The sequence below is a fragment of the Esox lucius genome, chromosome 17, assembly GCF_011004845.1.
Source record: "Esox lucius isolate fEsoLuc1 chromosome 17, fEsoLuc1.pri, whole genome shotgun sequence".
Taxonomy (NCBI): domain Eukaryota; kingdom Metazoa; phylum Chordata; class Actinopteri; order Esociformes; family Esocidae; genus Esox; species Esox lucius.
Window position 1 is genome coordinate 8512242 of NC_047585.1, and position 144179 is coordinate 8656420.

The window sequence follows — 144179 nt, forward strand, 5'->3', positions numbered from 1 at the left end:
GATGCAATCACAAGCAACAGTCACTGACATAAGCTAGCCTAAGTGCCAAGACTCTTGCAAATTCCTCATGGTATTGTTGTTCACAAGAACACAAACAGATATGGTACCAGGCTTGACACATTTCTTCTGTTCCCAGGGAGAGAGAGAGAGAGACCCCCTGCATGGGCAGAAATTTGGAATTGGCGTACCCTTTCTCCCATGGGCTTCACCTTATGTCAGCTCATGTTTCTTTTGTCTGTCTGACCACCATACTCTTCATACAACCGGTCCATACAAATTTAAAGGGGAAGCCAGTAGGCATTAAATAAAAGTTTTGGTCAAGAGAACAAAATGCATTTTATTTAAAAGCTGGTTATTTTAGTCAGGGAATGAGTGAGAGGATATAGAATTTATAAACATTTCTATAAAACAAATAACATCTAATTTATTTAAAACAAGATAATACAGAAAAAGGACAGAAAAAATTAATGAAGACAAATGAAACCATCATACCATTCAAGTACCTGCATATGGCGCACATATCGTATAGAAATAAAGAAATACAATGTCCTATCCAACCTCTGTGATCAATGTTAAACTTGCCACAATACAGAGTAGCCGCACTTGTCATTTAACTTTGAAATAAAAGTTCTACGTTTAAAGTGACGTATACGTGTAATCTTGCCATTTTTGAAAAAGCTTATACTAAACGAGTTTGGAATGTTGTTACATAATCTCTTAGACACCCACCAAAACAACTGTGAAAAATGCATGTATTTTCTGAATAGTTAATGAATTTGTATTAGGAAGCGGAGTAACAGGAAATAACTAAAATAATCATCATCTCCCAATTTGTAAATAAATAACGAGAAAAAAGTTGATTGTTATTATTTTTCCAAATTATATTACAACATTCCAAAGAAAATTTCGCTATCTAGTCCGAATTTAACATAATTCCAATCCTTTCTTTTTCACTTTAAACATTTTTTAATGAGGGACCTTTATTTAATAAAACACATTCCGCTGTTTTGGCTAATCTTTTTTTTGTGGCTATCTTTACGTGTGTCAGAGAGTGGGAGGGAGATGTCGCATACGTCAGTAAACCAGCATGGCGGAGATTTGGTGTGTCTACTCTCTGAGTGTATGGGAAAACAACACTCTTTGCCTCTGCCGATTTAAAAAGAAAGCTCACTAAGTCTTGGTTGCGTTTGTTATCAATTAAGTGTTGGAATCGAAGATGGAGAACCACAGTGGTGGCAACGTCCCTGCATCGAAATACAGCTCAGTGAAATATTACATACCCCCGGAGAGTACCATTAACGTTACAACAAATCAAGATGGCGAGCATTCTGGTACTGAGCAATCTGGTGTTGGTACCGAGACGAGACCGAGAAGTGTGTCTTCGACGCAGTATATTCCAAAATCGGGGGAACGCTTGAACTTTCAGATACCGAGAAAGAACAAAGAAAAGAGAGGTACTAGCTATTTCGTTGTTAATTTAGCAATAACGGTATATGCTTGCTAGCTAGCTAACACATTAGCCTTCTAATGTTTTTCCAACCTTTTTAAATACTACAGTAACGTCGCTAGCATTGTTGCCGTTACTGCAAAAGGTGTTAACTAGATGCAACCTGGTAGCTAAACGCAATTTGTTAACATACTATTCAGTTGCATTTTCTCTGTTCAACAAATACGATTAGAATAGCTTCTTAGCTTTGTTATTTGATTAATACTGTAGCATGTTGGCTTTTCGCTTACTAGATCACCTGCTTTTGTTGCACCGGCTCAGGTACCTGGCCAGTCAAGTAACTAGAGTGGATGTGAACATTTGAGTCATGTAGGGTTTCAAATTGTTGTTAGTTAAGTGTTTAATCTTAATTTGCATACTTTCCTTGATTGGTGTCCCAAGTATTATAGGCTAGCCCAATGGTTCTCAGACCTTCTCAGCCGTTCCTTATATTTTATGTCTTTCAGAGCTAGCAGACCAGATTTAACTTGTCAGCTAATAATCAAGCCCTCAAGTTGGTGAATCAGGTGGAGGTAGTGTAGGGCTACAACAATATTTGGAAAGTTTTGTGGTCCGCAAAGTGAGGTTTGAGAACCCCTGGGAAATCCTTCTTCTTGCACACTCTTTCTGCACAGACCCTAATTAGTACAAGGGGGTTTCCTGTTATGCAAAGGTGGTACTCCTACCACCGCACTCCTAACACTTGAAAAAAGACAACTGTTATAGTGTTAAATCTGCCATGTCCGCTTGAGCATCTGATGCACGCCACATCACGTAACCAAAATATACAACCAATATATTTATTTTCATGTATATTTCTTCTCTACATATTTCATATATATTTAAACATATGTACCCGCATTTTTTTGTTTTGCTCTGCCTGTCGATGACTAGTAGACGTTTTATGGTTTGTTAGTGCATCCAGCCTATAGTTTCTGCTTGGCTTTTTATTAAGACACCAATAGGGCGGCACGATATGGACAAAGCGATTTATTTGCTAGACATTGCGATTTGCAATATGATAAGCCAAAATTAACATGTTGTTTTGATGTGGTTTAGAGCAAATCTTTGGCTAAATAATATGTAATTGGCTCTGTTATTTCTTTAAGTCTCGGCGAGTGCACTATTCACTTCATTTGAGAATGGCTTTTATGAATGTTTATAGCCTATAGGCAACGTTTTTCTACTCTGTAAAAAAAAAAAAACGTAAATAAACGGTCAATGACTGGCAGCTACGGCTGCCAAACTTCAAACAATGAGTAAAAACATTACATTTACAGAACATTTCATTAAAATGTTTACAGAACAGTACCGTTATTTTACAGATTTTTCCCAAATAATTATGTTCAATCACCTTCAATAAAGGGACAATCCTAAAAATTCTACAGAAAAATACCATTATTTTACAGATTTTCCCCAAATAATTATGATGAATCACCTTCAATAAAGGGGCAATCCTCAAAATTCTACAGAAAAATACCATTATTTTACAGATTTTTCCCAAATAATTATGATGAATCACCTTCAATAAAGGGGCAATCCTCAAAATTCTACAGAAAAATACCATTATTTTACAGATTTCGTCTAAATAATTATGATCAATCACCTTCAATAAAAGGATAATCCTAAAAATTCTACAGAAAAATACCATTAGTTTACAGATGTTTGCTAAATTATTACGATCAGACACCAAAATATGACCTTCGAAATTACTGTGAAATATCCTCAACTGAAAACATACTCAAGCAATACTATATATATATATATTTATTTATTTATTTATTTATTTATTTATTTATACTTTTCACTGTTTCAATTAAAATGCCGTAGGAAATTAACTACAAATAAAGTAAACATCACTATTGATTCTAAAATCCTTTTATTAAATGTATTCAGATGTAAATTTACAATATCAGCCAATTATTCACAAACAGTTCTTTAGAGCCCCCCCAGGAGGAACTGAAAAACAAAAAATGGTACTTCTCCATGTGTGTAACGTGTGTGTCTGTTAGCATTTCTATCAAAATGAGGTGGAGGAAGCAACAAATTGTGCTTTTGAGCTGAGGGAGTTGTGGTCTTCTTCTTCATTCTCCTAACCCTTGGGGGCTCTGTATAAGGTAGTTCTGATAACATTTAAGAATCCTAACTATACAGTGTATTTAATTAAAACATACCACAAAAGGTCAATGAATCTGTAACAGAGGTGCAACACAGAAGAAAGATCAGACTTCCTCCAAATGGCCAGTAATCATCTGGATCTGCTTCTGGAGGGGACACACCGAGAGAATATATTACTGAAAGGTCTTTACTTTAAAAAGTAGAATTTTGTTTATAGTTCATTTTAAATGAACACTGCTGGACTTTCAGTGTTGTAGCATTTTCCCAAACAGCTGCAGAAAAATGGAAAAAACAACTCAAGAATCCTCAGGTTCTCATTTAATAAAATTTGACCTGGACCATACTGTGAGGGCATTGGATATGAACAGTTTGTAAGGAGACGAAAATAGCCTAAATCCTCACAGTTACACAATGTTTTTGTAGGTTAATATTGTGGATGTTATAACAAGCTGTTAACTGTTCATTGCACCTGATATTTTTATATTTTTACTTACTGTGTTGTTACTGTGTGCAATGCTACTGCTACACTGCAATTTCCCAACTTGGGATCAATAAAGTATACCTATCTATCTAATGTGAAATAGTCACATCTGACCATCTAAAGCTATCAAGGCAGGGCAGGGGACAAACACAAAAAGATTCCAGTTAGTTCTAATGATAATGCACAACATTAGATTAGACCAGTCAACTCTCTCTCTCTCTCTCTCTCTCTCTCTCTGTCTGTCTGTCTTTCTCTCTCACACACACACACACACACATTGTGACCAGAAGTTAGGTTGCATTATAACTTTTAAATTAATATTTTCAGAAGGCAGCAAGGCTGTTACCACTCATCAAAACTGCTACTGTTATTTCACAAGCAAGTACAATGTTATAACAACTTAACGTAAGTTAACGCTATTACTGAGCTGTACATTAGGTTGACTCAGCAACAAGTGTCTGTAATGTTAGTACCATAACGTTAATGGTATTATAAATGCCTGTAAACAGAACAAGCAAACCATCTTGACTAAAACCATACTCAATATTAACGTTGTGTTTTGCTAACATGAATCATGCCGAGCTTAACAAGCTAGCTAATGTTAGATAACATTACCACATTAAGTTACCTGTAACATCAGTTAACGTTAATTACTCAGAATTTAGCTAACCTAACATTCTGACAACTTTACAGTCTAAATTATGGATATGAACACAAACATTACGTTAGGTTATTAACTTAGAAAAACAACAGGGTAATGTTTTCTTAACTGATATTACCAGGATAACGTTATAACGTGAAGTTCATGCTAGGAGAGCAAACAGATCCTGACTCTTCCACTGTGACCATATTGCCATTTTTGTTCTCCGTTGAAATCCCACAACTCATATTCACTCAAATAATAATTTGGCATGCAGATGTAAAATAATCCAGGTAATGATCCACGTAATTCATTAGGAGTGGAGCGACAGAGTAGCGCTGAAGTCCTGCAGCATTCAAACTGATTTAGCTACTTTCAAATAAAGTCGCGCTCAGTGCTCAATGGCCAGTTTCCTGGATGACAGCCACATTGACCAATCACACAAATTCAAATGGCTTTATCAGATGGCTTTAACACTGTACATATTGCCAAAGCAAGCGTTTGGATTTAAAATTTGTAATAACAATAATAGGAAACAATATTTACAATAAATTAATTATAATCTATACTTTTTGTAATACTGTAACTATGATTGACTCAATCACAGTCACAATCAATCAATCTCAGTCAATAAGTAATTAATCACAATTAATCAATCAATCTATCCAACAATAAGTTTGTGTCAATTAAAATTGTCATTAAAACAGTAGTAAAGTAACAGGCTACAGTTAAAACAAGTAGTCTGTTGTCAATATAACAGTAATAACAAAGAAGAAGAAAAAAGTTAGAAAATGAAAATAATATATAAAAATTAAAAAATACATAAAATAGTAAGTGTTAGAAAATGAAAATAATACATTAAAATAAAATAAATAAAATAGTGTGTGAGTGTGTGTGTAAAAAAACCCCACAAAAAACACATCAATTATTTTATATGTGTATCCGAGTTTCCACTGGTTGTCCTCAGTTCGTGGCACGATGAGACATGAGACAGTTGTCAGTATGGAGATACGCCTTTATATAACGAGCAAAACATTTAATAACAGGCAAATATCATAATTATTACAGTCATTTTCTGTAATAATAGATTATTGGCAAAACACGAAAAATAACAGGCGGGTTATTAATTTACAGATCATATCTGTAATTGTACTGTTTTTTTACACTATTTTAAAAAAATGAAAAAACTACTGTAAAAATGTAGAGTAAATTACTGTAAAATTATGTTTTTTTTTTTTTAGAGTGTAAAGCAAAAAGGATTATTTTGAAGGGCCATTTTCTTCTGTGTTCTATAGTCTATTTTTCCACTTTTGCTATAGACTAATGAATAAAAAATGACCTGTTGTTGATCAATTCATCATATATTGGTTTGACTGCATGGTTCAATTACGTTTTTTCTAGAGCCCCGACCGATAAAGTATTTTTAAGGCCGATGTCGATACAAATATTTAAAAATCAGATTTCGATATATTTAAAAAAAAGAATCCAGCAACGCATTACAATACAGATTTCCCTAACATTAGTTATTTGTAGTTATTTATGAGTCCTCACTAAAATAATATGATGATGCAGTTTAAAAATAAACTTTTATTGTCACAACAGAACAGAGGAACATCAAAATATATTAAAGTTCTGATAAATGAAATGTATGAAAATACAAGCTTAATATATGAAACTTTAATTCATTTGAAAACAAAAATAAAAATCTAAGTTACCAGTATTAATAGACTTGGTAAGCTTCATAAATATAACTTTGAACAAGTTCTGATCAATAAAAACAACAGCAAAATATAAACTATATACAGTATATGAGGTAGTGTACTGAATCAGTCAGTCCTCAATTGCTCCAGTCCAACAGAGGCAGGTTGTAGTACAAGAAGCTAAGTTTCTCTGCATTCCCTCCTTTCAAAGAGCTTCGCCTATATTCCCTATGATGCTGAACACTCTTTCGCTCGCTACAGAAGAGGGTGGACAGGAGAGGTACTGCCTTGCCAATGCTGACAGTCTGGTGAAACGGTTGGTGTTATTTCCACCAATCATATGGATTTCCACTCTTTCTGTCAATGACAGGCACTCTGAAGTACCGTTCTAGCTCTTCGATGATCCCCTCTGGTTCCACTGCCTCACTGGTGGATGGAAGGAGCACAGTGTCACAAAGCGAGTCTAAGAGACTGGTACTTGGTCCACTGTTCTCAGCCTTTTGGGATCGCTCTCCTCGGATGGACTTTCAGTGTCAGAATCTGGTGGACTGATCTCCATAGCCTCTTTCAGCCAGTTTTTCACTTTTGTCAGAATTTATGGTATTTCTTTGTATCGTGGGTCAAGTACACAGTCAAGCACCAGCTCTTTAGAGTCCTTAACTTTTGCAAACCTTTTTTGCAAGCTATCCAGCATGGTTTGTCTCATGGTTTGAATACCCCTGGTGGTTGGTCCATCTCACTCAAGTAAACAGCATAACACTGCTGTGCATGGTAAAATGCTGGATGTGGATGAGTCTGCTCTACTGAATTCCAGTGTCACCTCCTCCAGTGGTCCAAGGGTTTCTGCCAGGTTCGACACAATGGACCATTCCTCTGCTGACAAACATGAGAAATGTCCATGGTCGCTAGCATATGCAGGGGTGGCTTTTTTTCTCCATAAAATAGTTAAATATAGGGGAAGATGTGTGAGAGCGCTTGTAGATATGTGTTGACTGACACAATCATGCCGTTCGGTTGCCAGACTCCAAACTTTATACAAATGATCAGAATTATTATTTTTAAGTAGGCAAACAGATTCTGAAATCAATGTGATTACAGCCAAGATGGCACACCAGTAAAAATTATTTTGATTGAACGTAAAAACGAAAATCGCAGCTTTCTGCGGTTTAAAAATCGCACATTTCAAAATGATTTTGATTAATCGTGCAGCCCCAACCCCCAATCCCATTGGCTCCGCAATGCTTGTACGCAGGGCATTTCATTACCTCCATTATGTCTGAGCCACCAGTAAACATTTAGTCATTGTGTCAAAACCACTGGCTTTGTTTGTTATAGGATCTAGGAATCAAATATAAAAGATGAAGTCACCCATTAGCTTTAATCACAGTACATATATTTATCTATTTGCATTATGTTATGTTTCGAATAATTAGACTTGATTGTAATGGTACACAAAAGTCACGGTTCGGTAAGATTTCGGTACAGTGGAAAAAGACATGCCAAACATAACATTTCTTAATTTATTATGAAGTTATAAGATTTGCCGATTGCCACTGTAATTAAAGCTGCTCTAGGTATGATATTTTCCGTAAAAAAAAAGACAGCATTTTGCAATTACCCACCAGTCAGAAAGCGGTTCCGCAACAATGCCTGATAGAGAATGAAGTTCCCAAAAATAACATGAAAAATAGAACTATCTGTTCCAAATGAAAAGAGCTAACTCAGAGTTCAGTGTTATTGTTAGGCTTGATAACGTTTGCTTAGGGTTCCTGGTTGCTAACTACATGGAGCTAGTCAAAGTCTTCTTTCGCTTCTTTGCAGTTTTCGTAGTGTATGCTGTTGTAGACAAGGTAGGAATTGGCAGTTTGTCATCCTGGTCTCTAGCTGCCATTATAGTTTCCTACAGCGGACTTTGCTCATGTGCTTATGCTATATAGCCAACCTGAGGCAAAGCCATATTGGTTCCTCAATTGCAGGTCCATCGGTCACAAAACCTGCCAACGTTTTTATGTGTCAAGGCCATTTTGCAGGAGCAGGTACGTCCTGTTGCTTCATGAACGCCAGGAAGACGTCGAAAGATTTAAACATCATTGAACCTTCATGGGTTGTTCTGGAACGCCGAGTATTAAGTAGCAAGCCTATCGATACATTTTACTAGTCATGAATCTACAGTTCTGGTTGCTTGCAAATTGAGAAGTAATCTTAGGGCTTATTAGTGTTGACATTGCTGAATAACTTACTAATAAAAAATGCAGATCTTTTCTCTCTTTGCTGACAGTGAGCATCTCGCAGCATCATAGGGTGCTGCCATCTTGGATTACAAACTCTGGGCTAGTGGGGTTGCTCCGAATTTCCGAGTTGGAATTCCAACTTGAACGTAGAACTCGGAAATTCCGAACTCCGAGTACAAATGGAACGCGCCATGAGAAGACTTTGACTCCGTCACGTCCAGGGGTGTTGAAACAAGTGCTCCTACCGGCTGTTGAGCAGTGATGTGATGCATGGCTCTTTGTTTTTGTTTTTCAATAAAACATTTCAAAACTTTAATCACTCAAATGAAGAAGACAGTGAAGGATAAATACAAGCTCAAATGAAAGGGAAAGTTTTTACCCGCTTTGACTTCAATTGAACTCCGATGCACTGTCGTTTGTCCTAAGTTTACGGCTAGGGCGGATAAATGTGGGTCTTTTTACAAAGGCACTGACAACTTTCGCAAACAGTCCCTGACCAGCCATGCCAATAGCAAACTGCAGCTTGTTTGCATGACATCCAAGCGGGTGGCTGACAGTCTTCAGGGCCCTTGTTCATACTGGTCAGGAATTTAAATGCAGATGCCTATTGGGTGACTGCACGTTAACAACCACATGACTAAGACGGACCGGCCATTTGCCTTGTTCCCCTGGGATAGTGTTTTTGCCACAATTTAAAAATTTTAATTGTGGCACCACGGCAACCAGATGGGAAAACGGATGAAAAGTTGATAAAGTAGCAGTTTTTTTCTGGGTAATCCTTCTATCTGTCAAGGGCCTGAAGAGCAGCATAGGCCTTGATTTGCTCTGCCTTGTTGACTGAGGATCAACAGTTCTAAGCACTCCCTGAGACCAGGAATTCCAGGGAATATGTGTTCAGGGAAGACACGATTAGAAAGGTTGCAAACACTTGATGGGGAGAGTCTGTGAAAACTAAGTGAAATGAACAGGAAATCAAAACTTAACATGAAGACTACAAAAGTGCAAAAATATCAGATTTATTGTTTTTTTTATATTTTAACTTGGAATACACCGCTGTATCGGCCAGCAGTCGTCGGTATTGGCCAATTGCTTTCAATTTGCCCAATATTGTGTTTCTAGCTTTTCTCCATTCATGTTACCATGGTGCTCTGGCATGGCAAAACCATAGCCATCACAGCAAGGGGAAAAATAATATTCCTGGAATAAAATGTTTGTATGACGCATTAATAACATTTTGGTATATACACTCACCTAAAGGATTATTAGGAACACCTGTTCAATTTCTCATTAATGCAATTATCTAATCAACCAATCACATGGCAGTTGCTTCAATGCATTTAGGGGTGGTCAAGACAATCTCCCGAACTCCAAACTGAATGTCAAAATGGGAAAGAAAGTTGATTTAAGCATTTTTGAGCGTGGCATGGTTGTTGGTGCCAGACAGGCCGGTCTGAGTATTTCACAATCTGCTCAGTTACTGGGATTTTCACGCACAACCATTTTTAGGGTTTACAAAGAATATTGTGAAAAGGGAAAAACATCCAGTATGCGGCAGTCCTGTGGGCAAAAATGCCTTGTTGATGCTAGAGGTCAGAGGAGAATGGGCCGACTGATTCAAGCTGATAGAAGAGAAACTTTGACTGAAATAAGCACTCGTTACAACCGAGGTATGCAGCAAAGCATTTGTGAAGCCACAACACGCACAACCTTGAGGCGGATGGGCTACAACAGCAGAAGACCCCACCGGGTACCACTCATCTCCACTACAAATAGGAAAAAGAGGCTCCAATTTGCACGAGCTCACCAAAATTGGACAGTTGAAGACTGGAAGAATGTTGCCTGGTCTGATGAGTCTTGATTTCTGTTGAGACATTCAGATGGTAGAGTCAGAATTAGGCATAAATAGAATGAGAACATGGATCCATCATGCCTTGTTACCACTGTGCAGGCTGCTGGTGGTGGTGTAATGGTGTGGGGGATGTTTTCTTGGCACACTTTAGGCCCCTTAGTGCCAATTGGGCATCGTTTAAATGCCACGGCCTACCTGAGCATTGTTTCTGACCATGTCCATCCCTTTCTGACCACCATGTATCCATCGTCTGATGGATAATGCACCATGTCACAAAGCTCGAATCATTTCAAATTGGTTTCTTGAACATGACAATGAGTTCACTGTACTGAAATGGCCCCCACAGTCACCAGATCTCAAACCAAATCTCCATCAACTGCAAGATGCTATCCTATCAATATGGGCCAACATTTCTAAAGAATGCTTTCAGCACCTTGTTGAATCAATGCCACATAGAATTAAGGCAGTTCTGAAGGCGAAATGGGGTCAAACACAGTATTAGTATGATGTTCCTAATAATCCTTTAGTGTAAGTAACCTGTCAAGTTACAACGCTGTTCTTAAGGTTATTCAGCTCCAGGTGCAACTGAACACAGCACATTGTCTGTATTGTTGGGGCATCTAATGGAGCCATCTAATGAATCCACCACTCTATGCAAACCAACCGCAGAGTAACTTCAGCGTGTGCATGATCTTCAGTAGGGGAGAGGGAGAGTGCGCAACACAGTGTGCGGTACCGGAGTGGAGTTTTAAAAGATACTTTTCACACAAACATTTTCAAATTACTATAGGACAGTCCGATTCTCGCTAACTAGTGGCACACAAGGTCTGTGTTTTCCGTTACCACAGTAACTTCCTTTCAGGTGCAGTTGGGCGTTGGTGACAGTACAATGTGACTGGCATTTTATTAACAAAAACGGTAGTGCAAGGTTAGGAGGTGATCCCCTTTTTTGTGGAGGCAGCGTCAACTCTTGGGCTTCTTGTTGGTGGGGTTTGGGAGGAGTGGGGTACTCGTGGTCGTAGCAATGGAGGATGCTCCAGCAACTGCAACATCTCCTGGCCATCTTCATCCTCTGTTTTGCAGCCTTGTCTTTTTCATTTCCTGTTTTGGCCTCTGCACCGTGCTGCTCCCTAGGTGGTCTTAAATGCCTCCTCTGACGAGATCCCAAGGGGAGGAAGGTGTGTAGGGGCAGGGCTGGCCCAGCTGGTAGCATTCGGAAGCTGCTATAATTTTCTGTTCAGGGCATTAGTGCAACACTGATTTGTGGGGTAGGGATGTTTGCGCCTCAGTGAGTATGTAATATAACAAATAAAGCACCATAGTGCCTCAAACTAACTTTTTGGTCTACCAGCCCCTGTAGCAAGAAGCTAGATAAAAACAAATCAGTCTGATTTCTTACCAGAAAAAATTGGTTTGTCCCATTATCAACATAATACGTGAATAAGTTATATTTCTCAAATAATAAGTGTTCCCTGTAAGTAGTTAAATGGTATGCAGAGCTCCAACATTTTTCCGCATATTCCAACTTGACCGATCCAAAAATTTGAATACTTGCATTTTGAAATACCAACATGGGTTAAGGTCATTTGCAACACTTTTTGCCGGACCGTGTCAGTGGGGCCGGCCAAGAAGAGCGAATGTCTCTTACTGTGTGAGTGCCTGACTGATTGACTACCCATTGTTAAATAGCGTAGTGGTTAGAGACTTGGCCTCTCACGCCGGCAACCGGTTTCGATCCTCGCCACAGCCCAAAGAAATCAGCTATTAGATTTTGTTCTGGATAGACTAGAGCTTTGTGTTATATGGACAAACTGCACCGGGGACAACATTTTTTTCTCTCATTTTCAATTTACCCAGCGTAGTTCAAATTGCGTAGTGGTTAGCTAGTCAACTTCTAAAGAAACAAACCAGCCATAGAGTGATTGGCATCATTGTTTTTATTATAGGTACTATATAGCTATTAGCTCGTCATCTACAGTAAGCTCTTTCAAATTTATCATGTTGAATGTAGTGTTGTGATCCTGTTTACCTGCTGTTGATTTGGATATTAACTAATGTAGGGAACAGTGGAGTTTCAACTAATTGATTTGACAATGCAAGTTGATGTCAGTCTTTAACTTGTAAATGCTGACACCTCTTACTAATTAGCCCCCTCCCTAAATAAATCAATATCAGTCAATATTCTCTCCATGATTTCTTTTTTTTGTCAAACTTTCCATCACATCTAAACTTCTTAGAAATTGTATAGAATGGTGTTCATTTGGCAGTTCGGTTGAATTTGATGCTTTGAACCTAAATCTGAAGCGAGATGTCTTCTGTAAATAGTAGCTAACATTTCTAATGGTCAGAGAACTCCTCAAGTTGAAAATGTAAATGCACTAGAAAGCAACGGTACGTTTTGCTAATCGATAGAACCTTTCAGCTAGCCCACAACCATTTTTCTATGGAAATGTATGGAGGTTAAAACATTTTGGTGATCATAAAATTGTCATGCATGGAAATTAAGTCGACTTGCATGACAGACCAGACGTCATGTAATATCAAAGTGATCAGTCTTTATTTTTTTTTATTTTTTTACTGGAAGGCAAGGAAGCTAGCTACAACATTCTTGTAGACATTTTAGAGAAGACGAAGGTCTGTCATTTGTAATACATATAAAAATAAATTATAATGTAATTCAAAACAAAACAAAATAGTAAGGTGGCCAATAATTGGGGATGGCGGCTGATAATAGGGGGTAATATTTTTTGCGACAACCCTAACTAACTACTGAAAATATTAATTTCTATTAATGACATGCTAGCTAACATTTGTATGTTACTAACAATCATTAGGTACACAGTTGCAAAACTATGCATTTTTCACATATTCATGTTTTTTTGGGTTTGAAGTTAACTTACTTCAAGGTATTCGGTTCAGAGGTAGGGAGATCTGGTTGTTAAATGTTTATTTGTTTTTATAGATTTTTTTTTTTTTATAACTTTTTTCAGAGATGAATGGGCTAATGACTAAATCTGTTTTTGAAATGATTCAGAATGAGTCAGATAAATCTTGCTTAGAAACAGAATATACTGTATGTATATTAACATATTACAATTATTTTTGCTACGTATTACATCTGTTTTTGTGACTTTTGTTGGTGTTGGATGGATGATGACAGAGTAGACTACAATTTATTTAATAAGAAAAAATGTAAGTCATATTAGACCAGTGTCGAACACAAACTATGTGGCAGGTATACTTTTAGCCAACCTTGACCAAAAAAAACTTTTTTTTTGATTGATTTTACACCTGTTGTAATTCTAAAAATACATGAAGAAAATGTTTTGGGTAGTTGCGCTAAGCGGCAACTGAACCATGAGAAAATTCTGCCTACCGTCTTTTCTCCCATGCGGGGGTAAACCCATGATAGCAATCACAGCTGACTTTGCGTTGGTAATGATAGTAACAACAATGCTCCGGGGAAGGTTTGGTAAAAATTACTTTACAGGTGTTATAGGTGTTTTCGTAAATTAAATAAAAATGAATGCCAAGCAAATTAGATTTTTTTTCCTGTGTTCATTTTAAATATTGTAGTTGCCTAGGCAAGCAGATTTGCAAATCTCAACTGTGTGCAAACGTTTTTTGTAATAATTGTTAGGATATATTGTTATGTAAAAACTGTCACGCATGATGATTACCGTTGAATTATCAACATAACTAGTTGTGCATAGCCAGTTATTCAAACCAATATAAACTTCAGTACTACAAACTCACTCTCCTCCTTTTGCATCCATATATCACACACACGATAAGCCCACAATGGCACCAATGTTCTTCAACGCTGCTTTTTTTTTGGTTTAGGTCCCTATAGGCCTGCAGAGTGTAAAGTTAAATTATATGATTCTGGGAAATCCATAACAGCAATAACATATCATGTATGTGTAGCGTTGCATCCCTAGCTCTCACTACTGTCTTCCTAATGTTCTCTGAGATCTCCTTGTCTCTCTCTCATTTACCTTTAAGGGCAACACTAAACCGACCAAGTTTCTTATCTCTATCAGATTCCCATCCAAACTCTTTCCTTAATATCACTCCTTTGGTTGGTTCATTTGGTATCCAATTATTTAACCACCTGATTCTACTAATCTACTCGATTTACCAATTCAACTTGAGAGTTAACTTATTTTTGCACATGCACTAACTCCTTTTAAAATTTAGTTTTTCTCTTACATGCATGATTTCCCAAGGCAACATGTGGGATTTGTTGCTATAAACCTGTAATGTCTGCTGAAAAAGACTGTTTCCAATTGAATAAAGATTTGTTGGTGAACACTATGAACATCTATAATTGCACAAGGTGTTCAGATCCTTTCCAGTAGCATCTGTAGTAAAATTTTTGGTATTGACTCTGTTTTGCACTTTGGCTCACATTGCACAACGAGAAATAAAATGTTTTATTTTTGCTTCAATTGAATAGACCCATTCATGTCTCCGTCTCCCACAGCACTGTTCCAGTATGTTTCCTTAGAGTCCCGGGAGTTTGAGGATATCTTAACCATCCTGTCTTCCAGCTACAGAGAAGCTGTCTCTAACGGAGCTTTCATATACACCAAGCCAAGACTCATCCACAGTGAACCGCTGGAAAAGGACGTAAGGGTTAAATGTTAAACATTTCATCGAACAACCAATAATTCTATAACATAAATCTGCAACTCTGACATGGTTGTCATGTTTTTGTAATTTTATGCCAAGAAATAGTGAATGTCTCTGACTGGCTGACTACCGATTGTTACACAAGTGACTGGGTTTCGACTCTGGCGAGGGACCAAACAAATTAGGATTAATTGAGGATAATCTAAAACTTCACTGGCTACATGCTTCAGTAGCTACATACACCAATCAGCCATAACATTATGACCACCTGCCTAATTTTGTGTAGGTACCCGTTTTACTGCCAAAAAAGCCCTGACCCATCGAGGCTTGGACTCCACTAGACTTCTCAAGGTGTGCTGTGGTATCTGGCACCAAGACGTTAGCAGCAGATCCTTTGTCCTGTAAGTTGGTGTGGCCTACATGGTTTGGACTTGTTTGTCCAGCACATCCCACAGATGCTCGATTGGATTGAGATCTGGGGAATTTGGAGGCCAAGTGAACACCTTGAGCTCGTTGTGTTCCTCAAACCATTCCTGAACCATTTTTGCTTTGTGGCAGGACACATTATCCTCCTGAAAGAGGCCAATGCCTTCAGGGAATACCGTTGCCATGAAAGGGTGCACATGGTCTACACAATGCTTAGGTAGGTGGTACATGTCAAAGTAACATCCACGTTAATGGTAGGACCCAAGGTTTCCCAGCTGAACATTTCCCAAAGCATCACACTGCCTCCGCCTGCTTGCCTTCTTCATAGTGCATTCTGGTGCTGTGTGTTCTCCAGGTAAGCGATGCACACGCACCCAGCCATCCACGTCATGTATAAGAAAATGTGATCAATCAGACTAGGCCAAAACATTTTTTTTTACATTGCTCCGTGTTCCAGTTCTGGTGCTTACCTCCCCATTGTATCGGCAGTTGACTGGAGTCCGTATTGGCCCCCTGACATATCTGCAGCTATGTAGCCCCATTAGCAACAAACTGTGATGCACTGTGTTCTGACACCTTTCTAATCAGTACCAGCATTAACTTTTTCAGCAATTTGAGCTACAGTAGCTCATCTGTTGGATCGGAGCACATGGGCTAGCCTTCACTCCCTACATGCATCAATGAGCTTTGGCAGCCCATGATCTTGTCGCTGGTTCACTGCTTTTCCTTCCTTGGACCACTTTTGAAAGGTACTGACCGGGAACACCCCACAAGGGCTGCAGTTTTCAAGATGCTCTGACCCAGTCATCTAGCCATCACAATTTGGCCCTTGTCAAAGTTGCTCAGATCCTTACGCATGCCCATTTTTCCTGTTTCTAACGCATCAGTTTTGAGGACAGAATGTTCAAGTGCTGCCTAATATATCCCACCCACTGACAGGTGCCATGATAACGAGATTATCAGTGTTATTCACTTCACCTTTCAGTGGTCATAATGTTATGGCTGATCGGTGTATCAGTGTTATTCACTTCACCTGTCAGTGGTCAGAATGTTATGGCTGATCGGTGTGTAATAAGCCAAATGTGAAACCGTTTATGTTGCGATGGACTAACTGCAACCGATGTCAAAAAAAAAGAAATCTCCCAATTAATCCGCTTGATAGAACTTTGTGAAGAAATAAGTTAACTATGTGAAAACTGGCAACAAAAATATATTTTTTTATTTTCTCATTATTTTGATCAACAGTTTGTAGAGAAACGGAAGGAGCTGAAGCTGGATGGGAGGACCGAGAAGGAGCTGGAGGAGACCCACTGTTTCCTGATGACCGACCACATGAAGGTGAGGAACGGTAGCTTCTTTATGTTTCTACGCAATGTTTTAGGTACATATAAGGAATAATATGGGCATACTCCTTTTTATAGCTCCCTTGGATCTGTGAGAAGGGCCTGTCTGTGGGGCACAGCTGGATCACAGCTCTTGGTAATCCAGGAAAGGGTAAGGCCTTCTTCAAGTAAAATGCAACAATTTGTAATGTGTTACGGCCGTAATGTAATCACTCCATTGAAATTAATTAGGCTTTATGGATTTAGCTTGAAAATAGATGTGTAGTTGAGTGAAAATTTCTCATCTGCGACTTTACAAAAGGTATTTTTTGCCAGACCGCGTAAGCATAGTGAATGTACGGACCGCATAAGCATAGCCGGCCAAGAACAGCGAATGTTTCTTACTGACTGACTGACTGACTGACTGACCCTTGTTAAACTGTGAAGAGGTTAGAGATGCGGACTGCCATGCAGGCGACCATGTTCAAGCCTCGCCACAGTTAAAACAGTTAAAAAAGATTTTTTCAGCGTAGACAGAAACTTTGCTGGCTACAAACTTCAATAGCTACGTTACAGTAAGCCTAAATTAAAACGTATATTCCGACTATTTCTGGTGGATTTTCGAAGTACGTGTCCGTGCATTCTTTTTGGGGTAATATAGTTCACTACTCCTTGCACAGTAAAAGAGGAGGGGTTTCTCTTCACTTGATGAAAAAGTCAGTTATAGTATGTAGATAAGTATGTGAATAAAGTTGAACAGTCACAAAAAACGTTAAAAAAAAATTCTAAGCTTGTGACTGTTCAACTTATTTTGTGTTCACATAATTATCTCCTTTCTTTCAGATCATGGCTGCCTCTGTTAGTTCTCGTCGTAAGTGCCTAAACGGCCTTGATTCGTGAGACAAAGCAAAACATTTATGTGATAGGAAAAAATATGGGGTCATTTTTGGATTCAGAGACCGAAAGTTAGTCAAAAACAAATGTCAGACGAAAACTCAACGAAAATTGTGTTCCACAGTGTTACGAATGTGTGCTTTACATATGTGATAGAATGGCCATTTTTGCTTTGCCATCACCAAATAAATCCTTGGATGCCGTTTTGAATTTTTTTGTTCAGTGTAGTAACTGAAGTTTCATCAATAGGTATGTCTAAACCTCTACATTTCTTAACTTTTGAAAAGAAAGGGTACGAGAAGTAATACAACTTCACATTTTCTGCTTTGTCTTTCAGGCGTTTATCTGTCCAAGTACTCAGACTTACTGCAGATCAATCCTTTTAACCCAGGAGTCATGGGAGAGATCATCATATTCAAGGTCATTAAGGTAACAGAAGCTCTTATGTTTCTCCATCTCAAAAAGGAAATTATTTACAGCTCCAGAAAAAATTAAGAGACCACTGCACCTTTTTCTTTTCCTTTCTTAAAAAGTTGAAAAGGAAGGTTTTGAGTGAGGAACAGAAGGGTTAAAATAAAGAGACCACTGCAAATTTAACGTTTCTGTTCCTCACTCATAACTTTCCTTTCATACTTTTTTGGAAAGGAGATAAAAAGCTGCAATGGTCTCTTAATTTTTTCCAGAGCTGTATTTCTCTTTGCCTTTTCAGTATAATAAAGTAACTCTGCAAATGTTTCTGTCCACTAGGGTAAAGTGAAGAGCATCTATGACAATATGTCTAAGAATCTTTTGGATCCCACGCCCAAGTTTGACAGCCATTTCTCCAAGAATGCCTGCAAAGTCACATCCATTGCCTCCTATAGAGCCTATGAGCTCACACAGGTACTTCACTACCATAGAAATGTCATTCTTATTTCTATGCATACTATGTGTATGTAGCACAGGTGTCAAACCTGTGGCTGCTGGTTTTTGGTTTTATCCTTTCTGTTGGTTTCCAGTGAAGACCTGGGCCCGGTTTCCCAAAGCACTAAGATGATCGTAAGATGCACGTAAGTGCCTCGTTATCTTATTGGTGCGTTTCCCGAAAGCATTGTTACTCAAGTGCCACATTACATCACTCGTTAATTAATGAGTGTTCTGGACCACTGGTTAGTCCATTGTAACTGGCACTTCGCTGTTTTTGTGAAATAGCGCCTCCCTCAACATGCAAGGAGTGATCGAAAACAGTTATATTAATAGAAAAAATACAAATTATCAAAACAGTTTTGATTTAGACCAATTTATATAGACAAATTAGATAATAAATGCGTGAGTGCATGTAAATGCATTTGCTCAGCTGAGGAAAAAGAGAAACGCACATAAAACAAGAAATTAACATTAACCGGTCTGAAACCCTGCATCGTATTGGTACTGTCTTTGTTGGATAGGTGTTGGTGCCTCTCTAGCTCGTCAAAATGAACATTGATTTCTTCAGCTCTGAATGCTTGTTTTCTCTGGCGTTCCATTTGTATTCCCAACAATTAGAATGGATTTTTCCCAGTATGATTTATATTCCCTGTTAACCAACCATGTGTTGATTGCTATGAGACTTAAGTAACATATATTCTATATAGTTACCGGAGAGACTAATAATTAGATGTCATGTGATTTATTTCCAGAGAGATGTTTTTGATTGGCTGAATCCCATTGTTTGGATATAATGGTTTAGTCCACCCAAAATTTCACTACTACTTCAGGCTTTGCATTTTCCTATTGATGCCTATGTAGTAGTGGAATATATCTCCAGCAATATTATATGCTTCTGATAAGTAATCAAGCTCCATCGAAATGCAACAGGCTATATTTTAAAACATATTCATGGCCTAATTCCATTCCAAATCCACAAAATAGCCTAATTCCATTCCAAATGGCCGTAATGTGGCACTTACAATGCACATTATAAAGAGCAACGTGCGTGGTGGTTTGGGAAACAGGCGTAAGTTAGTTGTAACAAAGTCCATCTTAAGGCTACGTGCATTGTTAAACCGTCGTAAGTGCCACGTTATTGGGAAACCGGGCTCGTGTTATTGGGAAACATCTGTGGAATGTGAAACCAGAAAACTTGTAGATGTTGAAAGAAAAAATTCTAAAATGCAGGTGTCATTGCAGTTTCTGGCAATTAAAGAGCCACTCCGTGCAAATGATAATCTAAAAACACTGCCAAACAATCAACTGGTTTAGTAGAGAAATATTTAAGAAACAAATTAATTTACCCTATTGAAACATTTCCCACCCTCAATGACCTGCTACACACTAATCATTTCCATTTTGATTTGGTGGTAACTTTTAGAGAACATTGTGTTTTTTGGAGGAGCTTGGCAATTGTAATGATGTGGTCATGTAACCCGAGTTTTAAATCATATTTATGTCATTATGTACCTCCTCCCACGCAGCAATACTTCTATGAATATGACTTTGACGAGCTGAGGATTCGGCCCAGGCACGTGTGTCCTTATGCCGTGGTGTCTTTCCAGTTCAAAGGCAAAGACGCTCCGCTAAAAGTCACACCCTTGGCTCCCCTAAGGTAAGATTTAGCTCCTTGTCTGTTTATCCAATCAGAGTGTACACATTAATATTAACAGTTATATCAACCAGTTCAGTTTTAATTGTTTTTTTCCTAACAGGTCAGTCAGCCAAACATCTGATGGAATTAAAGGTAATGCCCCTGTTGGTTGACTTTTGCTGAAGTAGGTTTACTTTCTTATTACTATGAGCCATTAAAATTTCAGTCACTGAGAAGATCTCTCTAACACGCCCCTGCATCCATGTAAACCGTTGCTGGTGCTTGAAGTGTAATGTCTCCTTACAAGAATTCTAAATTGCATCTCCAAATCCTCTCCTGAGAAGGAAGCATTGAGTCAAGGGTATTGCAGCTGAGATTTTTCTCATATGTGCCTACAGGCAGGACTAAATATACTGTGTGGAGCGGGGAGCTGGTGAATGAAGGTAAAACGGTGTCTCGGATCTCCTTCTGCTCCTACTCACCCCCCTTCATGCCTTTCAGACTGTGAGTTCTGTGACCGGTAACGTTTTTGGTGACATATCTTATAATGTACCCCATGGGGGAGCATTGAGTGGTGGTTAATGAACCTGTCTGGCTGTGTCCGTTTTAGCCCAGAAAAGCTGGAGCTGGGTCTGGTAATGAGGATGGACCAGGTGACTGAGATGATCCCCTCAGCTCTGTTTTCCTGGAACTTGTACGCCGGCAGCCATGAAGGTACAAATTACGCACATCTTGCTTTTAAACTGAGGCTGGAGATTTAAAAAAAGTGAAAAGTATTCAGACCACTTCATTTTCCAACCTTTTGTTGTGTCATAGACTTCATTTATAATCAATAACAAAATCTATAAAAATCTATCTACACACAATACCCCATATAATAAAAAGGTAAATCATGTTTTTAGAAATGAGATTGAATGAAAACAAAAAACGATTCAGAGACCTTTATTTAGTACTTTGTAGAATTACCTTTTACAGTGATCACAGCTTTTTGTAGTCTATGCCTCTTCCAGCTTTGCACACCTGGATTATTGCAGTTTCTCCCTTTATTCCTGTAGATCCTCTATTGCTCTGTCAGATGGATGGGAAGTGTTGGTCAACTGTGATCTTTTGGTCCCCCAGAGATTTTTATTTGGGTTCAAGATCAGGCTTTGACTTGGCAGCTCAAATACATTCACAGACTTGTCCCGAAGCCACTCCAGCGTTGTCTTGGCTGTGTGATACTCTTTGTCCCATACTCTTTGCCCCAGTCTGAGGTTGTGTTCCTTCATCCTTCCCTCATTCCTGGCTAATCTCCCAGTCCCTGCTGCTGAGAAGTATCCCGATAGCATGATGCTCCCACCATCATGGTTCATTTTAGGGAGGGTATTAGCTAGTTGGTAAGCGGCACCTTTATTTTGTCTGGTGTAGCATTTGGCATTCAGGCCTATCAGTTTGATTTCATCTGACCAGAGATTGTTATAAATTATGTTCTCTGAGTCCTTTAGTTAGGATCTCATATGCCTTTTACTTACGATTGGCTTCCTTCTAACCACTCAACCATTAAGGCATGATTGTTGGAGTACTGCTGAGATGGTTGACTTTCTGGCTGGTTCTCCCATCTCTGCAGGGAAACTCTGATGCTCTTTTAGGTTGACCATTGGTTTCTTGGTCACCTCCCTGACCAAGCCCCTTCTTTCCCAGGTCCTTTGTTTGGCCAAATGGCCAGCACAAGTCTTGGTGTGTTCAAACTTCTTCCGCTTCACAATGATGGAGCCTACTGTGGTACTGGGAAGTTCTGTTGCTTTATTCATTGCTTTATAATTTTCCACAGATCTATGCCCTCACACAATTCTATCTCAGAGGTCTAGTGAGATTTCCTTGGACTTCATGGCTTGGTTTTTTTGTGGCACCAAATCATGTCCAAACATTTGAACTTGTCACAGGTGGATTTGAATTACATTTTAGGGCCATGGTAGGCAAAGGACACAGAATGCATCTGAGCTCAATTTGGAGCGTCATGGAAAGGATCTAAATACGTATGTAAATGAGATATATTTCCATTTCTCAATGAACTGGCAAAAATGTCTAAATACACAAATTGAAGGAGTCTGTATACTTTCCAAACACTCTTTATACTGTATTTGTGTATTTAGCATGAAGTTAAAGACTAGTGCTCCCATTAGGACAACCAGAATATACTGAAGCAATATGGCACAATATTTTGTTGTGAATAGTGGAGACCAGTGGAACCCACTGACCTGTGATTGTATTCACAATACAGTGCTGCTTCACATTTTGATTCATGCATATACAATGTTTCCAACTAATTAAAATAACAATTATAAAAATTATTTTCGATTTTGCTGTATAATCTATATAATAATACAATTAAAATATTGTACACAATTTTTCAAATGTAATTCGCAATTATGGCTTTGCCTCATAGCAAATCCACAGCTGGCGCAGGATGGTCTTAGATTTATATATTGGTACAGTTTTCCGTAGGCACATCTCACTAAGCAGTTCTGATTGTTATCACATTGTAAGCACATCTCACTAAACAGTTCTGATTATCACATTGTAAGCACATCTCGCTAAGCAGTTCTGATTATCACATTGTAAGCACATCTCGCTAAGCAGTTCTGATTATCACATTGTCAGCAGGCTTGGAATTTCGTAATTTTAGGGGCAAGGCCATTGGGCCTTCGGTTTCACAAAAATGTTAAGGGCACAAAGGCCACATGCCAGGGCATAAAGGCCATTGAGTGAAATAAGAGGATTTGGAGCTTACAAATAAACAACTTGAACATGCATGGCTTAAAAACATACATTATTAACTTTTTTAATATCATATTTTGAATAATAACTGATGTTTTTTCCACATAAAGTTAAATTATCCTTTTTGTTTTCCCTTTAAATTACATTTACTCCCCCTCAAAATTTTTATAGATTCTGGAACTTGTTTTCTTTTCAGAAGTTTTATTGGGGACATTCACATTACGACAACAAACAGGCTGTGGTATTAACAGTTAATTAAGTAACATTAAGGCTAGCCAGCCAGAGGTATAACATTACCTCAGTTACCCAAAAGTAAACCGCAAAGTATACTTTAACATCACAATCACTTGTGCTAATGACTACAACCTAAATAAAAATATATACTGACTTTTTTGTGCGTGGAGCAAGTAATTCTTGTTTTCTAATATTTCACCACAAGCGCAGCCATGTCGAGTAATGTCAAACCTAACGGCACTTCTTGGAGTTTTCAAAATGCGTTCAGGTTTATTCTCCCACTCTGAGGTCGGATCGTTCCCACCTCACAGTTGCTCATGAACACACCTTTCAAAACAGAGGTTTGATTCAGGTAATCACTTAATGAGTCAGCTATCTATCGATAACTAGCTAGCTTTCTTACCTGCATGTAGTGCATTCATGTGGTTGTTCTCAATGGCCATGGCCGTTGTGGTTGCTGTGAAATTCCTACATTGATTGTCAGCACATCTCGCTGACCAGTTCTGATTATCACATTGATTATCACAAAGCCTATTTTCATGATAGAGCTCACATGCAACATACCTACCAGAAGTCACTAGACCGCAACGCCTGAGCATTGTTTGTACGCTGTGACCACGATTCAGTCCCCTTACTGCATCAATGCAGCTGCATTTTAAATGTACCATATCATGAATTCTCCACTGTTCTTTCCATAACCAAGAACCTGTTAGAAGTCTCTCGACTATCTTCAGGACTTCTAATGTCTCTTTTGTAACACCCAGAGTTTGGTTTGTATTCTAGTGTTGAAGAATGGGATGTACTGCAATCTGCTCGAGGTGGTGGATAACAGCAAGTCAGGCGACAGTCTTACAGCACTGCTTCAAAACCTGGAAACCCAGAGACTGGTATGTCTACGTCCAGCATATCCCAATCAGATCTGCCCTCTTCCCAGGGAGCTTGCGAGAGTGAAGGCTCCCCAACCCTGATCTAATAAGTCTTCTATATGCAGGTTCTTGTCCACATGTTAACTGACAAAGGCTTCCTGTTCCTGCTGTCTTCAGGTCAGATGGTCACTCTAACTGGTAAGTTAAAATTAATTATAACGCAGTGATCAAATTAGTTAATTCACAGGCAAATACCATCTGGTTTGTTTTGCAAAGACATACATCAAACTTCAGGAAATTTCCCCCACATGGCCTTTTGGTGCAACGTGTTATGTTTGTCACAGTTTTTATGTATGCTAGTTTGCAACATTAAAGAAATTGGTATAAAACCCGGATGAGGGGGAAAAGAAATCGGACAAATGTGCGCTCAACACTATCTGGAAAATGTATTTATGACGTAGTAAACGGTTGTTCCTTTCATCCTAACATACTCTTGCTCTTAGCACACAGATCTAATGAGCATTGTTGAAGGTCGGCAAAATGAATATAAAAAATAAAATATTAACTGTTAAAATATATACTGTTTGCAATTTCGCAAAACAGTGTCATTGATTCTTGTTCAGCTCTTATCTGAGACTCCCCCAGACTTGTCATTTACAGGAATCCTGTTTTGTAATTTCAAATAATAGCTTAGAATGAACTTCTTTTAAAATAATTGTGTAATAATTGATTAACCTATTTGAATTTTTTTTATTTATTTTTTTTAGAAAGAAGAGATGGGTGGAAAAATTGTCTTCAAGCTCTCTTCGTTTTTCAAGAGTCCAGAGATGTGGCAAAATACAGTACAAGGTGTCCAGCTTCCCAGGATCCTTTGCAGTCATTGTCCTCTCAGGACGGCATCATGCCCCAGTTGAACCGCTTTGTCCCGGCCTTGCATTACGCTCTAGTTAAGGTCCGCTGCAACCCGCCCACTGACCTCTCGGCCGGGGTCGAACACCAAGCCAAGGACTACCTCAGTGGACTTCACGATGGAAAGGTTAATAATATACTGGAGATTGTTTTGACTCGATTTTTTACTTCAGAGTCAAGCCTTTCACTTTTATTTATTTTAACAGACGCTATTATCCGGACTAATTTGTAAATGCATATATTTTCTTTTTTTGTACTGGTTCCCTGTGGTGACAGCCCCAACGTATCAATGACACAGCATCATACGTGGTGTCTTACTGTCTCTGACATTGTGTTGTTGTTCCTTCTCTCTCCAGATTCGCCACATCCCCATGACTGAATACGACGCCAAACTAGACGACCGGGGAAAGTTGTTTCCTGCTCCTAAACACCATAAACTCAACATTGAGGGCTACCTGCGGTCCTACGTCTACAGTCCTAATCTCTATACCATGCCCGTGGCCCGAGCTCATGAGATGGTTGAGACTTACTGCGTCATACCTGAAGAGGACAGCCCCGCAGCGTCCTGGGAGAGTGTTGAAGTAGTTCTTGACAAGCCAGTGGTAGCATCCCAGGTCAAGCCGGTTGGCACTACCACCACCGCTCATCCACTGACGGTACATGTCAACCTTCCTCCCTCTCAGTCTCCTGCCGACACCAAACAACAGAAGGTGAAGAAGCTGATTAACATAATACTGAAGTGTCATAGAAACGCAGAGGCAGACGTCCAGAAGACAGGAGAGGCACAGGGGCTAGGAGGGTTGGATCCTCGTGGTCTGAAGAGGAAGCTCGAGAGAGAGGTGACCACCAGGACTCTGAAGTACCTCAAGAAGGCCTCGTGGGAAAGAGGTGGCTGGGACAGCACAGCAGGTAGGGAAGGCTTTTCATAGTTTTGGCGGTTACATTTGTCCGTAGGTACAAGTAGTGAAAACATGTTGAGGTAAACTTGTGTTTCCCCAAAGTGTTTTGAGGGAAATGCATTAATTGTGTTTCATTAGTTGTATGTGTATTGGTTATTTCTATATTTATCAGAATGGCTTCTCCGATTCCCACTTACCTTAGGCTTGAGTTACTCTATGCTAATATGCACCGGCCATTGGAGTTTCTCAGTCAAAACAGCTATGGCACTTTCTGGATAAGAACCTGGGGTTTTATTTCATTCATCGCCACCTCTCTCTGTCCCCAGTCGGTGAAGGGGGTCTTTCCCCTGTCCCCAGTCTTTCCTCAGTGATGCTGCAGAGTGTTGGTCTGAGAGATGTTGACCTGAGGATCGACAGATCAGAGGCTGCCATCAAACTGGACAAGATGTTAACCAGCCTGAAGAATGCTGAAGCTAAACAGGGGAGAGGGTCAGGAGAAGGGGTGGACCTGACTGAAGCGCCACTGGTTGATAGGATGATCAAGCTCGGTCTGCCGCCCAATCAGGATGTTGACCTGAGAAAAAGGGTTGCTGTGGGCCTGCAGGACAAGGCTGATTATTTGGAGGTAACTAAACCCAGTTGGAGTTATCGCTACATAGATCAGTGGTATTTCTGGGGGAAAAAGATGGGATCCCTCCTGGAAAAGTTAAAAAACACTGTGGCTGTCCCTAACTGATAACCTTAGAGTGATAGTGGTACAGGACAATGCAGTTTTCACACATAATCAAATTAAGAATTACTGATGCATTCTCTATAATATAAATAATTGTTAAAGCTATAACTGTATATGTGCCCGCTTGTACCCCTGTTTTTGTGTGTGTAGGAGCAGACTGCAGGCAGCATAAGCAGTCTGGAGGGCTTCAGCCCTAGTTCCAATGGTGAAATGCCCAGACGGTCTCAGTCCCAGCCCCATGGGGTAGAACAGATACCATGGGTCCTGATCCCAATCACAGGTATGGACAATCACTAGACATAACCACAACCACATAGGCTGAAGTTTGGCCTGTTTTCCTGTAGTGTGTACTTAAGTGAAATATGTTTAAAGGGATGTATTTTAAGCAATAAGACAGGCCTTAGCCATGGTATATTGTACTACAAACCCCTGAGGTGCCTTGTTACTATAACTGGTTGATAACAGACCAGTATTTGCCGTCATACCTGTGGTAATGCACTCTGATAGACCAAAACGTTAAGCCAGTCAGCACTGAACTGCCCAGTTTATCTATGTATTTATGTTTCTGTGAGAAAGGCTAATGTGGCTAATCTGTATAACAGTTTTGATATTCACTAATAGTGTTTACTCCTGTGCAGGTCTGAAGTCAAAGAAGTACTGCCAGAGAGAGAAGGACAACCCTCAGGACCCGCGCTTCATTCCCCAGATCCCCTTGGCAATCAGCAGCTACTCCCCCTGCACCCTACAACGAAGGGAAAGAAGTATCACTCCTACATTGGAGGAGCCTCTGGAGTCTAGCCCCCCCAGTCCTTCTCTAGAGGAGCCCCCAGAGCCTAGCCCCACCCCAAGTCCCTACCCCAGTCCCTACCCTAGCCCCTGCCCTAGCCCTAGTTCCAGTCCTATGGAGCAGGAGGAGCAATTAGCTGAAAGCCCCTGTGACGCCACAGAATTAAGTAGCAATGATAAGATGAGGACAAACCATAGCTGGTTTGAAACCGGTGTTGCCCCAGAGAACAAAAGCCTTCTAGAGAAGAGAAGCAGCCACTCCCCAGAGCCAGCTGAAAAACCAAGCCCTATTATCTCTGTGGAAGCTGCCCAGGAAGAAGCTGAAGGCAGCATGCTAACTAAGGACCCAAGCACAATTGATGTTGAACCTGGGATGGGAGAGGAGAAAGAAGAAACTGTGGGGGAGGAAGCAAAAGCACTTCAGATGAAAGAGGAAGAGGATGTACAGGGGGAGTTTGAAGAGGTGGGACATGAGGCATTGAATGTTGAGGAGGTGGGGTATCCAGAGGAGGAAGCTAACAATGTTAAAGATGGGATGGAAATGGTTGCAGAGGCAGAAGAGGTTGCTGGGGTGGATATGATAGAAGATGAGAAACAAGAGGAGCAACTAGAAGAAGGAGAATTGGAGGAAGAAGAAGAAAAGGAACAGGTGGAAAAAGAGGTTGAAGATGTAGAACAACGGATGAAGGCGACTGAGACTGTGTCACCATTTTCACTCGATCCCATTCCTCCAGAGCAGACTCAAGTACGAAATCCTCTTTTCCACACTGTTCCTCTCATCCAGAATGTTCCTCCCAAGCAGAACATTCCTCCCATCCACTGTCCCACGGCGAGCAGAATGGACTGCATCTTGGATCAGCAGTTCAGCAATTTCTCCACAGAGCTGCAGATTCTACTGCTCAGAGAGAGTGTCCATTACAGCTCCCCGCACCCCCCTTTCCAAAATCCTCCCAGGCAGTCTCCCCTCCAGCCCTTCTCCGAATATGTGTCCTTCTACAACTCTTCCCCTCCCATGCATGCCTATGTCAGTTCCCTCAGAGACCGCATGGGCACCGTTATAGACACGCAGGAGCAATGGATTCCTAGTATGGTTGCCCACAACCCTCCTCCGGGTTCAGCTGAAACTCGTCACCACCACGATCCTACAACTCAATATAACTGGAATCGTCCCCTTGGCTCTGAGTTTCAGTCTTACCCCAATTGTCACTCTCCTAATCCGTTTGGACCTGGCCCAGATGGTTCAAACTCTTATGGTAGTCATGCTGCTTCTCAGTTTCCCTCAACAGTCTCTCAGTTCCACAGTAGTAGTGGTAGTAATAGTGGCGTTATGCCCTCTTCATCCGACCCCGGCACAGCCTATCCACAAGCCAGTCCTTTCTACGATAACCCACCCCAGGCAGGGGTGAGTTGTCAGATGAGCTCTAGTTTAGCTCCCCTACCCGTCCAGTCGTGGATGACAGAAACAAACACAGAATCAGCTGGGACAGGTGAATCGGAACGGTGCAAACCAAGTGCTGAATCAAATATGGATGAGTGGGCAGTGTCAATGAAGAATGCAGACGTGGCCGGTCATGTATCACGAGGAAAGTACCCACCACACATGGGCACCGTGTTCGAATCAGGGGCCATAGCAGAAGCTCTGCCTCCTTTCACACCAATCATTGACCGTTTGTCAGGGCCAATGGTGGAGTCTGTTCCAGGCTCTGGGCAGACTCCCCCTGAAGACATCAGTAGTCTGATCAGCCAGCTGAAACCTGAATTGTTCACTAACTTGGTGGAGATAATTAAAGATGTCCGAAAGAATGCTGTCCAGTTCTACATCCACACACAGGATTCCGACCGAGAGTTCTCCCACTATATCAAGGTACTAAATGTATGGGGTTATTGTGAAGCCCTTTATATATACCAAGTCAATTAAACTTCAGGGATATCAATCTGTCCAGTAAGGAAGCATAAGTGATTGTGAATAACTGTCACCTGTTTTGTTGCAAATGAAAGTGACAACAGATGGACTGGAGAGGCAACAGCAAGACAACCCCCAAAAAGGGAATGCAAGTGGTGGCCACAGACAATTGCTCTCTCCTTATCTTTCCTGATTGATTCTTCTCCAGTTTTGCATTTTCCTAGTGTCACTACTTGTCACTACTGGTATCCTAAGGCAGCACCTGCAGCCCATTCAAGTTGCACAGGTAGTCCAGCTCCTCCAGGATTGCAAACCATATGTGCTGTTGCAAGGTTTGCTGTGTCTGCCGGGACAGTCTCGAGCATAGAGTTACCAGAAGATGGGCCGTTACAAGAGGAGGGCTGACAGGGCCGTAGAAGGGCATCAAATGGCTACAAAATGACCTCAAGTGGGCTACTGGTGCGCATGTTTCTGACCAAAATTGTCAGAAACAGACTCAATGAGCGTGGCGTGAGGGTCCGAAATCCTCTAGTGAGACCTGTGCTCATAACCCAGCACCACGCAACTCTATTGGCATTCATCAGAGAACACCAGAATTGGCAGGTCCGCCGTTGGCGCCCTGTTCTCTTTACAGATAAGAGCATATGACAGACATGAAAGAGTCTGGAGACACCGTGGTGAACATTATTCTGCCTGCAACATCATCCAGCATGAGTGGGTCAGTGATGGTCTGGGGAAGCATATACTTGGAGAATCACACAGACCTCCACATGCTAGCCAACGGTACGCTGACTGGTGTTAGGTACTGGGTTGAAATCCTCAGACACATCGTCAGACCTTACGCTGGGGCAGTGGGCCCTGGGTTCCACCTGGTGTAGGACAATGCCTGGCCTTGTGGTCAGAGTGTGTATGCAGTTGCTGGATGATGAAGGCATGGATGCCACTGACTGGCCCTCACTTTCGCCAGACTGAATCCAATTGAGAACCTCTGGGATGTTATGTATCGGTGCATACAACGCTGCCAAGTAGTGCCACAGACTGTCCAGGAGCTCACTTATGCCCTGATCCAGGTCTGGGAGGAGATCCCTAGGACACCATCTGCTGTCTCATCAGGAGAATGCCCAGATGTTGTAGGGAGTGACCAGTTTGCAATGGGATTTTAATAACCTAAACACAGGAATAGTATTTGTATTAATCTGGCTGTAGCAAAACATGCTCTTATATGTGAAGAGAACAGGGCACCAATGGCAGACTTGCCAATTCTGGTGTTCTCTGGTGAATGCCAATGGAGCTCCACAATGCTTGGCTGTGAGCACAGGTCTAACTAGAGGATGTCGGGCCCTTGTGCCACTCATGGAGTCTGTTTCTGACAGGTCGGTCAGAAACATGCACACCAGTAGACCACTGGAGGACTTTTTGTAGGGCTCTGGCAGTGCTCCTCCTGTTCCTCCTCGCACAAAGGAGCAGATACTGGTCCTGCTGGTGGGTTGATGCCCTTTCACAGCCATGTCCAGCTCTCTTCGTGTAACGGTAAGCCTCCTGGTATCTCCTCCCTGCTCTTGAGACTACTGGGAGACACAGCAAACCTTGTGACTTCACAAATGGATGTGCCATCCTGGTGGAGCTGGGCTACAGTTACCGGCTCCTGCTACTATCAGAAATGAATACTTCGCTAAAAAGCAGCACCAGGTCACTTCCTCGTTCAGTTCCCACAGTGATACACTACAGATACACTAAGTCAAATATTGTCCACAAAAATATTTTTTTATAACAATGATCCAAAACACCAATACAAAGATTACTAAAATGGGATCCCATTTTAATTCCATAAAAAGTTCTATACAAAAGTTGACTTGATCACAGTCAATAACGTTACATTCTGCAGGTAGTTCTCAGTGCAGTCCGTTGGTAAATCATTAAGTTTTTGCTCATTACATCCAGCCAATAGGTGGTTCCTGAATGCGACACTCTTTTGCTTGCTTCTGGAGGGTAGCGCCTTCAACGTAAGGCAACAGGAGAGAGACAACAGAAATAATTGACGCAGATCACCAATAGCCTACTTCTACGCAGTAGTCTATCTCCGGTACTTCGCAGTCACACTTCCCTTTTGGGAGGTGATGGTGTGCGTTGCGTAGAAAGTTGTTTGGTCTGGATCTCCGTCCCACTCTGCTCGAACTTCGTCTCAGTACTCCAGTGCGACCTCTCCACTGGCATATCAGACTTCTCTGTCCTGCCGTTCTCCCCTTCTGAAGTGAATTAGGTCTCTTTATATCTGTGTTAGGGCCGTGTCCCTTCTTGGTTGATGAGTGATCTATTGGCAAAGTTCAACTGTACTCAACTTGTGTCCAGTTCAACATATTGGTGTTTACATCTGTCCAATTACTGCACTCATAACACTACAAACATACTCATAACAATATGCACTGCATGCATATCATACAATTATAAAATTTTTGGACAAGAAATTCATAATCATAAATACCAATATAAAACCCATAAGTAATTCACTGCACACAAAAATACAACCATCATAACTGATCTGGCTAAATGTTAGTTTGGCACCCATGACATTACCAGTAATGATAAGGACACTAGCAAAATGCAAAACTAGAGACGAATCATTCAGGAAGGATAAGGAGACAGCAATTGTCTGTGGCCATCACCTGCAAAACCATTCCCTTCTTGGGGGTTGTCTTGCTGTTGCCTCTCCAGTCCACCTGTTGTCACTTTCATTTGTACCAAAACCGGTGAGATTCATTCACAATCGTTTGTGCTTCCTAACTGGACAGATTGATATCCCTGAAGTTTAATTTACTTGGTGTTATACTGTGATGATGATGTGTTGCCTTCATTTATTTTTAACACTGTACATGAAATGAGTTTGAATAGGAAATATAGCAAAATGTAATTGAAAAGGTTAGAAATAATGATTTTTTTATTGAAATAATAAGACTTCAGACTTTGCTTTCGTCAAAGAATCCTCAATTTGCAGCAATCACAGCCTTTGTTGAGGTAATATGAAGGGATTTCATCCCATGTTTCCTGAAGCACCTCCCAGCAGTTGGATTGGCTTAATGGACACTTCTTATGTACTATGCGGTCAAGCTGCTCCCAAAACTGCTCAATAGGGTTGAGATCTTGAGACTTTGAAGCAACATTTGAAGGACAGAACGTTTTTTTTCAATTAAAAATCATTATTTCTATCCTTGGCAATTACTATATTTCTTATTCAAACATACCTGACCTTAAGTGACCCCAACCGTATGAACAGTAATGTAACCTACAAATATATATTCGTAGTTGTAAATATAAATAAAGAGCTTTATAAATGCATTTGAATAATTGAATGGGGTCCTCACATTCCTTTCTGATAATTTGTGGTGTGTATAAATTAGTCTTTGGTGTTGTCTCACCAGGAGTATCTCCAGAGGATGGGGAACATGGAATGCAGTCCATTGAGTTTCCTGGAAAAAGACAACCGGAATGACAAACTAATGGTTCTTATTCAGAACAAGGACATTGCTGCTCATGTTCATAAGGTACACCACCACAATATTAAAGATGGCATAACTAGATCCTAACTAGATCAGATCCTCCTCTACCTCATATATTAGCGCATCCTAGAATGAACAATAGGTTTCACTAAACTCCAACCAGGTGACTAACATACTTAATGTCTTTTTTTCTATGAGATCAGCCAAAATCAAATCAAAATCCTCAAATATTCTTAGTAATATTACCAATATCTTTAAATCTATATTTTGGAAGAACACATCAGCTCTAGAAGTAACAAATTAATTATATAAATGTAACCTTTACTAATACAGCAGTTGCAGGAAACAGCGGTTATGGTCTCGTATGCAACACGCTGGTGGTTGAATGACTGTGGCTAAATAGGAGTTACCCCCAGGGGGTGCCCCCCTTGCCCAGGGGGGCATTATAAATGGTCCTTTCAAGACAGATGGACTGTATACTTACAGAACAGAGAATAGATACAACAAAGATATTTTTAGATAAGATATCCTTACAGAAGCCATAAACAAAGGGCAAATTTCCTCTCCCACCCTATCCATTTTGATTGAGAGCACTGATGCAAAAGCAGTGTACAGTGAGCGAACACACAGTCCCACATAGTGTCTCAAGTAGACTTTCACGCTGTTCATTCCCTCACTATCCAGTTAATTCAGCATCTTATAAGACTGTTCAAAGAAATCATGAAGCTATTTACCATTTTGCTTTTCTGGATGAATCCCAGTTTTTTTTTTTCATATCATGTGTTTTTTGTTCTTTTCAAAACACAAGCAAGTTGTTTAGTCTAAGGAAGCTGGCATGTGCCTACAGTAATTGTTATTGCTAGCTAATTAAGAACAAGCGCAAAGTATTAGCTCTTACAGGTCCCTAGTGGTATGGATAACCATGTTTTTTTGTACAGTGTCTGAATCAGATGGCTTATGTTAAAATATGACAATTAAATGTAATGTTCCCTGGATAACACCTGATCAACAATTCATGAAAGTGTTTTGATGAAAAGAAAAAATTGCAACTCAAAAGGCAAAGAAAGTATTAGATGTTTTCCACCCATTGTGCAGACCTAGGGTATGAAGCCCACTCCACTATTGTAACGCATTTTTAATTCTATTCTATACTGTTGTATACATGTGGTCAGGTACCGGCGTTGGTGCAGTTGAAGAGGCAGCCAACGGTGGTCTTTGCTGGTGTGGACAGTCTGGATGATGTGAAGAACCACACCTACAATGAGCTGTTCGTCTCCGGGGGCTTTGTTGTCTCCGATGAGTTTGTCCTCAACCCAGACTACATCACCCATGGTGAGACGAAGAGCCATGCAGCCATTTGAGTCCACATCTCCCAAGCAGCATTCTGACATGAAAGAAACTCCAATAAATGCCACCCAGTTCTAATGTCCAGATGCCCTAATGTATATGGCAGTTTTATGGAGGAACTCATTTCTCAAGACGCTTTAGCTTGGCCAACCGCATGTGTTTTTATCCATGACTTAAAGGGATATTTCGACCTAGATTCATATTTGGGTGAAATTCTGCTTACCCTGAGTTGTTCCCATGGAGTCATTTATCGTGACAAGCCATTATTCACCTCTGTCCCAGCCTGGAATTAGCATTATTAGCATCCTTCCAATTTCATGAATGGAAACAAATTCTTATAATGCTAATACTGCTAATTCCAGGGTGGGACAGAGATGAATAATGGTTTATTGTGAAAAATGTCTATATGGGCCTTCAAGAACAACTCAGGGTATGCCAACTTTGAATATAGGTCAAACTATCTCTTTAACAGCAGGGGTAACAGTTTTAGTTGGGTGCTAATTGTGGTCTCCAGTCCATGAAGAAGACCAGTTTTTCCATTTGTGTTTTAGAGCGGTTGCGGGTGATCCTGACATTCCTGGATCAACAGAATTCTGCAGAGAGCCTGTGGAGGTGGAGGGTGCACTGTAAAACCCAGAAGAAACTAAAAGAACAGTCCAGGTATGACTGGTTCTGGAGTATATGTAGGAAGAGAATTGTGGTTTTAGGAGGACTAGTTAAGTAGGGAGCATGTTCCCAATCTAGACGAAGCTGCTTTCCTTTTAATGGAAACTAAACTGAACAAAAGAAAGGACAAGTAAGGCCTGCCAGATGTATAAATTCACTTCTACAGAAAGGAATTGCTCGTGACTTAGTCGTTTAGGGTATTTGCAAACCTAAATTGAAGTATCACTTTTGGTTGAAAGTACCATTAAATTTACTTTGGCGGTTGGTTCCTTTGGTCCCAAACAGGTTTAAAAGTGAAGCCATGAAGATCTTGAACCTGTTGACCACATACCAAAAGAAGAACGTTGTGGAGTTCCTGCCCTACCATGAGTGTGATGCTCCATCCCGCACCGCTCCCGACCTTGACTGTCTCATTAAACTACAGGCCCAGCACATTCAGCAACGACACATAATCTTCCTCACAGGTAACACACACATACACAAATGCATAACCACAACTGGACTGTCTGTTTAAGCTAGAAGCCCCAGCAAATTCAGCAACAACATTAAAATGTTTATTTGTTTTGCTGTTCCAGAGCACCACCACGAGACTTTCCATCACTACTCCAGCAGTGGCATCGTCATTGCCAACATCAAAGACATCATGCACAACTTTGGTAGCTTGGTTGGTTTTCATGACATTAGAGACAAGCTGTCTACCTCAGAGGACCTCATAGCTGCAGCCACCACAGGTAATCAATACAGGTCATTTTTATGGGAAAGGGAATTGTTTGGTGACAAAATGATCTAACTGTAGCCTGTTAAAATGGCACAACTATTTTTTCTGGGTTCTAATCAGGCCACATTGACAGGAAATGGGCCTAGTCTTACAGTTTTAAGGGATTATTTGTGTTTGGGAAATGCAGTGTTCATTTTTATACCCTTTTTTGATTTAGTATCTAAAAGTTTGTCACATTTTCATAATTTGAATAATGATTTAGTCTAGTTATTGTCAAAATGACTAAAACAGTGAGCCCTTTTAGTCAACAAAATGTTTTAGTTACCTTTTAGTCAAATCAAAAGTATTGTCTCATTAAACTATAGTAGATATATCACTGACTTACATGTACACAAACATACATAGTCTTGTTCTACCAACACATTTGTCTGCATTAACATTATTGGATGATTCTCTTAAATTGGTGGAAGAACTCATTCATCTGCAGGAGATGAAGGGCAAAAATTTATGCATAAACATTCACTGACTCTGTGAGATTACATTTTATTTTAATAACTCTAAAACGTTTTGAAACAACTCAAATGCTACCTATTTTTCCAATGAAATCAGTATTGACTGTTAATCAGAAGGAAAACAAATCAAACTTGTGTGAATATAACTCTCACAACATATTGTAGCTTGCAAGCAATATTATTAATCTTGTAGAGGGGCTCTGCACTTTTTTAGGCACTGCGTATACTTCCTAATTGCAAACTGAAATGTGTCAAAGTAGTTTATAGGTGCTATACACCACATCATATAAAGCTGATGGAACATATGAGTATATTTAACTTACAATGTTGACACAGCCAACTATTATTTATTAACATTTTAGCACAGTGTTGTACAGTATGGATGTGCATGAAATTTCCCAAATGTAATTAGTCAGTAGGAAATGCATACTGCAGACGCGTTATAGTTGGAGCAGTTTAATCGACATAGATGGAAATATCTGTTTGAAATGTAAGATACCACGGGAGAACAGAAGATTCTAAATTGTTTAGATAGTTGACAATTGGGAGTATACCTAAATAACACTGCTCCAGGCACCACACCACGGTTTTACCTGTGTGTATGTATTGGGATGATGTGCTTTCAGATGTCTTGATTTTCATAGTATTTTTCTACCTGTAAATTGTACTGTGAGAGTAGCCATAGCGAACCCAGTCAATCCTTTGCCACCTAATTAGAGAACAGTCAGAAGGGTATTTTTGGAATGATCTGGGCATTACTTTTCCGCCAGTAACAGCATTGCAACATCGGGATGATAAAGACCAAAACTATTCTGATAATGCCCATTCATGCTTTTGATTGGACAAAGTTCTCTTTTTAAAATTGTCCAATCCACTCATAGTATGTATACTTTCGGCACAAAGATTTTTGTTGTCTCTCTTTTGTCAAGCAAAATTTAAAATAGTTTTAATTTAGTTAATGTCTTTCCTGGATCTACTTAGTTAGTTATTGTATCATCAACTGCCACTGAACTAATATTTTAGTCATTATTTTTGTTAACGAAATTAACACTAGGGAAATTACACTTATGTGGTTCTCTAGTGTAGATAAACCTGGATGGAGTGGCAGTCTCTAAATGTTTGTAAAATGCAATTACTCAAATTAAATGTTTTGCTAATCAAGTTGTCATATTCTTGTGGAACTACCTCTGAAGTTCATGCATACTGGAGTTATATACACTACCGTTCAAAAGTGTGTGGTCATTATTTGTCCTTTAAAATAACACCAAATTGATCACGAAAACAGTGTAGACATTATTTATGTTGTAAATGTAGCTGGAAATGGCTGATTTTCAATGGATTATCTACAAAGGTGTACAGAGGCCCATTATCAGTAACCATCACTGATGTTTTCCTATGGTACATTGTGTTTGCTCATCCAAATTTGGGGTTCAAGTAGATTTGTGTCTTGGGTAACAGTAGGCCCTCAGACGTGATCTCTGACCATGAAGCACTGGTCAAGCTACTTGCTCCTTCTCAAAGTGTATTAAAATTGTTCCAAAACCTTGAGTGTTGAAATCATGTGTTCTGGGTGTTCCCTTCCCAGGGAGAGAGGACAAGCGAGTCCTTAAGGAACCCATTCTCTTGGCCTCCCCCTCCTCCCCAGACTGCTTGGTTGACCGCCTGTCCACTCCGCTGAATGAAGATGACTTCCGAGTGCCCGTACCTGACCAGATGGACACGCCAGAAGCCCCATCACCCACAGCGTTGAACTTCCAGGCCCTGAGCGAGGCCATCTCCCAGTTCAAAGCTAACAAAGCTGCCCGGTCCCAGATGGAAGCTCCAGAGGGAGAGACCAGACCAGATTCCCCGCCCGGACCCAGGATACCAGGCCTGGGTACAGATTCACCAGTGCGCCCTGTAACTACAATGGGAACCATAAACTCTGAAATCGGGTACCTCGCCCCGGTCTCCCTTCTTGGCCCGCTCCACCCTGACCAGTCCACTGCCGGGATCCAGGATGGGGAACTGAGGCACACCATAGCTGCTACCCTCACCCCAGTCCACTCTGAGCTGGGCCTGGGTATGAGCAGTGCTAATGAGGTAACTAGCTCCTGTGAGGACCCAAACACCTTTGGCAGCCCTCTGTGTCCGGCTGCTGTCACAGGGGAAAACAGGGAGTTGAGAGCCATACCTGGCAACACTAATGAATCCCTAGGCCCAGAGCCTCTGAGGACACAGGGGGGAGAGAACACTAAACCTGCCCCTGTGGCAGACAGCTGCCAGGGGGTAGGGGGGAAGACCAGTAGCCTCCTCCCTTGTCCTAACCCTGTATCTGCAGGTCCCAGGGTAGGAGCTCCCAGACCCAGTGGTGGGGACAACACGGCTGCAGAAAGACTGGCGCAGGTGGTCCGACTGCAGCAGGGCAATGGCTTGTTACCCAGGCCTAACCTAAACCTGGGCAACCACAACATGGGTGTGTTTCAACGGTCCATGATGAATGGGCTGGGTGGACCCGGGGGCATTCGGCCATTGATGCCCAATCCCATGCCGCCAGGGGCTGCGATGGGGCTGGGCCAGGCAGCGGGGCCCGGCTCTTGTCTGTGGGTCCTCCAGCAGCAGAACTTGTGGCTGGGGGGCAACAGTTTCTCCCCTCGACTCATGGGAAACCCTCATCACCCATGGGGGGCTAACCAGACGGCTAACCAGGGGCGCGGGAATCGCCCCTGGAAGCGGTGACGAATGGCCCAGCAAACAAACAAGAGTTGTCTTCAGTAGGTATCAATCTGAAACATGACAACACTTTCTCAGACTTTTACATTAAGAAATTATTTCTGTTTACTACTTGTCTAAGCCCTTCTATGCGTTACATTTGTCTGAATATTCTTTAACATAGCCCTTTCCTAGCCAGTAGTGAATTTGACAAAATATAAAAGAAAAAAAAAGTTTTAAAACTCAACCTGACAGGAAGTAAAGCCAGCTGTGGCCGAAACGGTGCTTCTGACACCACAAACTTAACATATGTCAATTCTTGTTCAAAACAATGACTTTTTGTATTTTCTAAGAAAAAATTTTTATTACCTCAAAGCCTGTCTCTGTACTTGTTTGTCAGTGTACCTTTTTTGGTTTGGTAAAAATTACTGTATCTTAACCCATTGTTTTCTGTACAAGGCCACATGGCTTTTTTTTTTTTTACACAACTTTTGTTGTTTGTATTAAAACACTTGTCAACACAATGCCTTATTTGGTTCCATTTTATACAACAAAAATGTACTTAACAAATGCACTCCAGTTGCCATATAAATGATCAAATGCACATATTTGGAAAAAATACTTTTATTCACAACAACACAGTACATTAGATCAGCATTTGTTAAATAATTATTTATAGTAAAGGTAAATAGACAACATCAAGTTCCTTCAAAAGTTAGAAAATAAAATTACATTCTATGGCTGCAAAAGTACAACTAGACATCAAATGATCCACAAACACTACAGTCATTCCATCCCACCCAGGACATTATATTCTATATCATAGATACAACACTCCATGTCATCTATAAAGTGCCAATGTGGTTTTGAAAAACACAAACAATAGTAGATCAGTAAAGTGCATTCCAGCCCAGAATTGACAACGGTTGTGATGTTTGCACAGAAATGCTAATCACAAACCTCTGTCAAATGCATTGTATGTCTGTTGTGTACTAGGACTGCGTGCCTTTGGACACGGGGCTGTGCTTTTGGTCACATGTATGGCAGTTGCGGTGAGTAGGGGTCCTCTGTGATCCTCAAAGGATTTAGCCCGGTCTCCAACTCTCTCTGCTTCTGCAACAAACCCTGACCAAAAAGAAAGTTGAGCCACAATAAAACTCAGTGAAAGAAGTGAAACATAAGTGCTTCATTCTTCCAAAGCTCTACTGTTGAAGTGTTCACTCATTTCATCCCCTGATTAAAAAGGAATGGACTGGTGTCAGAAACAAGAGGGGGAGGTCAGTCAACTTCCTGTGTCCTGTGCTTGCAATTGTTGAAGGATTGCACACTTAGGGGATAAATGGCAGCAAAGACGGAAGCTTAAGTATAAGAAAAATGTGAAGTGCTTCATGAGCTGAAAAAGATCCCAGAAATTTTACAAGTGCACAAATCTGTTTACTTTGGTGTTAGTGAGCATTTCTCATTTGCCAACATTCATCCACCTGACAAGAGTTTTATATTGAGAAGCTGATTAAACACCATGATCATTATAAAGGTGCACCTAGTGCTGGGGATGATAAAAGGCAATTATAATGCCTAGTTTTGTCACAACACAATGCCTCTAATGTCTGAAGTATTGAGGGAGCATGCAGCTGGAATGTCCAGCAGAACAGTTGCCAGAGAATTGAATATGAATATCTAAACCGTGAGAAACTGTTTCAGGAAAGCTAATCTGGGTGGTCCTCACTTGGATCTTAACCTTAGCGAACAAATGCTCACTTTTGATGGCCACTGGCAAGCTGAAGTAATGTGCTTCTCCTGTAAATCTAACATTTTTGCATTTTACATTCATATTTGAGTCACCCTGCAAAGGCAGTTTTCAGTGCCTACATGTTAAGACTGCTTAAGCAGCCAATTACCTGTCGTAGCTTTGAAAGGCTCTTCAGTATGGCCTCCTGTCTTTCTGTGTTCCTCAGCCGCTCTGGATGAAGCAGGGGGTCCTTCTGGCAGATGGGACTACTTAGTCCACACCGGACAGCATCTGATATTTCAGAATGGAGTTGTGAAAAAGTAAGTAAGCCTATTAGAAAGTTGTCTTTTTAACATTTGGATTTGTATATTTAAGCTAAATTCCAACCACATTCATTGAAAAAGGTAGCCCAATTTAACATATCACAAAAATTTAAACACAGTTTTTCCCCATGTGAAAAAGGTTAGTATACCCATACCATAACATAAAATGGCTAGAATTACAATCAGGTGCAACAAAACAGGAAAAACTTTACATAGTAACTTGAGGGTCAAGCCTCCCATAAAGATTAGAAACTTGGTCTAGTTTGGTCTTAACCATATGTGCAATGGGCAACATGTCAAGATCAAAAGACCTATATCAGTTGAAAGATTATTAATGCCCAATGTCTCGGAAGGGTTATGAAGCCATAGCCAAGCAATTTAAAGTACATCATTCCACTATCTGAGAAATACCAAGACCACTGCCAATCTACGTAAGAAAGGTCATCTAACTACATTCAGCTCAAGCGCTGACCAAAAGAAGCTTGTAGAAGTCTATGAACACTAGTGTGACATCAAGCAATCTACAGGCCCCTCTTCCCACAATAAGTCAAACTGCATTAGTCCATTTTCAGAAAGAGATTGGCATATGTGAGGAACTGAAGAAAAAATGTATACCAATGCATGACTGACATTTGCCAGACAACACCTGGGTAACGACCAAACCTACTAGAACATTGTGCTCTGGACAGAGTCACAGGTGGAGTTGTTTGGCCACATTGCTAGGTGCCATGTTTGTTGAAAACAAAACACTGCCTTTTAACAGAAGAACCTGGTAGCAACCATAAACTATGGAATCAGTGGCATTATGGTTTGGAGCGGTCTCCGGGCCTGGCCCACTTGCCATCACTGAGTCAACCATTAATATCGTATAGGAGACATTGTAACAGGAGAATGAGGCCATCTATAAAAAAGCAGAACCAAACATGAATCTTGCAACTGGACAATGATCCAAAACACACAAAGTTACAGCCAGAATGTCAACAACAAACAGAGGGTAATAGAAAGGCAAAAACCCACTGGGGAACTTGAAGCGAGCCATGCATGCAAAAAAGCCTTTGAACTTGAAAGTTTAAGCAGTGCTGTAAAGAGGACAAAAATTCCTCCAAGTAGACATAAGCGACTGATAGACAGTTACAAGAAATAGCTACATCAAAATTATTTCCTGCCAATCGGTGCAACATCAACTATTACATATAGGGATGTATTTTTTTTTCTCACTATGAAAATGCATTTCTGTGGAGTTTTGATGATAGCAAAGTATAATTTTTCAGAATCATAGTTTAAAATAGGTAACCTTTATCTGTCAGTAATGTTGATGTGATGACTGCATATTACATACATCCAAAGTGTAATGAAAAAGACCACTTTCCAGGGGGGGTAACTTTTTCACATCACTGTCTGTCTGAGATGCAGCATAAGTCTACTATTTCTCTACTATTATACCCAGAATACATGCAAAGTGCATTATGCACATCACATCAGTTTATTGGAAATGTTCCCTTGGCTTGACAGCAACATGATAAAAGCCACAGCCTGGTTAAAACCAGAGGAACTGACCTGTATGTGTCTGTGTAGGGGGTCTGGAGATGGGGGCAAGAGGGTCCATGTGGTACACCTCATCTGTCCTCAAGTAGGGTACGTAGTCAAATGTAGGTGGGGGACTGTCTCCGTCCTTGGACAGCTCCTGGGTCAGGGCAGGGGGGCGGGAGCCACCCGTTGGATTCTGAAGTCGGTTTTTGAGGGCAGGAACTGGAGGGGATTTGGGGGACTCTCTGGATGGGCATGACATTATTAAACTGTTACTACAGCTGCTAGAGTAACTCATGCTCAATTTCAGTTATGGCCCACCCCTTCAAACATTTAAATGCTATATCCCTCAAAAAAAAATATATGAGAATGTAAATTTGGGACAATATGCCCCATTTCTGTGACTGCAATCTCATCTTGCTGATTTAGTAGGGCTACAGACACGCAACAAATAAACCAACTGTAGTTTCGTTCACCTTTCTACGTGAACAGCAATGGCATGAGTAACTCCTGTAATGGCATTTTTAATCCTGCCTTGTGTAGCAGGTACAGTAGCGGGTACAGGGTTGTTGGCATTTTGTGGCAAGGGGTCAGCAAGTCCAGGGCTACGGTCTGGTTCAGGAGGGTGAGGGGTCCTCGTGTTCCTCTCCACAAGGGTCATGAGCTCCATCTGCCTGCGAAGTCGGCTCTCCTGCCTGTTGTGCTGCAGCCCTGCAGGGTAGCGTTCCGATGCTGGGATGTAGGGTTTCCTGGGTTTCTGGATGTTCCACTCTGCCTTGTGACCTCTAGGTCTCCCTTGACCTTGGCCGGTCCGTGCAAAGGCATCGTACATGTCACTGTCACCTGAGATGAGATTGTACTTTATTAATTATTAAGGGGGAAATTACTTTGTCAAAGTAAGTCATATTGAAAGAAGCAAACATGACTGATGCTCTGACCCCCTGGACCAATCAGTGCAATTTGGTGAATTCCCAATTTTTTTCTGGACACATCAGTCATCCAAGTTAATTCAAAAACCTCCCAGTGATATCAGAAATATCATGTGGTTTAGTGAGAGATTTAAACCGGAGCGTGTGCGTCAAATTTGATCAGTTTCATAGAAGGGCCCAAATCAGTACACACCTCGACCACCTCCCAAATCCTTTAGCCAAGTGTTCTCTTTCCCATGACCAGTGTTCTTTTGGGCTAGCTGTACCTCCTGCCTAGCTTCCCGTCTGAACCTCTTGGCATTAGGAGGTTGTTTATACTCTACTGGGATGTCTGGGGTCTGTACCGCCTTGTCTCGAATATTTGAAGCCTCCACTGTGTAGGTGAAGCCTGGACTGACTGCTGGATCTGCCTCTATACAAGCAAAATAAACACACAGGTACTTCAGAAGGCCTATTTAAAACATGGATTAGGCATAGCACAAGGTATGGGTAAATAGGTGCTTCTACAAAGTTATGGAATTTACATAAAATCACACTGAGCATAAAGTAGAAATAATGACTACCAATAATTTGAAAACCTTGGCTTATAGTGCTCTCAGAAACATTGAAATAGGGCTGATCGTTGCAGCTTTTTGGCAGGGGGTTCGGTGACGGAGACTGCTCACGTTGATATACCATAGCCTTTTAACTAAATCTCAATCCTGTTCAGAGTTTGGCCAGTGCCAGATGTTGAGGTTTCCTTTATCTTGGAGGATATCTGTAGACAGCAATAACTAAACGTAGACTTGAGGTGTTAAAAAATGAAAAAATCTGCCTTTTTCTATATTCGAAAAATGATGTGCCTTCTGTGATTCATGTATGAAGTGACTCAGTCACCAAATACTATTTTGGACAGAAGCTGTAGAGCTCAGTTATAAACAACACTTTAAGCATGTGGTGATATGATGGTACACTGAGTTATACACTGCATGCACAATTATTAGGCAAGTGAGTATTCTGATTGTATCATTATTTCTATGCACATTTTCCAACTCCAAACCATATAAACTTGAATGCTCAATGGATTGAATAATTTTCAGGTAAAATGTATTGGTCTAATGAGGGAGGGTGTGGCAACAGTGAATAAAGCCTAATATCAAGGTGTACATAATTATAATGCAGCTTCATGTCCTCAGGTAAAATGGGCCAAAAAGAGATTTAACTATCGAGGCCTGACCACCGGACAATCAAAGGTTTTGTTGCAAATAATGCATGGAGAAGACTGCAAAAGACTTGAGAATAATTAAACATGAAGCTAACAGGAACCCATTATCCTCCAGTGCCACCTGCAACCTACCTGGAGTGTCCAGAAGTACAAGGTGTCAAGTGTTCAGAGACATGGCCAAGGTCAAGAAGGCTGAAAGAAGACCACCACTGAATATGATTCACACGTTGAAGTGTATTGATTGGGCAAAGAAATACCTGAAGACAGATTTTTCAAAGGTTTTATGGACAGATGAAATGAGAGTGACTCTTGATGGACCAGATGGATGGGCCTGTGGCTGGATCACTAAAGGACACAGGGCACCACTTTTGTCAGGCGCCAGCAAGGTGGAGGAGGGGTACTGGTGTGGGCTGCTATCATTAAGGATGAGGTAGTTGGACCTTTTCGGATTGAAAAGTCAAAAAAAGTTCCAACTCAACTCCCATACCTACTGCCAGTTTCTGGAAGATACTTTCTTCAAGCAGCGGTACAGGAAGAAGTCCTCAGCATTCAAGAAGGCCATGTACTTTATGCAGGACAATTCTTCATCACATACATCCAAGTACTCCACTGCTTGGTTAGCAAGCAAGGGCCTCAAAGATGCCCGAATAATGACCTGGCCCTCTTCCTTACCGGACTTAAACCCTATTGAGAACTTGTAGACCCTTCTCAAACACGAGATTTACAGTCAGGGAAGACAAAACAGGTCTTTGAACAGCATTTGGGAGGCTGTGGTTGCTGCTTCAGCGAAAGTTGTACATGAACAGATCAAGAAACTAACAGACTGCATGGATGGAAGGCACATGGCAGTCATTGAAAAGAAGGGTCACTGAATATTTTTGAAAGGCCAGAAATGTTATTCAATTTTCATTATGTATTACTTATTTGTTGCACTTACTCTAAAAATGTAGAATAAACAAGTGAGTTGGAGAAATTATTTTTTTTAATTTAGTAGCCTAATAATTTTGCACACTTACAGTGGGGAGAACAAGTATTTGATACACTGCAGATTTTTGCAGTTTTTCCTACTTACAAAGCATGAAGAGGTCTGTAATTTTTATCATAGGTACTCTTCAACTGTAAGTGACAGAATATAAAAAAAGTAATTAATTTGCATTTTATTGCATGACATAAGTATTTGATACATCAGAAAAGCAGAACATAATATTTGGTACAGAAACCTTTGTTTGCAATTACAGAGATCATACGTTTCCTGTAGTTCTTGACCTGGTTTACACACACTGCAGCAGGGATTTTGGCCCACTCCTCCATACAGACCATCTCCAGATTCTTCAGGTTTCAACACTGTTGCTGGGCAATACAGACGTTCAGCTCCCTCCAAAGATTTTCTATTGGGTTCAGGTCTGGAGACTGGCTAGGCCACTTCTTACGGACCCACTCCTTAGTTGCCCTGGCTGTGTGTTTCGGGTCGTTGTCATGGTGGAAGACCCAGCCACCACCCATCTTCAATGCTCTTACTGAGGGTAAGAGGTTATTGGCCAAGATCTCACGATACATGGCCCCATCCATCCTCCCCTCAATACGGTGCAGACCTTGCATGGAGCCCCAGCCCGAGGGAGATTGACCGTCATCTTGAACTTCTTCCATTTTCTAATAATTGCGCCAACAGTTGTTGCCTTCTCACCAAGCTGCTTGCCTATTGTCCTGTAGCCCATCCCAGCCTTGTGCAGGTCTACAATTTTATCCCTGATGTCCTTACACAGCTCTCTGGTCTTGGCCATTGTGGAGAGGTTGGAGTCTGTTTGATTGAGTGTGTGTGGACAGGTGTCTTTTATACAGGTAACAAGTTCAAACAGGTGCAGTTAATACAGGTAATGAGTGGAGAACAGGAGGGCTTCTTAAAGAAAAACTAACAGGTCTGTGAGACCCGGAATTCTTACTAGTTGGTAGGTGATCAAATACTTATGTCATGCAATAAAATGCAGATTCATTACTTAAAAATCATACAATGTGATTTTCTGGATTTTTGTTTTAGATTCCGTCTCTCACAGTTGAAGTGTACCTATGATAAAAATTACAGACCTCTACATGCTTTGTAAGTAGGAAAACCTGCAAAATCGGCAGTGTATCAAATACCTGTTCTCCCTGCTGAATGAATTTCTCTGAGAAAGATCCCAAAAAAATATAATTTGTTAAACATTCAGGTTTAAGGTTCAATGATATTTTGGATTGACTGAGAGCATTGTGTTTTTTCAACAATAAAATAAATTTGATGAATACGATTTGCCTAATAATTGTGCACACAGTGTACAGTTTAAAGCTATTATTTGTGTTTTGGAGAAAAACAAAATCACAAAAGCAATCAATCACGTTCACTATTGCTCGCCACTCAGTAAAATACACAGGCAGTTTATAGTTGGCTAATATCTGCTGTTCTGAACTGTAGGAGATTGGAGTACAAATAGTTTATATGCTGAATAATCAAGAATCGATTTGAAAACTTGAAGAATGATCACTTACGATTGAACAGTGGGTTTTTTGTCAAACAGTTGGATAACACCGTGCTCTAATAATCAGCCCAGTTACATAGCTAGCCTAAAACATTGTCTTTTAAACTGGCAGCGATAGACAGAGGTACTATAGGTGGTCCATAACCAGACCAACAATGCATGTTTGTTTTTTTTACATTTTTTAAGTCACCAAAAACTGATTTTGGTACAAGCTTCCAACAACACGACTGCTGGCAATGGCTACGTCTGTCTGTGCCCATCCTCCGTCTCCCGCTTTATTAACCAATTTTCACTAGCCTCTCCTTCCTACTGTGTCATTATATATAAAATACCAAAAAAAACACAGATTTAAGCCTAAATCCATGGAATATGTTTATTTTCTCTAAATACACAGCCAAAGCATAAAGTCCTGATTCAGTTATCCACACTCAATCTTAAACATGAAAGTGTAAATATGTTACCTGTCTGGACTGCGGTGTCCTTACTTGGGAAGGTGGTGCTGTGGGTCTCTTCTCTCAAGGTCTCCATCTCCCTCCCTGTCTGGTAGTGGTGTGGTCCTGTGGTGGCAGTGTCTCTGGTGTTCAAGACTGGAGAAATAACAATCACAGTCAAAAACTGCTTTGATATCAGGTATGAAAATGAGGACCCCAGTGGCCAGTTGTTCTAAAAGTGATCAATCTTGAGGTCAAGGTAAAATGCATAAAAATGTAATGCAAAGAACAGACAAAGTGTTGACTTAAATGAGGGCTTCCATTATATTTGTTTTTTTCCATCTCTGCAGCATTATAACTGGTATAAACATATCTACATTTCATTTGAACAGCACCTTGAATGGAGAATCTCTATGGATAGTTTCAGTCTAGGACTAATTTGTCCACTCTGGGAAACTAGCCCAAAAGTAGTTTTTTTGCAAAGGTGGAAAGGTAGCAGTCAGGGAACAGGTGATATAGTTTAGCAGCGGTTGTGCTGTGAAGGCAGGGATGGATACTGACTGATTATATATGTCATTTAGATTACATACCCATTAAGTAGGTTACAAAGTAGGTAACTGTTGTTACCCCAATTAGCTTGGTTGTGTCCCAGGGTAGTTAAGCTTTGTAAACCTTTACCACCAGTGCATATGTACTGCTGCAGCATAGGTTCGCTTACAGCTCAGACTTTTTCTGCTAAAATAATATATATACAAAGTTTTCTCCAATTGTTATAGTAAGACATAAAAAATGAAACATCTTTAATCACCCTGTGAGGTACCAGGTTCCCCTCCTAGACAGCGTTGCAGCTTGGAGACATCATGGCCTTTCCTAGCCAGCTCTTTGATCCTCTGCTGGTGCTTGTCTTTCAGGGCCTCCTCTTTGGCTCGCTGGACACTGAGGTGTAGCTCCTCCTGCTTACGGCTTTGCTGCTCCTGAAATGGATGTCGCGCAACATGTAAGCTGGGTTCATGCACTGGGCTACCAAAACAAGGAAGCCATGGCTTTATCGGGGCACTGATGTGGTTGGAAGAAATCAAAGATCCTCATAGCGAACACTGAATTGCACGCACATGATATTAATACTATATATGCACACAACTGCTCATCCGTGTAGGGCAGTGTATAACTTACTATAATGCACTGCTCAAAAACATTAAGGGAACACTTCAGGTCTCAATGAACGAAATACATTAAAGCTCAAAATCTTTACTGTACACTGTAATTTGTTGAGAACAAAATGATGGAACAACAAGCCATGGACCCAAAGATCACCTAGCTGGATTCAAACTCACACCGAAAATATAAGTAAACAGTTGAAATCACAGGCTGTTCCAACTTGAACATGAATTTCAACTAATGTGACTGTAGTGTGCATGGCCCCCAAGTGCCTCTATGCACTCCCAACAATGTCTGGGTATGTTCTTGATGAGACTGTGGATGGTGTCCTGGGGGATCTCCTCCTAGACCTGGATCAGGGCCGCAGTGAGCTCCTGGACAGTCTGTAGCTCTACTTGTTGGCATCTGATGCACCGATACATAACATCCCAGAGATTCTCAATGGGATTCAGGTCTGGGCAACATGAGGGCCAGTCAGTGGCATCAATGCCTTCCTCATCCAGGAACTGCCTACACACTCTGGCCACTTGAGGCTGGCCATTGCCCTGCTTCAGGAAGAACCCAGAGCCTACTACACCAGTGATGGGTCAAAGGATTTTATCCTGGTACCTAACAGCTGTCAGGGTACCGTGGGCTAGCATGGACTTCCCCAGACCATCACTGACCCATGCTGGATGATGTTGCAGGCAGCATAATGTTCACCCCGGCATCTCCAGACTCTTTCAAATGCTTAGTATGAACCTCCTCTCATCTGAAGAGAAAGGGGTGCCAATGGCAGCCCTGCCAATTCTGGTGTTCTCTGGTGAAAGCCAATCGATCTGCACGGTGCAGGGCTGTGACCACAGGAGCCATTAGATGACATCGGGTTCTCATGCCACCCTCGTGGAGTCTGTTTCTCACAGTTTGGTCTGAAACATGCACACCAGTAGCCTGCTGGAGGTCATTTTGTAGGGCTCTGCCAGTGCTCCTCCTTGCACAAAGGAGCAGATACTAGTCCAGCTGCTGGGTTGATGCCCTTCTACAGCCCTGTCCAGCTCTTCTCGTGTAATGGCCCGTCTCCTGGTATGTCCTCCAAGCTCTTGAGACTGTAATGGGAGACACAGCAAACCTTCTTGCGACGGCACATATGGGTGTGCCATCCTGGAGGAGCTGGACTACCTGTGCAACCTGAATGGGCTGTAGATACCACCTCATGCTACCGCAAAACTAGAGAAGAATCAGTCAGGAAAGATAAGGAGAGAGCAATTGTCTGTGGGCACCACCTGCAAAAACATTCCCTTTTTGGGGGTTGTCTTGCTGATGCCTCTCCAGTGCACCTGTTGTCACTTTCATTTGCACCAAAACAGGTGACACAATCACTTATGCTTCCTAACTGGACAGATTGATATCCCTGAAGTTTATCTGACTTGGTGTTATACTGTGATGTAAATTTTTTGAGCAGTGTATATTTGGGTGCAGTTCAAACGCAAATTGCACACACTGCATAGGCAAGGGTTTTTGGATCTAGACTGCACCAACAGCATTCGAACCAGTGGTCCTGAACATGTCCACCCTTCCTCAAGTGTCTTAAAAATTGTGTCACTCAAAATCCTCCAAATTGAGCTGTAGAAAGTCTTAGTTAAGATTTGCAACAGGCATTATTCTGACCTCCTTGTGCATCTTTCTCTGTGTGTCCAGCAGGTACTGCCTCTGCAGCATCTCTCTTTCACATGCCACCCTCCTCTCCTCCTCCTGCTCCTCAGCCTTACGTGTTGCCTCCGCTGCCTGCTTCTTTTTCCTCCTTTCCTCCACCTGGGCCTCAATGGCACGCTTGAACAGGAGTGGGGAGAACCATTTAATAGCAATTTTCAAAACAACCACACTCCTGTCAGCACAGGTTTCAAGGCACAGGAGTTTGTAGCTTGACCGGGAAGTATGAAGCCCAGACTGGACTGGAGTTTTTCCTGGTCAAGAAAACCTCCTGACTTATCGGGGTGTGACAATACACATTCGTACCAATGTCAGTCAGCACTGTGAACACAATATCAGAGAACAATATATAGGCTACACATATAAGTCCAACCCCGTTCCGTTCCGTTTGCTTGTTCTGAATAATTATTTTTGCCACATCAACTTTTTGTTTGGCAAAGTGAACACAACCCACATATGCCCTGGCGGAACTCTTCCAACAAGTAGGCAAAAGCTGTTTGCTGAAATTGTCGCAATAGGGGTATTTGTGAAGCTGGTCAAGAAAACAATATCAAAACGTACTTGTAACGTCTTTGTTGATAAGCATTGGTACCCTGTGTACCGTTACACCCCCGTTACATGGCATTACATAGCATAATCAGAGGGTCATTAGGTCAAAATCACTCAACCTCCTACCTGATGCTCGAGCTGTTTCAGCCTCTTCCTCTCTCTCTCCTCGATCTGGGCCGGGTCCAGGAGGGCCGTCATGGTACGGATATGGCTGAACGGAAAAACCGCTGGCTTTAAACATGATTATGGAATCCCAGCCCTAGTTGTTATCTAAGAAGGGCTCCAGTTATGTTTCTCAGTATCAGATCGTGTGACCGGAGGCCTGTTCTACAAAGCAAGTTCAACAGGCCCAGGATTTAGTTTTGTTAGCTGGCTTCATTAAGCCTAACAACCGCAATCCAGCATAAGCAGTGCCACGACGGTGGTTATCAATTTGTTAAATCAACCCAGGTTTCCCAATCGAGCGATGAGTGAGAGATAGATAGATAGATAGATGAGCAATACAGTTGCTGCTGCCAAAAGCAGGAAGGAAAGCTAAAAAGCAAAAAAGTGTAAATGGGTAAGTTACAAGGCAAATCAATTTCACTGCCCCATCATTAAGGCACAACCTGATCTGACAATAATAAAAATTCTGCACTCCATTAAATAAACATGTTGCTTAGATGAATGTTACAAGTATGTAAGACATGTAATGTAATTAAGACCATTCTTGCCGTATTCTTTCCGTTGCAACCCTGGCAGTGTTAAGTGGTCTTGGGAAAAAATAAATAATGTGTATAACTAGTGAAAAAGTGAAACATCATATGAAAAGGACTCCATGGTGGAGAGAATAGATAGTCCAACTGTGACACCTGTGCTGTGTGAATATTACCATATGTGCTAAAAAGGAATTACCTTTAACTGTCCAACCTACAGCTTTTTCTGAAAACCCTGGGTGTCCATCTAGGCAATGTAGCCAGCAGTATGATCAAACAATGACCATCCTTAATTTTCCTTTACCTGAATGTTGATGCTCTTGAATGACTTGCGATTAACAAGTCCCCCTAACTCCGGTTTAGGGTTTTGGATCCCCCTAACTCCGGTTTAGGGTTTTGGATCCCCCTAACTCCGGTTTAGGGTTTTGGATCCCCCTAACTCCGGTTTGATTTCATACCACAGAGGGACTTGTACCTGGCCTTCTGTTGGATGGTCCTGGCTGTCTCAACACTGGCTCTTCCTAGGCTGTCCTCTCCATAATTGCTGGCATCATCCCAGGCCACAGACAAGGCTCCAGAGCGGGTCCTATGGTGATTATGGAGACTAGACGGCTCTGACTGGCCCACAGGTGCCTGGAGAGGGACTCTCATCTGGGGGGAGTCAAAGTGCATAGCCCACCGCTCATGGTCCTCAGCCTACAGGGAGAGACGGGGGGGTGAGTTTGAGGTGTTATTACAATCATGCCGTTACCCAATGATTTCATGACCGGTCCATAGGAACCTACAATTCTATCCTAGCAGCTACCCAGGCAGTGATTCAAACAACAAAATAACTAATCAATCACCTGGCTGAGATGCTGTTTCTCTTGCTGGCGTCGCCACTTGTCCTCCTCTCTCTGCTGGTCCAGGTCCTGCAGCCATCTCCTCTGCTGCTCCTTCTTGTGAGCGCTGAAGGCATGTTCCACTGGGGTGCCCTCCTGGACATCACAACAACAAAAACAGCAGCATTACAAAAGCACTCTGCGGTTGTAACCTTTCATTTATATTAAGAGTGAGATTGTGAGTGTTATAAGTTACTCTACCCCAACTATAAAGGCAGATCTGATAGCAGCAGGCAGTTCCCTCTGGCTGCTGTCGCCGTCCTCTAAACCAGATCCTATCCTCCTTAGACTCCTCTCCTGCAACCGTTCAGACCACAGAAGCTTGTCAAGACATTTAGAACTATTCAACCTATAACCCGATTGGCAGTCGCGATGACTGATCAATGACCTGACAACAATGACACTGGTGAGGTGTAAATAGGTAGCCTACCATGTGACTGTTTCCAGCAACAGGTTTAGATGAGACTGTTGTCCTCCGCTGCATGCCTCTGTCTGCTGTCACGTCTTGCCTGCTCAGTTCTTTTTGCTGTTTCTTCAGAGCCATCTGCTCATCTGAGCCAGGCAGAATGGAAGCCAATGAAATAGCATCACTTTATAGAAGCAGTATTACACCTACTGCCAAAACACTATTCATCCAAATCAATCCATCAGTTCAGTTAGGCTTGGTGTCTTCAATCCATTCCCTTTTAACTGATATTGAATATGAAAAGGCTTCACTGAAAGTGTTGTGTGGCATGCTGGTGTGTTGTGCTGGCACCTAGTTCTCTTCTCCATTGTGTCCTTTTGGCCTCCAGTGCATCTTTGCATATCTCCCTCTCGCCCAGAGAGCTGAACAGACCAACGGGTTGCCCATCCATCTTCTCCCTGCACCGGGGGTAAGGAGAAGTTAAAGATCATGGTGTTTTTACAATGGGGGCAGTGTTGGTAGTGTCATGGTCACTGTAAGGTTATGCTCTTAAATCCCAATCTTACCCTTCACCCCCTGGTTTTTCTTGGGAGTTTTCATTAGGACTTGCACTTGTCTCTCCCCCAGTTTCATTTAACTGTTGATCATCTTTAGAGTGTGCTGGGTTCCCTTAAAGACATCAAGACATAAAGCTACAGTACATGCTAACTCACAGCAGGTAGCAGTGCATATACAATTTTATCAGTATTTATTAATATTGGTTTATGCTTCAATTGAATTGGGGCTCTTGCAAGCGTGTCCCTCTCACCTGTTTGAGGCTGGCTGTTTATGTCAGGATCCTGGGAACTTGGGGTTGAGGCTTTGTTGATGGTGCTGAGGATCTGTTGGAGCTGCTCATTGGTCATACACACCAAGCTCTCCTTCACGGTCTTCACCAAAGTCTTTGGCGGTCGATCAGTGGCTGTCTGCCGGTGTCCTTTTGCTGAGGAAACAGCTTTGGTACTGTGGTCTGTACTGCACTTGATGTTTGCTTTTATAACATTTGAAGAAACTATTGGAGTGTCATTCTTCACTGGCACATTTTTGGAGACCAAGACTGCTTTCCTGCTCTCTGCACGCTTCCTCTGCACTATCTGTGACTTCTCGGATACTTCATGAGAAAACTGCTTTGGGTTGAGAGCATTTAGTGGTCTGATTTGAGTGAGTATCTATTGTTAAGACATAAATGGAAAGAAGAATTTGTCACAAACACAGGTGAAAAAATAACAGTTGATTTTAATAAAACAGGTCAGTCCATGTTACCTTATTTGGATTCTTCATCTCCACACCTAAAATGGCAAGATATAAATGAGGACAAGTTCAAATCAGCTTGTATTTTTTTCAAGCAAGTAGTTATCAAGTTAAACTAAACGAATTTGGTGCCTACCATGATTGGTTAGAATTAGCCGGGGTTTTCCATTTTCAAGTTGGAACATAATACCATCCCTGTCAACCAGAAGAATCATAGGTTTTAGCTAGGTAGTTCCCACGTTATCAAACTGCTAGCTTGTCTGAGGAGGTACGCCATTCAAGGCTTTAAAATAACAGAAATTATATATTATGCATCATTTGTCCAAACTTTGCAGGCTGGTTTTCCTAGCTACCTGACGTCTAAGCAAGTTAGCTAATTCATTAGCTTTAAATAAAATAATACTGATACAAAAATAATAACTCACCCTAGATTCATTTTTGCTGACAGTGACCATTGAACTGGCCGAACGAGATAAACAAATATTGGGTAGCAAATTGCTAGCTGGGTAATAACGGTCCAGTTTACCCAAAGCAGAATGGTCAGTATGCTAACACTTCCTGAAATGTTTATTGTGTTTGTTGGTTGCTGTCAACGACCAATAAGAACGTCATTGATTGGCTTATCGACTACACACTTTTGTTAGGTAGCGAATTAGAAAACTTTTTGTTGAATTGGTCAACGTTACGTTAGCAATGACGTTATTTGTCCATGTCGTTTGCCGGGTACTTTAAATTAAAGATAAAAAAAATTAAAAAAAAAGATTTTAGCTGCTTACGAAAGCGCATTGACTAAATATAGTTCCCTTGTTACATTTAATAAATTTGGAGCAGTGGTGAAAGCAATCCATTCTGGCCTGGTACATTTAAAGGCTGCTGAAACATGAGCAAAAACGTATTGTTGTTGGATTCGATCTGGGTCCGTGTACGATTCGTTCACTGGTTATCCCACAGTAAACAGGGAGACGGAGAACAAATACAGCGCTCGTTTTCCGTTCTGTTAATTCATGCGGTGAGAAATTTACAGAAATCACACCACTCGCTCTCGGTTACTCACTTAGGATATTGAAAACCAGCACTTTTCAATGTAGGCAGGGAAAGGGTCCGCTGCCCAACAGGGTCCGTTTATGTTGGTTTAATCAAGTGTATCAAGCTCGCTAGCTGACATGGACGTTAAGTACCTATACCTGGCTAACTTCTTGTATCTTCTAATTGCTCTCGACTAGTGGACCACACAAGCTGGTTGGCTAGTTAGCTGTACAGGTGAGTTTCCCTTAAATTACATGTGTGGCTAAATAATTTTTTATATATATATATATATATATATATATGGCTGGAATTAGTTAGGTAAGGAACTTGATAATGTTAATGCAGCCAGACAACATTAATTTGCTGGGCACACGTACAGTGGATATAAAGTCTACACACCCCTGTTAAAATTCCAGGTTTTTGTGATGTAAAAGAATGAGAAAGATATATCATGTCGGAACGTTTTCCATTTTTAATGTGACCTATAATGTGAACAATTCAATTGAAAAACAAACCGAAATCTTCGAGGGGAGAATTTTTGTATTTTTTTAAACCTTACAATAACCTGGTTGCATAAGTGTGCACACTCTTATAACTGGGGATGTGGCTGTGTTCAAAATTAGCCAATCACATTAAAACTCATGTTAAATAGAAGTCATTACACACCTGCCATAATTTAAAATGACTCTGATTAATCACAAATGAAGTTCAGCTGTTCTTGTAGGATTTTCCAGGCATTTTCTTAGTTGCATCTCAGAGCAAAAGCCATGGTCCCCAGAGAGCTTCCAAAGCATCAGAGGGCTCTCATTGTTGAAAGATATCAGTCAGGAGAAGGGTACAAAATAATTTCCAAAGCATTAGATATACCATGGAACACAGCGAACACAGTCATCATCAAGTGGAGAAAATATGGCACAACAGATACATTACCAAGAACTGCATTTCCCTCAAATTGATGACAAGACGAGAAGAAAACTGGTCAGGGAGGCTTCCAAAAGGCCTACATCAACATTAAAGGAGTGGCAGGAATTTCTGGTAAGTATTGGCTGTGTGCTACATGTGACAACAATCTCCCGTATTCTTCATATGAGTGGGCTATGGGGTAGGGTGGCAAGACGGAAGCCTTTTCTTACAAAGAAAAACATCCAACCTGGCTGAAGTTTGAAAAAACAAACATCAAGTCTCTCAAAAGCAAGTGGGAAAATGTGTTATGGTCTGATGAAAACAAGGTTGAACTTTTTGGCCATAATTCCAAAAGGTATGTTTGGCACAAAAACAACACTTCACATCACCCAAACAACACCATACCCACAGTGCAGCATGGTGGTGGCAGGATCATGCTTTGGGGCTGTTTTTCTTCAGCTGGAACCAGGACCTTAGTCAGGGTGGAGGGATTTATGAACAGTTCCAAATACCAGCCAGTTTTAGCACAAAATCTTCAGGCGTCCGTTAGAAAGATGAAGAGGAAGTTCACCTTTCAGTATGACAACGACCCAAAGCACACATCCAAATCCACAAAAGCACCAGAAGAAGATTAACGTTTTGGAATGGCCCAGCCAGAGCCCAGACCTGAATCCAATTGAACATCTGTGGGGTGATCTGAAGAGGGCTGTGCACAGGAGATGTCCTCTCAATCTGACAGATTTTTTTTGCAAAGAAGAGTGGGCAAATATTGCCACGTCAAAATGTGCCATGCTAATAGACTCCTACCCAAGACTGAGTGCTGTAATAAAACCAAAAGGTGCTTCAACAAAGTATTAGTTTAAGGATGTGCACAGTTATGCAACCAGGTTATTGTGAGTTATATTTTTCCCCCTCAAAGATTTGTTTGTTTTTCAATTGAATTGTTCATGTTATAGGTCACATTGAAGGTGGAAAAGATTCTGACATGATTTATCTTTGTCTCATTCTTTTACATCACAAGAACCAGGGGGGTGTAGATATTTATATCCACTGTAGCTATCTAATAGATTATGTAGCTAACTTTACCATTGGAACTAAGTCTTTAACACGTTAACGTTTTATAGAATGAACTGAGACAAAGCTAAGCTAATTAGGTTATTAGGCACACTGTTCAGTTTGGAATGTGTGAAGTGATAACACTGAAGAGATGTATTTGAAGGTAGTCTGGCAGAGAGGAGAGCTGAACCTGAACCAACATGACCCCAGTAAAAGAGAGGGGATCACTCATAACATGGCAGATGACAGGCTGCCTACTGACCTACCCACCCATATAAACCCATGTGTGGCACTCATACTGCTAACCCAGCACTGGCATCCCTACAACCATTATAATGTCTACCTCCCACTCTGCAAAAAAAAAAAGAAAAAGAAATGGCTTATCGTGTATCTTATTTAATTTAAAGTTAAAAACCCTGCCATCCTTAAATCGTGGTATATTTTTCTTAACAAGCTAGATTATACCACTTTTTTTTTTTTAACTATGCCTTGAATATTGTGTAATTTTTCTTGTTCCATTGGCAGATTATTTCACTTATTTCAAACAAATATATTCTCAAATATAGTAAAATTGTCTTCCATTGGCAAGTTTTTCTTTTTTAAGTGCAGCTCCATGTGGTCAGTGTTAGAGTTTAGACGAGTGTAGCTGTCAAGTCAGTTCCCATGGACTGTCCTTAACCCACAACCTCTGCAAAGTTAGAAACCACCATAAACACCACCCTGCCATCAGAACAAACCATAAACGTCTTGTCGGGTCATGCTGCTTCCCACGGAAGAAGCAGGTCAGTGGTCAAGACACAGGCTCCATCCCAATACTTTAAACACCAATTTCACCTGTTACTTTTGCTACAGTAATCACTGTTTTGGATTTTGAGTTAATGTGTAAATGATACACAGCAGTTCAAAGTAGGCAGGGTGAAAGTACTATAATGAGTAAGTGCCTTAATAATTAACACCTGCGCTAATGAGACCTAAAATACCTAAAATATATATACTGACTTTTTTGTGCGCGGAGCAAGTAATTCTTGTTTTCTGATCTTTCACCATATACGCTGCCATGTGGACTGATGTAAAACGTAACGTTACTTCTACTAGCGTTTCAAAAAGCGTTTACGTGTATTCTCCCACTCGGAGGTCGGAACTTTCTCACCTCCCAGTTGCTCATGAACGCACCTTCCAAAACAGAGAGGTTTTATTCAGGTAAACCCTAAATGAGTCCGCCATCTATCGACAACTATCTAGCTTGTTTACCTGCATGTAGTCTGTTCTTGTGGTTGTTCTCAATGGCGAACTACAAACAAACTTTCGAACAAACTGCTGACCGCGTGGTTTTCACAATGGCAGGGGCACAAAGGATATGGTGGCCGTCGGGAATACAATGATTTTCGGCGCATCATGGCCAGAGCGAAGGGCAACGACGGCCGTGCCCATGGTGAAATTCCAGTTTACCAGTCTGTTTTACTTGTTAGGTGATCCAAATGTCAATATCTGAATGGAGAAGTTATATTCTGCCTTACTCTTATGTAGGTGATTATCTGCTCTGTATTGTCCTTCTAGCCCAGAAGTGAGTCCCATTGCCAGGCCTTTGACTGCTGGACCAATCCCCACACTGAACAGCGGAAGTGGAGTCCCAAAACATTGGAAGTGTCATTGCTACCATGGCCATAATATCTGGATTTAGGATGAGTGTGGAGGCACAATGTGGTGGTCTAATAAATGTTCAAAGAAACCATAAGTTCTGCTTATTTCGAGGACAGTATTTTAAACTGCTGGTCACATGAAATTTGTCTTTGACTCAATGTATTCCATATTAATAAATATTGTTGTGTGCCAATACAATATTGCCTAATACAATTGTGATTCATTGTAAAATACTTTTTGTTTATTTGATAGTGTAAGAAAATCAAGAAATTGGTGACTGTCCATTTTATAATCATTCACCCATTAAGCCCATCAGTAAAGTTACAGTAGGAAGTTACAGACAACTGTTGATTAAGTGTCAAATGAAAAAGGGAAAAGGTTAGATCTAGGAATATTGTAACTCTGCCTACCTAGCTTCTTTGCAATCTGTGTTCTTGAATCTGAGGTTGTTTTCAGGGAGGTGAAATAGTCAAGTGAGTTTCTCTCTCTAAAATATGAATTATACAAGTCCATTGTAGACAATAGGTAATAATCTTTGATTCTTTTGGACAAATCTTACCTTGAATTGTGCACATATAAATGTAGCTTATAGAGCTGATCCAACAAATAATTAAATGCTATCATACATTTTCACTGGTTCAGTTTCTTTTCATACCATGTACGTGTATGAAAGCACTATAAAAAGGTATTTGTATTTATTTAGATTTTTCCATATATGTATCCCTGGCTTTAAATGTATGGCTGTTCAGCCATTCTGTTGTAGATTTTCTTGTTTGTTTTTTAAAAAACTATTTTCTTGTTGCATTACCCACATCAGATTCAGTTCTTGGGTGGACTTCCTGACATTCTCTTCTAATATTCTCTGATACAGCCTACGTTCCAGTGCAACCGCATCGCTATTGTCACAGATTCTAGACTTGTTCGTGCCATTGGTGGTTGTGGCCAAGGGGGTCCCATTGGGTGGTGTGTTTTAGGCTAGGTTCGTTTGGGAAGGGCAATCAGCATAAGGGATTTTCTTGTGAAACTGCAATTTACCAATCACTCAGGCAGGTTGGGTGCCTCTAAACTGGTTAAGTATAAGATAATGCAGGCAACAAAATCATTTTAGTTTTGTAAGGTAGGTGGGTCTTCCAACTTCAGCTTGGGCCGAGACATTGAAGAAATCTCCTTAAAAAAAAGTAAATTTCGGTGTATTCAGTGGCTGATCCCTCCATGGCGGTTAGAGTTGTGATCACTTGATCAACCAGGTCATCAGGAGGGATCAGACAATGAAACTGTCGGTCCCACCCAGTTGACTACAATGAAAGGATGGACACTTTTATTGGTAATATACATGCTAGGATGCATTTTCTCAGTTATGTGAGTGACTAGCAAGAAGGCATAGCTAAGGCTAAACTAGATCTGAGGGGACTAGTTATAGTGAAATAAATGTGTTTACTGCTGTATTGATTCTGAAGACTGATGTTCCTGAGGGTTGACAGAGGGAGAAAGAGAGATGGAAACAAATGACACAGCTCAAACAGCATGCCTCAATGAGCAAGAACAGTTAAAATATTTCTGGATGATATCAAGCATATGACAATATGACATATAATCCTTAACACCCTGTTCAGATTGTGTGTTTTTCCATCTACCCTCAAAGTCCTAGCTATCTTTCTATCTAAACGTGAACCAAACAGAAACAGAGCTCTGGTGGTGTTTAAAATAAGGACGGTGAGAGGGAGACAAGCATCCCAGTAGCAAGTTACTCATACTAAACATGTCTAAGAGCGGCACCTGAGGACAGCAATGTGACATATACAGGCCTAGATATACTGTACAATATACAAAGCAAAGGATGTTATAGATAATGAACTGAACTATATGTAAACTCAATGTAAACAAAATGAACGTACCCTGTTCGTCAGCCCCTCATTTTCCCCGCACACCTAGACAAGTGAATTTACCAATACACTAAGTGAGAAACAGAACGAATAGTGTCTATTTCTGTATTTCCTCACAGCTTGAAATAAAAAACTTAAAACGAGCACTGTATTGGTTCTCAGTCACCCTGTTTTCTGTGGGATTACCAATGATCAGGGCACCAGTACACCAGTACACAGATCTAAAACATATAATTCCAAATATTATCATTTCATTTTCCAGTCAAAATATATTTAATCAAATGTTATTTTTATCAAAATGTTAAAATGTTTAACCAAATAAATAAGGTTTTATGATTGTCACTGTCCACGTTTTACGGGGGTCACTGTCCACTCTGTTGAGCTGCGTTCCCAAAGACATCACTCTCATGAGGTGACATTTGTGAAAATGAAGTATTCAAGGTCATGCTAGCCATTATGCTAACACAGGAAGGCTAAAAGCTAACTTTAGCTCAAAATGTCCTCCCTGTTAATGTCCACCCTGTTAATGTACACTGCTCAAATTTACAATTAAGGGAACACTTAAATCACACATCGGGTCTCAATTAACTAAATATATTAAAGATTAAAATCTTTACTGTACATTGTGTAATTCGTTGAGAAAAAAATTTCATAACAACGGTCAATGGAAACCCAACCGAATGAGGGCTGGATTCAAACACACCGAAAATCTAACTAAACAATTAAATCCCAGGCTGTTCTAACGTGAGTGAATTTCATCACGGCAACTCATAATGTGACCCAGTAGTGTGTATATCCCCCACGTGCTTGTATGCACTCCCAAAAACGTCTGGGCATGCTACTGATGATACGACGGATGGTGTCCTGAGGGATCTCATCCAAGACCTGTATTGGGGCATCACTGAGCTCCTGGACAGTCTGTGGCGCTACTTGGCGGCATCAGATGCACCGATACATAACTTTCCAGACATTCTCAATTGGATTCAGGTCTGGGAGAAGTGAGGGCCAGTCATTGGCATCAATGCCTTCATTATCCAGGAATTGCATACACACTCTGGCCACATGAGGCCAGGCATTGTCCTGCACCAGGCGGAACCCAAGGCCCACTACACCAACGTAAGGTCTGACAATGGGTCTGAGGATTTCATCCCGGTACCTGACAGCATTCAGCGTACCATTGGCTAGCACATGTAGGTCTGTGTGACCCTCCAAGGATATGCCTCCCTAGACCATCACTGACCCACCGCCAAACTGGTCATGCTGGATGATGTTGCAGGCAGCATAACGTTCACCCTGGCATTTTCAGACTCTTTAACATCTGTCACACATGCTCAGTGTGAATCTGCTCTCATCTGTGAAGAGAACAGGGCACCAGTGGTGGACTTTGGGACCTCTTGGCACCCTCATGGAGTCTGTTTCTAGCCATTTGGTCAGAAACATGCACACCAGTAGCCTGCTGGAGGTCATTTTGTAGGGCTCTGGCAGTGCTCCTCCTGTTCCTCCTCACACAAAGGAGCAGATACCAGTCCTGCTGCTGGATTGATGCCCTTCTACGGCACATCAAAACATTTTAAGAGTTGATTTCATATTGAGCTTGAATGTTTGGGGAAAATCACTGTCCATGTATAACAAAAGAAATGTATGGCCTTTTAAGAGTTTTGAGTGAGGATGGTACAAACATGTGAAACAATGTTGTTTTGGTGTCTAGCTCAAACAACAGTGTTCGAGAGATACTGTTGGTAAGCTAATACTAGTAATGGTCCTGGATATGTAATGTTCCTAGTCAGTAACATTACAGAATGTTTAGTTGGGATAGCCGTAACATAGGAAACTGTTTTATGTCTATCTCAAGTGATTCTATAGATATTGTTAGTGGGTTGAATAATACTATTTAGCTATACAAATTTATTTTGTTGTAATTTAGATGTATATTTTACATGCACTGACTCAAATGAACGAATTGAGTGGAAAGATACATTCTTTTGACTGAACTATTCCAGAAGATCCGGATCAGTAAAGTGAGTCGAACTTCCCATCACTACTATTGATCCCATAAAGCATTGCTGGCTGTATTATCCAATCACAGAGGCAGTAACAAGTAACTTCACTCTTGGACATGAGAAAGATTAGGCGGGCAAGGTGTTTTGTTTTATTGTTGTAAGCTTGTGCAGTTAGGCACAGCTATGGGCCAGTGTTTTGTCCCAGACTGCATTTTACAGGTTTCCCAGGTGTAAATCTAAGAAGGACCGTTGGATTAGACTTCTAAGGTATAGTGACAGTACAGGTGCTGGTCATAAAATTAGAATATCATAAAAAAGTTGATTTATTTCAGTAATTCCATTCAAAAAGTGAAACTTATACAATGTATACATCCATTCCACACAGACTGATATATTTCAAGTGTTTATTTCTTTTAATTTTGATGATTATAACTAACAACTAATGAAAACTCCAAATTCAGTATCTCAGAAAATTTGAATATTGTGAAAAGGTTCAATATTGAAGACACCTGGTGCCACACTCTAATCAGCTAATTAACCCAAAACACCTGCAAAGGCCTTTAAATGGTCTCTCAGTCTAGTTCTGTAGGCTACACAATCATGGGGAAGACTGCTGACTTGACAGCTGTCCAAAAGACGACCATTGACACCTTGCACAAGGAGGGCAAGACACAAAAGGTCATAGCTAAAGAGGCTGGCTGTTCACAGAGCTCTGTGTCCAAGCACATTAATAGAGAGGTGAAGTGAAGGAAAAGATATGGAAGAAAAAAGTGTACAAGCAATAGGGATAACCGCACCCTGGAGAGAATTGTGAAACAAAACCCATTCAAAAATGTGGGGGAGATTCACATAGAGTGGACTGCAGCTGGAGTCAGTGCTTCAAAAACCACCACGCACAGACGTATGCAAGACATGAGTTTCAGCTGTCGCATTCCTTGTGTAAAGCCACTCTTGAACAAGACACAGCGTCAGAAGCGTCTCGTCTGGGCTAAAGACAAAAAGGACTGGACTGCTGCTGAGTTATGTTCTCTGATGAAAGTACATTTTGCATTTCCTTTGGAAATCAAGGTCCCAGAGTCTGAAGGAAGAGAGGAGAGGCACAGAATCCACGTTGCTTGAAGTCCAGTGTAAAGCTTCCACAGTCAATGATGGTTTGGGGTGCCATGTCATCTGCTGGTGTTGGTCCACTGAGGTCCAAGGTCAACGCAGCCGTTTTAGAGCACTTCATGCTTCCTGCTGCTGACCAACTTTATGGAGATGCAGATTTCATTTTCCAACAGGACTTGTCACCTGCACACAGTGCCAAAGCTACCAGTACCTGGTTTAAGGACCATGGTTTCCCTGTTCTTAATCTATTCCACTGTTGTAAACATAATTAAGGTTGCCTGACTAGAGGCACAGCCAAAACGTCACCACCCTTTCCAACCATTTACTGCACACACATCTAAAACCTAGGGGTGAAACGGTACGCGTATTCGTATTGAACCGTTCGGTGTAGGGTCCACCGTGGAATACATTTATCATATATTATGGCTAGGAAACGAGTAACATGACTACCCCTTTTGTTTTACATGGAAAATAGCTAATCATTTTTTTCAGGTTGAGATTATAGTTTTGTTTCTTCTTTAAAGTGTTTCATGTGGTACTATTTTGTTTATGGCATGCACTGCTGTTTTTTGTTAACCCTTTATTTCCATATGCTCCTGGAAATACAAGCTACCCATGTTTAGGGTGGCTTGGGATTAAACGCCTCCCTGGGTTAAACGGCCCCGTTATACCCCACCAAACCACCAAATTCTTTTTCCGCACATTCCTTGGTCGCCACTATTCTTGTTCATCTAGAGAATGTTGTTGAATCATCTCAACTGTAATTTCACAAAAACAAATTTGACATAAGAAGACATCTGTTTTCTCAATGATAAATGTCATGTGACTTGATTAAGTTAGACCTCTAAAAAATTTTTTGGTATGTAAATAGGAAGGCTAAGTAATCCAGTTGTTCAGAGAAAAAAAGAATCATAGCAATCCTGTTTTTTGTGGTGATCATGTTTGGGGCTAAATGCCCCAGGTGTATTATACCCCTGAGAATATATTGGTAGCATATTACAAAATTATAACAAAAAATTAGCTGTAATATAACAAAAGTTCAAGATATAGCCTAATATAAGTATTTCTTTGTTCAATAGCTAGTTTACTGAGCATATATAAGCATTTAATATAATTGGCCTATCAATTGGCACAGATACTGAATTCCAGTTGATGCTCAATGTTGTTGATTTAATGTTTTTATCTTAATACTTTCGCATGGTTAACAAAAGATATTTAAAAATAGTCAACAAAAGTTATTTGAAATAGTAATATATGTTATACATAGCTTTTTGCCATTGGATATTAGAATGTGCAATATATGGTTAAACATTGGTTTTGTTAACTCACTTAAATACTGCTGTCAAGATATTATTTTCAATGATTTAGATTACATTGATAGAATGATTTTGACACCTAAATATGGAATACATCTTAACTGGGGGAAAAAAAAAACAGGGCATTTACCCCATTGGGAGGGGCATTTTACCCCGATAGTGTGGTAAAACGCCCCATTTACTTAGTTTGGCATTTGATTAAGTTGCAATAAAATAGAAACATTATGCCCAATATTTTTTTCTAGATGTATTTGTCTGAATCATTGCTTTTTTGAGTCAGAAAATAGATTTCCCTTAAGGGGGATGTTTTCACCCTAATTTACCCAACTATTTTAATAAATGTACCATACCGTTATAATTGTACCCAAACCTGAGTTTGTGAACTGTTTCACTGTACTAAAACCCCTTTATCATGGTTCCATCATGTACAAAATAGCTTTTCTAGCATTTTAAAACAATATATCCTTCAGCTGTTCACTATTTTGACATGCTAACTTCAGCCGTAAGTAGTTGGAGGACTAAATCATCTCAAGAAGCTCAACATTTAGATGTACATTTTATATTAAATATACTCTTACCCGATTTGCCAGATTTTTATAGAAATGTATGTAAGTTAAGATTTTAGATTTTAAAAATGTAATGTATGGAAATTGTTTCAAACAATTTGCAAATCATTAAATTCGACTTGTGCGACAGACCAAATATTAAATTTGCCTATCTTCTTATTTTTCCGGTTTTGTGTGTAAAGGTGCCCCCTGCCAGAATAGTTTCTCCTTTGTTTGAACGCACACACTTTTATATACCAACTTTGCACATTGGGATACAGTTTTTTTTATCCATTCTGTTTTGCAGAATTGCTCAAACTCTAACTAGTAGGATGGGGACCTTTGTCCAAGGTCAAATGCAGACTACAGTAGGTTTTTCTGTTTTTCTGCATCTCTTTTACCCTCTATCTTCACAAGCTGTCCAGGCTCTGACAGAGAAGGTAGGGATGGTGTTCTCATCATGTGCAGTGCTTGTGTCAAATATTGTGTTTAGTGTTAAGGCTAAAAAGCTTTATTTTGGTCTTATCAAACCATACAATCTTCTTCCACTGGTTCCCAGTCTCCCACATGCCTTCTGGCAAACTAGATGAGATTTGACTGTTTTTTTCTTTATGCCACTCTCCCATAAAGGCCACTTTTGTGAATCGCCTGGGCTTTTGTTGTAGTATGCAGTGTCTTCCAGCTCATCCATGGACAAATTTAAGTAATTTAGAATTGCCATAGGCCTCTTGGTGGCATCCCTGACTAGTGCCTTTCTTACCTGAATATTCAGTCTTGAGGACAGCCTGTTCTAGACAGATTTACAGTTCTGCCATATTCTGTCTATTTCTTAATAATGGACTTTGATATGCTCTGTGAGATTATCAATGCCTTGGAAATGTTCTTATATACTACCCCTAATTGGTGCTTTTAATCGACCTTATTCCAGATTTGCTTGAAATGTTAATTCGTCTTCATGGTGTAGTTTTTGGAAGGAATTGTACAAACTAAATGGGACCTAACAGGAACCAGTGTATTCAACCTGAAATCATGTGAAACCTTAAATTGCACACAGGTGAATTCTATTAAAGTTGCACCACACCTCCTTCAGGTGTGTCATATAAAAGAGGCTGAATACTTATGCAATCAATTATTTTCTATATATATTTGTAATTAATTTAGAACAATTAGCAGATTTTTTTATAGACCTTTTGTGTTGTGACAAAAAATCTAAATACATTTTCATTTCATGTTGTAATACAAAATGTAGAGTCTGGGGGCGGCCCACCCTGCAAAGAAATCATTAGGTCAGAAGACAAAGTGGTGATTGGTTCTAGCCTATTAAAAAAGTGAGCAGTGCATCCCCTTCCCCTAACAACTTGCTTTACCCCTAAATTTAATTTTGGGATTGGTGGGATGATATCTGCAACCTTATTGAGGTCAGTTTCCGACAAGATAACACTCATTTTTTTAAAACTGTGTTTTGCTTATCAATTTAAATGGAGTGACCAAGTGCCCCATTTACACAGTGACTAAACAGGTTGCAAACGTGTTTCAGCGTTTGCCCACCAGAACTGATGACAATACAGGTGAGGCATTTTTAAACGGCCATGATGAGTGAACGGCAACTCAGGTATGCTGACCTTTTTTCCAGCCTTCCTCTGTCCAGTGTCTGTGTTCTTATGCCCATGTTCATTTTTTATTGACCAGTCTGAGATACGGCCTTTTCTTTGCAACTCTGCCTAGAAGGCCAGCATTCTGGAGTCGCCTTTTTACTGTTGACGTTGTCTGTTCCTCAGACAGTCAAATGTCCTCTTGCTCTGGGTCCTCCCAATCCTCTTCCTATTCTGGTAAGAGCCAGGGTGCGCTGTTCTGTGAAGGGTACACAGTAGTAGTACACAACTTTATACGAGATCTTCAGTTTCTTGGCAATTTCTCGCATGGAATATCATTCATTTCTCAGAACAAGAATGGATTGACGAGTTTCAAAATAAAGTTCTTAGTTTCTGGCCATTTGGAGCCTGTAATCAAATCCACAGTTGCCAATGCTCTAGATACTCAAATACAGGTGCTGGTCATATAATTTGAATATCATCAAAAATGTATTTATTTCAGTAATTCCATTCAAAAAGTGAAACTTGTATATTATATTCATTCATTACACACAGACTGATATATTTCAAATGTTTATTTCTTTTAATTATGATGATTACAATTGACAACTAATGAAAATTCAGTATCTCCAAAAATTTGAATATTTCTTAAGACCAATACAAAAAAAATATTTGTATAAATGTTGGCCAACTGAAAAGTATGAACATGAAAAGTATGAGCATGTACAGCACTCAATACTTAGTTGGGGCTCCTTTTGCCTGAATTACTGCAGCAATGCGGCGTGGCATGGAGTCTATCAGTCTGTGGCACTGCTCAGGTGTTATGAGAGCCCAGGTTGCCTTCAGCTCTTCTTCATTGTTGGGTCTGGCGTATCGCATCTTCCTCTTCACAATACCCCATATATTTTCTATAGGGTTAAGGTCAGGCGAGTTTGCTGGCCAATTAAGAACAGGGATACCATGGTCCTTAAACCAGGTACTGGTAGCTTTGGCACTGTGTGCAGGTGACAAGTCCTGTTGGAAAATGAAATCTGCATCTCCATAAAGTTGGTCAGCAGCAGGAAGCATGAAGTGCTCTAAAACTTCCTGGTAGACGGCTGCGTTGACCTTGGACCTCAGAAAACACAGTGGACCAACACCAGCAGATGACCTGGCACCCCAAACCATCATTGACTGTGGAAACTTTACACTGGACTTCAAGCAATGTGGATTCTGTGCCTCTCCTCTCTTCCTCCAGACTATGGTACTTTGATTTCCAAAGGAAATGCAAAATGTACTTTCATCAGAGAACATAACTCAGCAGCAGTCCAGTCCTTTTTGTCTTTAGCCCAGACGAGACGCTTCTGACGCTGTGTCTTGTTCAAGAGTGGCTTTACACAAGGAATGCGACAGCTGAAACTCATGTCTTGCATACGTCTGTGCGTGGTGGTTTTTGAAGCACTGACTCCAGCTGCAGTCCACTCTTTGTGAATCTCCCCCACATTTTTGAATGGGTTTTGTTTCACAATTCTCTCCAGGGTGCGGTTATCCCTATTGCTTGTACACTTTTTTCTTCCATATCTTTTCCTTCACTTCACCTCTCTATTAATGTGCTTGGACACAGAGCTCTGTGAACAGCCAGCCTCTTTAGCTATGACCTTTTGTGTCTTGCCCTCCTTGTGCAAGGTGTCAATGGTCGTCTTTTGGACAGCTGTCAAGTCAGCAGTCTTCCCCATGATTGTGTAGCCTACAGAACTAGACTGAGAGACCATTTAAAGGCCTTTGCAGGTGTTTTGGGTTAATTAGCTGATTAGAGTGTGGCACCAGGTGTCTTCATTATTGAACCTTTTCACAATATTCAGAGATACTGAATTTGGGGTTTTCATTAGTTGTCAGTTATAATCATCAAAATTAAAAGAAATAAACACTTGAAATATATCAGTCTGTGTGGAATGAATGTATACATTATACAAGTTTCACTTTTTGAATGGAATTACTGAAATAAATCAACTTTTTGATGATATTCTAATGTTATGACCAGCACCTGTATACAGGTGTGTTACCAGCACAATAGAAACAGTAAAAAGTAATGTAATATATAATTGGTAGTTCTCGTACCACGGGTATCAGCAAATGCATATTTAGAATTTAAATCATACAGTTTATAATGTAACGTACAATATAATAGTGAATGGCAGTTGCTATGTTCATTGTGGTTTATACAATTTTCTGTGATAAATCTTTGCCATTTCCTCTGTTTCACTCCAGTCCAGAAGAGGGCAAAAATGCGCTGATGGCAAATTATTGGGTAGGTGCGTCTTAAACGTTCGAAGAAGACAGTAGACTTGACTTCGTAAACACCAAGTCTGGTAGATAGTCTGGGTTTATCATTCCTAGAATGGCAAAATTAGAGTTGCTTAATTTGTTTCTCACCGAGCGATTAACATCGGCTGCACAGGAGATTTATAAAATGGTTGAAGACGCGTTGGCAGAACACCAAGCCGAGATAACTTACGTAAAGAGAGAGAATGAATATCTACGAAGGCAGTTAAATTCCAACAATAGACCGAGGAAAAATAAAGTTAAACCAGGTTTGTAGGATCTTATAATAATAGCGTTAATTATTTAAAATAATGGTTATGTATTTAAAAGCACAGTGTTTACGCTGGATAATTGTTTGCAGGGGAAGTTCAATGTACATGCTTCCTCTATCAAATTGTTGCGAACTTGTCAAGCGGTCTGTGAGATATTTATTGTGAACCATCCGTAATTGCAGGTCCACGACAAATTACCAGCCCTGTATCTGTAGCAGTAACTTCCCCAAACCAGCAGCAACAGCAGAGTGAGCAGGAGTTGAGTCTCAGTCTGGCGAGGGAGACCTCTCAAACGGATGAGAAGCAAGAATTAAAGACAAGTCAAGAGGAAGAGGATCTCGAAGAATCTGGTTTGACTGTGTCTCCCACCACATCTACTACTCACTGTGTGAGCAAAGACAATGAACAGGGCCCATCCAAAACCTTGCCCCAGATGCAAGCAGACACCAAGCTGATACAGTCCTTACCCGCAACTTTTCTTCTGGCCTCGCCCTCAAAGCCCTTTCAAATCCCACAGAAGCAAAGCATTGTATTGTCTCATAAGATATCACCACTTGTCATTCAGGTTGTAAAAAAGTCATTCATTTGCAAGGAATGTGGAAAAACATTTCGGTACATGAGTCGTTTGAAACAGCATATGCGCATGGCGCATACACAGGAAAAACCCCACTGCTGTACTTTCTGTGGGAAGTGTTTTCTCACTGCCAGCAAACTAAAAACACACCAGCTCATACACACTGGGGAGCGACCATACCTCTGTAATGTCTGTGGTCACTGTTTCAACCAGAGGTCAAACCTAAAAGTGCACATGCAGAGGAAACACAAGGATGTCAAGAGTATGACCTGATTGTTTTTTCCTCCTAATTTGTTTGGAAGTAATCTCCCCTTTGACACAGAAATGACTGTTTGAGGACATAACGGTTGGGTAGTGGAGGTGTCCTCCCCTCCTCAATACCCCACTTCCATAGATGATACTTGTATCTTTGTGCAGAATAGTTGAAATCTACCACCTTCACTTTGAACATGATATGATTTAATCACAGGAATAGAGCATATGGGAGAAAAGCATGCACATGATTAAAAACAATATGCCAGGTGTTATATCAATAAAGTATATTGCACTACTAACTTGATTTTCATCCCTTTTCATTTTATGTTTGGATACAGAATGTGGGAGTTTTACTCAAACACACTGTCCTGAAAACAGAAATGAATGTGATTGGTGGACTCAGTAGAGAGGGTAGAACTTAAAATCTGTTGAATGATTATTTGATTGTCCCAAACTCCAGCCTCATCCCCTGTCCATTCCATAAGCCTTGGCTTAACCATTTTGAGTGTTCATTTAATTAAGGTACAGTATAGTTAGGGCATAACCGCTGCACTATGCTTTATGTCAATTGATTACATTTCATCTTTCAGGGCTGATCTGCCTCCAGTATTAGTTTGATTAAGTAAAACTGTGGTGCGTCTCAAAATGAATGAAGAGAGGAGTAGAGGATGCAGTTTTGTGCATGTTTACTTTTCTATTATCTCTTTCAAAAGGAGGCCAGAGAGGAGTAAGGAAGTAAACAAGTACAATTAAGGACATCCTAAAGTGGAAGGTTGTGGGAATATGACAGTTATACATGTACACTCACCTAAAGGATTATTAGGAACACCTGTTCAATTTCTCATTAATGCAATTATCTAATCAACCAATCACATGGTAGTTGCTTCAATGCTTTTAGGGGTGTGGTCCTGGTCAAGACAATCTCCTGAACTCTAAACTGAATGTCAGAATGGGAAAGAAAGGTGATTTAAGCAATTTTGAGCATGGCATGGTTGTTGGTGCCAGGCGGGCCGGTCAGAGTATTTCACAATCTTCTCAGTTACTGGGATTTTCATGCACAACCATTTTTAGGGTTTACAAAGAATGGTGTGAAAAGGGAAAAACATCCAGTAAGTCAGCAGTCCTGTGGGCGAAAATGCCTTGTTGATGCTAGAGGTCAGAGGAGAATGGGCCGACTGATTCAAGCTGATAGAAGAGCAACTTTGACTAAAATAACCACTCGTTACAATCGAGGTATGCAGCAAAGCATTTGTGAAGCCAAAACACGCACAACCTTAAGGCAGATGGGCTACAACAGCAGAAGACCCCACCGGGTACCACTCATCTCCACTACAAATAGGAAAAAGTGGCTACAATTTGCACGAGCTCACCAAAATTGGACAGTTGAAGACTGGAAGAATGTTGCCTGGTCTGATGAGTCTCGATTTCTGTTGAGACATTCAGATGGTAGAGTCCGAATTTGGCGTAAACAGAATGAGAACATGGATCCATCATGCCTTGTTACCACTGTGCAGGCTGGTGGTGGTGGTGTAATGGTGTGGGGGATGTTTTCTTGGCACACTTTAGGCCCCTTAGTGCCAATTGGGCATTGTTTAAATGCCACAGCCTACCTGAGCATTGTTTCTGACCATGTCCATCCCTTTATGACCACCATGTACCCATCCTCTGATGGCTACTTCCAGCAGGATAATGCACCATGTCACAAAGCTCGAATCATTTCAAATTGGTTTCTTGAACATGACAATGAGTTCACTGTACTGAAAAGGCCCCCACAGTCACCAGATCTCAACCCAATAGAGCATTTTTGGGATGTGGTGGAATGGGAGCTTCGTGCCCTGGATGTGCATCCCACAAATCTCCATCAACTGCAAGATGCTAACCTATCAATATGGGCCAACATTTCTAAAGAATGCTTTCAGCACCTTGTTGAATTAATGCCACGTAGAATTAAGGCAGTTCTGAAGGCGAAAGGGGGTCAAACACAGTATTACTATGGTGTTCCTAATAATCCTTTAGGTGAGTGTATAGTTGTACTGCATAGACACATCTATCGAAGTGTTCATGTGTATATAGTTTGTCCCCTTTTTCAAATGATTGACAAAAAGTCAAACTCCAACACACACGTCTGAATGTCTTACTATGTGTTTTATTTCTATTTGCCTTGATTTCAGGTTGTATTCTTGTCTCAAGTTAAACTTAAAGAAGTAAAACAGGCCTTGGTAATGCGACATTGTTACACATTAGGGTACTTTGACTTAAGTTTCGGTTCTACATGCCACAAAGTAGTCTTGCATAACCAAATGCCATTTTCTTTGCCAAAAAGCATACTGGTATTTGTGCAGAAATATTGTACACTCAGTGGCCTGTTTATCAGGTACACCCACATACCAGGCCAGACCACTTTGCCTCTAGAACAACCTGAATTAATCAGGACATGGATTCCACAAGCTGATGGAAACGTTTCATAGGTATGATGTTCCATGTTGGTATCACGCAGTTGGAGCCGATTGGACAGCGGTTCATTCATGCTTGAGTAAAGCCATTTTCCTCTCATTACATGGGTTTATGTCTGGGGACTGCATGGGCCACCGACCATCACTAGTTTCCTCACATTGTCGGATCTGGGATCGCAGTTGAAACTGGGTGTCCACCGATAACCCAACCGTGTCGAGGAACGATGAGTTGTGATCAGTTCTGTATACCAATGTTGTACTGCGCACGCCTGCACGTTTCTTGGAATTTTTCGAGTTATTATGGCACATATGACTACCATTCTTGTTTAAGTCTGGATATTGCCCTAAAATACAGCTGCGAATGCGTGCTGAGACACTGGAACCTGCGCACCTGGCACCAATACCACGCTCAAAGTCGTTCTACTGAATGGTATCTGACAGTTTCTGCCGGATTGATATAGCACGCGACGGCTATGTGACTTACTTTCGATAGTAGTACTGTGAACGGGTTGGCGTACTTCCACTATGAGTTTTTCACAATAATACCCAAATAACTCAAGAACAAATAGTTGTGGCATGTTTCCAAAAAAGAAGTGCCTCGTGTTTTCTGATGTTTACGGTAAAGGGGCATTGCTTGTCACGTGATCATCGAGAGCATCTTTTTGGTCCATTTTGGATGATACCGAGAGCCCTTGTAGCTAGAGGCGACACCCGAAAATGACAAAATTGCAGTTTTTAAACGTCTTTCTGACCGAGCGACTAATGCTCGCTGCCCAGGAGATCTATAAATCTGTCGAAGACACGATTTTGGAATACCAGGAAGAGATTGCACTCAGGGAAAGGGAGAACGACCATCTGAGGCGCAGGCTCCGAGACGCTGGGATTGAAATATGGCCAGGTTTGTGCTAGTTAGCAAGTTGGCATGCTAAAGTCAGCGCCGAAGCAGAGACAATTGGGTTTCTCAACTGTGTTGTTGCGTTGTAGTTACATTAATAGCTTAGTGCCTTATAAAGCCAAATGGCTAGTTTACGCCGTGGAATTCTCGTTTCGTGAACTGTATTTTTGTCTTTGGGTAATGTTTTTCCGAAGACCAGCTAATAATTTTAGCAAACTAGCTACGCTAATTCTGCTAACCTCTACGTTAGATCCTTCGCGTTCAGCTAGCCACCTTTGTTCGTTAGCCAGCTAAGAACTAGTTAGCCATATATTTAGCTAAGTTATCTAGTTTTTACGTTGACTAATTTTATTAATCCGTGTTGCTGAAATTTATGCTCTTTGGTTTTCTTGCTGTTGTACATAATTGTAGTTTATCGTATTTTCCCTCAATCGTAAATCGTTTGACTGCCACGTCCCTCCCTCTTCCATCCAGACCGTCAGTCCATAGCACTATTGGAGGAGGAGGATGGCGAGCATCCCCGTCGGGAGTGGAGCCCCAGCATGGGCCATGAGGAGCGCGTCCCCATCCTAATCAAGGAGAAACGGGAGCTCCGGTCAAGCCAAGGGGAAGAGCAGCTCCGCGGCCACGGCTCATGCAGCACCCCGGAGTCCATGTTCACCCCTCCCCGCGTCAGCAACGAATACCCGCAGGACCCTCCCCACTCTTCTAACCTGCCTCAGAACCCGTCTGTGGAGAACCGAGAGAGAGAGCCTGGTCCCAGAAGCTCCTCGAGGCACGTCAAGTCAGAAGGGTCCCACAGAGGCTCATCGTCATCTTCGTCCAACAGCGGTCCTCAGCCCCTCGCCACGGTTAACCCCAACTGTTCCAATGAGAACAACATTGACATCATCGGGGTGGAAAACGGAGGACAGATGATGGGGTCTGGGTCTAAAGGGCGAGCCAGTGGAAGCAGAGGCCAGAGCTCCCATTTAGGCAACCAGGGTGCTAACGCAGCAGTGGTGGCGGAGTGCGGGAAATCCCCTCTCCAGGTACACGCATCATCGTTCTGCTGCAAGGTGTGCGGGGAGGCGTTCAGTCACGTCGGACACCTGCACGTCCACGTCCAGGTGCACACCCGAGAGAAGCCCTATCGTTGCGGGGTGTGCGGGAAGTGCTGCAGCTCCTCAGGCAGGCTCCAGGAGCATGCCCGGAGTCACACGGGCGAGAAGCCCTACCGCTGCCAGATGTGCGGGAAGGGCTTCACCCAGATGGCCCACCTAAAGGTCCACATGAGGATCCACACAGGAGAGAAGCCGTACAGCTGCCCGGTGTGCGGCAAGTGCTTCAGTCGCTCTGACAAAATTAAACGGCACCTCCAGACCCACAGCCGTGAGGGCACCTACTTCTCAGGGCAGTGAAATGAGGGAGACTGCACCCGCGTGGTGATTGTTGTTTGTTGATGATTGACTCAGTGTGTGAATGAATTACTGGGACACTATGGGACTTTATAAAGCTAAAATGGCTGCCACTATGATGAGGCAAATTTTAAATTTTTCTCTCTTTCAAAGAGGTAGGGATTCCACAACTTTCTTAAGAGAATGTTTTATTTCCTAAGTAACACGTCTCCATGCCATTGTCTCTCTTGCAATAGGATTGGTATTGCATTTATAGTCAATTTACTGTGTCCATTAACTCCCCTTTTTGTACTACTGTCACTGAATGAAATAATAGGGAGTCTTTAAAAACACCAAATTCGATGGCGTTAGTAGGTAGTCTTTGAGTTCTTTAGCTTTTCTTTTAGTAAAAAACTTGATAGCATGATTATAATGAAGTCTTCCACTATGGGCCTTGAAACGGAGATGCATTCAGGATTGCAACAATGAGCATCATTCCATAACTGGTGGTTTTGCCCCAGACAATTTGCACAGGGCCAATACACACCAATTGTACTTTTCTGAAAGCAATGGTTGTTTTAACATTATTTCGTTTTTGAGTTATATATTTTTTTGATATCCGGAAATCTTATTTCCTCAGTCACCTAGCAGAATTCTTAAAACATCTGTTTTTGTTACAGTTTCTTTTTAACACTGGTTAACTGTAAGGGCATTGACTGAACAGTTGTCCATTCCATGCATTTCCAAATATGGGTATAAGTACGCATAGCCATTGTTAGTGAGGTTGAAATTTTATGTTACCAATATAATACAGAAGGCAGGGCTATGTTTATGTACGTTTAGCCACCTCAAGACTCCCAGATACAATGTTAAGGATTTCTCTCACTCCTGTTAATGTTAAGAAAATGTATACTGCCACCTGAATTTCATTTGACTCGCAGTTGATTTTTAAAATAATAAACAATACAATAACATGCTATAATCACAGGATTTTATAATATCATGCTTTTCAGAGGAATATCATAGTCTTGTTCTTCAAGAGAAATGTTAGTCCTGAAAATTATAATGATTGAAATGAGGGAAATTCTGTATATGACCACTATCTACAGCCTACCTCTACTTGCGGGTAGGGTTTGTGTGTCATCACTATGACCAGTATTTGATGGACACCGTGCAGGGCCATACAGTTCTGCTCTGGGTCTTTCTGTGCAGCTTGTTCTTTAGGCTTAGTCCTGAGCTAGGTGCCACACATTTATTCCACATAGCGAAGGTTTCACATTGAGGGCCAGTTAACGGAAAATGTAATCCTTTATTTTATTTTTGTAATTTTTTTTTTACAACTCCAATCAAGTCACTTCCTGGAATAAGAAGCACTTTAGATAGTGCTCGAAATTGAGGTCTGCACTTATCACAGAAATGTGTCTGGACTTAACCTGTAGAACTGTATGTGTGTGTGTGTATATATATATATATATATACACACAGTACCAGTCAAAAGTTTGGATAGGTAGGACACCTACTCAATCAAGGGTATTTCTATTTTTTTCCTATTTTACATGTTGTAAAATAATAAAAAAGACAAAAACTATGAAATTACAGATAGGGAATCATGTAGTTACCCAAAGGTGATAAACATAAAAATACATTTCACCTAGTAAATTCTATAAAGTTCCCACCTTTTGCCATGATGACAGCTTTTCTCAAACAGTTTCATGAGGTGGTCACCTGAATGCATTTTAATTAACATGGGTCTTGATAAAAGTTAATCTTTCAATCCTAATGCAGTAGTGTGGGTGTACAGAAGACCATCATTATGTCTGTACTGTTGTAGTCCATATTATGACAAGAACAGCTGAAGTACGCAAAGAGAAACGACAGTCCATGATTACTTTAATTTTAAGGTTAGTTGATCTGTAAAATTTCTATTAGTTTTAAAGTTTCTTCAAGTGCAGTAGTATTAACCATCATGCCCTATGATGAAACTGGCTCTGATTAGGACTGCCACAGGAAAAGAAGACCTAAAGTAATGTCTGCTTCAGATGATCAATTCATTAGAGTTACCAGCCTCAGAAGTCTGCAAATGACTGCACCTCAGATTGCAGGCCAAATGAATGCTTCAAAGATTTAAAGTAACAGACACATCTCAACATCAGCTGTTCAGAGGGGACTGTAAATCAGGCCTTTATGGTGGAATTACTACAAAAGAGACCACTACTGAAGGACACCATTAAGAACCGACTTGCTTTGGCCAAGACATGAGAAATGGACGTTAGACTGGTGAAGAACTTCGGTCTGATGAGTCCAAAGTTTCTGGTTTCAGCCGCCTTGTCTTTGTGCAAAGCAGATCTCTGCATGTGTGGTTCCACTTTGAGGAAGATGTGTGACAATGTAGGGATCCTATGCTGGTGACACTGATTTATTTAGGGCACATAGCACACAACCATGATGGTGAAATGCATTTTGAGTTGTTTAACACTTATTTGTTTAACAATGTGTTATTTCACGGTTTTGATTTCTTCAATGTTATTCTACAATATGGTAAATAGTAAAGCTGAAGAAACACCCTTAAATGAGTAGATGTGTCTTAACGTTTGAGTGGTACTGTATATATCAGCTAGCATGAGCAGTGCCCATCTGAGATTGACACTCATGAATAAACAGTGGGCTCATGGCCTGGAGCAGAAACAAACCTTTGCCCTGATCTACTAGGCAAGTGTCTTGGGCAATAATGACTGAGGGTTTGTTACTGGACAGGGCCATTATCTCCTCTCAGGACTGAGGGTTCTACAGTAGGCTCTCTAACTTGACCAGCATCCCTCCCCTTCCTTTTTCTCTCTCTTCCCTACACAATCTATTCTGGGACTCTGCTGCTCCCACACACATTACTGTGCAGTGTTGTATCATTGTGTACTAAATGTTATTTTTTAATAAAGTAGTAATTGAGTACCTTGTTGCTAGAACTGATCTTTGTTCCTTCCATTCAGTCACAGCTGAGCCTAGTTAGATTTTTTGTAGAGTGCATTTAATCCTATGGCTGATTAAATTCAACTTTAGTTTGTTGAAACTTGTGTGATCTTACCAGCCATTCCAGAGAAGCAGAATCCCCCATCAAGAAGGCACTGAACAAAGATCTTAGTTTATCATAATAATAATAATTTATTACATTTGTAAAGCGCTTTAATTTATTGAGGAATAATGTCAAAGTGCATGAAAATGAAAATAAGGAAATAATAAATAAAATAACTATCAGATTTAAATAGTTTATGCACTGCTCCAAAGATTTAAGGGAACACGTAATAATCACAGTATAACGACAAGTCAGTGACACTTCAGGGAAATCAATCTGGCCAGTTAGGAAGCATAAGCGATTGTGAATCAATGTTCACCTGTTTTTGTAGCGGGCTACTGGTGTGCATGTTTCTGACCAAACTGTCAGAAAGAGACTCCATGAGGGTGGCATGAGGGCACAACATACTCTAGTGGGACTTGTGCTCACAGCCCAGCACCATGCAGTTTGATTGGCATTCATCAGAGAACACCAGAATTGGCAGGTCCACCATTGGCGCCCCATTCTCTTCACAGAAAAGGGCAGGTTCACACTGAGCACATGTGACAGACATGAAAGAGTCTGGAGACGCCGTGGTGAACGCTATGCTGCCTACAAAATCAGCATGACTGGTTTGGCAGTTGGTCAGTGATGGTCTGGGAAGACATATTCTTGGAGGGTTGCCCAGACCTCCACATGCTAGCCAACAGTACGCTGACTGCTGTAGGAGTACTGGGTTAAAATCCCCCATACGTAGCGATGGAGTAGGAGTAGAGAGTCTCTGAATTCAAGTTCTTCTGTGTGTTCATCAAAGATGACCTCACTTGGTCCAGGTAAGCGAACTCAGTAGGGAAAACTGCCCAAAAACAACTTGACTTCCTGATGTTCTTGAGAACTGGATTCCCATAATCAATTCTGGCAAAAACAAATAAATTGATACGTTTTCTTCAACAGAAAAGGTGGGAGAAGGTCTTAGGCAAGATTTTTTCTTAAGGTGAAAAAATTATGTTTTACAGACATGTCTAATGTGGATCTTAAGAGAGAGTAGTATCAAATGTCATACTGAGATTGATGATGACTGAGGAGAGGGGAATTATCTGGCCGTCAATGGCAGGGCAGATGCTGTAGGAGTTGGTGATTTGCTGTTGGGTGCCTATAAGCATATCTTCTGTCATGCTGCTATTGCGTTGGAGGAAGTTTTTCTGCATCCAGTTTTTGACCTCATCCAGACAGTTGGACAGGGTTGATATGGCACATGTTGTGTCAGGATTGGTGTCACTGTACACCTGTGTGTCAGTTGCATAGCAGTGGAATTGAACACTGTAATGTCTGAAGATCTGGCCAAGTGGGAGCATGTATAGAAGGAATGGTGTGATCTTCTGTGTCAAAAGCAGCGCTGCGGTCCAAAAGAATCAGAATGGAGGGGGATCCTGTATCTGCAGCCATGAGCAGATCATTAACAAGCTTCACCAATGCTGTCTCAGTACTATGCATTGGCATGAAGCCAGACTGGAACACCACATAAAGTTGGTTAGCACTGAGGTGTCAGTGACGTTGAGTTGCCACTATCCCATCTAGGACTTTATATAAGAATGGGAGTTTGGAAATTGGACTGTAGTTTGAAAGGATGACTGGGTCAGGGGACGATTTCTTGAGCAAGAGGGAGATGGCTGCCAACTTGAATAGTGACGGTACATGCCCAGTGTGCAGGGACTTGTTGAACAAACTTGTAACAAACTCAATGAGAGTGGCTGAGCATTTTTTGAAAAGAGATGTTGGAATAGTTTTCTCTAATGTTGATTCTTGAAGAATTCAGCCAATGTATTGCACTGTTCAGATGTTGCATTAGGAGGGCCAGAATCTGTAGGTTGGAGAGGACGTCTGATGGTGTTAAATGATGTACTGGGATTATCTTTGCCATTCTCAATGAAAGAAGAGTAGAATCTAGAGTGTGCTGGTTTTAAAGCTTTAAAATAACATTTCTGGTGGACAGTTCAGCCAGTGTTTCTCCACTGACGTTCTACTTCATGCGGCGCGGCTCTCCACAGGGAAGTCCGTTGGAATGATATTTGATGGGATTTTACAGGAGCAAGAATGTTTAAGGTGTTATTCAATATGCTGTTATATAAGTCAACAATCTCAACAGCGGTGGACTTGTGACAGTCAGATAGTAAGGCAAGCTGTACTGACTCCTGTCAAGGGACTTAATGTTTCTGAATTTAACAGTCTGGCTAGGGCGGACTTGAAGTGCAGAAGTAAACACAGACACTGTCGTAACCCTATGGTCAGAGACACCTAACTCAAGTACATCCAGGTCTGATGACGGGACTTCTCCAGTGAAGTTGAGGTCAAGTGTATGTCCACGATTGTGTGTGGGGACGTCGACATGTTGTCTCTGGTTAAGAGAGTACGGCAGGTTCAGGAAGTCAGTGCAAAGGAACATTTTGTTGATCAATGTGAATGTTGAAATCACCAAGGACAAACACATTGGATAGAATAGGACACAGAAATTGGATTAGCTCAGAGAAGTCAGTTATAAATGAGACTGCATATGATTTAGGAGGGAGATAGATAAGTATAACAGTGAATGGCTTCAATTTAAAAGCCATGCACTCAAATGATAAGCCAGGCAGGACTGACAACATTTTCAGGACAAAACATTCTTCGTGGAAAACAGCCAGACCACCACCGCTGCCAAGGGCACAGTCCTCTTCCAAATAGTTATAGCCAGGTGGACATGTTTCATTTAGTATGTAGGAATCACCATTTCTGTGCCACGTTTCTGGCAAGCTAAAACGTCCTAGGTCATTGTCCTTGATAATTTTGTGTAAAAACAGAGTTTTGTTCATTAGAGACTGCATGTTAAACAGTGCCAATTTTAAAGGGGCCTGATTTAGAGATGGAACAAGGACATGTTTAACTTGATCAAGACAGTCAGATTCTACATTGCATAGAGTTGGTAGAGTTGAAAAAGAGGGAAATGTACTGAACTTTGTGGACAGTGTTGTTTCTTGAATTATTTTCCTACCACCTTGTCTACCTCGATGTTTGGCCTTTTTCTGAAGGATTCCAAGTTGCAGAAGTTCTTTTTAAAACTCCTCACTAACATATTGATTAATCCTCTTAAAACTATCTACTTGAGTAAATCTGAATGTCCTTCATTTCAGTCCTTCATAGATCTCCAGATAATAGGTGAAACTTTAGTGTAGATTTTCAAATATTCAAAAGAAAACAATCAGCTAGCTCTTATGAGTTGATTGCAGAAAAGTAAAATATTTTTTAAAATGTTTACAGTTGAATGAAAAATTAATAGATACAACTGATCAGTACTTGATTATCTGCTCATAAAAAAAAGGTATTAAAAAAATGAAAATAAAATCAATATAATTGTATTAAAATAGCAAAAAAAATTTGTAAGGTGCACCCCTCACTTCAACTGCTCTTGGTGATTTAACTGTCCTTTTGGATCAAATGTCCACAGGCGCTGTTGTTTGTGGTTGTTTCTGGTGAGTTTGCATCCCGTGGATCATATTTTTTCATTTTTAGTCTGCTTTTGCTCGGTATGAGAATGGGAAGAAGACGATGAAGAATTCCACTTCTTGTCTGTTTTTGCATACACTGTCCTTGTTCCTGTAGGTTCTATGTTGTGGTTAGAGAGCCCCAAAATGTGTGTTTGGTGTATCTCTGTTTGGATCACACTGTCGCAGCTCTAAATAGTTCCGGCTTGTGCAATGTCTGTCGTCTGCTACATTCAACCACATTTGAGCAAAGGGTTGCCTTTCTGAGTTTGAATGTTGACAATGGCTGTGCTTGGTCTGGTGGCTTCTTCCTCGTCTGGAGCTTCCCAGTGGTGAGGACGGGGGTTTGGTTGCGCTTCCTTGACTTTCCATCATGGGGGTTCTCTGGTTTGGATGTGGATGTGTCGGAGGCTGGCTTTCCTGCAGAAGTTGATGTCCTTTCAGTGACCGGCTCCGGTGAGTTTCTCTGGGAATTGTCTGGGGGGCTTCCAGCCTTCTGTTCCGCCCCCTGTTGCTGTGTTAGTTCTGTCCAATCATGCCCCACAGTTCTATGATCTATGTCATCAGGCGGCAAAATGTTTGAAGGTTGACTGGCCTACCCCAACCCCATGATCCAACCAGTTGCAGTTTTGTTGGGTTTTTCGGCCTCCTACAAATCGGTTGTGCAGGCTCTCCCCATTTTCCAAGATTTCCTGGAGGAGCTTGGTTGCATCCTTCTTTCTCCAGGCTCCCGGCAGATCTGTACCCCTCGGGACTGGAAGGGTGGAGCAGACAGGGCTCTTCCATATTCCATCTATTGATGATTGGTTTGGTAGCTACATGTCACAGATGGCTGGGCATGTGGCTCCTCATAGCATTTGCACGTAGGAAATACCTGATTTTTCCTGGATTTCTGATTTTATTTCAAAGTGGTGGCCTACAAATTCCTGGTCTTTTCCTTCAACCTCTCTTGTTCTCCCTGTAATTTTTCCAAGGTGGTCAAGGGGGCTTTAGCTACGTTGGGAGATGCAGGTCTTGGCTTATTTGGAAAACTGGCTGATTGAGTCTCTTCAACAGGTAGCGGCTCGTACTGCTCTGCTTCTTAGGCTGAATGTTGGGAAGAGTTGTTTGACCTGATCCATCTTGGTGGGACGGTGACTGTCATACCTTCTCTGGTGGCTGTCATCCCTTTCAGGCTGTTGTGGATGTGGCTGGTTCTGTGTTGGCTGCTGGCAAAGCACCTGAACCTGTCACGCCACCTTTATTGGATGCTTTGGAAATCTTCATCTTCCCTTGGAGGGACCCCCTATTGTTATTCCCGGGGTCTCCTTTGGGCAGTGTCATGTTGTGTGGTGGTGACTATGGTTGCTTCCCTTATGGGCTGGGGGGGCTCTGTGCAACAGTGGCGAGTTCAGGGGTCTTTGATCAGTGCACCACATCAATTACCTGAGGCTTCTGGCCATTTTTCTAGCAGTTCTGATCCTCCCTGTTGGGCCGACATGTGGCACATATCAGCAGATCTTTCCTCTTTTGACGAGGGTACGCATTCTGTGGGTTTGAAGCAATGGCCGCCTCTTGTCACTGTGTGCTGTTTATCTACCTGTGTTTCTCAATTTTGTGGTGAATCTTCTCTTTCGGGGGGCTCCTTCCTCTTTGGAATGTTGGCTTCACCCCTCAGTGGTAGAGCTGATCTGGATGAGATTCACAGGGCTCGTGTCAAACTCTTTGCCTCTTGGGAAATTGCTTATTGTCCGTTGTTCTTCTTGATGGGTTGTGGTAGCCATATGATGTTGGTATAGTACCTCATCTTTGATTGGCATTTGCAATTTAATGTTGCTTTGTTTTATTTCCAGATCTGGCAATTTCTTTGTGAATGGGTAAAAATGTACTACTGCCCAGAGATTGAAAACAATAGGACAAGGTTAGAACAGTCATAATTCAACTATAGCACAGATGTTAGAAAAACATGCATTCAGCTTGATTACACACTGTCTGAAAGAACTAAACAGCTGGAGCACTGCATTATGAATTAGATGATTGCCAAGCTAGACTTTTGGAATCATATGTATACTTTCAAAAGTAGCAAATCATTTTAAAATGAAATCTGTCTGTCACGTCCCGGCTGTGCCCCTAGCCATCTCTGCGCTGGGCTCGGGGCATAGCCGGGACAGGACAGGAGGTGGCATTTAGCCACCTCTACTCCTTTTTTTGGTTTCCCCAATTGGAGGCAGGTGTTAGTTATTGCCTCCAATTGGGGACCCTATTTAAGTTTAGTTTGTTAGGCCCCAAGGGGTGGTTCATTTTGGTTTTGTGTATCCTGTGTAAGGAAGACCCACGTCACTGGTTGCTGCCTTTTTGTTTGTTGGAGTCCTTCTTTCTTTTGTTTGATTAAACATGGATTACCTTCCCTACCTCTACTCTGCGCCTGTGTCCTTTCCACCCCACGACCGTGACAGAATGAACCACCACCAAGAGACACAGCAGAAATGGACGGTAGGGGAACTCCTCGGTTGGCCGGACAGCGACACCGAGGAGGAGGAGAACCCCTACTGTCCTCTGCGGCACACCAGGCCTCCACAGCATCCACCCCGGAGGAGACGTCGACGGAGGCGACGTAAGCAAACCTCCGTGTGTCCGCCCCAAGAATTTCTTGGCGGGGTGCTGTGGGGGCAGGCGGAATGGAAGGACGCGGCCGTGCCACCCGTGCTCACGTGTGGGGTAGTCCAGGTGCCCCAGCCCTGCCCGGTGCCAGCTCCTAGGCGTCGGGCAACAACGCCGGGGGGGCCTATGAGGGCTTTCCCTGGTGTAGGGAGATGTGAGGACTGGTGGGGCTATCGGGACCCGCCGTACCGGTTCTCGCAGCCAGCGCCCCCCGCTGCCCGGGAGCCGCAGCCAGCGCCGCCAGCGCCCCACGCTGCCCGGGAGCCGCAGCCAGCGCCCCACGCTGCCCGGGAGCCACAGCCAGCGCCCCCCGCTGCCCGGGAGCCGCAGCCAGCGCTCCTCGCTGCCTGGGAGCCGCAGCCAGCGCCGCCAGCGCCCCCCGCTGCCCAGGAGCCGCAGCCAGCGTCGCCAGCGCCCCCCGCTGCCTGGGAGCCGCAGCCAGCGTCGCCAGCGCCCCCTGCTGCCTGGGAGCCGCAGCCAGCGCCCCCTGCTGCCTGGGAGCCGCAGCCAGCGCCCCCTGCTGCCTGGGAGCCGCAGCCAGCGCCCCCAGCTGCCTGGGAGCCGCAGCCAGCGCCCCCCGCTGCCTGGGAGCCGCAGCCAGCGCCCCCTGCTGCCAGGGAGCCGCAGCCAGCGCCCCCCGCTGCCTGGGAGCCGCCGCCAGCGCCCCCTGCTGCCTGGGAGCCGCAGCCAGCGCCCCCTGCTGCCTGGGAGCAGCAGCCAGCACCCCCTGCTGCCTGGGAGCCGCAGCCAGCGCCCCCTGCTGCCTGGGAGCCGCAGCCAGCGCAGCTAGCACCCCCTGCTGCTTGGGAACCGCAGCCAGCGCCCCCCGCTGCCTGGGAGCCGCCGCCAGCGCTGCAGCCAGCGCCGCCAGTGCCCCCCGCTGCCTGGGAGCCGCAGCCAGCGCTGCAGCCAGCGCCGCCAGCGCCCCCCGCTGCCTGGGAGCCGCAGCCAGCGCCCCCTGCTGCCTGGGAGCCGCAGCCAGCGCCGCCAGCGCCCCCTGCTGCCTGGGAGCCGCAGCCAGCGCCACCAGCACCCCCCGCTGCCTGGGAGCCGCAGCCAGCGCCCCCTGCTGCCCGGGAGCCGCAACCAGCACCCCCCGCTGCCCAGTGGCCGCAGCCGCCAGGGCCCCCCGCTGCCCAGTGGCCGCAGCCGCCAGCGCCCCCCGCTGCCCAGTGGCCGCAGCCGCCAGCGCCCCCCGCTGCCCAGTGGCCGCAGCCGCCAGCGCCCCCCGCTGCCCAGTGGCCGCAGCCGCCAGCGCCCCCCGCTGCCCAGTGGCCGCAGCCGCCAGCGCCCCCCGCTGCCCAGTGGCCGCAGCCGCCAGCGCCCCCCGCTGCCCAGTGGCCGCAGCCGCCAGCTCCTCCCGCTGCCCAGTGGCCGCAGCCGCCAGCTCCTCCCGCTGCCCAGTGGCCTCAGCCGCCAGCTCCTCCCGCTGCCCAGTGGCCTCAGCCGCCAGCTCCTCCCGCTGCCCAGTGGCCTCAGCCGCCAGCTCCTCCCGCTGCCCAGTGGCCTCAGCCGCCAGCTCCTCCCGCTGCCCAGTGGCCTCAGCCGCCAGCTCCACCCGCTGCCCAGTGGCCTCAGCCGCCAGCTCCTCCCGCTGCCCAGTGGTCTCAGCCGCCAGCTCCTCCCGCTGCCCAGTGGCCTCAGCTGCCAGCTCCACCCGCTGCCCAGTGGCCTCAGCCGCCCGCGGATGACTGGCCGCCGCCGCCCGGGCCCGCGGATGACTGGCCGCCGCCGCCCGGGCCCGCGGATGACTGGCCGCCGCCGCCCGGGCCCGCGGATGACTGGCCGCCGCCGCCCGGGCCCGCGGATGACTGGCCGCCGCCGCCCGAGCCAGCGGTTGACTGGCCGCCCGAGGCCGCGGATGACTGGCCGCCGCCGCCCGAGGCCGCGGTTGACTGGCCGCCGCCGCCCGAGCCCGCGGTTGACTGGCCGCCTTGTCCCGCAGCGCCTTCACCTGCCCAGGAGCCCCCGCATCGTCCCACGGCGCCCTCGCCTGTCCCGGCCTCAGCGGCGCCCTCGCCTGTCCCGGCCTCAGCGGCGCCCTCGCCTGTCCCGGTCTCAGCGGCGCCCTCGCCTGTCCCGGCTCCCCCGTCTCCTGCTCCCCCGCCGGCCGTCAACCCTCCGCCGGCTCCCCCGGCTCCTGTTCCTCCGCCGGCTCCCCCGGCTCCTTCTCCTCCACCGGCTCCTGCTCCTCCGCCGGCTCCTACTCCTCCACCGGCTCTTCCGCCGGCTCCTGACCCTCCACCGGTTTCCCCGTCTCCTACTCCTCCGCTGGCTCTTCCGCAGGCTCCTGACCCTCCGCCGGCTCCGCCGGCTCCCCCGGCTCCTACTCCTCCGCCGGCTATTCCGCCGGCTCCGGACCCTCCGCCGGCTCCCCCGCCTCCTGCTCCTCCACCGGCTCCTATTCCCCCGCCGGCTCCCCCATCTCCTGCTCCTCCGCCGGCTCCTACTCCTCCGCCGGCTCTTCCCCCGGCTCCGGACCCTCCGCCGCCTCCCCCGGCTCCTGCTCCTCCGCCGGCTCCTATTCCCCCGCCGGCTCCCCCGTCTCCTGCTCCTCCGCCGGCTCTTCCGCCGGCTCCTGACCCTCCGCCGGTTTCCCCGTCTCCTGTTCCTCCACCGGCTCCCCCGGCTCCTGCTCCTCCGCCGGCTGTCGACCCTCTGCCGGCTCCCCCGGCTCCTGCTCCTCCGCCGGCTGTCGACCCGCCGCCGGCTCTCCTGCCGGCTCCTGTCCCTCCGCCGGCTCTCCCGTCTCTTGAACCTCTGCCTCCCCGGCCTGTCCCTGCGGCTCCGCCTCCCCGGCCTGTGCCGGCGGCTCCGGGCGCTGAGCCTCCGCCGGTCCGGGTGTGGTCGTCCCGGTCTTGCGGTCGGGAGCCCGCGCCTTTGGGGGGGGGGTACTGTCACGTCCCGGCTGTGCCCCTAGCCATCTCTGCGCTGGGCTCGGGGCATAGCCGGGACAGGACAGGAGGTGGCATTTAGCCACCTCTACTCCTTTTTTTGGTTTCCCCAATTGGAGGCAGGTGTTAGTTATTGCCTCCAATTGGGGACCCTATTTAAGTTTAGTTTGTTAGGCCCCAAGGGGTGGTTCATTTTGGTTTTGTGTATCCTGTGTAAGGAAGACCCACGTCACTGGTTGCTGCCTTTTTGTTTGTTGGAGTCCTTCTTTCTTTTGTTTGATTAAACATGGATTACCTTCCCTACCTCTACTCTGCGCCTGTGTCCTTTCCACCCCACGACCGTGACACTGTCCGAGCACAGGAACAGACCAGGCCAGCTACTGGGACATATGTCCTAGTTTTTCATTTGTTTTACCTTTTAATTTATAAAATGGATGTCGCTATCAATTTCCCTATCAGAACCAACACAACTTACAAGCTCCACATTCTGTACAGACCAGTTGAAGCTCCAGGCTTTCCGGGGACTACACTGCCAAGTTGCTTGATGTCATCACTAGGTGGGCCAAGATCTTGGATTCCAGCTGCCTCCTAGCAAGAGGACTAAATAGGTTCCTGCCTGCAAAAGCTCCATGATGAGGTTCCGGTCTGAAGCATGGGGCTTTAACTTTCCCTGAGAAAGACAGTACACCAGTGTTGAGTTTTGGCCCATCAGTGTCAAAATACATATTCGATGGAATTCTTCTGTCATTGCAAGTCAAAGGTTTAAGTACAGAGATAACATGTGTACATCTACTACATTGACCTTATGAGCTGCCATGTAGTGAGGGTTTAAGGCTAATTTGTTTGGGTATTCAAACAGGCATTGAACTTTATCAAGAGGGCCACAACAGAATAAGAAATTTGACAGGAGGAATGAGAGACACAAGACAATATTTAACATCCATATGACTTATGACATCTATGTTAATACATTTGTAGACTTTCCATTAGAGTCCTTTCAACACTGTGATGTATGGTTTTCTGTAAGGTTTTGTAAACTGAACAATGAAAGCAAGCCTGGTGACATCCAAGCTCTTACATACGCCTTCACTCTACTTTGTTTTGTATGCACGGTCTATATAAAAGTCCTTTTAGCAAAATGTACAATATTTAAAACCTATTCCCTTATTCATACATCAACATGGGAAAGATAAGAGAACGCACAAATCAAGTGAGGGAAAAGTATGTTGAGCATAAGTCATTGAATGGCTATAAAAAAAGCTAAAAATGCCCATATCTACTGTTAGGGCAATACAAAAAAAGTTAAAACCAACTGGAACTGTAACAAACTTGCCTGGTAGAAGAGGACCCAAGTTTATTTTGCCCCCACGCCCAGTGAGGAGGATTGTAAGAGAGGAAAAATAAATCTCCTAAGATCACTATTTCAGATTTACAGAGGAGAGTAGCATCTTGGGGTTATGAAGTTTACCAAAACTACCATTAGGTGCCACCTCAATGGCAACAAATTATTTGGAAGGCATGCCAGAAAAAAGCTGTTTCTGTCATTACACCACAAACAAAAGCGCCTGGAGTATGCTAAACGCTATTGGAACTTTGGAACCACGTCAGATGTAAATGTTGCTAAAATGTTGCATTTTGGCAGCAAACACTCAAGGAGGGTTTGGCATAAACAGAAGTATGGCTGTACCAAAAATAATCTGATCCCCACTGTTAAGTATGGGGGAGGCTTTGTGATGTTGTGGGGTTGTTTTTCCTCCAAAGGCCCTGGGAAACTTGTTAGGGTACATGTCATCATGAACTTCATGAAATTTTAAACATGAACCTGGCTGCCTCTGCCAGGAAACTAAAAGTGGGTCATCATTGGGTCTTCCAGCAGGACAATGATCATAAACATAAGTTCAAATCAACAAAAACAAATTCACTGAACACAAAATTAAGCTTCTGCCATGGTCCTCTCAGTCCCCTGACCTAAACCCCATTGAAAACCTGTGTACTGACCAGAAGAGAGTGCCTAGAACTCTGAATGATCTTGAGAGATTCTGTAAAGAGGAATAGTCTCAGATTCTTTGCTATGTATTCTCCAACCTTATTAGATGTTACAGGAGAAGGCTCAGTGATGTTTTATTGGCATAGGGAGGTTGTGCAATGTATTAAATGTATTAGGTATTAAATACAGAGGTGGCAATAATTGTAGCACACTTGTATTTTTTTTAGAAATAATTATTTCTTGAAGACAGATTATTTTTTCCTCAGAATAAATGTACTTAAATTAAAGGTTGGATGTGATACATTTTTTTAGTGTGACATTAAGCTAATTCACCAAAAGGTGAATATTTACTAGGAGTGGCAATAATTGTAGAGGGCACTGTATATATATATAAATATTTACATGCATCCTAGTAGCTTTCAGACAAGACACAGGAAGCAAGACTATCATTGTGCATCAGAAGGTTCTCTGGACCATTTGGCCTTGGCTGTAGCCTCTAAAAGGGGGAAAATTCCACAGGTCAGCTATGCTGCTGATGATGCCTGTTTTCTCACGAGCAGTTCAGTGACATTATAGTGACAGTAGGTGCAGACACATGATATTTATTGGAAAACTAAATTCCATGATAAACAGATTCAGTCAAATTCCCAAATGTAGAGACTAAAATAATATGGAACTAATATGCTGACTACATGATTATCTACACAGTTTGTTGACCTCTGATCGTCTCTGCTGAGCAGATGTCATGGAACTTTTCAACAACTTCAAGTTTGTTTTTCAATTGAATTGTTCACATTATTGGTCACATTAAGAGTTGAAAAACTTCTGACATGATTTATCTTTGTCTCATTCTTTCACATCACAAAAACCTGGCATTTTAACAGGGGTGTGTATACAGTTGTGCTCAAGTTTGCATACCCTTGGAGAATTTATAATATATGTACCATTTGTAAAGAAAACATGACATGAGCAGGCAAAACACATCTTTTATTTCTTATGGGATTCACATTCAACTGTAGGTCATAACAGAATGACACAATCCTATAACAGGACATGGCAACAAAGAAAGAAATGAACTATGAACAAAAGTCTGCATACCCTTGGTTAATACTGTGTATCGCCCCCTTTAGCATCAATGGCAGCGTGCAGTCTTTTGTAATATTTGTTTTTGAGGGCCCGAATTCTTGCAGGTGGCATAGCTGCCCATTCGTCTTTGTCATGCTGAAAAGTTCAAGAGCCTCCCATGTGCAGCTTTCATGCAGAAGAATGCAAATTGTCTGCCAGTATTTCCTGATAACATGTTGCATCCATCTTGCCATCAATTTTCACAAAATTCCATCCGTGACTTCAGAGCTCACACACCCCCAAAACATAAGTGAGCCACCACCATGCTGTTCACTATAGACCCCTCTCCAAACATAACGCTTATGGTTGTGACCATAAAGCTCTATATTGATGTTGTCACTCCAAATTACAATGTGCCAGAAGATGTGAGGCATGTCAAAGTGTTGTCGGGAATATTGTAACTGGGCTTTTTGGTGGCATTGGTGCAGTAAAGGCTTCTTTCTGGCAACTCGACCATGCAGCTCAGTATTGTCATATTGTGCTCCTTGAAACAACCACACTGTCCATAAAGTTCCATTACGTTGTTACGCAGGTCTTTTGACAGTTATTTTCTGGTCCCCATGGCTCAGTATCTGACCTGCTCAGTGCATCCATGTGAGAGCTAACAAACTCATTGACTATTTATATACAGACACTGATTGCAATTTATAAAGCCACAAGTATGGGAAATTCACCTTTAATTGCCATTTTCACCTGTGTGTGTCACCTTGTGTGTCTGTAACAAGGCCAAACATTCAAGGGTATGTAAACTTTTGATCAGGGCCATTTGTATATATGTATATATGCATGTTGTGTGTATATATATATATATATATATATATATATATATATATATATGCATGCATATATCTTATGTAATTATATCAACTGGGTGTAAATGTACAAAATATTTTACCAGGTCACTTGAGCCTGGGGCTCATAGTATTATTATTCAAAAAGGTTTGTTTGTCTTTGATTATTCCACATCTGATTGCTAAGAATGAGAGACTGATGAACAATAATGTACGCAATTTGGATTTCTGTGTGTGTGTCAGAAGGACATTTGTGTTTTCTTATCTGTACTCCACTGGCTCCACTGTTATTTCCATGATTAGCACAATGAGTGGTTGATGTTTTTATGTCATGCGGAGAACAGAAGGACCTGTGGCTTGTCCTTGACTCTCTTGGTCTGTTCAATTCATATTTAAACAAGGTGTTAAAAGTGTGTTCATGACTGAATTGTTTTTATCAAAGCTTCTGGAAATCCCACCACCATCATGCCACCATGATATTTACTAACTGTGGCTTGTAGGGCGTATCTCAGAGGGTTGTGAAACAATAGTGGAAGATTGGGGAAGGATCCGCCCAGAGATTAGCATAATGGGATGGTCAGATAATGTTATGAAAAATGGTATTGTATAGAAATATGTGTCTAATGCTTGGAAGACGGTTGTTCTGAGGACCAACACGGGTTGGATGGATTTATGACCTTAATAAAGTCTACTATTGAATTCGCAATCTCCTGAGTTGCTTCAGCTTTTTGGCAGGAAAAGAGAGAAAAATTTTCCACAACATAATTGGAGGCACTGCTGAGATTGGAAAAGGGACTGCTGGTGAACGGTAAGGAAAGGATTGGACTGGATTGCACAAACCCATGTGGCCACGCTAACAAGGTAAAGTATACGTTTGTGTGATTTGGGCAGTCTGATCTTGTGCCTAGGAACCAAGTTCGTCTCTCCAAATTCAACAAACTATTTGTCAGGTCCTGGTTGGGTGCCTCTTGGAAAACGTTATGCGTCTGGGTGCCTCTAGGCATCTCTGTGCTGTTGTTTTGAGTGTCCCCATTTACAGGCAGCTGTCCCGCGTTGCCTCTATTTGGGGTCCTCATTTAAGTTCAATTGTTCCCACACCCTGTGTGGATCATTGTTTTTACTACGTTCCTCAGTTCCGGTTTGTGGCTCTCCTTTTTTAGTTTTTGTTCTTAAAATGAAAAGAATGTACTACAGTTCTCCACCTGTTGTCCTGCCTACTCTCGACCATGACACTACGTTTTGATAAGTATGGAATTTTTGAATTCAATTAAGTGTATGCATGCTAAAACAAGGTCAATAATACCTTTAAATAGGACCTGTAAATAAGTCAAATGGTTGCAACCACAAGTAAGACCTGTGATACCGCCATAGGCTTGGCCACCTGTGGGGCCGCTTGGACAGGCACCTGCAGACTGTGATGTGCAGGTTAAGACCTTTGATACCACCTTGGGGCCACAAGGAGCTGCATAGACGGGCAACCGTGGACAGAGGGCCGCTGGGGGGATGAATGGGTGGTTTTATCGTTAAATTGTTAGATTTAACGAGAGCTTCGCCTTGGGGGCTCAGCTCTTTCTTCACCACGACAGACCGATACATCAACCGCATAACTGCAGAAGCTGCACCGATCCGTCTGTCAATCTCCCGTTCCATCCTTCCCCCACTCATGAACAAGACCCCTAGATACTTAAACTCCTCCACTTGAGGCAGGCACTCTCCACCAACCTGAAGTGGGCAAGCCACCCTTTTCCGACTGAGGACCATGGCCTCGGATTTGGAGGTACTGATTCTCATTCCCACCGCTACACACTCAGCTGCAAACCGTCCCAGTGCATGCTGAAGGTCCTGGTTAGAAGGGGCCAACACGACAACATCATCCGCAAAGAGCATTTTATTTTATATTATCCTAAATGAGGAATGGAAATGGGAGTTTTTTTTTACCATTTTGGTTCCAGATAGAGATAGCCCCTGACAGTAAACAATTGTTACCAGAAAAAGAGGTAAGTGAGTCCCAAAAACATTTTCATCAATTCGTTTTTTGGCCTAGTATGACATTTGTGGCCTTAGACATACAGTTAGGTCCAGAAATATTTGGACACTGACACAATTTTCATAATTTGGGCTCTGTAAGCCACCAAAATGGATTTGAAATTAAACAACCGATATGCAAGTGAAGTGCAGACTTTCAGCTTTAATTCAAGTTGTTGAACAAAAATGTTGTATCAAATGTAATTGGACAAATTAACACAATCATGAATATAATTTTCATTTTTAATACTTTGTCGAGAATCCTTTGCAGGCAATTAATGTCTGGAATGCATGGATATCACCAAACGCTGGGTTTCGTCTTTTGTGATGCTTTGCCAGGCCTTTACTGCAGCTGTCTTCAGTTGTTGTTTGTTCGTATTTCTTTCTGCCATAAGTTTTGTCTTCAGCAAGTGAAATGCATGCTCTCTCAGGTTGGGGTTCAGGTGATTGACTCGGCCATTGCAGAATATTCCACTTCTTTTCGTTATAAAATGCCTGGGTTGCTTTCGCAGTTTGTTTTGGGTTATTGTCTATCTGTAATGTAAAACGCCGTCCAATAAACTTCACAAAATGTGGCGGAATTTGAGCTGAATCTGAGCCGTATTTTACAGATGATGTAGTATGCTTGGAATCATGAGCCGATGCAAGCCTTCTCCATACTGTTTTTCTTCCCTTCAATCTGGTACAGGTTGATCTTAGTTTCATCTGTCCAAAGAATGCTGTTCCAGAACTTTGCTGTCTTTTTTAGATGTTCTTTGGCAAATTCTAATCTGGCCTTTCTATTTTAGATGCTTATGAATGGTGTGCACCTGGTGGTGAAACCTCTGTATCTGTATTTGCTCTCATGAAGTCTTCTTTTTATGGCAGACTTGGATAATGATATGCCTACCTCCTGGAGACTGTTCTTCACTTGGCTGGATGTTTGAAGGGGTTTTTCTTTACCATGGAAAGGATCCTACGATCATCCTCCACTGTTGTCTTCCGTGGACAGCCAAGCTTTTTGTAATGCAGAGCTCACCAGTGGGTTCAATTTCCTTTTTTTTGCAGCCTAAGGATGGCCTGTTTCACTTGCATTGAGAGCTGCTTAGACCGCATGTTGTGGGTTCACAGCAACATTTTCCAAGGACGAATGCCACACCTGGAATCAACCTCAGACCTTTTATCTGCTTAATTGATGAAGACATAACAAAGGAATAACCCCTACCTGTCCATGAAACAGCTTTTGAGTCAATTGTTCAATTGCTTTCGGTCCCTTGAAAATGAGGGGGGGTACATATTAAAGCTGTAATTCCTAAACCCTTCCTCCAATTTGGATGTGAATATGCTAAAATTAAAAAAAAAAAAAAGCAGAGAGAGACTGCACTTTCAGCCCATATTAATTTTTTAAGTGTAACTTGAATATATTTTGGTAAATAGACAAAATAACAAAACTTGTGTCAGTGTCCAATTATTTCCGGACCTAACTGTAACTATTGGCATTTTCAATGTGTATACTTTCAAATCAAATCTCAGGTTAGAGGCTGGGAGTTTTCAGAGAAACTGAGGATTATGGTTCCAGGGTTAATTACTTTAAGATGGTTGATCAAAACATTAAAGCAATTTTGCTCAATTTGAGATTTTACCATTTGGTTTATGATTTTTATTAATTTTAAAAGTCACATTCTTGAATCATGATTTTATTCTGTTTTAAAGGATTTGGCCTATGTAGCACTGATTACATGTTTACGTTTTAATACATCGACATTTCAATGAAAAAGGTATTTTTTAAAATTTATTTTTTAAAAGAGGGGAGGTAGTCATATGTTACATTAAGAAAAGATACATATAAGATTGGGGTTTGAAAGAATTAGTTAACACAAAGCTTTAAATTCAGTGACTTAATGCTAAACTCTCCAATCAATGTTTTAACTTTGGTTTGTGTGAGATTCCATCTTTGTTTCTCACAAAGTACGAGTCCTGAATCCTGCAACACTGATACACCTTGTCCAATGAAGGGGTACCTCGCAAATGTGACCCAGATCATTCCAGGGGCCAGACCTGTGAAAGACTGCCTTGCGGTCAGAGTAAGAGTATTGGACACTGATGGTTCCAGATTCACCACAGCCAAGGAGATGGTGGAGGAATGGATAGAGACACTCAGAATAATATGGCTCCTACACCCATTACTGCTACAGCCAGGAGCCATTTGACTGGACATGAGGAAATCAGAGAGGAGACAGGAGTCGTATTATTATAATATTTTTTTCTTTATATCTATTTTATGTTTGCGCCTTAGCAATTTTCTGACAAAGCCTTATGATATTGTTTATTTGTTCATTATTATTGTACTTCTAGCTTATTTTAGTTTTTTGTTTTTCACCCATTTTGAGAATTGTGAAACAACGTTTTGTAAATTGATACCCCTACAGCATCAATAGACCAGTTTGACTGATATTGTGCTTTGAAACCTATTGATCAATAAACATTCACATGGGTGGAAACATAACTTGAACAATGAGTAAAGGTTTTTAGGCTTTTCTAACTATAAATTAAATTGAATAAATAAAAGAATAAACTTGTTTAATTAACATTATATTCATGTAAGTTACCCCTTAAACAGTATCTCTTCAACCAATCATGCTAGAGAAACAAAAAGAACACTTTTTATATGATACACTGCCGGTTTTGCAGGTTTTCCAACTTACAAAGCATGTAGAAGTCTGTAATTTTCATCATAGGTACTCTTCAACTGTGAGTGACAGAATCTAAAACAAAAATCCAGAAAATCACAATGTATGATTTTAAAGCAATTAATTTGCATTTTATTGCATGACGTAAGTATTTGATACATCAGAAAAGCAGAACTTAATATTTGTTTGCAATTAAAGAGATTATACATTTCCTGTAGTTCTTGACCAGGTTTGCACACACTGCAGCAGGGATTTTGGCCCACTCCTCCATACAGACCTTCTCCAGATCCTTCAGGTTTCGGGGCTGTCGCTGGGCAATACAGACTTTCAGCTCCCTCCAAAGATTTTCTATTGGGTTCAGGTCTGGAGACTGGCTAGGCCACTCCAGGACCTTGAGATGCTTCTTACGGAGCCACTCCTTAGTTGCCCTGGCTGTGTGTTTTGGGTCGTTGTCATGCTGGAAGACCCAGCCATGACCCATCTTCAATGCTCTTACTGAGGGAAGGAGGTTGTTGGCCAAGATCTCACGATACATAGCCCCATCCATCCTCCCCTCAATATGGTACAGTTGTCCTGTAGACAGGTGTCTTTTATACAGGTAACGAGTTCAAGCAGTTAATACAGGTAATGAGTGGAGAACAGGAGGGCTTCTTAAAGAAAAACTAACAGGTCTGTGAGAGCTGGAATTCTTACTGGTTTGTAGGTGATCAAATACTTATATCATGCAATAAAATGCAAATTAATTATTTAAAAATCATGCAATGTGATTTTCTGGATTTTTGTTTTAGATTCCGTCTCTCACAGTTGAAGAGTACCTATGATAAGAATACAGACTTCTATATGCTTTATAAGTAGGAAAATCTGCAAAATCTGCAAAATTTCTCCCCACTGTATTTATCTGACTATGATTATAATAATTGGCCAAGATTTGTATAATTAGCATTAATTGACCAGTAAATAATATCTCTAGAACTGTTTTAAATTACTTAGTTAGATAAACTAGCAAACACATTTTTGGAAAACATTTTCCTTCATATTGTTACTTTAAATCTAAATTGATAATTGTTTTAAATTTGTTGAGAATTATTTGTGATCATTTTAAACAGCTTAAACAGCTGTTTACTTATTTTTCTGATTTTTGTTGATATTTGTTTAATTTTGTTTATTTTTTTATATTTTATGCTGATTGAAAAACTTGGTATTAATGGATTTCATTACCATTTGTATGATTCTAATGTTGCACTTATTTGGCATTTGATTGTAGCTGGTTTTTGGCCTCTATAAACCCATTGGTTGCAGTACCACTAGTCGCCACTGGTTGCCGTGCTTCCCCACTGTAGTCCTGGCCCCTTGTTTTTCAAATTAACATTCAATTATAACAAATATACATAGAAACAAGTTTTACAAACAAGTAACACATCGGAAAACAAGTATATATCAAAGGTATACAATGAGCATAAAAGCTAGGGGGTACAATGACACATTAGACCTTAAGGGACAAACAAATATTGCATGGTTTTTTGTTAGTAGAGTATTTGATTTTTTTAAAAATGTTCTTCAATTTCCTTTTGTAAAACAAGAAAACAACATTCTCTGTTTGTAAATTGACATGAAATTTGACCAATAGAACAATGAAACTGATTACATAAAATTGTTTCAGATTAATCGTAATAATAGTTAAAAAAACAGAGTAGAATCAAATCGTTATGATATAATATATAATAATAAATATTATTGATTATAAATCTAGTCAAAAAGTTTTAACATGAGCACAATGCCAAAACAAATTCACCACTGTCTCTGGGTGTTTGTCATGTTTGTCATCTAGGGCAACAATCACACTTTTTTCCAAAATACACTATTGCTGAAATCTTCGGGATCACTTAGAAATGTCCTCGTTTTCCATGAAAACACACATGAATTGAGTTTCAATAGGAAATATAGTCACAGACAAGGTTTGCAATATTAATGTTTTATTGAAATAGTATTTTTTTCCTTCGTCATAGAATTCTCCATTTGCCCCAGTTACAGCCTTGCAGACCTTTGGCATTCTAGATCTGAAAAGATCATGTGCCATTTAAAGGGTATGGCATTGCACTTGGAGTGATAGCCTTCCTCTTCAAGAACCCCTCGACCCTGTATAAATCTCCCACTTTACCACAATCAAAGCACACCCAGACCATCACATTGCCTCCACCATTCTTGACAGATGGTGTCAAAAGCACCCCTCTAGCATCTTTTCATTGGGTCAGTGTCTGACAAATGTTCTTCTTTGTGATCTAAACACCTCAAACTTAGATTTGTCTGTCCATAACACTTTTTTCTAACCTTCCTCTGTGTCTTTGTTCTTTTGTACTTCTATTTTTTTTTTCTTTTTATTGGCCAGTCTGAGATTTAGCTTTTTCTTTGCAACACTTTTGCAGCTTTTCCTTTGCAAGTGAAGGCCAGAATCCCAGCGTCGCCTCTTCACTGTTGACATTAAGACTGGTGTTTTGCGGGTACCATTTAATGAAGCTGCCAGTTGAGGTCATGTGAGGCATCTGTTTCTCAAACTAAACACTCTGATGTATTTGTCCTCTTGATCAGTTGTGCACCAGGGTCTCACCCTCTATCTCTTCTGGTTAGAGCCAGTTTGCACTGTTCTGTGAGGAGAGTAGTACACAGCGTTGTACAAGAGCATCAGTTTCTTGGCAATTTCTTGCATTGAATAGCCTTCATTTCTCTGAACAACAATAATTCTGGTTAGAACCAGTTTGCACGGTTCTGTGAAGGGAGTAGTACAGAGCTTTATACGATACCTTCTGTTTCTTTGTCAATTTCTTGCATTGAATAGCCTTCATTTATAAGAACAAGAATAGGTTGACATGTTTCAGAAGAAGGTTCTTTGTTTCTGGCCATTTTGAGCCAGTAATCAAACCCACAATTGATGATGCTCCAGATACTCAACTAGTCTAAAGAAGGCCAGTTTGATTGTTTCTTTAATCAGGTCAACAGCTTTCAGCTGTGCGATAATTTTCAGCTGTGGGTTTTCTAATGATCAGTTAGCATTTTCAATGATAAACCGATTAGCAAATACAGATTTGATGTTATTTTATTTTATTTTTCTTTCAAAAACAAGGACATTTCTAAACAACCCCAAACTTTTGAAGGGTAGTGTATATCATCAGTAAAGCAATTCCAATTGGGCATGAAACAGGGTGTAAATACAACACCATGTTGAAACAAGGCAGGTATAGCTCTATTTCTATTGTGAAGACCAGAAGAAAAATATATTTTAACAGGTATTAGCAGGGAGTATAGACAGGGTCAGGTCAGAGTACATTCCTGAACAATAGAGCAACACCTGATGGGATGGCATAAAAAACAATTTCAAAATCCCTAGGAGTGACAAGTATCTTGTATAGTGTTATGAATTCCTCATAATTAAGCAAAACGATTACTGCATTAAAAAGTTGACAACCCATTGGTTTGAACGAGCTTGGCCATTTTCGGTTTGCGTCACCAGAAAGCGTCTGACGTGTTTACGACGGATGAAATCGCAATGTATCATGGGTATATTGTTATTGACTGACCTAATGACACTTTATTTGTATGGCAAGGACAAGGTGATCTGTAGATCTTTAGGTTTGTAGGTCTGGAGTCGCCCTTTGTCTTTGGGATCCCCTCGAACACGGCCCTTTGCCGAATGATTGGATCAACAATTGTAATAGTAATAAGCATTACTACAATTAGTGTTCTATATGTTTATTCTTAAGTGTGTATTTTTGCAATTCCTACTGTCAACCTCATTCCCAACCATAACCTACATTTAAGACCAAACAAATCATTATTGTTTCCGATTTTAACTTCGCGTCTGTTCAACCTAATTTTGTGACTGTGGAATCTGACTTTGTAACTATAGAGTCTAGTGGAAAACGTTAGGCGAGTGTGGCTGGTGGATAGTGGATTTACCCTGACCCTCAAAATGACTAAGTTGCAGTTTCTGAACGTATTTCTGACAGAAAGGTTGATGTTAGCTGCCCAAGAGATATATAAGCAAGTGGAAGAGACAATATTAGAATACCAAGAGGAAATAATCCAAGGAAATAGAGAGAATGACCAACTGAGACGCAAGCTTCACGAAAATGGAATTCCATGGCCAGGTTAGTACGTTTGCTGTTAGTTGCTAGCTTGCTAACTTTAGCAGGTTGTGCTACGCTAGGGAGAATAATGAACGCTATTTAAATATGTACTGTAACTAGCTATGTATTTTTTCTAAATGTTACGTTATTCTATAGTTAACCAGCTGGCTATGAATGTGTCAGACCAGTGGCTACGAGTATTGTTTGGCAGATTACAGTTAGCTAGCTAGCTAGCTACTGTAGGCAGCTAACTTACTATCTTTGTTATCTGTTGTAGTCGTAGAGACTGAAACAATACAGCTATAATTCTTTATTCAGCTTACAAATCGCCGACTAAACTCAAATACACGATGTACGACCGATCTCATATCTGTCAACTATAAATGTCATAGCATTAATTTGTCATTAGGTGCATTTTTATATATTACTGTCATAGTCTATTACAAAGTATATAGTACCTCATTCAAACACAAAACAGTGTGGTAGTTAAACAACTCGTCGTTCTTTTTTTGTTTTAGAACGAATTCAGATGCAGCTATGTAGCAGATCATGATAGCTCAAGGAAATGTGCGCAGCTAATAACAGTAGATTTCTCCCTTCTTGACTTTCAGACCGAGAGCCTTTTGCTCCTGTAGAATCGGAGGAGGAGGGAGCCATTGGACAGAAGCAGGAACCAGAGCTCAGACAAACGATGGAGAAACAAGAGGGAAGGAACAAGAGGGGGGAAAAGCTGTTTAGGGTATTGGACTCTCAATCTAGATTTACTTCTTCAAATGGAAATGATGAGTATGATCTGAACCCACCTGAACCCCCTTCACACCAGTTTCAAATACAAACTCATGCTGGAATGAGTAGAGATGGCGGCTCTCTGTCAGGCTCCACTACCTTCAAAGCAATTAAAACAGAGACTGATGGACTGGGCGTTTGTCCATCGGAGGACCCTTCAGGTGACCCTAACACGTTTTCTTCAGTGAACCTCAATATTTCGTCAGCGCAGAGCGAGAATAGTGTAAGTATAATGGGGGAGGAAGGTGGTGATGAACTTCTATCAGGATTTGAGGCCCTACAGATACCACTACATACAGAACATTTGAATTCCCTTCAGCTCCATCACGGCACAGCGTTGTGCTGCAAGGTGTGCGGGAAACCATGTAGACACATGGGCCACTTAAACGCACATGTCCAAATGCACTCGAAAGAGAAGCCCTTTCTCTGCGGGTTGTGCGGTAAGTCCTTCAGCTCATCCGGCCGGTTGAAAGGGCACCAGAGGATTCACACAGGGGAAAAGCCCTACCAGTGTCATATTTGTAGGAAACGTTTCAATCAGACCGCACACCTGAAGGTTCACCTGAGAGTCCACACAGGGGAGAAACCATTCAGTTGTCCAGTCTGTGGGAAGAGCTTCAGTCAGTCCAACAAGGTGAAAAGACACCTTGTGACACATTCCAGAGATGGGCCTTTCCTACCAGGCCTATGAGAGATATGTGGCTGTTTAAGGAAGGGAAATGTACAGGACGGGTTCCATTTCAAATTAGTTTCAGGAAATGTTTAGGCTAGCTGTTTATAATGAGGATTTTTCTATATGTCTTCCCAAGCTTATTGCCTCATTGGCATTGTCTGTGTAATGCTTTTTTTATTGTAATACCCAAAAATACAGAAACTTGTTTCTGCAATACATTTTGTTACTTAATGGACTTGAACATCCAAACAATTTAATGTATTTTTAAAGCATGTCACCAACATGGAAGTGCAATGTAATTTTGGTGAAAAGCCGTTATTGGTCAGTTGGATGCAAATGGGATGTTTTTGAATATTTTGTGTTATGTATTTTGGTAAATAAATGTCAGATTTGTTGAAACAAAACACCAGATTTTTTCGTTTTTATTTAGGGTTGGTTTAGATTACATCCATTTCTTGAAACATTGAGCCTAGTTTTTGGGGTAAATGAAAGCAGCTGATTTAACACCAACAAACAACCGTCCAAATTGGGAAAACTTCATAATCACTCAGATCTACTTCCCAGTGCTCACTTGACTTAAAATAGTCCTACTGTCAAGCAAAGTATGTATAATTTGAGAACTTTCAACACATTATTCTATTCTAGATACTGATTACTATATGCTATATCCTGGTTTTGTGACCTATTCATCACCTGAGGACTGTTACCCTCACCACAATGATGCAAAGGCCTGTCAGAAAAAAACATTCATAGTCATAATGATAAAAGAATGAGTCATATACATTTTCCTCCTATGGGTTCCAGGACGATGAGAACACGGATGACTTCTGGTGCTGTGCAGTGTGGAGGGATGGCAAGGAGGAGGTGGAGGGTGTGGTTCCAAGTACCTGGGTGGTGGGCAGGAAGGTCCTTTGTCCTCCAGCCAATGGCACGAAAGCCATGAAAGAGAGACACAAGCCAGGAGCCGATTGGACAACGTATGACCTTGTAAAGGTCAAACTATTCTCAGGTACTAAAGCGTCTAACCCATTTTGACTTCTTGTTGTCTTTAAGTTTAAAGGCCTTGGTGAAGAACTTTAGCTTAAGCTCTAAATAAATAAACACTATTCAATTAGAAAGTTCCTTCTATGGCCAATATGAGAAGTCCCTGCATTCAATTCTGTAAATTGGTTTGGATAAGAGCTTCAGCTAGATTACTTAAATCTTAATTTATGGGGTCACTGAATAAATAAAATCTTCCTGGTCTTAGATCCCTCTTAAGGTTATTACAAGGCTTTGTTGTATACTATATGTAAACAACCAATATATGGAATCCTCTTAATACAGCTATATGGTTTCAGAATCACTGGAGGAGTGTGAAGGTTTCAGTAGGTCCAGTGATGAGCTGACTGACAATGGAGATAGTGAGCCCAACACACCGATAAAAAGCAGCAGGAGGAGGAAGAAGAAGAGACGGACAGCTAAGGGACACATTACTGGTCAGTATGAGGCATTCTCAAGATTGACGTTGATCCATCAACTTATACAGGACAAAGTCTGTTTAACTAACATTTGATTTGTTATTAAGGTACCGAGCTGATACCTCAAGGACTATCCAGTGGAGATGGAAGGACGCACACAGGTGACAGAATGTTTAGATAATGTATTGTCCCACTGTTATTTACTTGTACTTTAATAACTATGTGTAATAGCTGTATAATGTATGTACAATTATGTGCTGTTGGACCACTTACTCTGTACTCAGTAACTGTACTCATACATGCAAACTGTCTGTCTGTCAAATGGTGTGGCAGGTTCATCGATCTCGCCTCCGCTAAAGAGGAGAGCCCTGTCAAACTCTGGAACCCTGGATAAAAGCTCTGCAATTCCAGAAGCAGAACCTCAGCTGGATCCTTCTGAGCTCAGAAGGCAAGTTAGATTCCCCAAATCTACCGGTGTTCCTATTGGTTTGTTATGTATGGTCCATGTCAGTTTGAAGCACTGTATATGTTCTTATCAGCTTCTTGTGTTATTCCAGCCTTGACGACTCACTCAATGAGGGCTACCTCATGCAAGGGCCACACTCTTCTGACGCATGTAAGACACACAGGCACAGGCCAATGTTGCTCATATGTTTAAATAGTAACAATGTCTATGGATCAGTCCCTGCATATTATGCAATGATCAGCATATTTGACTAAACACTTACTATTTCCATATAAAATAGTAAATGAATTGCCTTATTTTGGCATAAAAAATTGTCACATAACAAAATGCTTGCATGGAATTTCAACAAATAACTGCGCACTTACTGCAAAACATGTAGTTCATTTGGTAGAGCATTTGTATGTCATTGACAAGTTTTTATTTTCTTTCTCAAAAATGATCGACTTGTTTTTCACAATATTTTTGATTGTAAGGTATGCTTTAAAATGGAAAAAAGGTGTGACATAATTTGTCAGAAATCTGACATGATTTGCAGCAAAATCTAACTTTTTAGCCCGTAAAATAATCTCTGCGGTATCCTGGATGAAGGATTTGCATGTAAATTTGGATACATACTTAAACCGTGTGTGGATTTCTTCCCTGGTAAATCCACTCTTGCTTTTTTTAGGGGACACGGTTTTTCCAACCTCACAGCCCAGAGAGGGAGTGTTCCCAAGGTATGTGCTGCAGCTGAAGAATGTAACCTTGGCCTTACCTATGTCAGAGCTGAAAAAGATGAAGAACAGACTGGTTTAAAGGACCAGTCAAGGGTTGATACATATATTTTTCTGACTACACATACATTTTCTCTCAATTGATTCATGAAGAATATAAATTATAGTTAATGAAGTTCATTAAATCATTTAATTAAATCCAAACCTAAATATCAGCTTTTGTTCAGTTTTTAACATTCTGCTGCTCTGTCTATCAATTTCACTTCTCCAGCCCCATCCCTCAACGTTTTACAGAAATGGGGGCAGGGAGTGCACTTTATTGTTTCAACTGCTAAATCCCTTTTTAAGGGCTGTAGAATAAAATGTCCACATTCTGAAATGTTTTGTTTGTAGTGGACAGGATATGATGGGAAACCTTCTGAATCCAAACCAAAGTTTTCCTCTTCCAAATGACCGTGAGTATCTATCATTTATTTTGTGATTCTGGGCACTGATACCCGAAATGATCTTTTGTCTCGTTCTAACAGTGAACATAGCCTTAGAATGCCTTTAGGCCCTGGTCAGGGACTTTTTCAGGGACTCAGAAATGCCTATTCCAGAATAAAACACTTAACTTCCAGGTGTAGGTTTTATTTGATAATGTGGTGATATTTTATTCCGTTAATTTGATCACATTGTGACTGTTGTACTCCAGAATTCCAGGAGCAGGTCCTGGGTCTGCTGTTGGACATCAGACAGTCAGTGAAGGAGCTGGGAGGAAGGGTGGGAGTTCTGGAACACTGGAGCTCTTCTGGGGGGTCTGGAATTGGAACGGACTTCCAGTTTGATACATGTGGAACCTTCCAGGACATGGCAAACCTGGAGAGAGTTTTAGAGCGTCCGGAGGTGTCTGCCCAGATGGTATGTGGATCTGCAGTGGAGCATTGAAAGATACACTGGAATCAATGAATTGAACACAGCGTATAAATATTAATCTAACCCTTATACACATTTTAAAATGTTTTTTTTTCTCCATTTTTTATATTTGTTTGTTTTTCAAGAAACAGTTCCTAAGCCGGATCGGTGGGAACACATTGAGGGACAATGTCACCAGGGTGATGGAGAGGTAAAAACACACAGGCTGAAATAGTAATTGACAGCACTTGATGGGTAACATAGTAATTGCTATTTGATGGGTAACAGTGTTCTCCCTCTAGAGTGATGACCAATGAACTGATGAGCAACTTCAACATGAAAGGAAGGAAAGGGACCAAGAAGAGTTTTCTCACACACTCCCTAAGCAAAATCATTATTGGTAAAGAGTTTCACAGCAAACTATAGCATCTTTTAACAGAAGTAGTTCTGCATTGCATTTAATAAATCTGGTTGTATGAGTAGAAGTGTAGTGAGTAATAAAAAAGTTTTAATATGAGGGTTTCAGCGTGAAATGTACTTCATATTTTGGCACACTTCTTTGATAATGTGTTTTTGGTTGTAAATGTTTTGGCACTAAACTTACTGAAGATTATATCAGTTTTGGTTAATTTTTCCCCACTTTGTGATGGTTGAGAGATATGGTTTAATCATTTATCTTTTATTAATCTCTAATCCTAAATGTAAGTGTTGTCATTACTCTGAACCTTTCCCAATTGATTCCAGACAGCATCATGATCACCCACCCGTACGCCACAGAGTCGGCTGTCATACGCCTGATGGCCAACGTTCTGAAGTATGCTCCAGACCGACGTGGAGGGGGAGGCAGACCGCCCCGACAGTCCCCCCAGGTCCCTCAGGCCCAGAGACAGCAACACATTCAACAGCACACCATCAGCATCAAACAAGAGCAGGACTATTAATGACTGTGCACCTAGCTACAGTACCATGAAGGTGTTTACTAGGCACCAAACAGGTTTTACAGAAACTTACTACCTGATCCCAGATTGGTTTGTTTTTCTGCCAAGTCCTTCACTATCATTGTCAAGCCAAACATAATTTGTTTGGAAATTACCTCAGAACGTGTTGGTTAAAGATCAAGAAGAGACTCAGTGGCAGCCAGTTTAACACTTAATTAGTGCAGGCTGAACATTTGACTTGTTTATCCATTCATACATACTGTATTCATCATTGTTAATGACCTTTTTTAACTTGAAAGAACAATATTAAATATTGCATTTAGGACAGTTGTCTTTATTTTATTTTTTAATTACTTTTTTAAAATGATATTGGGAAGAAAGTGTTGTAGTGTTTTGTAAAGTACAAAACCTTGTCTTATGGTATGAAATAAAATGCATGCCTTGATTTACAGTAAATGTGGTTTTGTATTTGTTGCAAATACAGTACCATGGACCATGAATACAGTGCCTTTGAAAATTATTCAGAACCCTTTACTGCATTTCTCCACATTCTGTTATTACAGATATAATGAATTCAATATATATATATTGCCATCAATCTCCACACACTACTCTATAATGACAAAGCAAAACAAATATTTATAGCATGTAAACGTTTTTATGTACATATGTATTCTGACTAGGACTAGGGATTGTGAAATCCATCCACACATTAACTGTAACTTTATTGGCGATTGTCTTGTCCTGAGCGCTTCTGTATTTTTATTCTTACAATGTAGCATTAGGGAGTTAGCATTTTTGTTGTGAATCATGTTTACTCAGGACTAGTTTAAGAATGCTGCATAAAAACGCTTTAGCAGGCCACACATCTGTATAGTACAATGGATGTGAGGAAATAGAAATATTTGAACAAAAAAACCTAAACGAGAAGGCTAGCCATGCTTCCCCTAACTCTGACTCTCTTGTCCGTGTTTCTTCAATCCACTTGCTAACACTTTGCTTGTAACATGGTAAGTTGTCTTTTATGTTTTTTCTAATATATACTAAGCATTAAATACAAGCTCTTTATGAGCTTGTTTGACAATGCCTTCCCAGAAGAAAGGAGGGGGGGGCTACTCCATATTAATGCCCCTAGTTTTGGAATGGCATGTCAATCAAGCTCATATAGGTGACTTCCTACCTGTTGGGCCCTATCTGGGGCCTCTGCTATATTATTGTGCTGAGGGAGTAGGGTCAGTTCTCATTCTCCACTGTAAATCCCTGTAAGTCTAAGGAATGCACTCTACATTTTGCTTGTCTCCTGCTTAAAATTAGGAAGACATGGGGTCTTGGCCCACCCCTCCCGAGTACCGGGCTTGAAAGACTCGTTGCTGTCCCTGTCCAAAGTCCTCCTGGTTGTGTTGCTGATCAAGACAATACCTGACGATTCCAGCTGCCACTCTGCTGACCCCCCCCCCCCCCAGGTTAGGTTATTCCCCAAACACCTGAATAGTCTTTCCAACATTCCCTAAGTAACTGAGATACCTGAACTCGGCCATCCCCCACTGTCAGGTAAGTCTAACGGGGTTGATGCGCTGGGCCGGTGTGTAGCTGCTGCCCCGCGCATCAAATTAATATTAAATTAGTATTAGTAAAAAATATTAAAAGTAAAAACATATATAATAATGCAATAGTGCAAACCAGCAAAAAAAATATTTAAATCATACAAATTGCATTTTACCGCGGACTTTTATTTTGAAGGCACATTATTGTAGCTACCTACTCTCTAATGTTACCTGCATGACGCTAATGTAGATATCTTGTTTTTGGCTTACTAATTTAATTTGCTAGGTTATGCCTATTTGGCTTCACTGGCCTCCAGGAAACGGCAGCGTCTGGGCTATCTTGTTTTAGTTACACAAATCTTTGGTGTAGTTGGAGTGAATAGCGCGCTGACGTCGCTTCCGTGCACTAGTACAGCGTGCATGTTTGACAACAAGCTCTACGTGGAATTCGGAAAGGTCTTTCCCCCCTAAAATCGTCTAACTATGACTAAATTACAATATCTGAATGTGTATTTAACTGAGCGTTTGATGCAAGCCGCTGATGAGATACTTAGAGTGGTCGGGGACACGTTCTCCGAGTACCAAGAAGAAATAGCCAGGACAAAGAGAGAAAACCAATATCTGAAACGACAGTTGATCACACCGGTCCCACCGGGTACTGTATACAGCTAACGAAAGCTAGCTATACCATTGTACTTTCTTCTTTCTTCTTATACTTTCCCCCCCTAATTTACACTAGCTAGAAACGTGTAACATTGTATTTGACAGTAATTGACTCGTTGGGTTGAGATAGAGACAGATATGCCATTTCCAAAACGAGCTAGTCATTTAAGTGCTCTACTTTAACATATATCAATAATTATCTTGTTTCCTTTAGCCCCCCAGCCCATAATGTCATGGGTCTCAGAGCAGCGATTATCCAATATCTCGGAACAGCTAACACCCCCAGAGCAGCAAAGCTCTGAGCAGGAGTGGAGCCTCAGTTTGGGGCAGGAGGACCCAGATCCCACACTGATTAAAGAGGAACAGGACCTGACGAGCAGTCCGGATGAAGAGCAGCTTCATGGACCGCAGGCCGGTACCAAAGTAGAATCCAAATCTACTCCTTCCTGTGTGAAAGATTATGAGGAAGCAATTCAGCCATCAAGTGTTCCCCAAACCCAAACTTTAGAGAACAAAGAGAGGGACTCACAACTGACCATCACAAACACCCAGATCAAAACAGAACCACGTGGAGTGGCCTACGGACTATCGTCGTCAGAACCATCCAATGATTCCCTTCATTCTCTCGCCCTATCTGCAGTAAATCCAGACTGCTCTAGACTGCTCTGTCCTCAGAATGAGGACAAGGAACATGCTAATGAGGTTCTGGTAGATCTGGGCAGTAGACGAGAGGGGAAGACACAGTCATGTCCTCAGTGCGGGGCTGTGTTCTGTGAGCCAGCCCAACTGGAGACACATATGCTAGCTCATTCAGTGCAGAACAGTGAAGACACTAGTCACAGACAAGCAAACTGCCAAGTCTGTTGGAAGTCCTTCTCTTCCACCAGTTACCTCAAGGTCCACCTGCGCTCTCACACTAAAGAGAAACCGTTCCATTGCGGGGTTTGTGGGAAGAGCTTCGGATACTCTGGGAAATTCCGGGAGCACCAGCGCATCCATACGGGAGAGCGTCCGTACCGCTGTCATGTGTGCGGTAAACGCTTCAACCAGTCTGCTCACCTCAAGGCCCACCTAAGAGTCCACACAGGGGAAAAACCCTACTCCTGTCCTGTCTGCGGGAAGGGATTCAGTCAGTCCAGTCAAATCAAGGGACACCTCAGAACTCACACACGAGGAAGGTAGAAGATGCCCCGGAGTGCCAAAGAAAACCATGCGTGGATAGATGGAAAGAGCCTTCTGTTTTCAAAGTGACCAGAGATCCAGATGTGAAACCGATTAAAAGACCTGGCTTCTGTTCAGCGATTCTGAAGAATGCCCAGAAGAAAATAGATTTTGGGGGATAAAAAAAAAGGTTTAACATAAGATGGTCCTGTTGAAGAAATTATAGTTGATGTGTTTTTTTTAATTTACTGTAGAGTTACAGAATTTGACATTTGAATCTCAAAACATATTTGAGAAATAATATATTAAATGGCATATTTATGTAATAACTGGAGATAATGTAATAACTGCCATGACGTAATATATTGTAATAAAAGTCAAAAACGTAATAACCTCCCAATAATATAATTAAAATTGGGAACTAATAATGTAATAACCTTTTGCTCATAATGTTACTGGCTGGGTTAATACAAAATAATTAATCTTGTAATAACGGGAGCCGATAATGTAATACTTATCACAGTGTTTTTAAGTTTGATTTACTAAGTGTCAGACTTCCATTCCATAACACTTACCCTTACTGTTGCTTGTTTCAAATAGCTGCTGAAAAACCTGACCAATCCTGAACCCTGAATCTCAGTCCTAATTCTGAGAAAACACACAGAACAACACTCTTCTGTTAGTTGCATGCAGTTTTACAATGTTTTGTCATTTATTTCAGGATTTATCACAGTTTCAGACTATACATTGTAGGTAAGAGAGAGGCCCTATCAGATCAACCAAAGATAAAGGAAATTAATGGACACAATCCATATTCATTATAAACAACTGTAGATATTTATGTTAAAAATAACTGAATTTAAGATAATAGGGCATCTTGGATACTATAACCCTAACGCTCTTTTACAAAATGAACTTAAACAATATCTTAACTGTATTATTCAAGCTGGGTCAACTCCCAAGCTTTCATATTTTACACAGAGGTCATTGGTCGCTCCATAATAATGAATTGAACAATTTGCAGGATCAATAATTTCCAAATTCCACAGTAATATTGACTTACACTATAATATCTTATAGATATGTGGCTAGTAGCTAAGTTACCAGGTTGGCAATGTTGTTTTGCAGCACTGTCTGCTTTGTGCATTTAGGGTTATTTATGGTTAGAGTTAAGAGAGGTCTCTTAGACTCCCTATTGGGATGTAAAGGCATGATTATCTGAAAACATTAAAATGATGTAGTTGACATAGATATGTCATACCATGTTCTAAATCATATATCAATATCCAGCTGGAATAATACATTTAAGATAAGGTTTTTGTCCATTTTCTGAAATAGGGTAATACTTTTTTATGTATTGCTATTAGATAGGGCATCTAGGTTGCCTCTCCATATGTTAGGTTATAAAATATTTTTATACCTATTCAAGGAGAGAAAGAGAGAGAGAGAGTGAGAGAGAGAGAGAGAGAGAGAGAGAGAGAGAGAGGTATTTTCTCCGAGTTAGGACTAAGATTCAGGGGATCAGGATTGGTCAGGTTTTTGAAAAACAATTTGAACGAAGCAACAGTAAGGGAAAGTGTTATGGAAGTCTGACACATTCTGACACAGTGATGTATGTATATTATTACATTATCAGCTCCAATTATTACTATTTTAATTAATTTTTATTAACCCAGCCAATAATGTAAGGACGAATTACATTATGGGCAGAAAAGTATTAAATTATAGGTAAATTATTACATTATTTAATTTTATTACATTAAGAATGGAAAATGTATTACGTTATTGGCAGTTATTACATTAATGGTAGTTATTACATTATTGGCTGCTACAAGGCCTTAGTCTGGCCTACTTTTACTCCAAACTGTTTAATTTGTAAGTGCTGAAAAGGAAAACATAGCAGCTTGCTCTGTTATTACTAGTATGTTGACTAATAATATTTGTTTTATATCCATTAAATAATATTGAAAAATCTAAACATCACCATTGAAAATAAAAATACAAGGATTTGATCAATATTTCCAATGTATTGCTCAAAAAATGATGTACTCGGGCATAGCATAGTTGCACAGTGTGATCTCTGCTACTTTTGGGTTGTTCTTGGCATTTAGGTGGATAGTGGCATTTATGTATGCCATTCTGTACCTAATTCTCTTGCTTTTTATCATTATGCTTGTAGGTATATCTTCCTATTCTAAATCAATTAATATTGTTGTTTAAAGACTTTATGTATAATGTTTTAATGTTTTACCATTATTCTATCACTTTACCAACAGTAAGGGCAGTAACACCAGTGATGGTAACAACAAGTAGGCTTTTTAGATATTTTCTGAAATGAAGGTCACACATGCTTAAATCTGAGATCATCATTTGTAAGTAATATCATTAACCAATTTGCGCACAATATGGATTCATGTTTAAGTGACATTGGATTTAGACATACCCTATTATCAATGGAATCCTTAAATTAATTAAATTGAAATAATTATTTGATTATTTATGGACCCCGCCCCGAAGGTTTCTTTCACTGGAGATAGGTCCTTGTAGGTAGATGCATGTATCTTTCTATTCTCTGATTTCCCTGGAAGTAACATCAATGAAATATAACTGAGGCTCACAGATTATACTAGTAGAAAATAGGCATTGTAATAGCCACATTTGTTGTAAAGGTGTTTAGATAATATATATATATATATCCATATCCACAAAATATAATCTTTAATAATTTTACATGCTCACAAAAAGGTACATGAAATGTATTATTTGTAATTTGAAAGTGTTCTTACAAAGTCAAAGAACTGCAGTTCAATAACAACCAAGATATGACTGTCTACTAATGTTGATGTGATACCATGTTTGAACACTAGGTGGTGTACTTGAATTACTTCTAAGTACATTTGCACAAACTAATTTTTTCACTTGATCTTAGTGGTAGATTACATAAAGGGACTGAATTCACAAAATCTACACAAAGTTGACGTACAACGGGTGTTGAGTATTAGATAATGGGATAAGAATGGTGAGTAGATAATGCATACAAATGTACCATTGATGTACACATTTACAGATTTGCAGTTCCAATATATGCATCTTTCTAAATGCAGGGAGAAGAGCAGAGTTTTAAGTGCAGTTTAGTGAATCAATTTAGTTATTATCCTTTATCTACCGGAGGATAGTTTTTGGAACAGTGTGTGACCTGTGTGGGTTAGGTAGGAAATTATTTGGCCTAAACGCTTCCTTGCCCTGGAATCACATAGGACCACGATGGACGACAGGTGAAGATGGACTCTATGATTGATTTGCATGGCCAGGTCAGTAGATTTGTTTTGTTTTTGTTGCTGCAAGTCGCACAACTACTGGTGTGCCTTCCCTGCATTCACTTGATTTTTTACTCTCACTTGAAACTGTGGGAGATAATGAGATATAGGAATTTGAGCGATTCAGTTGAATCAACAGCAGAGCCTTCAATATCAATGACACGGTTCTTCAAATAGTTTCATTTTTTCCCGTCAAATCTATAAACTATATTTGTAGCTTTTTAACAACATAAGCATTCAAGGCTTTTTTTTTGCTCCCTCTGTGTTGGAGATGAATAATAACTGCAGTTTCATATGCCCAATGCCTAGTTCATTATAGTCTCTTTTTGAGAAAATAAATTTTTAACAGGTTTACTTCAAGGGTATTAACACGGAGATTGCAGGGGACAATCATCACCCCATTCCCCAGTGCTATTATATATCATTATACCATCATGCAGCTAATCAGAATGATAACTGCTATGCAATCATACTGCAGGGTGAGGGGGTGTTCATGCCATGCTATGCATAGGCCTACCTGCTGAGTTCATTTTAGGATTGTTTGGCTTGAATGTTTGGCTTCAGATTACTAGTTAATTTTATTCAGAACTGTCTGTTATGACTGTCAATTCTGTGTAGGTACTCTGACTGGACATCACACAATATGTTGCTTAATACATCTTTTAGTGGTAGACTAGAGGATTGTTCAAATACAGTGTGTAGAATAACATGTGATTTGGGTCTGTCGTTTTTGTGGTCAAGGGGGACAGGGGAGCCGCCTAGACCTGAATACAAGTGTGGCTGAGGTCAGCCTCCGATTTATGTAGCTGGTAACAGTAGGTGCATTAGGTGTAGCTAACATTGCTAGACCTTTCTTTTGCTCAGTTGTGTTGTGGGGCTACTTCCCTTGTCATGTGTCCACAGCCCTGATCGATTCTGGTGCCACAGGGAGTTTTAATGACAAGACCCTCGCCACCGACCTCCGGGTGCTATAGCACCCACTCAAGTCCCCTCTCCAAGTCCTGGCACTGGACTGTCGACCAGTGGGGACCGGTACCGTCTCATACATCACACACTCCATCACCATCACTGTGGATGGCTGTCATTGAGAGAGACTGGAACAGTTGTCATCCCATAACCACTCCATCCTGTCATCCTGGGTCTCCCCAGGTTCCAAAATCATGAGCCTGTCATGTCCTGGAGCAAGGAGATGGACTTAAAGGATCTGCTGCTAATTTTGTCTTGGTGCCAGATACAACAGCATGCCTTCAGAGGTCTAGTGGAGTCCATGCCACTATGGGTCAGGGATGTTTTGGCAGCAAAGGGGGGCCCACACAATATTAGGCAGATGGTCATAATGTTATGGCTCATCGGTGTATGTGAAGCCATTAGTTGGATTTTCTACATACATTTTTTTTTACTTCTAGTTTGGTCTGGAAATATTTGGACAGTGTCACAACTTTCATAATTTTAGTCTAGTTTTAGACTTTCAGTTTTAGAAAATGTTTTATCATTTGCATAATTATATTGTATTTGTCAAAATGGCATGAACAGTGAGTGATTTTAGTCAACAAAATGCCCTTATGTTTTAGTCACATTTTAGTCCAATCACAATTATTCTCATTAACCTATGAGAATCTAAACATATCACCATAACAAATGAGGCCAATGGAACATATCATTTTTCACTTACAATGTTGTTATTGCCTAATATTAGGCTTATATATAAAAAATGTAAGTGCAGCGTTAAAGCTTATTGCACAAATATAATTGTTCAAGCGGTTTAATTGACGTGGATAGAAATATCAGTTTGAAATATAAGAATCAAGAACAGAAGATTCAAAAATGTTTTGATAGTTAACAAATTAGGGTATACCTATGTCTCCAGGCACCACGGTCTTGGCCAGTGTGTATATATTGGGATGATGCGCTTTCACATGTCTTTGGATGATCTGAAAGTGCACCAGGAAGAAAACACTTAGAACCTCTCCAAAGTCTTCCTATCCAACTATGGAAGTTATATTTGACTTTTGTCACAAAGATAATTTCGTGTAGTCTCATTTTTGTCAACGAAAATGAAAAGTATTTTTTGTTTTAGTTTTTACTGTTTCTGTTGAGTTAGTTGTCTTCCCATAAACTTCCACTGAAAAATAGGTATTTCACAAATATTTTCGTCATTATTTCTGTTGGCAAAATTAACACTGATGTCATGTTGGGACGACTGGTTGCTGGTGAAGACATGCTGCTGCTAGCTACTGGCAGCGGCAGTGTTTCGTCTGTGGAGGTGCTGATGGCTTCCTCTCTGGCTGGTCTACATAAGGATGTAATCTTTGGGTGTTTTGGGGGGCTTGTCCAGACAACACTGTTTCTACACTTTAGAAGCAGCAATGTCTACCATCATCTATCTTAACACAATGATTATCAATTATGAAAGTGGCTTAATGCACGTAAGATACGCAATGGCCCATCCATCCATCCATCTTCTTCCACTTATCCGGGGCCGGGTCGCGGGGGCAGCAGTCTAAGCAGAGATGCCCAGACTTCCCTCTCCCTAGACACTTCCTCTAGCTCTTCCGGGGGGACACCGAAGCTTTCCCAGGCCAGCCAGGAGACATAGTCCCTCCAGCGTGTCCTTGGTCTTCCCCGGGGTCTCCTCCCGGTGGGACGGGCCCGGAACACCTTCCCGGGTAGGCATTCAGGAGCGTTCAGGAGTTCTGAGCTCCTCCCAGGTGACCAAGCTTTTCATCTCTAAGGGATCGCCCAGCCACCCTGCGGAGAAAGCTCATTTCGGCCGCCTGTATCCGGGATCTTGTCCTTTCGGTCATGACCCAAAGCTCATGACCATAGGTGAGAGTAGGAACGTAGATTGACCGGTAAATTGAGAGCTTCTCCTTGCGACTCAGCTCTTTCTTCACCACGACAGACCAATACATCGACCGCATTACTGCAGAAGCTGCACCGATCCGTCTGTCAATCTCCCGTTCCATCCTTCCCTCACTCGTGAACAAGACCCCTAGATACTTAAACTCCTCCACTTGAGGCAGGCACTCTCCACCAACCTGAAGTGGGCAAGCCACCCTTTTCCGACTGAGGACCATGGCCTCGGATTTGGAGGTACTGATTCTCATCCCCACCGCTTCACACTCGGCTGCAAACCGTCCCAGTGCATGCTGAAGGTCCTGGTTTGAAGGGGCCAACACGACAACATCATCCGCATAGAGCAGAGACGAAATCGTGTGGTGCCCAAACCTGACACCCTCCGACCCTGGCTGCGCCTAGGAATTCTGTCCATAAAAATTACGAACAGAACCGGCGACAAAGGGCAGCCCTGCTGGAGTCCAACATGCACTGGGAACAAGTCTGACTTACTGCCGGCAATGCGGACCAAGCTCCTGCTTCGGTTGTACAGGGACCTGACAGCCCTTAGCAAAGGACCCAGGACCCCATATTCCCGAAGCACCCTCCACAGGATGCCGCGAGGGACACAGTCAAATGCCTTCTCCAAATCCACAAAACACATGTGGACTGGTTGGGCAAACTCCCATGAACCCTCCAGCACCCCGTAGAGGGTATAGAGTTGGTCCAGTGTTCCACGGCCCGGACGAAAACCACACTGTTCCTCCTGAATCCAAGGTTCTACTATACGCAATGGCCATTGTTGCCAAATTCAGGGATTTGGAGACTATTTAGCCCTATTTTCAACTGGAAGGGGGAGAAAGATTCAGTTTTCTCACCATCAAAGGTTTTGCTTTTTAATTTTTTATATAGGCCTAGCTTATTTTTTGTTATGAAGGGCAGGGCCCTTGTATCTAATAAGGCAATACAATGTTTATTTTCTATTTCCACCCAAGGAAATAGATACATCACAGTTTTGATGTTGTGGAAATGTAGATTTGACTGTAAAAGATGTATTACTTTCAGCTTTCAAGCATTGCATAATGAGAGTAACAATGAAACACAAAAAGCCCCCGATGCTGTACAGCCACAAGGTGGGGTCCCGTAACTTGAGGTCAATATGGTTTGTTACTAGTCACCAACATATCCAGGGCTGCCCTCTTTCGGTTGATATATAGAGTACAAAGATTTTGCTATAGGCCAATTGTCATAATGTTCATAACATTTTATCACAATGCTGAAAATGTCTGTAAATGTTCAGACTTACTTAGTTAAAAAGTATTTCAGTAACAGCTAATAATTACCAATTGCTGTTAGTAATTAATGTATGTAACATTAACCAATGCTGAATATCTGATTTGACTACAATACCAATTTCACTACTATATATACCTGGATATTCCTTGCCTCTCTGAAAAGACTCTGCCAGTAAAATCTGTCTCTGAGGCTGTCATGGTGCTGTGAGCAGCAGCGCCACCGTGCCATATATTCTCAAGTTCCCATATCACACGAACACATCCCGGACTGTCACATGTCTCCAATCTTTCACACCAGGTCCCAATTTGTATCGTTTGTATGTGTTTAAATGTTTCATCTCTGCTCCCGACATTGTGGATCATTGTTGTTGTTATGTTTGTTCTTGTCTTGGTGAGTGTTGCTTGTTTGTACTGTTGAAGTTTGCTAGTTAAGACGCGTTGTCGCGCACCTTTCTTTTCATCAGTATATTAGTTATCGTTGTCCGTTCGTGTTCGGTTTTGTTTGTTTTTGAATAAACTCCACGAACGAGAGAAATGCCTGCGCCTGGTTCCTTAACCAACACTACACCACAACTACAACATTACAGAATGATCCACCAAAACCTGAACCAGCAGGCTGTCCCTCCAGGACCGAGGCCTCCCCAAGAAATCTTTAGGGGGAGGCTATGGCGGTGCCCGAGGAAGGTTGTGACAGCACCCCCTCTGCGTCCGGAGGCCTTCCCGGTGGTTGGGCGGAGTGAGGACTGGTGGGGCTTCAAGGACGCTAGAGGAAAAGATTCCGGCCAGCTTGGCGAGGCCCTCTCCTGCCCCGGCCAGCTTGGCGAGGCCCTCTCCTGCCCCGGCCGCCCCGGCGCCCTCTCCTGCCGCCTGCCGACCCTCCGTCAGCTCTCCCGGCCTCTGGCCCTCCGCCGGCTCCTGATCTTCTGCCGGTTCTGCCTCCCCGGCCTGTCCCGACGGCTCCGCCGCCCTGGTTAATCTCGGCTGTTCCGCCCCCTTGGCAGGTGTGTGCCTTGGCAGGGGGGGGGGGGGGTACTTGGCGGGGGAGGGGGTACTGTCAAGGTGCGGTGAGCAGCAGCGCCACCATGCCATATATTCTCAAGTTCCCATATCACATGAACACATCCCGGACTGTCACGTCTCCAATCTTTCACACCAGGTCCCTATTTGTATCGTTTGTATGTGTTTAAATGTTTCCCCTCTGCTCCCCACATTGTGGATCATTGTTGCTGTTGCTGTTATGTTTCTTCGTGTCTTGGTGAGTGTTGCTTGTTTGTACTGTTGAAGTTTGCTAGTTAAGATGCGTTGTCGCGCACCTTTCTTTTCATCAGTATTAGTTATCGTTGGCCGTTCGGTTTTGTTTGTTTTTGATTAAACTCCACGAACGAGAGAAATGCCTGCGCCTGGTTCCTTAACCAACACTACACCACAACTACAACATTACAGAGGCAACCGCGTATGTTCATTTTATGAGTGCACAGTCACAATCAAAAGTAGAATTGGAGAAACACTTTTCACAACGGGTGTGTTTGCATACAGTTCTGTTATTTGATGAAATGTTTGGATTGCTATATACAAGTTAAAAAGTTAAAATGTATCATTTGTTACCATTTGTAATTACAACACATTTCAAAGCAGTCTTTTCAAACAGAATAACTTTCTACGTAAACGGAACCATATGTTCGCGCCAAATGCACCGTATGTCTTCAGTGGCCTCCCCGGATTTAATAATGAAAACAACTGTTATGCCTGCAAAGTTACACCACTTAACGTTGTCATTGGTTACACGCCACCATTCATCATGTTAGAAATATGCATGTTACTGTGTGTATATGATATGGTAAAGCAAAACAAGTTAGTTCAAGTAGTTGTTTATGCTTGAGAACCAAATACACTGATTGATACTTCTGGTCTGGTATAAACGCCATACTCATTAGTTATTGCGTCTTTGCTGCGACATCACGTAATTTCATTGAATGTATTAAAGACAAACTCTTTCGCTGACATACAATAGCCAGCATTTATTTTAACATTGACATTAATCTCTTAAAAAAACATTTAACACGCTTAAGTCCATAACATGGCATAGAAAAATTCACGACTTCCTTCGAAACGTCAGAAAAACGTAAGTTAGCCAGAAGTCTCCGATCCACGCGTACTCCCATACGTACAAATGCTCATGCAGACACACACATACAGCTCCGGAAAAAATGAAGAGACCACTGCACCTTTTTCTTTCCTTTCCAAAAAAGTTTAAAAGGAAGATTAAGTAAAAGCTCTCACATTTGAAATTCTATACTTGCTAAAAGTCACACATTGCATAACTCCTTGTTACACACGCGTTGTATGAAAGGTTAATACCCAATGGTTATAAACCATCTATTACAGTTGTGTTGATTACTAATCGTATCATCAAATCTCTGAAGCTATAACAAGCCTGAACCCTGGACACATTTTGTTGAACATCTAACACAACAAAGCAACCATAAATTACAAACCACACACACCCCCAGCCATATTTCATGTCACACACAAAATCCCACTGACCAAACAGGAAGTCCCACCCACAAAACCGGAAGTCCTACCCACCTGTCACAGTTTCTAGATTTCTTTTACATGGGGTGGCAAGTAGATATTCAAGGGTGGCATATCATTATTTTGTTGGTTATCTACACTTTATATATACAAATCCAGCTACTGAAAACAGAGAGTGTAATTTCTTACTAATAAATATGATACATGTTTTACACTTTGATGTTTACGTGTTTAATGTTGGGTATGAGGCTTTTGAGTGTGCAAAATCTATGAGTATTATATATGTAACTTAAGAATTAAGGGAACCGTTTCAGTATTTTACTTTGAGACATTGTTTATATTATTCTGCCTAGTGCAGAAGCATAAACCAATGCATCCTGAAAATGAATGCCTTATTTTAAATGAGTCCAGAAGTCTCATTTAAAATTACTGTAGATAAACCTAAACTTTCTCCACTACATCAACATTTTTCAATTACTCTTTGCTAGCTAGCTATCAGGAGCAGGATTGCATGGCAATGATGGCTGCTAGCTACAAGCTACTTCATCTGCAAATTTGCTAGCTAGCTAACTTTACCAATAATATTGACAATTGCATTACATTAGGAAGTAGATGACATCAGACGTATCTTAACTATACTAAATGGCTGCTGCTAATGCAAGATTATAACATTTTGTATTGTATATTTAGTAAACATGTGCAGCAGTTCCAAAGCTGTATAGCGTATAAAGCGCGACAGTTGGTGATTGCGTCCAGCCTATGTTTAACATGTTTTTCTTAGAACTCCATTGCATCTGAGGATTGCATGAAGGTGTTTGTTTTATTGTTTACAGTTACTGGGTGGACCAATCCATATCAGAGGTTGGTCTTTCGGAGCATTCCCCTTACCTGGTTGAAGGCACCATGTTGTTTCAGCTCAGGATGGATACTGATCTTCTTGTCCTTGTAGTGTAACTCACCCTTTTCTTTTGAGAGGCGGAGAATCACTGGCTTCACTTCGGAACTGTAATGTCTTGTTATCATGGGTCGGTTTCCCATTCCGGTGCGGTGTGCAATGATCACCAAGGGAGGCCTACCCAGTGATAGCGACAGGGGGGAACAACCGTGAATGTTACAACCTATCAATGATACCCTAATCGACAGCCAATCAGGGTGATACCCTAACACCAGCGCCAACACAGCATTTCTTCAGTAAGGAAATACTGGAAATACTTCCAGTTCAGTGCCAGTGGAATGTCAATTAATAATTTTTTGAGCATGCTGCTACTTCCCAGGCAACTCTTTTCCATCCAATCGCCTTCTGAGAGGCAAGCTTTCCTCCTTGGCTTATTTTTTGAACAAACATTTTACCTGGATGATATATAGCATAAGTATGCCATAGGGAGCGAAGGTCACTTACTGTAAGAAAATATAATGGCAGCTAGAGACCAGAACAACCATCAGTCAATTACTCCCTTGTCTACTACAGCTTACACTACGAAAACGCCAATGAAGCGGAAGAAAACTTAGACCAACACTCTATATTTAGCTAACAGGATCCCTAAGCTAACGTTAGCAAGGCTAAGAAGAACGTCGAACTCTTGAGTTAACGCTTTTTTGTAACAGGTAATTCTATTCTTCATATTTTTATTCGGAACATCATTCTCTTTCGGCAGTGGTGCGAAAGCTCTTTCTGACCGGTGAGTATTTGCAAAATGTTTCAATTGTTTTTTTTACTGAAAAAATCCTATGTAGCTGTTCAAATTTAACCAACATAAACTTTTCTAACTACAGTACTATACACTCACCTAAAGGATTATTAGGAACACCTGTTTAATTTCTCATTAATGCAATTATCTAATCAACCAATCACATGGCAGTTGCCTCAATGCATTTAGGGGTGTGGTCCTAGAAAATCTCCTGAACTCTAAACTGAATGTCAGAATGGGAAAGAAAGGTGATTTAAGCAATTTTGAGCGTGGCATGGTTGTTGGTGCCAGGCGGGCCGGTCTGAGTATTTCACAATCTGCTCAGTTACTGGGATTTTCACGCACAAACATTTCTAGGGTTTACAAAGAATGGTGTGAAAAGGGAAAAACATCCAGTATGCGGCAGTCCTGTGGGCGAAAATGCCTTGTTGATGCTAGGTCAGAGGAGAATGGGCCGACTGATTCAAGCTGATAGAAGAGCAACTTAGACTGAAATAACCACTTGTTACAACCGAAGTATGCAGCAAAGCATTGAAGCTTTGAAGCCACAACACGCACACATGAAGCCACAACACGCACAACCTTGAGGCGGTTGGGCTACAACAGCAGAAGACCCCACCGGGTACCAATCATCTCCACTACAAATAGGAAAACGAAGCTACAATTTGCACGAGCTCACCAAAATTGGACAGTTGAAGACTGGAAGAATGTTGCCTGGTCTGATGAGTCTCGATTTCTGTTGAGACATTCAGATGGTAGAGTCAGAATTTGGCATAAACAGAATGAGAACATGGATCCATCATGCCTTGTTACCACTGTGCAGGCTGCTGGTGGTGGTGTAATGGTGTGGGGGATGTTTTCTTGGCACACTTTAGGCCCCTTAGTGCCAATTGGGCATGGTTTAAATGCCACGGCCTACCTGAGCATTGTTTCTGACCATGTCCATCCCTTTATGACCACCATGTACCCATCCTCTGATGGCTACTTCCAGCAGGATAATGCACCATGTCACAAAGCTTGAATCATTTCAAATTAGTTTATTGAACATGACAATGAGTTCACTGTACTGAAATGGCCCCCACAGTCACCAGATCTCAACCCAATAGAGCATCTTTGGGATGTGGTGGAACGGGAGCTTCATGCCCTGGATGTGCATCCCACAAATCTCCATCAACCGCAAGATTCTATCCTATCAATATGGGCCAACATTTCTAAAGAATGCTTTCAGCACCTTGTTGAATCAATGCCACGTAGAATTAAGGAAGTTCTGAAGGCGAAAGGGGGTCAAACACAGTATTAGTATGATGTTCCTAATAATCCTTTAGGTGAGTGTAGCTGTCTGGCTAAAACATTGCAACCATGCAACCAAAACTAGGAGCACAGAAAGGAAAGAAGGACAAATCTAAATGAGAACATCCAGATATGTGTAGCAATAAAGTAATGGTTGGGACTGAGTAGATCATGAACTGAAAAGATGTGACATAATTAATTACCTGTTTTGAAAACAAAGGGATTTGAATGTGGCCTATTTTTTTAGACAGTTATATAATTACTATTTATAGATTTCTTGGCCAATGGTTTGGTTTTTAAACGTTAAATTCTGTCCCGGGCCATGGGATTCCTGTTGGTGTCCCTGGGCCTACCAAGCTTTTCTTGATCAAAAAGTTAATTAAAAAGTTTATTTACGAAATGTGTTGGTTTAACGGCTTTGATTCCCTGGTCCAGTCCAATTATTCAATGTCTGATAGTTCTTTTCAACCGTTTCCAGGTGATCGTGTAGTAATGTGGCTACACAAGTACTTTTACTTTCACATCACCGTTTTTTATTTCCAAATAAATCTTTAATTGGGATTGGTTTTGTATCCAAGATATTTCTTTGCGCACAATATCTCTAATCACCTTTCCCAAGGCGTCTTGATCCATCGTTGTACTGCGTGTTTTGTACGACATTCCCATGGTATTTTTGAGTTGAGTTGTAGCCTAACAACTTCTTTCTTTTCAATAAATTAAAGTATTATATAATTGTTACACAGTGAATCTGTAATCTCTGATACTGAGGGCTTTTGTAGTATGATCTTGGTGTGCTCAGGGGCGGCTCCAGACTACTTTCAGAGGAGGGGCACAGGGAGAGCAGCTGTGAATTGGGAGGGCGTCCAATTAAGTAAAGAACAAAAAAAGTAATGTCATCACTGACTTTTTAAATTCAATTAATGTGCATAAGAGTAACACAAACACTTAGTTTCCTTAAATTGCATGATACAAATGTGTATTTACATCTTGCTTTTTAATGTGTTATGCCAAATATTAATCCTACAGTACATTCATTCCTTCTAGCCTATGTATTTTTTCCAATATAAAGTGCTTTATATCAAAAGATACCTGCAGTGGGTCTCTGGTAAGTCAATAACAATAAAAAGCTACATCAAAAGCTTGACTTGATTTCTCTGAGAAGCACAGTATGAAGTGCTCTTCTGTATTTTCGCAAACAACATAGTTGTATACAGTGGGGAGAACAAGTATTTGATACACTGCCTATTTTGCAGGTTTTCCCACTTGCAAAGCATGTACAAGTCTATAATTTTTATCATAGGTACTCTTCAACTGTGAGTGACTGAATCTAAAAAAATAATCCATAAAATCACATTGTATGATTTTTAAGTAATTTATTTGCATTGTATTGCATGACATAAGTATTTGATACATCAGAAAAGCAGAACTTAATATTTGCCACAGAAAACTTTGTTTGCAATTACAGAGATCATACGTTTCCTGTAGTTCTTGACCAGGTTTGCACACACTGCAGCAGGGATTTTGGCCCACTCCTCCATACAGACCTTCTCCAGATCCTTCAGGTTTCGGGGCTGTCGCTGGGCAATACAGACTTTCAGCTCCCTCCAAAGATGTTCTATTGGATTCAGGTCTGGAGACTGACTAGGCCACTCCAGGACCTTGAGATGCTTCTAACAGAGCCACTCCTTAGTTGCCCTGGCTGTGTGTTTCTGGTCGTTGTCATGCTGGAAGACCCACCCATCTTCAATGCTCTTACTGAGGGAAGGAGGTTGTTGGCCAAGATCTCATGATACATGGCCCCATCCATCCTCCCCTCAATACGGTGCAGTATCCTGTCCCCTTTGCAGAAAAGCATCCCCAAAGAATGTTTCCACCTTCATGCTTCACGGTTGGGATGGTGTTCTTGGGGTTGTACTCATCCTTCTTCTTCCTCCAAATACGCCGAGTGGAGTTTAGACCAAAAAGCTCTATTTTATTTGATAGAAGCTTGATTTGAGATCGAGCACTGAGAACCACCTGGACCCGGTCAACGCCGAAAAGGACTCCTCAAGATTAGGTAAGGCATATGAATCTTTTACTGTTTGGGTGTTCAATTTTCTGTAGTCTATGCAGAGTCTGACATCGTCATTCTTTTTCCTGATGACTAAAATCGGTGAGGAGAAAGGCGACTCCGATTCACGGATGACTTCTGCATTAAGGAGTCGCTGGAGATGGTTACACACCACCTCTATGTCTTGGGGGTGTATAGGTCTTGACCTATGTTTGAATGGCGTCTCGTCACTGAGAGTTATGTGGTGTTTTATTGTGTCAGTGCAACCAAATTCAAGCTTGTGTAGTGCAAACACCTCCGGCATAGAAGTCAATTTCTCAGTTATCCTCTCTTTCCACTCATTGGGTACAGGAGAGTCAGTGAAGTCAAAGCTGAGATTGAATTTTTGGTCAGGTTCTGTGGGAAGTTCTGAGTCAGGGGTCTTAACTGATTGAACACTCTTGACAGCGTGTATCTCTGCTATTACAGCCTTTGGAGATAGGGTGATGTCATGATGTGACTCATTCTTGAGCATGACTGGTATGCAGCGTGGTAGCTTTGGTGGTAGACTGTCACCTGGCAGGGAAGATGACTTTGGTGACTCTACCATCACCCACTTTCCAAAATCAGTTTTTCTGCAGCTCACTGATCCTTCAAGGACGTTGATCTGTCCAGCTGCAATTGTCTCAAAGTCCCTACCATGAAGCCTCACCTCTCCCAGACTGGAATCAACAGACTGTCTTTTCCTGATTTCAAGGGTCTTTAAGACAACTTTGTAGCCATAAGGAAGAGACTCATAGTTCTGAGGTGCGATATCTGCATGCTTTTCATAAGAAGATCCAAAGTATTTGTGCCTAACCAGCGTGGGCACCTCAAAATCCGCTCCAAGCAAGCTCTTTAGGAATCTGATGGTGGCCTCAACAAAGCCAAGGTAAGGGACGCTTTGACTGTTGGCTCCTTCCACTTCAAGCAGGTCTTTTAAGGAATTCATAGGCAAGTAAGACAGGTTCTCTAAAAGGAAAGAGTTGGGGATCGTTGTTACTTGAGAGCCTGAATCCAGCAAGCAACTGCAGTCTTTGTCACCTATGGTCACTTGTGCAGTGCACTTGGCTCCAATCAGACCTTTTGGCAGGGTCACTGTCTGTTTTTGTGAGTGAGAGTACACACAGGCTCTGTGCAGCTTCTTTTGGGAGACTGTCTGTGTTCCAGTCCCCGTTTGTCCCACAACAAGAACTGGGTCTAGTTTGAAGGATCAGGCTTTGAAGCACCATTTTCAATGTCCCATGTTAACTGCTTTTCTCTTAGCTGCTTCCTCTTCTCAACTACAAGAGATGGGTTTGGCTCACTTTTCCGTCCTCTCCACATCAAAAGCAATACCAGGGCCTTGGTCTATTGCTTGAGTTGTAGTTTACATCTCGGCTGTGGCGCTGCAGCCTTTGAGATGTTGGAGTGATAGCTGGGGAATGTGTGATAGCTGTTTGGGGAGCTACTGGTCTGGCAGCTGATGTAGCTTTTCGACTGTCTTTCTGTGTGATACGTGTGAGCTGGGACTGTAAATCAGCTCTTTGTTTCTTTAGGTCTTGGATTTCGGACCTGTGATTAAGAGCTGGCTGAGATGGGTTGCAGTCTTCTTCACTCTGCACATAAATACCTTGATAATGAGAAGACACTCTTGGCTTTGAATATTGAAATGCTGTATCATGTGGGATGCTTTGGAAGTACGCTTATCTTCTGCTGTGCGGAGTAACAGGAGAAGTTCAGAAAAGGTAGGTGGGTCCTGTTTCTTTTGTTCTAGCTGGAGTCCAGCTATTAAGATGTTGTCCCAGCAGCCTCTGACAAACTGTCTGAGAAGATGCCGGTCAAGGTCACTTGCAGTTACACCTCCCCTCCTGAGGGTGGTGTTCAGCATCACCTGCAGCCGTTGTAGATAAGCTGAGGGTTTCTCACCGTTTTCTTGCATTGTGTTAAGATACTTTGCGAAAAGGTCATCTCCGTCCTCGACGTTGCCGAAATCGGAGTCTAAAATCTCTAAGTACACATTAAGGGGAGATTCAGGTGTCAGGTGCTTCACAATATTGAGAGAGACTTTCTATCGATATTGTAATATCGTGATAAGAGACATTCAAGAAGCCTTTGTGACGTAAAGATCAGACTGTGTTGTGTCTCCACATTGGAGTTTCTCCACATTGGAACGCCATGTCTCATAATCCACTTCATTGTTGGGATGGGGGAAACGCCCAGAGAAGGGTCTGAGTCTCAAGGAAATGTGCACCTGCAGAGCAGAATCTTCATTTCTCACTATGTGCTCGACTATTACTTTTTGTATGTCAGGTGGTTTGAGGTCAGAAAGTTTCAGAGCAGGCTATGTCTTTTCTTTAGATGGTGTCGGCTGTGGAGACCAATGATGTTGAACATGCTGCTCCAGGGCTGTACTGGGCAGGGGGCTTACCTGTGCAGCATTTTCAGGGCCATGTTGCTCTGGGGTATCAGGTGAGTTCTGTTCCATATCTTCATCTTGGGTTTCTGATTGATCTAGATCGACAGTCTCACTGATGACGGAGAGCTCTTCTCTGAGGACAGCTGCAAAGTCTGTCCTTGAACTCTGAAAGGTAAGTCTGTGTAGCTGTTTTTCTAGCTACATGGTAGACAATGTGGTAAGTGACATCAGTCTGAGTCTTACTGTTGAGTCTGTGTGGCAATGAAGAGAGACTGTATAGCTGTACCATACACATACTCTACTACAACCTGTTTGCCTGACGCTAGCTCAGCGAAATCTACTGGGATTACCCTTTGAATGGAACCATATTGTTTCAGGAAGTCATATTGTTCTTCATCAGTTTCTGTACTGGCTATACCACTAACTATGACTGAGTTATGTATTTTCACACTACTCGTTTAAATAACATCCATAATGAATCACTGATAATAATATTATATGGCCTCTGGTTTCTAGTTTTAAGCCACTCCTGGCTGGCTCGCCATGTTTGTTGCACCGGTATCGCACCACTTACTGCGCCACTGGACCAGTTCTAGGTTCTAAGGAGTGGGGAGCAGAAATAATTACACCTGAGACCGTTGCTTTAAACACAAAAGGCCGGCAATTTACTGAACACAAAACACACTTATAAAATACAGTACGCAAAACAAAAATACCCTGCAGGTTCTTAATACTGAGGTAAGTATAATAAATGAAAGGGTATTTCACTCTCTTTTTGTTCTTTAGTTCACATAAGTTATTTTAGTCAAACTAATCTAAGTTAAGTTAGACCAGTCTCTTTTTCCTAGGTTGCACCTATTTTAGAATTCCTATTTTTCTTCCTGAGTTAACTCCTTTTTTATTTTATTTTACAAGTAAGAGAATACCTTCAATTACACAATCAAATCAAAGTGGACCACAATCATTTCGAATCACATTCAAAAATATGAACTCAATATGAAAATAAAAGTATAACACTTTAAGTTCAAGTTCAAGTCCAAATGTGAGTTCAATTATTCAGCTCAATGAAAAGTTTCAGTTCGATTCAATCCAAAAATAATAATTCAATCAGTTCCCAGTTCAGTTCAAAACCAATTCCTGACACTCCTACCACTCTGGCAGCGAGTCACCATATGCAGGAGATTTCCTCACTGGTGCAATGGAGAAGATGAGTTAAAGGTCTGGGTCTGGCTCGCCATCTTGAATCCCGTCTATGCAAGTGGAGGCCCGCACACTGAAGACCAATCCTCGCTACGACCGAGCTTCAACCCAAAAAACGGACTAAAACCGGTGCGGCTTAGTTCTCATAAAATCCCTGTTAGTTCCCGACCAGGTAAGTTATGTTTTTCAACTGCAAAATCAACTTTTCTACTCTTTTCCCTGCTTATTAGCCACCGCTCTCTCTCTCTAATTTTCCTCCCGCTCTCTCCCTCAGATCTCTGCTGCAGCGTCACTCAGGTGCTCCGTCTAGAGTCACTAGTCCCTTAAAAAGGCAGAGACATGAATTTTCTGTTGGCATACTTTTAATCTTAAACATAAAATTATTGTTGTAAATGTTTTTATTAACTCTGATGAATTAACTTACATTAAATTAATCAGTTTTACCTTCCAACTTATTTATGCAGCTTCTAAAATATTTATTCTTACTTATGTCATATTTTAATATGGGTTAAATTTTTCTTTCCTTTCCAAAAAAGTTGAAAAGGAAAGTTTTGAGTGAGGAAGCGTTTAATTTGCAGTAGTCTCTTAATTTTAACTCTTCTGTTCCTCACTCAAAACCTTTGGAAAGGAAAGAAAAAGATTCAGTGGAATGCATTTCTTCCGAAGCTGTATATTAACTCAAATTGTTAAAAATATTATATGCAAGTATTTTAATGAAAAGATGATAATTACATTTATATTGATATTTTGGTAACTATTTATTAAAAAGTAAACATGTATGTTTGCATCATATTTATGTAAACAACAATGCATAAACTGTATAAATCAGTATTTATATACAATACTTCAGTTCATTTTTAAGGTTTCCCAGGTAATTTATGAAGACCTCTGGGGTCTGTGCCTATCCAAGATGCTGACACATCAACCGATGTCAGTGTTCGGGTCCTAAAGGGGGTGTACATCAGGCACTTGCAGGACAGTGAGCGAATGAACACCATTGTGGCACTGGAGGAGCTACAACACTGCAGAGCAGTTGGTCACCTTCAGCCCATCAAAAATTGTTTTATTTTTTAGCTTTACATCATTCTGGCATCCAGAACTGGACAGATAAAACTGTGGGGATTGGTTTAGATGGAGCAGCTGCAATGGTTGGGCATTGTTGCAGAGTTTCCACACTCCTGCAAAAGGAGATTCCTCACTTAATCAACATCCAGTGCTTGGGTCATGGGCTGGAGCTGACTGCCATGGATGCCATGAATGACCATGAAAGCAAGAAAGACGTGGGCTATATCCAATCTGCTTTCTGGCCAAACTTAATACTAATTAAAGAAAAACTGAAATAGTAAGCAGGTTAAGTAAATATGAGAGGGGAAACATTATAACTTGTTCTTACCCACCTATCTCAGGTGTCCAACCTATTGAAACAAACAAGGCATTGAGAGAACTTAGAGCTCTGGCAGAGATACTGGAAGTGAAGGTGTGGAAGCCTACTAACCTAGGAGGAACAAGATGGCTCCCCCACATGGAGAGAGCCCTGTCCATCTTGATGAAGGACTACCCAGTGATTGCGTTTTATATGGAGAACACCATTAAATCAAGGCAAGCTATTTATCTTAATGCCATAGACTCCGCTACTTATATAGCGCCTTCAGCATCTTGGAGGTAGCGGCTAGTCGTCCCACCCCTCTGCAAGGGGTAGGTGTAGGAAACCCGGCCGCATGAGACCGGTACTGGGGTCGTGCCAGAGAGGATCGTCGGAACCAGGCCTTGAGGAGCCAGCCCTGGCAGTGAAGGCCGGAGAGCTGGGCACGAGGTCCCAGACCCGGCCCCTGTACCAGCGCAACCAGACCAGACCCCGCCACCAGTCGGCAGTGGAGCCCCGGTGTGCGAAACCGGAACTGGCTGAACTGGACAAAACCCCGCACCAGCTGGGCGGATGTTGGGTTAGGGGATCCGGGGACAGAGCATGGGCCGCCAATGGTCAGTGTGGAGTGTCCAGGTGCGGGGTTTGGTCCAGTTCAGCCAGTTCCGAGAACCGACATCACCAAATCCTGCTTACCTGCATCCTTTCGGGGCGGTCCCTGACCCTCTCTGGAGGATGTAGTCGGCTGTTCGGTGGAGAGAGGCGTGTCGCCCTCGCTCTCATCCCCCAGTACCGGTCGTGCAGGGACTCGCTTCTGAGCCCCAAGGAGTTATTGAATGGGACTACTTCCTTTTCCACCTCTGGCTCTCTGAACCACTCCCACGTCGGCAGGGGCCCCTCTTTCTGTTCTCCCCGCAGAGTCGATCAATCCCACAGAGTTTGTACTGGGAGACACAAGAAAACCTTCTTGCAATGGCATGTATGGATGTGCCATCCTGGAGGAGCTGGACTAACTGTGCAAACTACATGGGCTGCAGGTATCGCCTGCAGGTACCAGTAGTGACCAAGACACTTGCCAAATGCAAAACTAGTCAGTCAGGAAGGATGAGGAGAGAGCAATTGTCTGTGGCCACCACCTGCCAAACCATTCCCTTCTTGGGGGTTGTCTTGCTGTTGCCTCTCCAGTGCACCTGTTGTCACATTCATTTGCATCAAACAGGTGACATTGTTTCACAATTGCTTATGCTTCTTAACTGGACAGATTGATATCCCTGAAATGTAATTGACTTAGTGTTATACTTTGATGATTATGTGTTCTCTTTATCTTTTTATACATTCCCATTTCCATAAAAGTTGGGACACTGCGTAAAATGCAAATAAAAACAGAATGCAATGATGTGCAAATAATTTCTCTATACTTAATTGAAAATAGTACAAAGACAACATATCAAATGTTGAAACTGATATATGTTATTGTTTTTGGAAAAATACATGCATATTTTGAATTTAATGCCAGCAATACATTTAAAAAAAGTTGGGACGGGGCATGTTTACCACTGTGTTGCACTGCCTCTTCTGTTAATAATACATTGTAAGCATTTGGCAAATGAGGAGACCAATTGCTGTAGTTTTGAAAGTGAAATGCATTCTTGCTTGATTTAATTTTGCAGCTGCAAAACAGTTCGGGTCTCCTTTGTTGTATTTTGTCATTTCATAATGCGCCAAATGCACCAAATCAGTAGGGGACGGATCTGGACTGCAGGCTGACCAGTTTAGCACCCTGACTCTTTTACTACGGAGCCTTGCTGTTGTAATACATGCCAGAATGTGGTTTGGCATTGTTTTGCTGAAATAGGAAAGGCCTTCCCTGAAAAAGATGTGGATGGCAACATATGTTGCTCCAAAACCTGTATATATTGTTCAGCATTAATGGTGCCTCGTGCACTAATGCACCCCCATAACATCACATATGCTGTCTTTTGAACTGTGTGCTGATAACAAGCTGGATGGTCCCTGTCCTCCTTAGTCCAGAGGATGCAGTGTCCATGATTCCTAAAAATAATTTCAAACTTTGAATTGTTTGACCACAGGACAATTTTCCACTTCACCTCTCTAGTGGGGGGTGTGAGAGAGAGATTGAAAGTTGACCACTTAGGTTTCTGAGGGACAGCTAGGAAAATTAGTGCAAGGAAACCTAAACTCAGTGATAAATAAATATAAATATATAGTCTGACTCCATATTGTTTGTGTCACGTGCTGGGGTGTGGAAGGACACAGGCACAGAGTCGAAATAACAGGGATAATCCATGTTTAATAAAAGACTCAAACAAAACAAAAAGAAGCAGCAACCAGTGACGTGGGCTAACTGATACACAGGAAGAACCAAAATGAACCACACTGGAAGTGCAAAACAAGGAAATTAAATAGGGTCCCCAATTGGAGGCAACGACCGACACCTGCCTTCAGTTGGGGAGACCAAAAGGATTGGAGGTGGCTAGATGTGCCACCTCCTGTCCTGACTATGCTCCGAGCCCTGCGTAGAGATGGCTAGGGGCATAGCCAGGATGTTACAGTACCCCCCCCCCCCAAAGGCGCGGGCTCCTGACCGCAAGACAACACCCGGACAAGCGGAGGCTCAGCACCCGGAGCCGCCGGTACAGGCCGGCGAGGCGGAGCTGCCGGGACAGGCCGGGGAGGCGGAGCCGGCGGAGGGCCAGGAGATGGGAGAGCCGGCGGAGGGACAGGAGCCGGTGGAGGGACAGGAGCCGGGAGATCCGGCGGAGGAGCAGGAGCCGGGAGATCCGGCGGAGGAGCAGGAGCCGACGGGAGAGCCGGCGGAGGGTCAGGAGCCGGCTGAGGAGCAGGGAGAGCCGGCGGAGGGACAGGAGCCGGCGGCAGTGCCGGTGGAGGGTCAAGAGCCGGCGGAGGGACAGGAGACGGGGGAGCCGACGGAGGGTCAGGAGCCGGTGGAGGAGCTGGAGACGGGGGAGCTGGCGGAGGGTCAGGAGCCGGCGGAGGAGCAGGAGCCGGTGGGAGAGCTGGCAGAGGAGCAGGAGCCGGTGGGAGAGCCGGCGGAGGAGCAGGAGCCGGCGGAGGAGCAGGAGCCGGTGGGAGAGCCGGCCCAAGGGTCAGGAGCCGGGAGAGCCGGCGGAGCAGCCAGGACAGGCCGGGGAGGCGGAGTGGCCGGGACAGGCGGGGGCGCCGCAGAGTCCGGGACCGGAGAGGGTGCCGCAGGGAGAGGCGACGGCTCCAGGGCTGGAGAGGGCGCCGCGGGACGAGGCGGACAGTCGTCAGCGGGCTCGGGCGGCCAGTCCTCGGCGGGTTCTGGTGGCGGCGAAAACAGGGCAGCAGGAGGAGCTGGCGGCGACCACTGGGCAGCGGGAGGAGCGGGAGGCTGCGGCTCCAGGGCAGCAGGGGGCGCTGGCTGCCAAGCATTTGGTAGATAATATCTTATCCCTTATTCATTATCACCCTATTGGAAGGCATGTATGAGACACCTCTATACCGTCAGGCTTAGCCCACCCTCCCAACCCGCCCGAGACAGAAAGTACAGGGTTTTGAATGTAATGCAGGAAAAGTTAAATGTACACGCTAATGGGCTACACGTCCACATTGTCATAATACGTGATCGGAATTATAGATGAATCGATCAGGGGCTATTTTTTTTTTATTATCATTATTTTTGTTTCATTTGAGATCCAGGGCTATTCATAAAAGAACAGGGGCAATAGCCCCGGACGCCCCGGGCTAACGACACCACTGCCGGAGATTACCCCTAAACGCTTTTTGAGTGCTCAGAGAAGCAGACATCCCAAGTCTCCCGGAAGTTCCGGGATTCTCCCACATATTGATAGCGGCTCCCTGATGCCCGCAAATGAGTTAAAATATCCCGGAATTTAGAAGGAGTGATCAAGGGTGCGCATGTGAGACAGAGACTGTGCTTCAAACCGTGAAGCGCGCGTACGGCAGAGAGGGAGAGGGAGCGAGAGACCTTGCGTGTGTGTGTGCTAGTCTGCGTGTGTGCCTCATGAAGCGCATGTAATACAGAGAGCATCCTGATTGGCCTGTTTCGGTAAGTCAACCAATCAATTGTCAGTGTAGGCAGGCTTTTATCTCCTCTCGAGTCCCGAACTGAGTCAGTTAAGTATAGAAACAAGAGCGCCATGGCAGAGGGAGTGTGCCCCAAAAAACGCAAATACAAGACACATTTTACACAAGACTACACGAAAGTGTACCCCTTTCTTATAAGAGTAAAACATAATGACAGTCTTGCACGCTGTCCAGTTTGCAACAGCAACAGCATTGCCCATAGTGGGTTAAATGACTGTAAAAGTCATATCATTGTCCTCCTTTTTATTGGGGGTTAGGGTTGGGGGGTGGGGCTTCGGGATACCTCCCTGAAATGACTTTTTGCAGGTTGGGATGTCTGGAGAAGTAACATTAAATTTGACATCTCTAGACATGGCAGCGTTTTTGTTGAATAATATAAAATGAAAATGACTTGCTCCGCGCACAAGTAAGTCACTACATTTGTTTATTTAGGTCGTACACATTTGTGCAGGTGATTGTGATGTTAAAGGATACTTTGCAGTTTACTTTTGTGTAACTGAGGTAATGTTAGCCTTCTTGCTAGTTAACCTTAACGTTACTTGACTGTCAATACAGTTGCCTGTTTGATGTGGATGCTCTCAACTAAAACTCCTGAAATGAAACAAAATCCAGAATCTATAAACATTTTGAGCGAGGAGTACATTTAATTTCAAGTATTAAAACATGATAATTGAACATTTTATGTGGAGAAACCATATCAGCTATAATAAGTTATTATTCAAAGAATTATATTAAAAAAGTGAATAATGTATGTTTTTATGTCATAGATGGTGTGGATATACTGAATGTATAAGCTGTCAAACTGTTGTGAGCATTAAAGCAAAATATTGAATGTATGTAGCATAAGCTGAAACTGAAAGTTGTAAGTAGAAAACAAGAAATCTTATTTAGGCTGTTTCTGGGGAAGGAGAGCAGATTGAGCCTGTGTGTGTCAGACAAACAGGAAACTGAATTAACAACACACACACACACACATAGTCTGGGCAGGAGTGAATTAAGAATAGACAAGGCAGAAACCACAAAGGGCAAGATGATGGTTGGGCTGCATGTACACATATAAGGTAAAGAACATAAACTGGACCAATGACACACATACGTGGCTACCTCCACCCTCCCCACCCGCTTTGTAGTATAAATAATACTTGTGTGACTGCTAAATCTTTAGACATTGTGCGGCGACACTCTGTCTCCAAAAGCATTTGTAATAAATGGAATATACGGTATGGTAATTGACCTGACTCCTGGTGTGTTATTCTCCTTTACATCAAACCAACTCTGGGAAGTTTTAGACTTCAACAATGGTTATTTTTCTTATCAGCAAGTTGTTTATTTGTAAGCTCCAAATCCTCCTGTTTCACTCAAGGGCCTTTGTGCCCTGGCAATGTGGCCTTTGTACCCTAACATTTTTTGTGACACTGAAGGCCAATTGGCCTTGCCCCCAAAATGACGAAATTCCAAGCCTCTTGCTCACTCTATTAAATCACAATTCAGCCATTTTGTGATGTGGAAATTAGATATGATCACCCTTTGTGAGACAGGAGTTTCTATGTTGACTGGTGACAGAATCCGGTGTACGGTTCATGAGAAGATTATTTAAGACATTTATTAGCATTAGCTTTAGCCCAACAGTGTGCAGTTTTGCATCTTTTAATCTATCAGCAAACATCGTAATACACATCATAAGACATGGGGATGTCATCTACGCCCTCATTCAATATCAACTGCATAGCTCATTGTGCCATAATATTATGCACACATGAAGTTTATGCATCCATCATTTTTAAACTGGTCAGGCATTTTGTCCACCATCTTCTATTATATCTCTTAACTTTAAATACCCTATGGGGAGACACGTATGCCACTGGCCAGGTCAATCAGAGTTGTTTTTATAGGTTTCATTAAATTATCACTGTACAAAAAAATCCAAGATGGGTGACATGATAGGTTACTGAGGCAATTGTGTACCTACATGAGGCCTGTACACATACAACTGATGTAGTAAGCTAGAATGCCAGTATTGTGACCGATTGGGACATAAAATTGCATCTAAACATTAAATTATTTTGTCGCGCGTTAACATCACGCCAAGTTAGAAAGTTTTGCTAGACACCATTATGAACTGTGTTAAACTGATTCATGTTTCTTATGAAGTTTGCTTCCATCTCAAATAGTGTATATCAACTGTATGGCTTTTGCCACTGGTTGTTTTAATAGCTTATAACCCAGTAATACTAGTATCTTACTACTTGGAAAAGTCATAAGAATTGAGCCCATGCTAGCGAGACTGAAGACAAACTTTACACTACTAAAGCTATTTCATGTCATGGCACAACTACTTTCATTTTTCTTTCATATGTGAATGACAATGATTAAATAATCAGTATAGTTGACAATAACTGAATTTTTGTCAAGTGAAAAGGGGAGTGAGTCGTGGGAAACCCCTCCTCTTTCACTGCACTAGGGGTTGTGGTCTGTATTACCCCAAAAGTTTTCTTTCGAAAATCCACCAGAATCAGTAGACCATTTGGGAACTTTTTAGCATACTATGTTTTGGAACATACATTTCGCGTATTAATCTGGCATGCTATATAGTATGCAAGTATGTGATTTGAGATTCAGCTGTGGTCTATATTTTCAGTGGTCCAATTTATATCATTTTTCAGCAGTTATTCAGCATTTTCAAGGGGGAAAACAAGAACACTAATAATAACAGTAGGGTTCTTCTTACTGGAGGAGCCCTAAATATAATTTCCATACAGACACATTTCTGGTGTCTTTATAATGCACTCCAGGCTTAGGAAAATACTATAGTAGTAACATTATAAATAGTACTCTGCTTTGCACTTTGTGTAGGATGAAGGACCTCACACACAGACCCTATGCAACACTGGATCCAGTCAGCAGAAGAAGGTAGGCAAAGTCAGGGAGATTCTGAACTTGCTGTAAGTGTTTATTTTTTAGCTCAATCCCACTGTGCCCTTAAGGACCTACATTGCACTAGAACAACCAATCATGAAGCTCTGGGAAGTGAAGCATTTTTCAGTAACTGTTCATCACTATTAGAAGGAATATGTGTCTTATTTGATGATATCATTCTAGACTAAATCTGACTTTTGTTGAGATTTGTTTAGGGATATCGATTCTGGTGACATTTATGTTTGCGTGGGTATGTTATGCTTGTGAACATTCTGTAAACCATCATAAAAGTGAACAAGGACACAGTCACAGTCTACTAGTCACTAGGGCACCTCACCCCAATGAGATATTGTCGTCAGGATTGTTCCCTGGAGAATTGTTCCCTGGAGAATTGTTGATCAATGGCTCTTCTTCTACACTCCTATTATCTGTGGGAAACATTGCTGGATATTGACACAAATCTCACATCTTCACATCACAGCAGCACTATAGGCTCTGTGCACAAGCGTATGGACGAACTTCCGCTTTAGCTAGATGTTGGCATAACAGTTTCCGGTTTACTTAAGGCAATCACTCCCGTCACCCAAAATTTCAGTAATTAGTAGATGTTTCCAAGACCTGCCTAAAATAAGCATTAGTGATGTCCATCAAATTTTTGATGCCTGGTCCCCAGCTCCAACAAGCAAGCGGAACAAGGGATTCAAACTCTAGGTATCGAGTTATCTGCACAACTACGAGAGTAAGTAGTTTACTGTGGTGTGCCAGCCGGCTATCGGCTAAGCTAGTTAGCGACGTGTTGCTTTTTAGTGTATTATTAGGCAGGACAATAGAACGCATAAAAATTCACCCTAGCCTCAAAAACGGCAAAAGAATGCTGGCTGAGCTGGAACGCTAGCGCGTCCCCATAGCAAGTGAATTGAAACGAACCTTCGTTCAGCCTCTTCAACCTGAATGAAGCTTAAAATTCCATAGCCTCAAAAAAGCAACAAAACAGGTCTCCTCTTTTATTTTACTACTGTAACCTCATTTCACAATGAAACTGAAAAATAACAACTGGCATAGGAAGTAAACATCTGGTCCTATATGGTATTAATTGCGCTTAAACCAGTGTTACGTGGAAGTATATAAAATATCGCCTTTTCTGACTATTTCTAGTCTAGCGTTTGAAGTCATTGAATGGCACAAACCATATTTTATTAAAAAGAGGACATTTTCCTGATTAAAATGATGCCCCACTTGAACCTTGAAACTGAAATGAGTCACGTACATTATATTTCTTTTTTTTCTGAACAGCATCACTCATCTTGTTGTGAGTTTAGGTGTTTACTAATGCGGATGAGTATTAGTAGGTAAACCGGAAACTGCAATACCGACTTCTAGACAAAAGCGGTAGTTCGACACTACGCTCCTGCACAGAGTCTATTGTTGTGCTCAGATTAATCCATCAAGTATCAGTATTCAACCACAAAGCCTACTGCAGTATGATTCACTCAGGTATTAGAAATGCAATGAACTGAACGCGGAATATGAGGTACCACTGGTATTGTATTTTATCTTAGGCTTGGCTATATTCTACCTAATTTCAAGTTTCAATACTGCATTTGTAAAACTGTAAACTGAAAAGGTTACATGAAAGCTCCTATCCTATAATGCATATTTCGGCAAACAGAAATCAAATGGGACAAAAGACATTGGTAACACTGACTTTTATGAAATTCCTAAATGAAATGAAGACTTAAATAATATGTATGTAAATAAGGATAATTTCTCTAAGCAAATAATGTTACCAAAATTAATACCCCGAAACAAATCTCACCAGAAGTCAGGTTTCTTTTTCAATAACATAATTTCCCCCACAGCCTAGCACCTTTCTACTCTACGCATAAACTGCTCAAATAGGACAGTTGCATATTCCTTCCATATTTTACCAAAGATTGATGCACAGTTACTGACAAATTGTCACTTCTCTCAGCTACACTATGCTTGATCAATCTGTCTGGTACCTTATCCGGTCATAGAATACATTTAAATAACAGTGAGCTAATGCCTGTAGGGATACAGGACCCCTCTTGGTTAGAACATCTCCCATTAAAGGTATCCTCAGAGACACCTAATTATTTACAAAGGCACACACCATTTAAGTACTGCAGTGTATATCTTAATGAACAAACTAAAATCAAATCTTTCATAAAACATCAGTATTTCCTTGCTGAGAAGAGTTATTGGCATGTTGCAACCACTCATTATCCAGGCTCTATGGTGCCAAATTAGATGATATCATCACTGTATTCCTCAGCTCCTGTCAAACCCTGTCCAGATCGATCATCCGGCCTCAGCTCGTTAGTTCAGACAGAGAGATGGAGGGAGTGGACAAAATCCAGAGAGAGAGCTTTTTCATCCAAAAGTGTGGCCCTCCGTGGTTAAAATCCACTGCATCAATATTTCCAATTACTCAACATGGTCCCTAGTCACATTTGATCTGCTGATTCTGTTTGACTCAGTTAGCTTATTTCTGGGGGGTTTTCTCCACACACCACTGCCCCTGGGGCACCAACTGATTGATTCTCCCTCACTCCATGGTTTTAATCACCCCTACTCTTCCTTCATGGATTGGCAACTTGAAGGCAGCAGAAGAATTCAATATCCCCCTCCTTCCAAATGTTTGGTTGGATGAGTATGCTTCAGGTCCCGTAGGTTCAACAGCCTTTGAGAACTTGTGTGATACTAAAGCAATGTTCATAGAGGTTTATTCACTAACTTAAAATCATAAATTGAAATATATACAAATGTGTTTAAAACACTGATATGATAGAAGGTATGTTATAAACTAACCTTAGTTTCAGTTACTGATATGAAACAGGATATAAAAACTATACTTTAAATCACTGATATCAGGGTCCAACGTAAACTTTTTTCTCACTGGCCCTATCGGTTCAGTTGGTCTGAAATCTACTAGCCCGGACCAAATTTTTATTGGCCCGAACTGAATAAAAAGAAAACACAATACAACTGGAAAGAATTTTATACAAATATCAGATCATCAGAATATTGCTTTATAAGCACAGTTTTGCTTGTAATGTGAGAAATCAGCTGATACAAGCAATTACGGTTTACATAAATATGATGCAAGGTAAATCATAACCTTTAAATTAATAGTTATCCAAATATTACTATGAATGTCATTTTCATCTGTTCATGAAGATACTTGACACATGCCATTTATAGAATGCAGCTGCAAAGCATAAAACATATAAAAGCTTGATAATAGTAGTCAGTCAATTGTTCTTCCCCCTTCACAACATGGTAGGCGTTTGCAATTCATTTTTAAATTTGGACATGTGCCACCTAATTCATTCTGAGCAAAACACGTAACGTTGCAGGGACTGTCAAGAGCATGTTTCCCTTCACACGAAAAACGACCCTGCTTTATCGACTTTCATCGGATACGCAGGTCAAAGTTCTTTGCATGAAAACAAAAAATATAGCTTTTTCTTTTCCTTGTAGGATGCATTTGGGTCCCGCTCTAGAATGCACTATGATTTATGATTGGTCAAAACAGACGAGCCGTTGAATATCATTGGTCAAACTGATGACACCGGTATTGTCACACAATGGGGGCGGGGGGGTGTGGAGCAGTACACATTAATGCGACAACAAGCAAAAATGTAATCAAGAAGAGTGGAAAATATGACAAGAAAACGTTTTCATATGATACTATGAATTTAAATGCAGAAATCGGGCATCATCTTTGTGGACTGGCCTGACTGATATGATACGGGTAGTTTTCTTAAGCAACTACAATTTAATTTACTGATCCGATTGAATGTATTTTTTTGGATTACATTTTAAATCACTGGTATTGTATAGGTTATGTAATCAACTTAAGTTTAAACCACTGATTTTATACAGGGTATGCTATTAAACAACTGTTTAATAAGTTATATGACAGAGGGTATGTTTGTGAGGTTCTGTTTTGTTCCATTTAGTTTTATGCTGTTGTTCTTGAACGTAACCTGTTCTGTTTGGTTTTGTCTTTTGCTTTTGAATGTAGCTTTTCCTGTATTATTGTTAACACCCTTGGCTTGTTAGCACCCTATTTATTCAGGTCATTTCATTTCATTGTGAGGTATTGTTTGTATGCTACGACTTTACTAAGCCCGACTATGCAGTTACTTTGTGAATCCTTTTGATAGTCCCTCCATGAGACAGTTTTTTCCTACCTACGTTATATAGGCTCATCCTTGCCTGAACTTTTACCTGATCTGTGTGATGGTAATTCCATAGATCGACACTTTTAAAGGAGTAAGAAACAGAGACAAAATCCTCTAGGCACCATTTTAATATAATTTGCAAACAAGAGAGACGCGTCAACCGCTTACAAACATAATCGTCCGAGGAGTCTCTAACTCCATGCAGGTCATTCAACAGTATATATCACATACAAAAAGGGGTGTGGTAAGTTGTTAGCCATCTGTCTTGTGTCACATAGGTTTTACCCAAAGGGTGGGCTGTCCCCCCACCTTATCCTTCCTGCCATAATGTTTACTGTTGTGTTTACCTAAAGGGGCAAGCTATCCTCCCCCACATGGGTAACCTTTTCAACTGTAGGAGAAGACTCACAGCATCTGGACAAACAACATGATAGGCAGATTTACGATTAGCCCTATAATCTACTGGTGCCGGTCAAGGATGCCCCCCTAGGACAAATACCAGAACCCCTCTCTCACGCTCCTCTACCTATCTAAACATGGGTACTCAGTACTTTAACTAGTAACTCATTCATACATGCATAGGACCAAGAATATATCAGTTCAAGAATTTCACACAACATCTGCCGTTCTGTCATTGACCCTGCCTGTTTCTGACCACAAGTTCTGCCTGTCATTACAATTAAACCAACACACTCCGTGCTTGGAAGCACACCACCAGCCTGTGTTGTGTTCTTACAGAATACCTCAATGACACCACAGATGTATCCTGCAGAGCTGCAAGCACGTCTCACGCAACAAGAGGAGAGGATTGAGGAGCTTTGCCACCTTCTGCGCCAATCTCTCCCTACTCCTTCTCCGTCAGGTATTCAAGCGCATTCACATACTCCACCCCTTCATTTACATGCCCAAAACGTACGACGGTGCCCCTGGGTAGTGAAAAAAGGTTCCTAATTCAATGTTCTCTGTACATTGATCACCACCCCAGCTAATTCCTAACTGAGAGACAACGTGGATTTTATTCTCTTCTTACTCACGGGCAAGGTGTTGGATTGGGCCATGGCCCTATGGTCTACAGGTTCCCCTTAGTTAACCTCTGAACCTCAGTTCTGTGTGCAGTTCAAGGAAGTGTTTGACCACCCCGCGTCAGACCGGAGTACTGGAGACCAGCTGTGCGAGCTGAGACAAGAATGGCGCTCTGCAGCGGATTACGCCATTGAATTTCGCACCCTCGCTGCTGGTAGCAGATGGAGTGAGGCTGCCATGCTTACCATCTACAGGTGTGGCCTCTCCAGAGACCTCCACGCTATACTTTAAATCAATAATATCAGGGTCCAACTTAAACTTTTTTCCTCACTGGCATGCTTGGGCGAACAAACCTGCATGAATGCATCAACATGTCTATTTCAGACCCAGGGGGTGCCTATGCCCGGTCCACCAGTCACCCCAGTGATAGAGTCGGAACCCATGCAACTGGGGCGTTCCCCCCTCTCCAGGGCAAAGAGGCATGTCCCTTGTGTTTAATATTACTCAGTGGCAGTTTTATGTGCTTGCCCAGCTTTCTGTCAATAATGTCTCAGTAAACGTGGAGGGGCTCGTGGATTTGGATGCTGCTGGTAACTTCAATGATCAGCATCTAGCCAAACAACTGGGGGTGGAATTAACCATGCTGTGTCCACCTGTAAGGATTATCTTGTTAGATGGCCAACCCCTGGGTACCGGATACATGACAGACAAAACGGGCAATATCTCTCTCCAAATCGGCACCGTTCATACTGAAACTATGCAGGTTTTTGTACTGTCATCAGCTCGTGACCTACGTGCTTTACCTCCATGACCCTGTGATCTCCTGGAGAAAAGGAGATTTCCTGTCTTGGAGTCCCACCTGTTCCACCCACTGCATAATTAACCTTGTAAAACCACCTCTGTCGAGGAGAGAATCGTCAGTTAACCTACCCCCATTCCAACTGTGTATGACGAGTTTCAATCAGTGTTTAGTAAGGAGAAGGCGGCCTGTCTACCATCGCATCACCCCTGAGATTGTGCCATCAATCTTCTTTCCGGGGCGTCCCTTCCCAAGGGAAGAATATATTTCCTGTCACTGCCGGAAAACCGAAGCCATGAACATCTATGTCGATGAGGCTTTCCAGCAGGGGTCCGTCTGTCCATCCACCTCCCCAGCAGCATCCAGTTTCTACTGTGAACAAGAAGGATGGATGCCTACGCCCCTATACAAACTATCAAGCCCTTAACAGTTCAGAATCGGTGCCCACTGCCTGTCATCCCTGCTGCGTTGGAACAAATAGGCCGGGTCACGATCTACACCAAATTCGACCTGCGCAGCGCATATAACTTGGTCCGCATTTGAGAAGGCGACGGATGGACGACGGCCTTCATCACCAACAGGGGGCACTACGAGTACCTCGAAATGCCCTACGGCCTCACCAATGGCCCCGCCATCTTCCAATTGTTCATGAATTAAATATTCCGGGACATTTGATCAGTTCGTCATCATCTACATTGACAACATGCTCATCTATTCTCTGTCTGACCATACCATGTCAAACGGGTTCTGCCCTGCCTACAGGAACACCAGATGTATGTTAAGACAGAGAAAACCTTCCAGTGTCACCACAGTCAACTTGTGTTCTGTGCTGACACCCAGAGGGGTCAGCATAAATGACTCCAAAGTGGCCACAACTCAACACAGTCAAGGAACTCAAAAGATTCCTGGGCTTCGCCAACTATTACCAGCAATTCATTCACGGTTTCAGTTATACTGCTGCTCCTCTGACCGCCCTAACCAGCCAAAAGTCAAGAAACCTGCTCTGGTCTGATGCCGCCCTCATCGCTTTTGACGCCATAAAGCGCCTGTTTACCTCTGCACCCACCCTCCATTAACCAGACCCCTCTCAACCATTCACAGTGGAAGTCGAAGCCCCAAAGGTGGTTGTGAGGGCGGTGCTATCACAGCGGTTTGGCACACCGCCGACGTTATACCCCTGTGCATTCTTTTCAAAGCAGCTGTCCGCACCCGAGGAGAATTAAGATGTAGGGAATAGGGAGCTGTTGGCTGTCAAACTGCCGTTGGAGGAGTGGCACCACTGGCTTGAGGGAGCCCATCATCCTTTCATCATCTTCACTGACCACAGGAATTTGGAGTATATACGGAGCGCCAAGAGGCTAAACGCGCGCCAAGCTCGCTGGTCTTTATTCTTTAATCGTTTTCAGTTTACTGTGTCTTACATTCCAAAGAACACCAAGCAGACTCCCTCTCCCGCCAGTTTGATCCACCTACCAGTACATCTGTCCCTGAGCCTACACTGCCTGTACGGTAGGCCCTGTGCAGTGGGAGATACAAGCCGTCATACAGGAAGCCCTCCGTACTGAAACAACACTGCCGGAGACTCTGCCTGGTAAGACGGAACGTCCCCGACTCTGTCTGTCTTCAGCTCCTCCAGTGGTGTCACACCTCCCCTGCGGTCAGGGC

General features: G+C 42.0%; 5 protein-coding genes and 2 long non-coding RNA genes across 17 annotated transcripts; 6 read left to right on the plus strand and 1 right to left on the minus strand.

Annotated features, from left to right (window-relative positions):
- Positions 1-1055: 1055 nt before the first annotated feature.
- Positions 1056-39353, plus strand: tasora (transcription activation suppressor a). Of its 2 annotated transcripts, XM_010882083.4 has the most exons (23): positions 1056-1454; positions 14992-15137; positions 16812-16904; positions 16988-17060; positions 18120-18211; positions 18530-18664; positions 20215-20345; positions 20446-20477; positions 20723-20828; positions 20935-21038; positions 24099-24202; positions 24307-24379; positions 24949-25217; positions 25447-25999; positions 26316-26614; positions 26873-27002; positions 27361-29372; positions 32828-32950; positions 34078-34237; positions 34804-34912; positions 35204-35382; positions 35494-35649; positions 37734-39353. In XM_010882083.4, the coding sequence occupies exons 1-23, from the start codon at positions 1217-1219 to the stop codon at positions 38864-38866; spliced, it is 6450 nt and encodes a 2149-aa protein (XP_010880385.3). In that variant the 5' UTR covers positions 1056-1216; the 3' UTR covers positions 38867-39353. The 2 variants fall into 2 exon arrangements, with proteins under 2 accessions (XP_010880385.3, XP_019911346.3); XM_020055787.3 differs by lacking the exons at positions 1056-1454; positions 14992-15137; positions 16812-16904; ... (1 more) ...; positions 18120-18211; positions 18530-18664 and adding an exon at positions 18793-18831.
- Positions 39354-39456: 103 nt separating this feature from the next.
- Positions 39457-55291, minus strand: ccdc66 (coiled-coil domain containing 66). Of its 7 annotated transcripts, none has more exons than XM_020055178.3 (19): positions 54586-54691; positions 54297-54355; positions 54173-54198; positions 53679-54078; positions 53437-53530; positions 53222-53328; positions 52895-53016; positions 52666-52761; positions 52429-52560; positions 52059-52279; positions 51015-51099; positions 50298-50459; positions 48301-48466; positions 47523-47648; positions 43541-43759; positions 42895-43261; positions 42449-42663; positions 40738-40859; positions 39457-39964 (listed from the first exon to the last, which is right to left on the minus strand). In XM_020055178.3, exons 1-19 carry the CDS (start codon positions 54594-54596, stop codon positions 39872-39874), a joined length of 2823 nt encoding a protein of 940 aa, XP_019910737.2. In that variant the 5' UTR covers positions 54597-54691; the 3' UTR covers positions 39457-39871. The 7 variants fall into 7 exon arrangements, with proteins under 7 accessions (XP_019910737.2, XP_010880380.2, XP_010880379.2 ...); XM_010882078.5 differs by having other exon boundaries at positions 47547-47648; positions 53437-53539; XM_010882077.5 differs by lacking the exon at positions 54586-54691 and adding an exon at positions 55215-55291 and having other exon boundaries at positions 39458-39964; positions 53437-53539.
- LOC109616758 lies at positions 54794-58971 on the plus strand. Its single transcript, XR_003777308.2, has 3 exons — positions 54794-55169; positions 55384-55420; positions 58703-58971. It is a non-coding gene; the product is annotated as an uncharacterized LOC109616758 (long non-coding RNA).
- Positions 58972-69491: 10520 nt separating this feature from the next.
- On the plus strand, positions 69492-70930 carry LOC117592928. Its single transcript, XR_004574671.1, has 2 exons — positions 69492-69799; positions 69985-70930. It is a non-coding gene; the product is annotated as an uncharacterized LOC117592928 (long non-coding RNA).
- Positions 70931-72917: 1987 nt separating this feature from the next.
- On the plus strand, positions 72918-78301 carry LOC105017447 (zinc finger protein OZF). Its single transcript, XM_010882074.4, has 2 exons — positions 72918-73982; positions 74454-78301. The coding sequence occupies exons 1-2, from the start codon at positions 73802-73804 to the stop codon at positions 75377-75379; spliced, it is 1107 nt and encodes a 368-aa protein (XP_010880376.1). The 5' UTR covers positions 72918-73801; the 3' UTR covers positions 75380-78301.
- A 21331-nt stretch (positions 78302-99632) lies between these two features.
- LOC105017446 lies at positions 99633-106552 on the plus strand. 4 transcript variants are annotated; one of them, XM_010882072.4, is made up of 13 exons: positions 99638-100192; positions 100783-101180; positions 102435-102639; positions 102971-103108; positions 103198-103251; positions 103424-103538; positions 103648-103706; positions 104224-104272; positions 104663-104724; positions 104964-105169; positions 105310-105374; positions 105466-105563; positions 105908-106552. In XM_010882072.4, the coding sequence occupies exons 1-13, from the start codon at positions 100015-100017 to the stop codon at positions 106102-106104; spliced, it is 1824 nt and encodes a 607-aa protein (XP_010880374.2). In that variant the 5' UTR covers positions 99638-100014; the 3' UTR covers positions 106105-106552. The 4 variants fall into 4 exon arrangements, with proteins under 4 accessions (XP_034143361.1, XP_010880374.2, XP_010880375.2 ...); XM_010882073.4 differs by having other exon boundaries at positions 105912-106001; XM_034287470.1 differs by lacking the exon at positions 100783-101180 and having other exon boundaries at positions 99633-99753.
- A 1381-nt stretch (positions 106553-107933) lies between these two features.
- Positions 107934-112077, plus strand: LOC105017445 (zinc finger protein 771-like). Its single transcript, XM_010882071.4, has 2 exons — positions 107934-108300; positions 108523-112077. Exons 1-2 carry the CDS (start codon positions 108129-108131, stop codon positions 109488-109490), a joined length of 1140 nt encoding a protein of 379 aa, XP_010880373.1. The 5' UTR covers positions 107934-108128; the 3' UTR covers positions 109491-112077.
- The last annotated feature ends 32102 nt before the right edge of the window (positions 112078-144179 follow it).

Bases quoted from the DNA above. Each gene is read 5' to 3' on its own strand.
- tasora (XM_010882083.4), top strand. From the start codon at position 1,217: ATGGAGAACCACAGTGGTGGCAACGTCCCTGCATCGAAATACAGCTCA. The intron at 18,212-18,529 runs GTAACAGAAGCT...TCTGTCCACTAG, and splicing joins TCATATTCAAGGTCATTAAG to GGTAAAGTGAAGAGCATCTA. The intron at 27,003-27,360 runs GTATGGACAATC...ACTCCTGTGCAG, and splicing joins GGTCCTGATCCCAATCACAG to GTCTGAAGTCAAAGAAGTAC.
- ccdc66 (XM_010882075.4), bottom strand. The intron at 54,199-54,296 runs GTAGGCACCAAA...TTGCCATTTTAG, and splicing joins GCTAATTCTAACCAATCATG to GTGTGGAGATGAAGAATCCA. The intron at 53,329-53,436 runs GTAAGATTGGGA...CCCCCGGTGCAG, and splicing joins GAAAAACCAGGGGGTGAAGG to GGAGAAGATGGATGGGCAAC.
- LOC105017447 (XM_010882074.4), top strand. From the start codon at position 73,802: ATGACAAAATTGCAGTTTTTAAACGTCTTTCTGACCGAGCGACTAATG. The intron at 73,983-74,453 runs GTTTGTGCTAGT...TCTTCCATCCAG, and splicing joins TGGGATTGAAATATGGCCAG to ACCGTCAGTCCATAGCACTA.
- LOC105017446 (XM_010882072.4), top strand. From the start codon at position 100,015: ATGACTAAGTTGCAGTTTCTGAACGTATTTCTGACAGAAAGGTTGATG. The intron at 103,539-103,647 runs GCAAGTTAGATT...GTGTTATTCCAG, and splicing joins GATCCTTCTGAGCTCAGAAG to CCTTGACGACTCACTCAATG. The intron at 103,707-104,223 runs GTAAGACACACA...TGCTTTTTTTAG, and splicing joins GCCACACTCTTCTGACGCAT to GGGACACGGTTTTTCCAACC.
- LOC105017445 (XM_010882071.4), top strand. From the start codon at position 108,129: ATGACTAAATTACAATATCTGAATGTGTATTTAACTGAGCGTTTGATG. The intron at 108,301-108,522 runs GTACTGTATACA...TGTTTCCTTTAG, and splicing joins GATCACACCGGTCCCACCGG to CCCCCCAGCCCATAATGTCA.